Source organism: Apteryx rowi, unplaced genomic scaffold (genome assembly GCF_003343035.1).
Source record: "Apteryx rowi isolate R43461 unplaced genomic scaffold, aptRow1 scaffold_78, whole genome shotgun sequence".
Classification (NCBI taxonomy): Eukaryota; Metazoa; Chordata; class Aves; order Apterygiformes; family Apterygidae; genus Apteryx; species Apteryx rowi.
This window is the reverse complement of record NW_020451071.1, coordinates 1683279-1817505: the sequence shown is the minus strand read 5'-3', so window position 1 is coordinate 1817505 and position 134227 is coordinate 1683279. Positions and strand designations below refer to the sequence as shown.

The 134227-nt window shown below is 44.0% G+C and overlaps 2 protein-coding genes across 2 annotated transcripts; one reads left to right on the top strand and one right to left on the bottom strand.

The window, feature by feature from the left end:
- The first annotated feature begins 46781 nt into the window (after positions 1-46781).
- On the top strand, positions 46782-101006 carry RHOJ (ras homolog family member J). Its single transcript, XM_026088635.1, has 5 exons — positions 46782-47434; positions 91980-92038; positions 97774-97938; positions 99176-99271; positions 100557-101006. Exons 1-5 carry the CDS (start codon positions 47257-47259, stop codon positions 100701-100703), a joined length of 645 nt encoding a protein of 214 aa, XP_025944420.1. The 5' UTR covers positions 46782-47256; the 3' UTR covers positions 100704-101006.
- Positions 101007-112895: 11889 nt separating this feature from the next.
- Positions 112896-132169, bottom strand: GPHB5 (glycoprotein hormone beta 5). Its single transcript, XM_026088644.1, has 3 exons — positions 132088-132169; positions 116466-116670; positions 112896-114359 (listed from the first exon to the last, which is right to left on the bottom strand). The coding sequence occupies exons 2-3, from the start codon at positions 116667-116669 to the stop codon at positions 114171-114173; spliced, it is 393 nt and encodes a 130-aa protein (XP_025944429.1). The 5' UTR covers position 116670; positions 132088-132169; the 3' UTR covers positions 112896-114170.
- Between the last annotated feature and the right edge of the window lie 2058 nt (positions 132170-134227).

Here is a 134227-nt window from a genome sequence, read left to right as displayed (position 1 = left end):
TTTCTTTAAAGCCATTGTGAAGTTTTGTCTTGGCCACCTGGAAAAACACAAAAGCTAGAACACGACGTTTTCGTAACGTTTTAAGCCAGGACTCTCATGGTTTCAGCAGCTGGGTTTGGGGGGAAAAAAGGACCACAAAATGCCCAGTGCCATCACGGAAGCTGGCTGCGCTGATAAATATTTTGCCCACAAGTAACTAACATGAAGTGTAATGAATCTCCCAGCTGCGGCGGGTGAGAGAGGTAGACGCCAAGAGGCAGATTTCATGGCCAGAACCCTCTTTTCTATCATTTTATTCTGGGCCCCAGGCCTGCCGTGTCTGTCCTGTGCCAGGGCCCCAAAGGGCCGAAAGAGTCAGTGCAGTGAGAGACATGGCACGCTCATTCCCATGAATGCGCTTCCACACTCCCGAGCCAGCTGCACCTCTCCCTCCAGCCAGGTCATCCCTTGGACAGTGTCTTTAAAGGTATGGACAACAAAATCCTGGGTGGTGACTCTCCGCCTGGCACTTCTGCCTCTGCTAGTTTTTCACCCAGTTAGAAACTAGAAAGAATCATAGAAAGAAACAAGAGATGGAAAATAGCTATCAGTTTGTCTAGGCATCCCTTGCTGGTGCGAGAGGGTGCCCAGCAGAACGTGTCCCAGGGTGCTGCCCACCCCTACTGTCTTGGCTCAAGCAGTAGCACTTCTCCTGGAGGAGATTATTCCGCATGCTGTGGAAAAATCAGGAAAAAAATTTTTTTTTTGGCCTTTCACTGTTTTCAGCACCCCCTCCTTTCCATGCTTAGCCCTTGGTCCAACAAGTCGCACTGAGGTCACCTGAGCTCCTCTGCTTAAAGTTAAGCACACATTTAAAAGCTTTGCCACATCAGGTTCTTTTACAAGAGGAGCGGCTCTTTTAGCTAGAGTGCCAGCCGCAGCCCAGCAGACAGCTGCTGAAAGAAGAGGTCTGGTTCTGTTTTCATTTAAACAAATGCAAATCAGGAGCAATTCCATGACAATCAGCTTGCGAATGCTGATATAAAACCAGCTTGAGAGTTGAACCAGACCCTATTTGTCAAACGCTTATTGTTTCCCCACCAGCTCTGAAATTTTCAGGGCTTTCGGAAGAGCAGTGTGGTTTAGAAGATGCTCCTGCTGAGCTCTGCCCCAGATACAGGAAAACCTGGCTTCTGGTAATTGGCATATAGTGTGCAACACCTTCATTTCAAGTAAGCGATAGCCCTTTAAGAACATCTGTGCATAGGCAAATACTATGCAACTGATCTGTCTATAGCATTGCCAGGTGGTCCTTTGCTCCTAGGCCAGTTCAACCCCATTTGAATTCTGCTACTCATTTCCCATCCTTGTTCTGAAATCTAGAATTGCCTACATAAAACTCCACACACGCATCTTTTGAGTACTGCAACAAAACCCTTTCTTGTTTACCCTTTTTCTACATAGCATCTTCATCTTACAGTGGCAGTCACATCCAAGAGTCAATCCATCCTCCCTGCTTCATGTGCCCCACTCCAAATCTCACTTTTATATTTTGCTACTGTAGTTCCAGTGGCACTAACTGAACAATAAGTTATGGAGATGTTAAAGTTACATGATTGTTTCCCGTTTACGGTTTCTTCAGTTACTGTTGCCAAGATTCGTTTATCATTTACCTAGTTCATCAGACCATACAGTTACCCACCACCTGTGTTTATACTTTAATACGAGAATCCCAAGTATAGCCTATTTTAATCAATATAATGTAACAGAGAGACACAAGCTCCAAAAAATACATCTTTAAATGTCACAGCTGTCTGGCAGGATAGAGAGAGGGCAGGATGTGTGGTGGGGTGCTTTCCTCCTTTCAAGTACTTGCATTAAGGTAGCAAAAAAATCTCTAGAGAACACCTCACCTTTTCCTGAAATGCTGGATGAGGATAACCTTGAAAAGAAGAATCTKGCAGAGAGGAAAGTAAATTGGGAACTGTAAAGAGCCTCTTGTCTTCTTGTGGGTGTCTTCAATTATACTTGGAAACAGCATCAAACTACCATGCAGGAAGCCGTCAGAAAGGTTTGAGGTCAGTGTAAGTGGGAAAGAGGCAGCTAAACAGCTTCTTCCCAAATCAAAAACTCCCCACTCTCAACCAGCTGTTCTTAAAAGGGGCAGAAAATCCACTGTGATTCCTAATACATTGTCTTGCCCAGAATAGGTAAGACAACACAGTTGGCGTTTTAGGGAATTAATTGTTAAAAAATAAAAAAGATTCAACCTCAGAATAACAACATTCCTGATGGAAGATCAGAGGGCCTGGATTCCTAGTCCTTTCCCCTCAACCCCAGTCCTCAAACTTGATTTCTTCAAGCAAAGGAACAAGATTTCCCAAATGGTGCTAAAAGAGAACAAGCACATTGGAGTACTGGGGTAAAAGAGTAGACACCATTCCTTCCTCTTTTACTTCACCATTTCTTTTCCTCTGAAATTTAACACACCTGCTTGGGATGCCTTACCTCTTTAATAGTATTTCTAGAACAAGCACAATTCCCTACATCCACTGAGACATGGGAAAACATCAACTTCCACAGCAAGTGGAGACAGCGTGTGTTATAAAGTTTAACTACCTCAGGTGAAGAGCTGACCCTTTCAATCTAAACCTATAGGAGTGGGTTATTTTACTTCAGGGAGTACTAAAAACTTTAGAACTGGTTCTTATCCACAGCACAGACTTTAACTGTATCTTCCATGAATTTTATGAATTAAAGAATCATCACCTTGGACTCCAGGGGCTCCTAGAAGAGGAGAAAGCCATAGAAAGTCATATAAGCAGGTCATACACTGTTCTTTGATGATCCACTCCCAACGGCCTGAGTCATTAAAACATACAAGCTACTGAACCTAGTCACAACATTGCCTTTACTTTCAATGCTTATATGTAATAAGGTGAGTCAGGTTCCCTGGGAGCGGTATGGGCACCAGGCAAGAACCACCCACATAGGTTTTATAAATATTCTTTTGTGAGCAGGACTGAGTGACAGGATGCACTTGGCAATGCTCAGAGCTGTTTTGTAACCCAGCTGCACATCAGCACACAGAAGACTTCCCATTCTAAAAATAATAATCAAGGTGACCACAAGTTATTGTTATGAATAACACTATTAGTACAGGTCACTCTATGGACATTAAAACCAGCAGTGCTTGATTTCCAATGAATTTGTGTCTCATGACTTAGGGGTTTTATAGACTGTTGAAACAAAGGCTCAAATGGGAGACAGATGCCAGACGTTCAAATGGGAGGTGTTCAAAGAAACCTAACTGCAGGAAATGCAGGTAGTTTGCTCCCTTAAACCAAGAGAATCTGCACAGAACTGTGACAAAAGTATTTCTTAGCATCTAACAAGGCATGAGCTTCTTAAATTTCCCCCGTGGTTGAGGCACTCCTGCTGTCACATACTGGAATGGGACAGCAGGGGAGCTTGTACTGCAACTTTCTCATCTTCAGCAGGGACAAGTATAAGGTCATTCTCTTCTATTGGGTCCAAATAAACACTCAAGAAGTGTGCAGATGACTCGCTGGGAATCTGTAGGATGCAAACATCTCTGAGCCCATTGTTCCTTCAACAGTCTGGTGAAATCAATACTGGGGTCAGAAGTTACTAGGGGGATGTCAGCAGATAGCCTTGTAGATGTGGCAGCATTTCTCCACTTTTTTGGACAAAAGCCTTCAGAAAGGAGTAAAAACCCCTGCACATAATAACAGCTTGATAATACTAAGAGCACAAGATACAGAATATATTGTCATGTTCTGCAGCCCTCATCCAGAGCTCCCATGAAACCAGACGCCCAGCTGGTGGATGTTAAGATGGCTTCATTGATTTTGTCTGGTACTTTGKTTTCCAGCAAGTTTTCCTGTACTGATGTAACAGTGAGTTTTCCTATAGCTGCCTTTCACAGACCGTCCATGGAGAAACATGTCCTGGAGTGTTAGTGACAAAGAAACATGGGTCCCCTTGAAAAGAGGTAAAAGAACAGTGCATTTTCTCATTGTCAATTAGTAACTAAGAATCCTGTAACAGCTTCCTGTAACAGGTGAAGATAACCAAATGAATGGAAGGAAACCATGAAGAGTCTTTTCTCCACAGAAATGCAATGCAGAGGTGGTTTGAGACCATCTCTGAGTCCAGGAAGGGAAGCAGAGGTCTGTACCTAACATGGGCAAGACAGGCAAAAGCAGCATTCTCCAGGTAGAGTTCCAGGAGAAGTAATCAAAAAAAAGAAAAGTTTAAATATTTATGAAAAGTAATTGCTATATACTCCACATGAATTGTTCATGATTGCTTATGATACATCAGAAATGTAGTTATTCACATTCTTTGGAAAAAAAAGGGGGAAGGGGGAGAAGTTACGCTTTCTTTCATATTTCTTTATTTTCTACTTTCTACCCCATTAGAAATTTGAAAGAGTGGTTTGATGGACAAGAAGCCAAYAAAAACCTGAAAAAAATTGTTGGATTTAGTGTAAAAACAAAAACTGATGGAAAAATATTGATGAAGCTTCATAACCAAAGCACATGGTGGTATCTGAATTGGTACCAGTGAGAATCTGGGACTCTGTTCATTTCCCGATGCTGTCATGTTGTGCAAGTAAGTCTAGACAGCTAGACCCAGAGGTTATACCTCTCCTGTCCCTTAGGCAGTCCAAAGCAAAGGGATGCAGAACTTGCACAAAGAGGCAACATTTGGAAAAGGTTAGATAGTCACACACTCTAGAATTAGGGAGAMTGAGGGCTTTCAGTGTATCACGCACCTCAGATGCACTCAGAACGGTGCTCAGTGAATGGGTGACTACTCAGTATTTYCCCTTTATACTTCTCATTCAGCTTGTGGCCCTGTGCCATATTCCCGGGACACCAGCCAAACTCCACTCCAAGTATGGAACAATTAGTTTCTCCATGAGTCTCATCCCTAATTTCCTGGTGTTTCACATGCATCAATGAACTTCTACATTTTACCCTGTCATCCAGGGATCAAACAAGAAACTGGGACACAATGAGATTAAGGTCAAAATCATCTGGTAATTCAGAGTGCCCAACCTGTGACATCTGGGATCCAATAGCAGAGGAGGCTCACGTTAGTGGACGATTACATGTCAGTGTCCACTGACTTCAACTATAGTAGTGAGAGCAAAGCACTTTTCCACGTATTACCTGCAAGCTTATGGAAAAGAAAAGAAAAAAAAAAAACACAATAGAAAGAGTGGGTTACTGGAGAGACATTAGGTKTGAGTGACTTGCATGGCTTCATGCAAGAGACCTGTAGCAGATTTARCTATGCCAAGTGTACTTTGCTTTTAACATGAGACTCTTTTTATAGACCTTGCCTTAGTGCTCCATACTTTTCATTTTTTCTAACAAGTACACCAAAAGCACTACAGGCTGTGACCTTCTCTGCTGTGCAACCAAAGTTGTATAGAAGCTGCGAACAAGTGGGGGAGATGTATATACACACCCATACATATATACATAAAACATTATGTGGAATGTAACGGAAGACTGTCACAATGAATATATATAAAGGGCAGAAGCAACCGTCATTTCAGCGTTGCCTTGCTTTGGAGTACTTGACTTTGTAACCCTAACTTTCCTTTTTCACAGGCTTTCTTAAGCCAGAATCTGATGCTTGGAAAAAAGCCTTTAGAATGTTGTCATCTTATTCATGTTGTTTTTCATATTCCTTTACCTGCAAAGTCTATGCTTCGGTTATCATCAGTCCAGCTGTGGAGACATCACGGGGGCCATAAAACCTTCCAAAATGACCTAAAATGAGATCTATAATGTAACAATGCCRTGACTTTCAATGTCCATTATCACAGCACCAGCCAGGTGCTGCAAGGCCAAAACCGAGACTCCTGCGGACTCTGGCTACGCTTCACTGAAAAGCAGGGAACTTCCTTATTTCCAAGGGAAGAAAGTTCCTATTCCTAGCCCTGCAAGGAAAACAGATTACAGATGCTGCGGCATATTTGTGGGTAGAGAAACAACTACTGTGATAGGAGTGAACGTTTTCCCTATCTTTGAGACTTTCAGGAGCGAAGAGGTGGGAGGCGAGGAAAGTCCTCGGGGGGTTAACCTACAAACCCAACGTACCAGTGTCATGGGGTGGCAGCTTACAGCTGCCCAAGAGGTGAAGTTGGGGACCAGGGCAGATCGGAGTCAGTCACAGGAGTCAGTGCTGTAAATGGCTGGCGGTCAGCGAGTCAAAAGGGTACCGGAAATAAGGGAGGAAAAATGATTCCAGTATAAGGAGATCAAATGTCAACCGTGCAGTTAATCACTAAGAGCTCTGATGGGCTTGTGGCCATTTCCCATTCCAGGGTTTCTTCCTGAGAAATAAGGTGATTGGAACCAATAATTTCGTGTCAGACTTTTACAGAGATAAATCACCAGATTAATTACAGAAAGCCAAGAAAAACAGACTGATGTCCTTCTCCGCTTTTTTTTTTTTTAAGGGAAATATTTCTATCCACAAACAGGTAATGCCTGAAATAACAACCATGTGAAGAATTCCTGTCCGTCAAAAAAATCATACTCTTTGGGTTGTTTCTGCCAATAACTGCATGAGCACAGAAAAGATTTAGAACAGGCAACAATCCCCAGTTGCTATCTTAGAAAAGACACTTTGTGTTCGAAGCACTGTCCAGCTAAAAGCACCTCATGGAAGCATCTTCCATTGCTCTCGGCCTTTCTGACTAATGGGGCCTGAATCCAAAGTCATGCTGTTTKTGGCAAAGGCTATGGCTGGCAGCACAGCCCGAGACAAATCCTCATTCCTTTTCCTTCCCAGAACYGGTGCACGTTATTCCCACCTTCAGAAACGCTTCTGGCCCCTTGTCTGTGCAAGAACCACCTTGAGGTTCTGGAGTCTCTTCTGAAACGGGCAGGAGCTACAGCAAAACTTTCCCCAGAGCTGGAAGTCCACTAGTTTCACCGCACTTAAATGCTACAGGAATGTCTCTGAGAGCTTGAGGATTGTGCATGAAGTACACTAGAAAAATCTCAACACTTTTTGGCAGCTGAGGCATCAACGTAAATGGATGACATGAAATTGTCCTGAAAATTATACACTTAAAAAACAAGAAATGCTTTAAACACAGCGTTTACTTCTAAGATAGACAGTCTAAGTTAAGCTTTTTATATGTTGTTGGTAAAATGTTTTAATAGCAGTGATGCAGTTGAGAACAAGGATTTTTTTCAATTTTAAACACATTTATACACACTTGTTTAAGAAAATTGCCTTTGGGAAGGAAATTGCTTACACTGGAGCTTAGCTCAGCAGTGAAATTTTGTAGAAGTTTTCATTAAAATTTAGCAGGGGGCTAAATTTTGAATTTAAACATATTTGTTATTAAAATTTGTATTATTGAAAAGCCAGAAAGTCTCAGCAATGAAGGTACCGTACCTACATCTGTAAAGAACCTTTGGCTCAGAGTTTGAGCTAGACAAAAGACAGGGGAAAAATGCTGTTCTACAGATTGCAGATGGACATGGCAGGCTAGAAAGTATCTGGGAGAGAACCCGCGATTGGACTCAGATCCTCTTAATGCCAGCCTGATGCTTCCCACACCTGCCCAAACTCCTTTTTACATAAAGAGAAAGATGGCACCGGATGCAAGTCAGCACCAATGTGTGCTTGCATGCTCTTTCTCTTCACAGAGGGAAGTCTGACATGGAAACCTTAATTTCCAGTGTATGGGAAAGCAAAATCAATCTCCCATGGCAGCATCATGTAACAGAGGAACAGATAACTCATATCATTCTGGAAGGCAGCGGACTATCTACCATGTATCTACCTTTCATATTCTTCTTCAAGTTACAGCTAACTACAGCACAAAAATAGATTAGTGACTCCCATTTCCTAACCCCTAAGCCAAAGATCTGCAGGATAACGATATAGATTCTCCAATAAACAGCTACTTCAGCAATATATTTTTGCACCAGTAAAGTTTTCCACTGAGCCCAGTGCTAATGTGGTCTATGCACAATTCAGCTCTATGGGCTTGGGATGGATGTTAGATGGTTGTCCTCTTTTGTCTTTAGATTAATTCTGTGCAAGTTTTCACATTGATTTTCACTGAAGCAGAAAGAAGTCTTTAAATTGGTATTTATAATATTGACTCTTCAGATAAGTTAAGAAACTTAGTGTGGAATTGCCTTTTCTTGGTGCAGTTAATCTCAACCCATCAACTCCCTGGCAATGTTTTCTTGCATTAAGTTTTATTAGGATTTGCTGCTGGCTCTGCAGAAAAGATAACATAGACACAAAAGCTGCTGACACACAAACCTTTCATAACAAGTAACACAGCTGCTACTCCAGCATCTCTTTAGAAAGCAGTAACATCTTACATGACTAATTGATTAGCATGGAAAGGGTGTCCCAAATTTGCTCTTCTATTGGATACGCAGAATAACACAACTCTTCACTAACACAAGCAGGTCCAACAGATGCAATCCTGTTTAAAATGCAGTTCAGGCTGAGTTGAGTATTGAAGTGCATTCAACTCTGCTTTACAGGAAGGAAGGATGTGCCAGGGCATTGACCAAGCAAGTTTCAAAAAGTCTTTCCAGGTGATCTGGTTGCTTCCCTTAAGACTACAAATATGCCAGCTAAGCAATGTAAGATAAAACACACTTCTGTTCTTATAGCGGTGGCCACACTGAAGCCTGCAGACCCCTTACTGCCTGCAGAGCCTTTGTAACCCATTTAGTGGCTCTCCATGATGATGCTTTGGAAATCCTGATCATGACCTTTAAAATGCACTAGCCTATACCCACAGCAAACTTTCAGGTTTTGAAATTTTACAGACAAGTTACCCTCCAGCAACATCGGCTCACTGGTGTGAGTACCACGCAGCAAGAGATTAGCGAAAGATCATGCAGCCTGCAGAAACTGTGCCCCGGAAGGACAGAGGCAAAACTTACTCCGTGACTAGCAAGTAACTCAGCAGGCAGATTTAAAATGCAGATGAGGGGGAGGAAGAGATGAGGACCCCCACCTCACCCCTCATTAACTGCTCTCCTTTTCCAACTTACAAAGTGCTCCCGTGTTGAAGCGGCTCCTGGGCTGGGAAGCTCACCTACCAGCATTTGGACTTGAGCTGCAAACAGTCACTGTAGACGTTAAGCAGATAGGCAGATACGTGCAGAGGTAGGAGCAGATTTCAAGGGGAAGCTACGGAGCAATTACCTTCTAGAAACTCAGCCTTTGACATCTTTAAGCATTTCATTTACTTATGAGGGCAAATCTATAATCTGATACAAGCAATTCAAACTAAGCCTGCTTTCTATGTAGTGCATTGAAAGGAGTCTGGCCTGTCCTTCAACTTCAGATATGGCACTTAAAGGAGCCGTCTCCGAGCCCCGTTCTGGGATGTCTCCCACAACCTATTTAATAATGCAGAGATGTCTGCTAAGATCCAACACACAAACCGAGCAAAGAGGTTGAGGACCAAAACACCGGACAGCAGCAGATCTAATGCACAAATATTCATGCCTTCCTTGTGATTCCTTCCAGCCAAGGAGGGTGCGATATGCTCCATGACCCTCTCTGACCCAAATTCCCATGCAGGGAACCCAGAAGGAGCTAAACCCCTGGACCTAAGGGCAGTGGAGGCTGGTACATCGGAGCAACCCTGGCACTGCAGAAATGCTGTTGGTAGAAATTCCCATTTCCAACAGAAGACTTTTGGGTTAGGAACACCAGGGAAGACATTGGTTGAACGCATGTATTTCTTCCTACAAAGGCAGACACTTAGACAGCATATGAACCTCTTTGCTTCAGGCACCATCTGAAGAGAGCTGCCAAAAACTGTTCCTTCTGCTATCACTTTCAGGTTTACAAAGTTATACCCATTTTTCCTCAGCCAACATTGTGCTTTACTTTAAAAACTCTCTTACCTCTGCAGCAACCGCTGCTACAGGACTGGCAGCATGCACCTGTATCCCCTTCACCTTCATTCTCACTAGATAAAACCAACAGACTCCCTTTGCTTTTTTTTTTTTTTTTAAATGGTAGGGATATTAAGAGGCTCTGGGGAATGGAAATATTACATGCCAATATTCCAAGCAGAATTTTTCTTATCTGACCATGGGGGAAAAAAGCATAACTGTTAATTCACCTTGAAAGAAACTGAAGTTATTAGGTTATTTAAAACCCATTTTAACATAAGGCAGGTAATTAAATCAGCTTCTCAAAACTTAGAGCATCTGTGCATTTTCAGCTAATAATGTGTTTTGACATTGCTTTATGGAAGCAATTCTCCTCAGCTGTATCACCTAACTGTGTTTTAACATCTACTTCGAAACCTAATACTGTATTATGTATTCTCAAACACAGCTCAGGTTAACCATAGACTGTAGAAAACAATTCACCTAAAACAGCTATCCAACTGCTTGAATGTGACAGGAGCAAAGATCAGACTACAGTTTTCCAAATTAAAGTGTGAAGAAAAAGAGTTCCTTCCTCTATAACCAGTGCTATAAATATCAAAACCAGTATCTCGCTCTGAATGTGTGTATGAATAGTCCCACATACAGGAGTACAAGTGAGAGGTTATAGCCACAATAATTATCACTGTAATAAATATTGCTTTCATGTTCAGAGACTGCAATTTGTTTGTGCTGTGCCTCCTTACTAAAGTCCTTTGTATTCAGGAATCAACTCAGGGCAAGGTTTCTTCCATAATGAAGAGCAGCAGTTGACTGCTGCTGAAGTTAATTTCTATCACAAAAATATAATTGCAGCTTTACTTTAATTTCTTGTTAGAAAACTGGAAGTCATCAAGACCAAGCAATTTGCACCAGAAACACTTAAATTTCTGTGAGCTGCAGGTCGTACAAAAACCGCACGGATCTATCAGTCTCGCATCTCTTCATCTTAAAATAGACAAAGGCTACACCTAAAGAAAGTAGAATAGGCTTATACAGGTACTAATTATAAACCTTTTGGAAAAGCAGAGCCTAGTCCTACTCTTTTGTAGGGTATTAGGATTCCAGTCTTGCTGTTTTCAATCAAGCAACTTAAAGATTTTTCTCTGCTGAGAGTAGAAATACACTTTTAATAAGCATAAACCTAATGCCCCCTATTGGTTACATATAGCTAAAGAAAATAGCCATGTGCACATAAGGATTCTTCTGTATACTGATGCTGACAAAGGCATTATACAGAACAGCTTAAATTTTCACACAGGCACAGAGATTATACTCCAGATTTACCTGGATGCACCTCTGCATCCCACTATGTGGGAAGCTTCTGTGCCTACAAAAGTAGCCCTAATCCCAGGAGGGCTTTATAACAACCTGTCCTGGAGGCACAGAAACCACACGTGCCAATCAGAAGTCGTAAAGCCTAGAGCCTCCTGGTTTCCTGTTAAAGCAGGCCGAAAATACTAGTTTGGGGTCAGATAGTTAAAATAAAAAAACTTGGGTTTTTCAGTTTTTCTATAAAGCAATTTGGTAGTTTCTGAGGAGACAACCAAACTGGAAAGTAACGATGTTTTCAGCCAGCTCAGTTTTCTGTGGTGGTTCTGTCCTAAATTTGGAATTGCCCCTTTAAAAAAAACCCTCAAGAAAAAGCAAAAACAAATGATCAAAATGAAATGAAGCATTTTTTCCATACAAAATGCGAAACACCTTTGACTGCCAGTGCTGACATGGATATAGTTAGGTTTTCGAGGCGTGCTGCACCTTCTCCTATTCTTCGGGCGCGTGATGCTCAGGGCTCACCAGAAAGGCGATCCAGAGCYGGGTACCAACATCCGCCAGCCTCACCGCCACCTTCCAGAGCCACATGCGGTCTCCACCGGGCAGGTGGCCAAACCACAGCAACAAAGCAGCTGGATGGGTTTTGTGCTGCGAAACCGCAGCAGAAGGAGCCACAGGAGGCACAAATCCCGGTCCATGCCCTCACCCTGCCTCTGGAGAGCCTTCCTCCCGCAGAGGAGTAGCCTTGCCTCTCTCCTCGGGTTAAAAGCATGCAGCGACACCAGAATTAAGCCTGAGAGAGACAAAATAAACTGCATACGAAATGACAGAAGATGAAAATGCAGGGGGGGACGCCAGGAGGCGTTTTGTGACTGCTGGTAGCCAAGTAAAYGCCGATTGCTTCGGAAACACGGTTGCGCCTCGGGTTCTCCCTTCACCCTTTCTAAGGAAATAAAAAAAGCAGTCACGTGAAATAAATACCCAAATCAGCCTCATCTCCCTCAATCACACCATGCACAGCCTAAACCACTACTTTCGGCTTGTTCTGTTTTAAGGACAGCAGAGTTATTCCTTGCAGCTGGTTGCCTTAACCCTCCACAGCTGGCTGGCAGAGCCGCTCCTACGAGGAGAGTCACACCTTGGCCCTGGGGAACTAGAATTATTATTATTAATTCTAATAATAACAGGAGCTGCCTCCCAGCCTCAGCAAGCCCCATGCTCCAGCAGCTCCCGGAGCCATCCATACCCATCCAGGGTCATGCATGTTGTGTTGGGAAGAGGGGCAGCCGGCACCGCTTTTGATATTGCGCCCTGGGGGAAAACGCCTGAATGCAAAACCTCTGATCACCGACCCTCCAGACATGTCCATCCGCTGCTGGATTTGGCCAAAGCCAGGCTTCAAGACAGGAGTTTCCCAGTTCCCCATCTCTAGAATAGCTCGKTGAGAACAGAATAGGTCCCTCCTTTGAATGACGAGTGATAAAATGTAGCGTTTCCTTAATTACATCAGAAGAACATTGAGAAGGATGGCACAAATGGAATTATGGTATAAAACACAGGGAACTTACAACCAAGCTTTAAGCAGTTCTTTATATCGAATCCGGCAAAGCCTATTACATAATAAAAGTCATCACTGAAACAACTTTACAATATCCATTTTTTTTCTTCACCAAAACAGAATGTAGTTTTCTCTCTGCCCTTTAGTTGAWAGCATCCTTCATTAGATGATTCCTTGGGCATTCATTAATGAAATGTAAACCACCGTTAATTAGTCAATGATATTCCTTTGCTGTCTGTAGACATAAAAATATGGCTCTGCTGAGCCATTCATGAACCAAAATTATTTGGATAAAATTAAAATGTTATTTCAATTTCTTTAATAGAAGTTTGGAGATTTCTTTGCTTTTTCTTGCATTCCCCCTACTGATATTTTGAAATACATTCAAGAAATTTCAGTATTGGTAAAAGACAGGAAAGACACTGAGAAGAGTATCTGGATTTATTGTTAAAGCATTTTGTGTAATCCAGTCTGACTTTATTCTGTGCTAGGAAACCTGATGTTAATCCTCATATGCTGTCCTTTGTGACCCCTGTGACCACAAAGACAAGAAGAGCAAAGCTTTTAAAATAATGCCATGTCATATCTTTAAAGGATTTCTGCAAATCTGCCCTCCAGACTAGGGGGAGGGAGGGAGAACCCAATTGAACAAAAGCTTTAAAAAACACATGTGATACACCACAAATCTRTGTATCTGCTTAGTGGAACTGAGAGAAAAAGAGCAAAAAAACACCTGCAGAGCAGCACTGCAATTGGCATGTGATGCAAGCAAAAGATAAAGAAACTTTTGCATAAGGGCATCAAGTGCAGGATGCTCAAAGTTGCTTTGGCTTGCTTTCTGCTTGATTTGAATTTCAAGCTCTGATGTACAAATAACTTTGTCTCAATACATCGTTTTGAAGTCCTGCAGGACTGATTGTCTGGATGCTTTTGCTTTGATGCTCTCTAAAGCCTCCCGTCATCACTGTTTCACATTAAAATATATATTATCCATTGCAGGACTTAGCAAAGAGATTTTCAGCTGTTCTGTTTTTTTCTCCAGTCAAATTGTTTTCTTCTGACTCCAAGAATATGCAGATTTAATGGAAAGATCTTCCAAAAATAATGCTTTGTTCACAGACAACAGTAAGTTAAAAGCCATTTATTGTCTCCTGCTGGCGGATTTTTAACCAGCAAAACCAGAAAACATATTATAATCAGAATGATCTGTGCCATGAAGCAAAGTTGTCTTCCTCTTCTAAACCTCCAGCTTTCTTTTGTCCTGGTTGCATCAGTGCCTGATATTTAAGTGTTTCCATGCAGTGGTTTCGGCCACCTTCCAGTCCAAGCCCATTCCCATGAATTCAGCAGAAGATAATGAATGCACATGGGGGTTAACGGTCTCGCGCTCTGCTGCTTCCTTGAGCCCTGCATTTCAGGTCCCGTCCCTCACCTGAGACCAGGCTCCAAGGGCCTCTGTGCTCTCCCGGCTCCCGCAGGACCTGTTTGCCTTTGCTCTCCTCCTTGCAGCCTTTTCTTTCTTCCCCCGCCTCACGCATCTACTCATCCCACTCTCTCTTCTTCTACCTTCCACAAAGCACAGTGTGTTTGCAAGTCTAAATGCAATGCAGTGATTCACGAGCCGGCACAATCAGAGAGATCAGCTAGGATAGCGGTGTCAGTGAAGAGCGCACTCGGAAGGGATTAGAGCAACTTTAACCACAGTATGAGCAGGGCTGTCTCCAGGTTTTTCCACAGCAAAGCTGTGTTTTTTTTAACCACAGCGAAAAGTGTACCTCTACTTTTAATAAATAAAGTATATTAATCCCATCCTGGGCAGTCTGAACAGAAGCTCAGTGGAGAAAGTGTTAATGGCAACTCTACCGCTTCAATTCTTTTTCCTCATAGATTCTTCTGTGTTTTCTTTTCCTTCACTCCACCCACTTGCTTTTCTTCCCATATCCACCAGCTCCGAGTCACATTTATGCTCTGGAACCGAGGTTGATCCTGTGGTATTCATAACAATAACCCCAGAAACCCAGCCCCACCTAATTTCCCTTGGGGACAGCAGCTGAAGAGGCAAATAGTCACACTGCAGCACACCCCATTTGATGGGGGCTCCCCATTCTCGGGAAGTTTGACACACTGACTTCAAAATATGCTTTTTTGCCATCCCCTTCTTTTTTTCAGTTGTCATATACACTCCTAATTTCCAGTTACTTCACCTGTCCTTCCTTCTCTCTTCCTCTCCCTTAATCCTGGAAATGCMTCTTTGTGGCCAGCAGGTTGTGCCACCGTTTTGAACATGACATTCCTTTATTCTCCTTCCCCAACTGTCTGGGCAGGAGCAAGGTCTAATATGTTACTTGTTGTTGAAAGCAGACTGGCTGCAAAATGTATTCTCTGCTTCCTCCATCTTCAAATCCTACCTTAGGCCTTTTTCTTCTCAAGCCAATCTTCATATCAAGCTCTGCTTGCTTCCCCCAGTGGCTCCAGAAACTTCCCTTCATCTTCTTTCTCTTATCTCCTCTCCAAGAAAACATCCCTGCACATCCTTCTCTTCATTTCCCCAAACCCTATTTCAGCCCCATAAATCCCCCTCAAAATGATCAAATCCCTTCCCTTCCCCTTCCCTGTCTTAAATACGGAAGCTCCACTTTGTACACAGGATCAGAGCATCTCCCCCTCGTCTGCCTTCGTCCTGCAAGCTGACTTCCACTACCTCTCTCTAGCTCTCACGTATAACCTGCTATCCCCTGGAGATGAAACAACCTAACTGGTTGTACTGTTTAAAACTATCCAGCAGCTCTTGCTAGAAATCATTTGAGCCGCTCTGGTTTACATCCTTCTGAGGTTTCTTAAACTGCTGCCCAGCTTTGATTAACTTGCCAAGCCCCCAGATTTTCTGTGTTACTCCTTRTTCCCTTGTTAACACAGCTCACTTAGTGTTGTTAGTTTTTGACAGCTGTTTTGCATTGTGGAGACATTTTCACTAGGTTCAGAAGGATATCTGAAGATTTTCTCTTCAGCTAGGAGGCCCCAAATAAGTCAGACCCTGTGTGTGAGGGTGACACTGGTCTATGCTGACTTTCAATTTCCTCCAGTCTTCTTAGCTCAGAGCCTCTCAAATGGCAGATTTCAAGGAATTAATATGAATCTGGACCGTAAGTAAATTTTGCCAGAAACTCAGCAAGCTCCAAGACACATGATGTCTTCCACATTCCTGCAGGACATCTCATATTTCTTACTGCTTTCCCAGGCTCTGAGGGAGCAGCGTGTCAAAGACAGCACGCAATCCTGCCTGGTCCGTCGGAAACGGAGGCTGAGTATTGCTTCCTGCTGAGTGGATCTCTATAAAAGAGCCCAGAAGACCTTAATAAATAATAGGAAAATTAGTAAAATTGCTTGGAGGGCGCTGGCAAAAAATAGGAGTAGCCTTATTTTACATCCTTCTGGGATTCCTCAAGCAGCTGCCCAGTTCTAACTTAAGACATTTGTCAAGGCAAAACATTTTTTTCACGTTGCAGCTTCCCTTTTGAAAGGTGATTTGGTTAAATGTTTTCCCACTTATCAGACTTGAAAATTTGACTATAAAATTTAGAAAAAAAAATAAGAACAATTTATAGCCTTATCTAATCATCTGAGATATTTTCCAGCCAGACTAACAGAAGACAGTGTACAAATATACCACTCCAGTTCCACCAAAGTTAACAGGACTACGCATATTACATCAGGTGAAGATAAGAGCCTCTCAGTTTAGTTAAACAGGATTACTTGGCCGTCTCCAGGGAGGTCTTTTCTTTCCTAACAAACAGCGAAGCCCTTCATTGGCATAGGATGCAAGAGTCCATTGGTTGGCCCAGTATTATGGCTCTTTCCAGACCCATGTCCATCTTACCGTTTCCACAGACAGTACGGTATTTCTGCTGCTGCAAATGCTGAGCAAAGGCTTGTGAGCTTTATCCCGAGCATTTTGCACTCTAGTGATTTGCATTATCAGTTCCATGCTACCTGCTGTTTCTATTTATTTGCTGTTACTAACAGACACAAATCTGTAGCAGGCAAAGATTGACCTGTTTTACTGTCCTGCCTGATTCTCTCCTTTTTTGCTGGTGAACCTCTGGGGCTCTGCTGGCATAACAAAGTGGGGGTCAGGCCCCTGAAATGCTTCCATTAGAAGAAACATTTAGCTCAGGACAGAGCAGGGTTTCTTTTATGCTCCCCCAAATCATGCCTGAAAGGGGTCAGAGTAAACATCATTGCCAATCCAGTGTCAGGGACCTCTTGGCTGCTCTTAAGTGTCTGCTTCTTCTTTAACTAAGCAGCACAATTAAAGCAAAGTCTGATGGAGTTTCTTTTTCATGAAGCTTCTCCCAGATTTTTGGTTGTAAATGGATTACAGACATTTCTYAACAGTGTCAGACTCTGCATCAAGGGGCGGGCTACCTCTTTAGCCAAAATCAAAAACCCATTGAAGTGTTACCTGAGGAGGAGGTTTTTATACTACCAGTCACCGTATCAAAGAGTTGGAGTAGCACTGATATGTCTTCTAGGCCAAGGGAGCATAACCTCAGAGGATCCCCTGGGTATTCCTAATATGAAGCTTTCTAAGACTTATTAATTTATATAGTCAGGTGACATTTCCTTAAGCCTTCCTCTGCACTACTGCTACCATTGGCTTTTTTACGCTTAATTGCAGTGCATGCCAGAATGGTGCCTGGGCATGAGGAGGAGGTACAGGGATGTTTCTGATTACCTGGAACCATGAAAAATGATAATTTGGGCAATCGGTTAAAAATCAGATATATGAAGCTAACCCATTGTTTCTTCTCTCTTTGAGACTAACTCTTGCAAAGAATTCCATCAAGAGAAAGTCAAGCCACAAATGAACTCACATGACCAGAACCAACCACAAACGCTTTACTGATCTGGTTGTTATTTAAGGAATTATGTGAACTGGTATTAGGCTTTTAAAGAGGTTTTCCTGAGGTTTTTATGGCATGTCTTTTTAATTTTTAATGGTTGATTTCAAAACGTGTAAGCAATGTGGTGTCCCTAACTGCACCATGTTTCTTTCCATTTCAATACACCCTATTCTTTTCATAGTTCACATACAACCTTWGGCATGCAGATTACCGTATCAACAAGTTAGCCAGGCAGTTTTATTTTCTGTCATGATGGGGAGCCTTTGTAGCTCCAAAAAATCAGGCATCTTACTAGTGAGAAAGGTGTTAGAAGCAGTGTAACTGTTGTGTTTTTGTGACCTGGAATAAGACCATCAGGTCAAAAAACTGGGATACCACCTCAGATGAAAAGCCCAGTGTCCTGCTTCCAATGCTGGTGAAGGACTGATGTATATGAAAGAATACAAGAACAGAGCAGGTGTATGAAGGTACAGTCTCAGGATACTCTCCAAGCCTGTGATAGCTTGAGGTTCAGGAGCTTCCTAAGCTAGAGGCATGGTCTTTGTATTTAATAACCACTGACAGGTTCTTCTTCCATAAGTTTGTCTAGCTGCTTTTTGAACCCGGAGCCAAATAGCTCAACCAAAAGTTCTGTTTGTTTGCAATAGCTAGTCTGAGGGCAGCAGCTGCAATCAAGCCTGATTCTAAGAAAAAATAAAGTATAATAAATCTCATTATTGATGGACTTGGCTTCCAGGAAAACAAAACAAAAACAATTCACATCAAACAATAAACATTTCTGCAAGAGCTAACCTTTATACATATAATTAGCAAGGTGGAAATAACAAGTTCCTTTTCAATAGGTCYCACTGGCAATTTCCAATAATAGTCCTTGAGCTTAATGGGGGAAAAAAGAACTTGAAAATTCTATTTGCAGACAGTATATTCTTTTTTTAGTCTCAACAAAATAAGCATCCCATTTCAGTCAGCACTACCCAGCTCCTTCTCAGAGGACAAAAATATCCCATAGAAATGAGGGCTGTAAGAGATATAACATCATTTTATATTTCTGGATCCTTTGTCATGATTTGTGAAACTCATGTTCTCAAGATGAACAAATTTTGTCTCAATGTTCATGGYGCCCCAAAATACAGGTAACCCACAACTGCTGACTTCTCCTGGAATATCCACCATACTGCAATGAAATATCCACAAAGAGCTGAGCATTCTGCATAGTTGGTCTCCATTTCTTGCCTCACAAAGGCCACGTAGCCCAAAGAAAGTTAATTTATGCCAGAAAATAACTCCTTCTAATTATTATACCCTGTCAGCAAGAATCTGATCAAGATACCTGTGTGAGGTGTATTCTCTCTTGGTCTATATTTAACCACAGAAGCATATTTCTCCATGAACACCAGTACATTGGTGCTGTCACAAGCTTTTCTCATTATTGCTCCAAAAGCTTATGGTCAGACCCAATTGCAGCTTTTCCTGTACGAGCACTCCCAGCGAGACGTAGACAGCCCTCACTGTGAGGTATGGGATACATCCCTTTCAATMTGTGCATTATTTACTTTTGCAAACGCAAAACTTCTGAAGGAATAAACAACTGGTTTCCCCCTCTTGCAGCTGTATAATGCTGAGCCTTTGCACAGATGCATCCTTTACGTCTTGTTTCAAATGAACTGGCAAACCTTGAAGGGAAACAATGCTTTCAGCATCTCTGAGTCATGATGACATACTTCTTTCATAGACATGAGGCTTTCCAATGACTTTAAAGATCATCACAGTTCACTCTTTGATCACACATAAAGTGCAGACATAAACTTGAGGTAAGAGTTCCCATATCAACCATGTAAGGAAAGGGGCAACCCAGAAGGGCCAGATGAGTCCTGAGTCCCAGTTTTGGAGGGCAAAAGAAAGGCCTTTCATATTATATTATATCATTTTTTTATTGTATTGCATCATATCATATCATATCTTAATATAGGAGGAGTTACAGACTCAACTTTTACCCTCGTCTCCCTGGAACCTCTGTCTGACTCTGTTAAAGGGTCRAACTAGGATGCACAGTTTTAATTAGATGGTTTTTCTTCATATTACAATAATGTTACATTCTTATACAATGCTTTCTTCAAACTCTCTATTGTATTAGTCAAGCTGTCATTGYTTGGAAGACATTAGGTTGTTGGGTCTTTCTTTTAAAGCAAGATGCATCGAGGGATTTGTTTCTTTTRTTATGCTGTAAGCTGTGCATTAGAAACTATCTGCTACTGCCTCTGCTGCACAGCCCTTCCTGCAGGACTAGTGCTGCACAATTTCCGCAAGTAGTAATTGCCACAGGGCTTCCATGGCCTCAAAATTCACTTCCTTTCTGATTTTCCTCTTTGTTCTCTTTCATCTTGGTTTTGATGCCTTTTAAGTTCTCAAAGACACCTGCTAAGTGAGATGCAACCAGATGGAGAGCACCCTCCGAAATATTCAGCAGGTCATTTCTGCAAATGACTGCCTGAATCAGGACAGAAGCAAGTTGGTTCCCCAATAGTTTAAACACTCATTTTTATATAAAATACTGTTACTACTCCTGAGCATGGTCCTGAGCCCCATAAAGGCCATCTGTGRTGAGCAGAAAAGCTGATTGCTCAGCGCCTTTCATTCAGCAAAGAACTCACTGATGGAAACATTTCCACCTCTTTACCTGACAGCAGCTGTTAACACACAGCACGAAGGGACAACAAGCTCTGGTAATGGGAGAGACTTGGCACTGCGGCACAGTTCATCATCCCCAGCAGAGCACCAGGTGCCTTTATTTGTTCAGCAGCAAAGTCTTTAAATCCTGTAGGAAGTAAGTCTTGAGTAACTGAAAGGACTGTCAACACAGCTCGGGGAGGGGACAGCTTCTCAAACTGTGTTATCGGTTGATCTGCATAGTCTGTTTGGAAACTTTTCCATCACATCCTGGTGTTTTTCCCACTCAAAAGTCCTTCTCTTTCCATATCAGTGACAGGTAATCTTCCTGCACATCCCTCCGCAGGGTCTCAGTGACAGTTGTCGTGGTGAGGGCTTCTCTCAAGATCCACCATGGAGGGATGAGGAGTTGAAAGAACGATGTCTGATACTTTGCAGGTTCAGTGAATAATAGGCCCACAGCTGGGGAAGACCTTGGGGAACACGGTCAATGTCCCATGCCAGCATTTTCACAGGTCAAGAGGGCCAGCAAATAGTGGCTGGCACTAGCTATGGCATGGAAACATGCCCCTGAGGTCATCAGGAGGATAAACAAGATACCCAGAAATGGTGGAAATTTCAACCAGTTTTGTGCTGTTCTCCAAAAAAATCTCCTCCATGATTTTTATTTGTGAATGTGTCTACCACAAACCCTCACCTAAGCACCCCAATTGGGAGTTGTTACACTGCTTGCCTAATTAATGTATGTAATCCAACTATGAGACAAAGCACACTCAGCACTGCTACTGAAGAGATTAATTTTGAAAATTTTGCTCATACAGACATAATTCTATTTCAGAACATTCAAAAACAGCCATGGGAAAAAGATAAAGAAGCATGTGTTACAGGATGTGGGGGAAAAAAACCTCATTTCATCCAAATTGCCTGTTGGGCACAGAATATTGCGCCTCATCATCTTGCTAAGGTAATTTTTTTAAGTTTTCACACACAACCACACTGGAGCTGTTTGTGCAGCTTTACACAGATCCCCAGCTGGTGTAAGCCACTGTGATCTCCAATAACTGTATTTATGTAAATGGAGGATTTGGCCCAAGGTGTTAAAATATTTACTGCAGAGAGACTCACAGATCTGTTATAATTACATTTTATCTACTGATCAAACCTCTTACTGTTCCCAGTGCCTTAATTACAAAACTTGGATTTCTTCCAGGAAAAGATAAACACCAATAGACAGATGGGCAAAAAAAGAATAATTTAACATTTCCCTGGAGAAATGACAGAGAAGAAATCATTTAGCAATAACCAGAATTAAACAAAGATTAAGATGTTGAGTGGTCATTGTTCAAGAATAAAATCAGACGTACTGGAACGGGGCACAAGCCGCATTACCTGCCCACATACTGGGCTGGTCCCTGGTGCCTGCTTTCTGAGGTCCCTCTCACCCAGTTTCAAATAACGTTCTTTTGGTTTTCACCGCTTGTTACACACATTGTTCAATGGTCTAGTACAACACACCATTGGGAAACTTTTCTTGTTATTCCACCCAAGGTTTTATTTTCTGATCATTACGATCTTGCCTTTAAAAGCTCTGTGGCCTGCTGGTTATAGTGCCGCTACATTGTAGGAGTTTTCTAGCCTCCTTGCAATAATTTGTTCCATTGTTCAACTGGGAACAGAAATTAAATTAAAAGTAACACACAGGTAACTCATATTAATCAACACAACTTCCTAAAATTACAAAGGGCCATGCTCAACTTTCCCGTAAATTAGCATCAGGAAGGCAAAAAAGGCATCCAGGAGTTTTGCAAAGCAGAGTTTCCACTGATCCCTTCTTTCTGTGGAAAGGGTGTTTGGGATCCATGAGCAAGAACATCAGGAAATCGTGTTGAAAGTCCCTTTCCTTTGTATTGCAATCCCTGTTATTCCTGGAGGCGTGTAACGCACACGCGCACGTCCACGCCTGCACACAGAGGCTTCAGATGCCGGAGAAGAGCTTTTTGTATAGACCACACACACACACACAAACTCACAAACCGCACCTAAACTAAACACTACTCTGCCCACACGGTTTTCCTGCCTGAGGAGAGGCTGGGAGAGCAAACCCCACGTGAACAGCAGTCGTGATACTTCCTGCAGCACTGGAAGGTGCTCGGAGATGAGAAGACAGACGTACCAACCTTGCAGACACGACGTTGTGGCTGACGGCTTCAAGCATTTTGGTATGGGATATAGTCCAGGTGGTGGCTTTCAGTTTGCTGCCCACGAACTCCCAGGGCCTRCAGATTGGTTTTTTAGGGGTCAAAAAAAAAGAGAACAAGGTTCTCGTCAGTAATTTTAAATTCGATCTCACGGAAAAATTTCAGACACCCACATATGAAGAGGAGTGCTGGAAAAACCCCGCCCTTGAAGGGCAATGTGAGAGCGTTCCCTACCCCAGCACTGGACCCCTGAACAAGGCTGAAGGAAGAAAGATGAGGGTGTGTTACTCCTGCAGTCTCATCTTTTCTGCTGGCCAGACCCCCCATCCCGGGGGAACTATCCATTCAAACTCATTAAGCTGAGAGGAAGTTCAGCCTGAATATTACCAGGACCCCAAGCACCAGCCAAGAACAGGACGTGCATGCAGAAAGCAGAAAACTGAGAAGGAAAAATCCCACTGTACAGTCATCAGTGGACAGGCTGGGTTGAGAGTTCAGTTCATTTGTGTGAACTGTTGGGAAACTTGCCAAATAACATGGAAGACGGCAATTTCACTGCTAAAACGATAGTTCCCTTCAGTGTGAAGCAATTAACCAAATCTGGACTCTGTCCCTGCATGGGACCCACRACTGCCTCTTCCTCAGTTAATTCAGTTTCTCATTGGTGTTATTGGTGCACAATATACAACTGTAAATCACATCTCCTGGAACATTAGATGAAGCTACACATCCAGGTCATGATAAGTGACAAGGCAGCACAATTCAAATACAATATGTTTTGAAGATGCTGCATAGGAAGTATTTTTTCACAAAACCAGAGTTAACTATGAAACCATCTGGAACTTTAAAATGAGCACAGATTTTCCAGTTACATCATTACAGTTTTAAAAATAGTCCTCCACATCAGAGGCAAGACAATTTACCTGCATTATTAGTCTTTATTGGTTATATTACTAAACCACTCAGGAGCTTTAGGTGTGAGTGGCAACCACAGTGAGCAAGGCTCTGTACAAATAAAATAAATAAGTGTCTTTTGACTCGGTTTTGTCATTTACAGAACTTGAGCCAAATTCATTTCAGGAGCAACACAACAGCAGCCAATGAAATGGCAGCCTGGATTAGTTTAGTCCTCCCTCCCAAATCTTCAACCAGTATCCATTTATTTTCCTAGATACAMTTCCCATTTTCCCTGTTTAAACAGATTTCTGGCTCAGACAACATCCCACTACCATTTTAAGGTATCCTAGAATTTCATTTTAAAATGTGTCCTATTAGTCTTCACAATGATACCAGCTCCTTCAAAGGGGACAACGGTGGAGCAAAGCCCCAGCAGACAGCTGGCTGCCTCCCTTTGAGAGGTGTCCAATGGATTGCCATCCCCTGGCAAAGGAAAGGGCTGCCCTTTTTCTGTCCCGTGTTGCTTTTGCGGGGCTGTGCACTTTCACAGCTCCAGGAGACCATGCCAGCCTGGYTTATAGGTGACCTGGCTGCTCAACATCCAACATCCCTTAACCAGGCTTTATTTTAAAGATTAATTCTAAGGGTCAGGGCAAACCAGATGATTTAACAGTAGGGGGGGAAAAAAAAAAAAAGAAAACCTTAACTATTCCTCCAATCCCTGTCACTGACTTAGGATCTGAGCAGGGAATTTCTCCCATATAGGAAAGATTACACAAAGTCCAGCTTTTTGGACACCGTCTTTTATAAGGCATAATTTGATCAGTCTCTGCTCCCTCTGGGCTGGCACTGTAAGCCCAGCATCTGGGAGTGATGATCCGTGGCTGATTTCCGTTATTTATCTGATGGTTCATCGTATCAGGGACAGATGCTTTCCTGAGTCCTTCGAGAAGCTGTACATTCTGTTGCACCACCAAAATAGAGAGGGCAGGTACAAAAACAGAGTAGTCTCTTCACCATGAGCTATTCAGCACCTACGGGATATTCCATAAATCCCAGCCCTGTCCATGCCACCATAGCAACATCGCTGCTATTGCCCAGGCAAGTCTGGGAATGGCTGCATAACCTCACTTTCATCTAGATAAATTCCTAGGAAGCAAGGCTTTATTTCCTCAGTCAGGGCTATTTTATCAGCCACAAAAGAAAAAGTGATTGCATATTTTAGCTAGATGCCTTTGTAACTATGGTTTGTTAGAAGTTGAATTAGACCTTACTATGATCACAGTCATTCCTATCCACAAGGACTTGTGCCACTTCTCCATTATCAGTGAACAGCAGAACATAGATTAAGTGGATTAATTTTGCTGGACTTACCTTTAGGTCACTCCCCCATGAACCAAGGCGCATTTATTTTGCAGCTTGGCCTCCAACTATTCACGTATTGCACACCCAGCTGTATTCATAGATTTTTTTTCCAAACAGCTTTCCTTTTTCAGTACTTACAGTGATCCAGTGACTTTTTAAKTACTTTTAAAGGGAGAAAAGTGACCAAGCTGCAGTCTCTCCTGTAAGACTCATTGTTTCAGATATTCCATGAATTTGGCTACAGTTATTGTTCATTACAACTGCAGATGCTTGTCTGAGAGCTCTCTGTAATGGAAATATTTGGAAACTGGGCTTTTTGACTATCACATTTTTCTGCTGACTTAATTTCTGCTGACAAAATACCGAAGGAACCAAGAAGATATTTGTTTTAAATAATCGGGATATTTGACTTGGGAACATGATGCAGCTGCTTTAGTGCTGAGAAAGCAAAATCATTTTAAAATGCTTTTGTCCATAGTGTGGAAAAACAATGGAGAAATGCAGTGGGAAARGAAAGATAAATGTCATCAGTGCGGGTTACTTAAAACAATGCAAAGGAAAGAAAGTGATGGCAAATTAAATGAGGACTTTGATTAGGTAGTCTCAGTTCTCTCTCATCATCGGCTTATACAGTTCACTGTCAGTTCATTCGCTACTTGTTTCATCATCTCAAACGAAGTCCACAGGCAACCTGACCCGACAGGCTCTAAAATGCTTCTCCTGGGTGGCTCTCAGGAGGAGAGTAGCTTTATGTGCAGAGCAGCCGCAGGGCAAAGCTGGCCGGCGGGGTGCCAGTCATGGGGGGACACAGCCACAGCTGGGCACCAAGAGGGAACGGCTGGGGAGGAGAAGGGGACAGGGTCCAGCTGAGTGCATAGGAGGTGATGAGTGAGGAGGGAGACAGTTCTTCAGCTTGTATAAACCAGCCCAGGTCCACAGGCACAACCTCAGCTCACCAGACCAGATTCAAAAAGGTGGGGATATGGCCCAAAGTACCCTTCCATGCATGAAGCAGGATGGTAAATTTACGAGTGCCAATGAGAACAGAACAAACCATAAGGAGCCTCTCCAGGGTCACCTTGTCTGTGCCAAAAAGGTAGTAATTTTTGTCTGTCATGCAAAAGTGTGCTGTAACCAGATGTGGAATAGCAAATAATAAGGTTATATTCTTAAAAGAATTCATATGAAAGCAGATATGAGCTCCTTTTGGACTGATGCAATAGATAAGAAAAAGGGAATCCAGGTTCAACTTTGAGATGGAAGATTTCTTCTGTGGTCATTGTCACTATTCACATAAAACCAATAATCAGAAATTGCAATGTCTTTCTGTGACTTCCTTCACTGTGTAGGCAGTAACCCAACACACTGCAATGTGTGTAATGTAGTCAGCAATGCTAACATGTCAATTTTTAATGTGAAAGGACAATGTCAAATTAAGGGGTTGGTCCTGCAAACACTTGAACGTGCCCTCATCTTCAGGAATTCAGTCATTCCTTTGACTCCTCTGGTATGGACTTGTATGCCTACGTACAAGACCTAAATTCCATAACAAGAGGCTAAGGTGGAACCRCAATTCTTCTTCCTCAACTCAAGAACAATTGAAATACCATCACGAAGTCTGCATAATTTTAAGTGAACAAGTATTTCATGTGATGTCACACATCAGGTTAGAACTTGAAATTCATTATCAACTGAATGGCAGGATTTCCCTGAACTTTCTTCTTCTAAGCTGTGAGAAACAGACTCTATAAACACAGACTGGTACACTTGGATTAAAACATTTTCTCTCTGAAATGCAATGGCAGAGAATGGAAAGATTCTGAAGTTATTAACCATAAAGGTATCTTCTGGATTCTCTGTTCTTTTGTCTTGTGCTGTTGTGTTCTGAATGATAAAAAAAGGATATAGTTATCAACAGTAAGTACAAAATAGTATCCTTCAGGGATATTTGTGCCTAACACAGCTTATCAAGAAAGCCTGTATAAGCATCATGTCCCAGCATCTAACCCCCCCCCAAAACAGGTCAATATAGTAATGCCAGAAAAAAAGAAAGTTTTTTTTAACTAAACTGCTTGGGAAGTTAATTCATTTTTTATTAAATTACAGGATTCTTTCCCTTTTTGGAAAACCAGGGATTCGTGAGGATAGGACTGAAGCTATAAGTCATATGTCAGCCTTCCAGTTCTTTCAGGCCACCAGTGTTTGCTGGAAATGGAAAGTTCAGCTTTTCTGTGCTGGGAGATAAGACATCCGTGCACTAAGTTAACATTGGATGGGGAGTGCAGAGGAGAGGATCGTGGCGACACCGGGCTCAGCACTCTCGGGTACAGGGTCAACTCTCCAGGGAGCTGCCTTCCAGTCTAGCAGCCTTTCTGCTGCTTTCCCTGTTGCCCTGAACAGTCAGGTCCTGTCACTGGCGTTGTTTCTGATTAATCTACGTGATGACTCAGAATAGTTGTCATAATGCAATATCATTTTGTTTCTTCTTCTCATGAAATCACTTGCACCACATAACAGGAGGGTAAACAGATTGCCTCTCCCTTTTAAAGGTGGAAAATGAGAATCAGGGGAACCATAAACCTGTCAGTGCAGAAAGAGACTAAAGCAAATTATTAAACACTCTGTTTATAAACACCAGGAGGATAAGAAAGTGATTTAAAAAAGCCAGAATGGATGCATCAGGAACACATTGTATTAAACCCAAACTCATTTCCCTCTTCAACAGGATGACTGGGAAAGGTGGAGGTGGTAGATGTCAGATATCTTGACTTTAGTCGTGACAAATGAGGAAAACATGGTTTCCATGGGCACCTGCCTGCAAAAGCGTGTCTAAACAAGTTGTTCTCAAACTGAGAGCACATGTTGCACTTGGGATCTTGAATGGGTCTGTCCTGCACTCAATTGCGCTCAGTATTTTTGTTAATCACATGGAAGATGGAAAGCAGAACTTCAAGAATGTGCAGATGGCATCACCAAAAAAGTTACACCTATTGGGGAGGACAAGATGTGACCGTGGTGTCCAGCTAACCAGAGGTGCAGCTGTGGCCTGGGACAGCAGCAGGGACTTGGGGCAGGATGCTAGTGGGAAAGGGGATGCTCTCCCGAACCATGCCTATAAACCTACTCCTGCCCACTGATGTGTCAACAAGTACCTACCCCCATATAGATGCATCCTATGTATCAAAGCATAAATCATTGCTAGCTACCAGCCTAACCTACTGTGAGACTAGCTAGTTACCTAGTTTCCCTTTAACTAGCTTCCCTGGCACACTCAGAAAAGAAAATAACTACTGAAAATGGGGGGGAAAAAAAAAAGATATCTGACATTTGACTCTAAGATTTTATTTAGATATGACAATGTGCCCACAGCTCTCTCTCATGTCGTTATTTACATCAGAAAAGTCAACAGTAATAATGAATGAAATACATACGGCTGTATGTTTAAAGAAAGGAGCACCAGCTCATAACATTGACAAGCAAGCTCTTGTTTTACAGTTATTAACTTTGTATAAAGGTATTGATAAGAGAGTCAGAGGGAAAACACACATTTCTCTCCATCTGCTTTATTATGCCACTGAAAGACAGTAAGGCAGAGCATGAAAGATCTCTGTAAAGTCAAGTGGAGAAAATAATATTAGGTGTGAGAGAAGGCAGCTGAAGAAATTTCACTCCTGCTTCCTCCATTCCAAACTCATCCGACTGTATCTTTCAAAAAGATGGTATGGTGTATGAAAAACCTCTGCCAGACTTTTCTCTCCTCCTCAGCTGAGCCATAGGACAATCCAATGCCTTCCCATGGTGGCAATCAGATGTCCTTTGTATACAGGACTTTGAAAATCAAACATAGTCAAATAGATAAGGCAGTCCATGAGCAATGGGAACTCCCTTTCTAACAGCGGAAAATCCATGTCCTCTCCAGGGAAGCTTGTCCCAAACTGCTGAGGCCCAGAGTGGTTCACATCTCAGTTGAAAGGTGTTGGATCAGCCTCTTGCACAGATCATCCCTTTGGGGATGATGAGCGAATTATAAGAAATCTCTGCCAGACAGGAGCCATTAAATACTCACTCACTCGAGCCAAGGTCCGTGTGGGATGGGGAAGGCTTCTCAGCATGAGCTGAACCGGGACCTCCCCAGGGTGAGCTGGTGGAGCAGCACCGCTAGCCGGCCCTCAGGCCCCTGCCACCCCGTGGCCCGACTCCTGGGAGGGCACCACGACCGATTCCTCTGACAAAATTAGGAAACAGAATATTTCTCTTTCCACATGAATGCTCCCCACCATCACACGAGCACCTGAAGTATTTATAGGCCAAGAAACACTCATTAATAAAGCCAGAATCACCCCGAATCCAGGCCCTCTCCCTGCATCTGTTCTCTGCTTGTGGCATGAAATGTGCAGACCCTGTGTGTCCTTTCCCCACGGAGGTGAACGGGGAAACGCAGTCCCTGGAGATGGGTCCTGCAGATATGGGGGATGTGGGATGCAGGATGCACCTAAGCCCCACAGCACAGAACCCTCCTAGAATTATTTTAGCTTTCATTTTCCAAGTTTTTTTTTTTTCCACAGAAATTTCATAATCCTCATTTTATAGTTATAGAATAATAAAATTTCAGAGAAGTGCTGGAAAAGACCGCAAAAGATCATCTAGCGCAGCCTACACTGAGGCAGGTCTTGGAGGAGAAACTGAGGCAGGGAGCTATAGGTGAGCGACCCAAAGTCACAGCGAGGTAGCCCTGTGGCTGGGGGTACACCTGGCCCTTCTGTTTGCTGCGCTTCAGACCACTCTATAAAGGGAGTAGCACAAAAAAGCACTGCTTTGCCAAAAAGGACCGCTCTCCATTTAACAGCCTCGCGTGCTCTGTTTACACGAATAGTCTCGAAGAAGGTAATGGAATGTCTTGTGCTAATATCGCAACCGCATTTTTGCCTTATATATATATTTTTTTTCCCCTGTTACTGATAACACCCCTTGGGTCACTGGAATGGGAAGAATTCAAACAGCTACATTTCCTCTCACTACTTACCCTCTCTGCTTCCTTCTTCATATTTAAACAAGTCAGTATCAGCTTGCTTAATATCCATTTTAATTCATTTAAATTTMTTCTCCCTTAGCCCAGTGCCATGCTGTCTGCAGAAAGAAATATCAATAACCAGGCCAAATAAGCTGTCAAGTGATGAAGATATTCCCATTCCCATCACATTTAAAATTTGCTCTCACTCAATGCAAAACCCACAGCAGGCAGATCATGGAGAGAAGAAACATGAGTGGCCACTGCCCAATCATTTGTTACAGTCATTACCTACCATCCACTCAGCTTCTTACCCTCGTTGTATTTTGATTAAGTGTGTGCTGGAAACAAACGGAATCCTCCAGAAATCCTTGTTTCTGCTTTCATCTCAGCTATTTTCTAGATATGAACACAGAGAGCAACCATCTCTTCCCAGCACTAGCTTGGAAAAAATGCAACATGTGTCTCTCCCGGAGGGTTGTCATAATGACCCTCTGTTTTAAGCTCGTGCTCTCTTAAAAGTCYCTCACTGACCACTAGGTGGGGAGAGAAACTTATTGTCCTTAAATCTGTGGAAGATGTGTAAGCCAGCACAGTGCATTCTCACTCCAAAGCCACATTTTCCAAACTGACCTTTTCCCTCCCTAAGCTGCAAATGAGCAGTGGAGGCCATAAACTGGATGTGACCAGATAGAAAGAAATCCTTGAACATGATCTGCAAGTTTCATTTAAGATCTGCGGATTTTCCAAGATTTGTTGCAATCCCTGAAATATCAGATCTTAAACTTGTTGATGGTGCAGGAATGAACTTAATATTACACATGGGAAAGGTTGGGCCAAAGTAATTTTTAGGGGTAAGTTCCTTACTGAGAGATTTATTTGGTAGAGGGTTTTGGCTGTTGTTAGTTTCTTTGGTTATTAAATAGCAGGTATTTAAAGAAAGATTTGAGTTTGAAATTTAAGAGTCCCAGGAGAGAAGGATCTAATGCAGAAAGTTTAAGGAAGATGACTGAAGAGTCGTAAAACATGAATTACTTCTCATGGTATCTCAGAGATGCTAATATTATCCATTTCCAAAGACTTAGACATCTAAGCTCGCACTAGATAAGTACTTCCAGGGAGTGTCTGAAGTCTTTGGAGGGCTGAATTTCCGAAGGAGTTATCAGTTGGTCTTCGTTGTCTACAACGCAGCCCGATACCCAACTCGGGCACGTTTATGAATTGCATCTTGCTAGCTGACTTGAATCTGGGCCATGCTTTCACTGCAGAGTGCAGTAGACCCTACCAACGTCAGCTCTAGACAACAAATACAGGCAACTTCAGGCTTCAGAACTTTCCTGTGAAGATAGACACACGAGCAGTTAGCTCAGGAAGGTGCTCTGTACTGTGGTGGGTAATCTCTACCCACACCTCAACTGGCTACTTTGAGCTAGATTGGGTCTGTCTCTACCACTCTGCAGTCACAGAGCTGGCTGCAGCATAAACATGTCCTCAGAAACCCGAGCCTGCAGTATTTGGTTTAGAGACAGAAGCAGAAGTTCTCCTTCTCACTTGCAGTCTTAGCTGAGAATTACAACAGTGCCCACAAACAACTGTGGCTGCTATAAAAACKATATCAGCCTCTTAGTCACCTTTCAGTAACAAATACCTTGAAAGCACTTGGCTTCAGTTACTGCAAGTTTCTCACTTCATGCCCAGTAGTAAACAACATCATCCTTCAAACAAGATGTGAAGGTTGCCATGGAGCTCCAGAATCTCTCTGATCTAGGAGAAGTTAATGTCTCAACTGCAATATTTTGAAGAGGATTTTCTGTGTGGTCTTTTTCATCCACATTCCCTGACGGAGGGATCATTACCTATGACCAAATAGGAGGCGTACTTGGCAGCTACCACACTCCTCTGCCAAGTTCAGTGTAATGTACTTCCAAGAGGAACATCTGGCTCTATAATTTTGTTCCTTGGCAATGCAGCTGTTGTCTGCATGGCTGACTACCCCTCTCTGCTGGCAGCAGTGAAACTGCATCAGGGTGTGCTTTGGACATAGGCTGCTGCTTTATGCTGTCAGGATGTTTGTCCTTTCCTTCATCCCAGATTTGCCTACACCTTGCAGCAAAATGCTTTCTGCTTTGCCAATATGGGCAGGGTGCAGGCTCTCAAATTACACCGCACTGCAAATGGAAGCAACCAGGGAAGAATAACAGCGTGATCCTATTTACCAGCTCACCAGGGTTAGTAGCATGTGTTACTGCATGAGCTAAAGACCACTGTAAGACCACAACACTTGCCAGTTAACAGCCACACATAACCATACATGCTGTCCCCATAGGAAATGGGGCTGTGAAGGAGAAAGAAGCTCCTGTCTCAACCACAAGCCATTTTATAAAAGCTTCACTGGGCTCTTGAGTTGAACTGAAATAGAAACTAATGGGTTTTCAAGAGAATTTGAACAAGAAATTTATCTGTTAAACAACACCAATAATCTAGGACATACAGATCGAAGTCTGAAAGCAAGACAGTAACACAAACAAATTAAACTTTAAAAAAATCCACAAAGCACAAAATATTACTGACCCAGTGAACTTTCAGTTGCGGCTTCTTCAAGCACATTCTGGGAGTTTTTAACGCACTGTTTCACAATCAAATTCTGAGCCACTGCTGTTAAACCTGTGCAGAGCAACTGCAGTATTAAGAACTATGGTGCTTCTTAAAAACACAGACAGATCACTGGCATGGTATGTCACCTACCATCCAGTGCATCACAGGCTTTCCAGAAACCACCAAAGTTTTATTCAAGACTGAGAGGATAAACATTATGGAGCAATGACCTGAGGTTAAAGGAATTAGAGGTTTTAATTTCTGCTGGAGGAGAAATTCCTAGGCAGAAGAACTGAGGTGTTATCCAAGGGCAGGTGAAAATGTGGGTAGTACAAAGGAGGATACCTGAGTACCTTAAAGCCAACTTCAGCTGGTGGGTGGGGGAAACGAGGCTTGCAAGGGATGCTTGAAACAAATTGGGTGATATTATACAATATCCACTGTTGGACAGAGGCTCATATTATACAACACTGAGCAATTACATGACACTAAATGATGCTTTGATTTTAAATAATTGCAGAATGACACATGGCATCGACTGTCTCAGGCGAACTATCAAGAACTGCCTGGAGGGGAACACCAGAGTAGCTAAAGGCCCCATCTGAACTAATAGTTTCTGGAAAACCAACAACTAGCCAAGACTTAAACAGCATTTCTTTCAGCAGCTGTAAGCAAGGTTGCCCATCCAAAAGGAAGACAGGTAGGAGTCAGCCTTATTTCTGGCAGGAAAAAAAACGTGACGTTTGTAATATTTTCCACTTACGTCAGACCAAGGTGGCTAACAATAAAACAATAGACAGGCCTTTGAAGAGCACTGCATTCCACATGGAAGGGGAAGCAGATGAGTGTGGTGTTTGTAAACAGTGCAATAAAAAGAGAAAAGACAGATGAGTCTGTAAATTCACTAAGACTGAAGAGTCAGTCTGGCATTCAGGGGGGGTCCTGGCTCCTTGTTTGTAGCAACCAGATCATGACTGGATTGTGGGATAAAGTAAGGAGACTGCCTGTGCATCCAGAATTATCTTTTGACAGAGTAGTTCAAGTTTTTCAAGGAAAGGAAGTCACCCAGCCAAGACAGGCTTTATGTTAGGTGAACACTGCCACCAAATTCCAGGGAAAAGACCCTGAGGCAAAAGTCCATCTGAAACCAAAAGTCTAAGTCCATAGAAAACAATACCCAAGCTTGCATATGCTGTGGCCATCATCACATTGTATGGCTCAAAAAAMCAATCATCTGAGGTGTTCAAACATGACTATGCAAGACCCTGCTGGTGCCAGAAGTGGGCACAGCAGGAGAGAACAGATCACAACAGCACTGAGAGGAGCTTTTCATATAAAACCTCGCTCCAGAAGATGAAGAAATTCTCCATCAGGTATCAAATGAAACACCCCTTCATTTTAAGTTGGTTTCCAGGTCACAAGGCAGCGTGACATCAGGAACAGAGAAATTAGTGTAAGTGAGCGCAGTGGGCGTTAGAAGTCTCCTACGTGCCTGCTCCCCAGAGGACATGGATAGAGAGACCACGATAACAGAGCTCAGCAGCTCGAGGTGACACAACTCCTGCTTTTAAATTATAATGCTCCCTCTTTAATTCTTCATGGTGTTTTCATCAAACAGTTGGAGCGTTCTCCAGGATTCAAACTCCAGTTGGCTTCTGACCCTCGGTATAGCCTTTTGAGCACATAAACCCACCGTTTTTTGTCAGGTACAGCTAAATGTTTGTTACAACCCTCTGATGAGTGGCTGTGAAATCTAGTGTCAAATTAATAAAAGCCCTAGCAAAAAGTGTCAAAGGGTCAGACAGCACTCCATGTTTGGGGCTGTTAATTACAGAACAGCACGAGAGGCAGCGGTATCACCTGCTGACACTTTGTTCAACAGCGCTCTACAAACCAGAAAATGCCTTCACTGCTGGATGCAGAGGTCAGTTGCGTGAGGAGACAGAGAAAGCAAAGCAAATAGACCGTTAGGATTTGAAAGCCCACGTTTTCCCCTACAGCATAAAAATGAAGCTGTGTGTATCCACAGTGGGAAACAACAGCTGTAAGCAGCTGCGCGTTGCGAGAAGTAACCACATGGTTATGTGAAGTTGCTACCCCAATCAGCTCCATCTTGCTCAGAAATAAACATGGTGTCTGTGCACGGGAAGACAGAGCGAAGAGGTTGGGCTGGGTTGTTCACCTGAGAAGATCTCATAGTTATCTCCGTATTCATATCCTCTTGGGATACAAGCTCGTGGTGAGTCTGCTCTCCTCAAAACCCAAAACCTGTCCACCTGTTGGCTCCCAAACTGACTTGCATGTGCTGGGAGCCAAGTGACTTGCCAGCTGAGGAAATTCAGTCCCAGGGAAGGGTCTGGACTTGCACTTTGCCCCTCAGGCCAGCATGACTGCAGCTGGTGAGAGCCATGCAATGCAGTAAATTCAAACTYATACTCAAGCCCAGCCAGCAAGGACCATCTAAACACAGACGGGCAACAAAAGGAGAATGAGACAGCTGGCTAAGAAAAGGCATCTGCCTCATCCTATTTGCACTGTCGATGTCCATACAGTCTTTGTTATAGCTGGGTAGGGAGAGGAAGTATACTTTTCAGTGACATTTCCAAGCAAACATTTCTCTACTATGCAGAGGCTCAGAAGAGTCTCAACCTGAGCCCACAGCTTGTCTATGCTGCAGCTAAGTAGCACCCAGAGGACAACTTTAGCACCTTACACAGAGTCCTTGCTGAATGCCCGCAGAGTGACAGCAGATAGCTGATCCTGCAGCAGGAAAATCGTGAAAACAAGCAGCTAGTCTGGCCCCGAGGCTGCCTTTGGAGCAACACACTGTAGGCACAGCACATGACTCCAAGTCATTTAACTTAGAAGATAACCACTGATTAAACAGTCAAGGGCACAGGGTGCTATTTCTAGCAATACCACTACATAACGAGGGAACTGGACAGCCGCTTCACTTCTGGATCCCCTCCTGTCATTTGCATCTTTAGACTGTAAATGCCAGGGGGTTAAGGCTACTGAGTCTCACTGCACCTTCTTACAATGTTTAGTATAATGGGAGCGTGTCGCCAGTGGGGTTTTCTGAGCACTGCTGAAAGCAAATCAGAAACACCAGCACAGAGCAGCCCAAGCAGTGGGCACAATAACAGGAGGTCAATTAAATTAAGATTGTATGCAAACTCCAAATGACAACACAAACCAAAACTTTTCCTGAGATAAAAAGTGCTGGTTAACTTCATTCCTTATTTCCGCAAGCACGCRCTCACCCCAATTCCATCAAAAGCGTCGCAGGCAGTGCCATGGTTGAGTGCTGAAAGGCTGTTGCTCTGCTATTCATGGCATGACAAGTTGCAGAAAGAGCTGTCACATGAACCCACTCTCGTAAGATTTCCCAGTGGACTGTTTCTAATCCCCGTTACCTCAGTGCAAATCCGGAAAAGAACTGAGAACTGAATCTGGTCAGAAAAGTTGGGAAATCTCATGGGAACAGATTTTCTGAGGAGATTGGCAGTTCCTTCTGTGGGAAAAATCTATACACCAAGTTTCCTTTTTTTTTTTTTTTTTTTTTTTTTTTTTTGCCAAAGACCAAATATTGCCCAAGGTTGTCTAGATGAAATTGAGAGAGGTATTGAAATGTCTGGTGGCAGTCTGACCTGTACTTCCAATCAGCCTGCCTTTGTTATGGCAATGCTCTTTATTTGTGTGTACATCATTAGACAGTTGCTAAACCAACAACCATTAGATTGACTTTATGTAAATTTAGATTATTTCCAGAGTGTARCAATAGGTTTCCTCTGGCTCCTTCCCATCAAGAGACATTTGCAAAATGCTAGCCAGCACAYGATAGGATGGGAGCAATGAAAAGATAAAAATATAACAGTGCTGAACCCTTCAGAATGAGGAGAAATGAATAAGCACCACGCCGTTATTCAGAAGTTTAGTGAATGACTTTTTAACTGTTGATTATTATTTATTCCATAACTAATACATTGAAATTGTTCACAATGACCACTTTGAAAGTGGTTCAAGCTCTGAAGGGGATCTACAGGAAGGGTTAAGAGTTGCTGGAGCATTTCAAATGGTATRATGGTAACTGGCTGAAATGATGCATCTTATTCCTGATGTTCATTTGCTGCCAAAGGACAGGACTCTTACYTGGGACAGAAGGAAAGACGGGACTTTTCCCTGAACTCCAGCACTTTCCCTTCTCAGGTATGGATGTGTGGCAGAGAGACAACTGACAGACCTGCAGAGAGGACAGGAAGGAACTGAAATGGCTTTGGAAACCATCAGACCTGATTCAATCCCATTTTCCCTGCAGCGCTGGGGGTCACTCCTCCTTTTCACAGCTTATTTTCCAATAGTGTGGAGGGTACTTTCCGCTTCTSTCTCCAAAATCACATTCTCCCTTCACAGTCTACCTGTACACAAAAAAGATGTCCGAGTAATAGATGAGACCCCTGACTACACTGGGATGACCCCTGGTCCTGCCACCAGCCCTGCCACTGACACTGTATGTGATTGCAGGGACAGTTCCCTGTCCTTATTGTCCATCCCACCACTGTATGCAGGAATGCTGAAATTTTATTTCATGCCAGTTTTCTTTGCTGTTGCATGTGTGTAAACAGCACCTGGCTCTGTGGCGCTCTCATCTCAGCTGACCACTGTGACAAGGGCTGGCAGGCTCAGGACTGAACATGGGAGCATGGTTGCACTTCGCAGTAGTCACAAGGTCCATAGCCAAGACATTAAAAACAAATTGGTCTAAAGGGTATAATTATGGAGTGATTCTTGCAGCAGTGTGCTCTTAGGCTGCTTGGATGCCTAAGTGGAAAAAGGGAAAGTCAGTCTGTGACAAAAGGAAGGCTTCACAGCTGGGTCCTCTGACAAAAGCCAGTGCAGCATATGGTCACAGGGCTCAGATGAACAGAGCAGGCTCAGGGCTTTGGGAAAACCCTTTTCCAAGTCCTAGTGGGTTATGCCTACAGAGAGCAGCCTGTATCTCCAGATCGCCTGCATTTGTTAAAGCACATGAATTGGGGCTCTTCTGCTCCTGTTGCTGACGAGGGAAGTCCATCAAAGAAATCTGAAGTTTAAATTAGAGATGCTTATCAGCTGCTTTCTATTTTCAAATCAGTTCCTCTAGTGTTTTGCTTCATATGTTAAATAAACCCACTTGTTTCAAGAAGTTTGTTCATCACTGTACAGTACTGATCACAGACCTCTGGAGAGAGGACACAGCAGCCCGCGCTGAAAAGGCATTGCTACAGGCAAGGAGAAGAACGTATGTGGTTCTCTCAACGTGGGCAAGCTTAGAGTTCATTCCAACACAAGCAAAAGGATCAGGCCTGATATCTGTAGGGTACAAACTAGAGAGACAAGAAAGAACAATCCCCCTAGTCACCTCCCACACATTACTCACCACTGTAACAAACAGTAATCTGTATTTGACAGTTACTGAATACATCACAAAGACAGCTAAGAAATTATTTTGGAGTCAAACTCGATGAATAATAGTTGGAAATGTCCACAGTGCAGAATACTTCAGAATACCTCAGTATATTCGTTTTGAAAGAAACAAAGATATATGTGGCATCCTAATGATAGAAAAGAAGTGATTTCTCTTGTGACTAGAGGATTCTGTACAAGCAAATTCTTGAAAGGCACTGCAGTTCTAGTCCTCAGAGATGCGTGTGGGAAGAGGCATACAAAATACATACAGATAGTGCTTCACTGTTTGTTGGGATAAAGGAAGAGGTCAAGCTGCATGGTGCATCTGATACATTATAGGACCTTTGACTCCAATAAAGATGAACTAAATTGGAAGTTCTCATGGGTCGTCCTTGCCCACCAAAGCTTGACCTATCACCATTGCAAAAATGCACTTTCATAAAGACAACATGATCTCATATGCTTCTGAACTGAGGAAAACAATCCATGGAGGGACCTGACCTTTAATGGCAGGCACCAGAAGCAATCCAAGGCAGCTCTGAGAAGGTAGCAAATGTGCAGCCAGGTTCATCTTACATAGGTGTGTCACTGTGGGAGAAAGGGAACAGGGAAAGGAACACCTGACCCTTAAGCTTTGTGTGGCTGCATCACTACTTTGCAGCACAGTGCGGAGCACAGGACCATAATGCAGTATTTGACAGTCACAGTTCCACAATGTTACGCTATACCTAAATTTCATGAATGGCCACTGTTAATTAAGGTTACTCTGCAGTGTTATTGCACTTCCTACTGAGAGACCTCCATGCCCTCTCGGAGGAGGAATGAGCCAGACACTGAGAGGAAGAGGGAGCACAGATGGGTGAAAAGGTTTTTAAATCAGGCTGAGACAGGAACTGTTACCATGGCATGTCGATGCTGCAACCCAAAGCTGTGACACACACACAGGCCAAATATTTTTGGACAGGTACATTAACAGCTGTACCACGTGCACCAAAAGCTCTGCTGATCACTACAAAGCCTGCACAGACCTCTTGGAAAGCAGAGGGTGTACGCTTTAGCGAGCACAGAAACACACTGCCACAGCATGAGCACAGAGAGCCCAGCCTGTGGCCCTGGAGCTAGGAGCAATTCCTACACCATTCACATGCTGCTCCCAGGCTGAGGGAGGGATGCAGGACCAGGCTGGCGCAGGGGGGTTCAGTACTGGAGAGAGAAGGAGCCACCAGGTCCTGCCATCCCAGAAGGTGACGGTGCCTGGGTGCCTGTGCTGCAGTGAGCTGTGGGGAAGTCGCTGTGCTCTCTCCCAGGAGCTCTCATCAACACCTCCCCAGCACTTCAAGGCACTAGATATGTGTCTGGTGGCCTTTGGCCCCGAGAAGATCTTGGTATGAAGTTCATTAGAGCAGAAAGATTACCAGCCGCTGAGCTGAAGTATCAGCCCACACACACACTCTTACCCTTCTTTTCCCAAGTGGTGAGCTGCCAGGGATTCCCTTGCATTCAGTGTTGCTGCAAAAATTACCTCTGAATAGCCAGCAGACACTGTAAGTTAAGACTTTGACTTGTTTTTCCACCTCTCCCTCCCCCTTCCATTACATGCTCAGGTGCTTGTAGGTCTCAAAGCATTGATTTCATGGTCTAACATTAGGCCTCATGCAATTTGGGGGTCAGAAAAGTTTCAGCAGCCTAGGTAGTTTGCACATATTCCTCACTTGTTTTTCCACCACACTCAGACACCTCTGGAGCAAAAGGGTGGTTTGGTAATACCAAAAACCTTCCAGCTGCTACCGAAAGGCGCAACGTAACATGTTGCTGCCAGAGCTCCTTACCTCATGCTGGTGCTGGTGGAGAGCTGAACCGTCCCTGTAGTGAGTTTGGGGAGTTCAGCCAGCAGAAACCCCAAAAGCCCAAATTCAGAACAGTTTTCTACAATTTTGCTCCTTAACCAAGCTCACTGTGAGGCCAGGCCAAACAATTCCTTGGTGAGAGCTAGCAAATAGGTTGGCTTGGCTTTGTCATGGACCCACACCCTTCACACACTGCAGGAGCCCGTCCCTGCCCTGACGGGTCAGCAGTATAAATAGACATTCCTGGTTTAGAAACAAGATAAGGGCGTAACTTTAAGTGATCTACTCCACTTGTTCAAGTTGCAGCAGCAGGTTTGGAAATCAGATTCTTCCAGGTCTCCTTCCAGAGCCTCTGCCACAAACCTCTACTCAGAATAGGCTCTTGAAAGGAGACACAGCAGAGAAACCGCCCATCACAGTCTTGACATCCCTGTGCTTTCCACCTTGGTCCTCGTCCCGTCTGCCTGCTCCAGGAATGTGGAGACAGCGCCAGCCTACTGCTTATTTTTATGTGGCAGCAGAAAGATCGCATGAAGCACAAAAGCACGTTCTCTCCCTGGAAGCAGCCTGCTCCCTTCTTTCCAAGGGTGTAAAAACTCTGCATGAATGTTTTATGAATCAGCTGTGTGTTCATTTCAATGATAAAGCCAGCTTGGCAATTTGGCCTGAAAATGGGGAAGCTGAAAACCTACAGAGTCTAACTGGCATGTTTTTAGACATGAACTTGTCCCCACACACACACTTTGGAGACATTACCTTCAGTCACATCTAACTCACAGAAGTTTCTCTGCTTTTAAAGAAATTGCAAATTATGTCCCAAGCATTACTCAGAGGTGAACAAAACAGATTTGTCCTTTAAGAACTTTATTGAATACATGCACGAACTCTGCTAATTTGTCACTATTTTGGTGCCCTTAGTGCAGCCTGATTTCCTGATTGCAGCCCTTTTACATTCCCAGCAGTCCACCATCGGCAAAGGCAAATGACATTTCATGATGCAGAAGAGGCACAGATGAGGCCCCCCGTTATTTAACCTCCTGCTGTATTGTTCAACCTAAAATAAATGTAACTTAGAAGAAAAATCCTGTGTGGAAAACAGCAGGTAGGGAGGAAGAAATTGCCTAAAGTGGTATTTTTCCTGCTCTACTAATCCCAAGCTGAACACGTGCCTGGTCCACTTTGCTCCATTGTCTTGCAGCATAGGGCAAAGGGTAAACAGCTTTTGTCATACATCCACTGTACAGAGAGGGAGAAGGAGATGAATGGAAATGGAGTTGAGATAGCCATGCAAGAGGGAGATCAGAAGAGAAAGCACAGGTGACAGCCAGCACTTTTCTGGGAGGAAGCCAGAGAATTCTGCTGCAAATGGAGGGGCACATCAGATATCCAGATACATGTATGCTGCCATCCTTTCACACCTCCAAGGAAAATTCACCCTTCGGGTCCAAATGCAAACAGCTATAAACAAAACTGCTGGAAATACAGACACTGGACAAGTACCACCAGCTGTACTGATGAGTAAGTAACACAGTGCTATCTACAGTCAGTGCGATGCAGCATGAACAGTAAATTAACAAGCTGAACACCACCCTTCCCAGCTAAAAACATTCCTTCTCCAGTCATGCACACACACACAAACACACCACGTGCAATTCTCATTGTACAGCAGCTGTCTTTGGAAGCAAGTTCAGAGATGAGGGTACTCTGAAGGCAGGACGTGAATCACTCTTTGCTTGACCTCATCTCCCAAAAGTCATTTGCTTTACAAACTCATCTTTCAAAAGGGAAACCCAATGACACTAATTATATCCATGGCAGCGGCATGAAACAGGAAACCCCCTGTTGCTCGCATGGACCACCACCGTGGTGGTGGTGGTGGTGGCAGCATGACTGATGGTGTGCGATGGCTGTAGAGAGGCCTGCTCTCACTCAACAAGCCTCAAAGCCAACCCTCAGCACCTGCCCTTCAGCAAACTGCCTCTAAAAGTGCTTCACACAGAGCACTTCCATCCCCCCTGTGGTCAATGTTAAACTGTTATTTTTCCTCCCTCATTTACTGCTTCTGCTTTTCAACATATCAGATTCACTTGAGGTCTCAGTGGTCAATTCACCAGGGTGGGAGGTTGACAGATGGAGCTGCCAGCAAGAAAGGAGGAGGGAATAGGGACAGGACCCTCATTTCRGTTATTCTTAGCACAATGTGGAGGGACATACAGGCAGCTCAAGCATGAAGAGGAGCCAACCCAAGGCTGCTCAATCTAAGACTAGGGGTCCAGGAGGGCACCCTAAGAATATGGTCAATGTGGGGATGGCTTAAAGTCAGTTTTGTCCTCCCCTCTCAGTTCCTACAGGAAGCACCAGTATGGAGTCACCAAGCAGCAGATGTTAGGAGATGCTAAGTACACTGGTCTAGAATTCATTTAACTTCACAGCATCTGGCTCTTACCATCTAATAGTGCAGAAAAGGTCTTGAATCTGATGGCCAGGGAAACCTGGTTTTGAACCTCACAATGATAATTAAGCTTTGCAGTCCCATTTTGTTAATCTCCCTCTCAAAGACTCCGATTGACATGAAAGAAGGTTCTCTCTGATGCAGGATGCAAATTTGAATGCATGGAAAATTTTCTTCAAATCACAAGTAGGCAAGGGATCAATGTGAAAGTATCTCATTTCTGAAGACATGGAGGCTGTGGAGAACTAAGAAACATTGTTTCTGATGAATGCTCTTAGTCAAATTTTTCCTCTTTGCCTAAAGATGGAGGAAGTAATAAAGGAAGGCACAATGTAAGATTTTCTTCAAAGTTTGGAGGCATGGAAGCAAAACTACATTAATTCATCAAATTGCTATGAAAACAAATCCACTCATTGTAACAGAGTCTATGGTAGCCCCCTGCAAATATATTGTATATCTGAGATTTGAGTCAGACTATACAAAAATAGCTCTGACTTGCATAACAGAAATGTTCTGTGAATAAACAATTTGGAGATCTTCATAACCACTATCCTAAAACTGTGGTTCCTTCATCTTATGATGGCATTTAGAAGATTCAGAAAATGGGGCTCTGTTAAACTCACTTCAGTACTGACAGAGTCCCTGCCCTAAAAAGCTCTGACAGTCTAAACGGTTTAGACAAAGGGTAGGAAAAACTGTGAGATGATTTGCCTAAAGTCAATTTACAGTTCATTAGCAGTGCCGGAAACTTAATTCCCACATCTGTGCTCTTTTTTCTAGTTTGCAGTGACTCTCTCCAGAGCATAGGACCTGCTGCAATCACCTGTGAAGTAGCATTTTCCTCCTTCTGTAGATCTATTCCCACCATCATTCCCAGAGAACATCTAGAAAGAGTGGCTCAAAGAATCCACCACACTCTGGTATGGATATTAAATCACTATATCAATTAATGTGGCCAAACGTATTTTCAGCTCTGGTGCAGGAGGCAACACTTTAACAACCTTCCTGAGAGGCTTTTGACCATGTGGTTTGGATAAGGCAGTTGGCCTGGCCCAGTTGAGCCTGCAGGACCTGGAGGAACCACCTGATGGGGATGCTACAGCTGGCTGGAGGTCCCAGGGAGGAAGGAAACTGAGGGCCACGGTAGGGAGAGAATTGGAGGGCTGGAGAGGGAAAACAGCCTGCAAGTGCCAGACCAGCAGCACCCCCAAAGCTGAGATGAAGAGGGGACTGAGCTCCATAGCAGTTCCAGAAATCTACTTCCCACACCAGTGCTGGTAGGTGGAAGGAAGGAGAATGGACAAGGAGTCTTGTCTAAGAGCAGCAAGGGGTGGGGAGAAAAACTTCACGGTAATGCAGTCACCTTCAAATTCCCCCACTCCATGGGACTACCTCTTATGAACAGGAATGTAGAGACAGATCTGCTTGGTTTAGGCAAAGAAGGGAACATGAAGGGAAGGGCTTAGGAGGACAAGGCCTAAGGAAAGATAAGGACTCTATCAGATCCAGGCAGTCAGGTTTGATGAGGTTGAAAGTAGTTATGGAGAAAATACTCTGACTTACCAGTTCTAAGCTCATAACATTGTGCCATGGAAGACCACTGCATTGCAGGAGACACTGGAGAGAAAACCTGGCTGTGACTGGGTTGGCCAGCGGAAGGGAACAGGGAGAGAGATACAGCATCATATCTTCTTTTTCACCTTGATTTGCATTGCCTGCAAGAGAAATATAGAATAGATTTATTTGGCTAACATATTGCTCATTGCAGAGCTAATTAACAAATCAGACAACATCCAAATTTGCAAGTCCATCATCTCATACAGAGCTTCTTGCTGGAATCTTTTGCACTGGCCTTGAACCCTGCTGGTTCATGAGGAAGCAGCTTCAGGGATTTTCCTATCAATCAGAGCTGTGCTGATGAAGATGAAGCTGACCCTTCCAAACAAAAGTGCGGGGCTTGGATATACTCTGCAGCTGCAGGAACAGGTCTGATGCCTGTTAATTCCGTTAATTAACAAAATGTCAGAGGTACTTCACCTACAGCAGAGCTCTGGCACTTGAGAAATTTTGCTGGGAAGTGGCCTCAGGTGTCTGCTAATAGTACCTGCCTGTATCACTTATGGTCTCCTTTAGCTTCCGATCTTGTCATGATGGTCTTGGCTAGAAGCTTGTAATAACAAGCAGGAGGCAAGCTGGGTTGGATACCTGGGAACCGAACACATTTAAAAGAGCTTTCCAAGCACGTTGGGTTCACTTTCTGCCTTTGGTAGAGCCTTTCCAAACTTCATGGCTTGGAACCAGGCTGCTCTTACTGAGTTTGTGGGACGGGAAACACTGAGATCTTGCGAGAAAATATGACCATTTCTAGCCTGATTAGAGAAAGAGCGAAAAGCCCTGGATCCAAATTAAATCACCAGACCTTCTGAGTTTTGCTAATCAATACCAATAACCCTGTGACTCCCACACGGGAGCTCTTACACAGCTCTGCTGTGCAGAAAAGTCTTAGAGGAGCTGAAACTTGCACTGCCACTGCAGGAGGGTCAACTTAACCTAAATCGTTACCACTTGCAATCTGCAGATGAAGAAATCTTCGGTAAAACACTATAGAATTGTCTCAAACTTTGCTAGACTACAACAGGACTGGGCTGTTAACTCACACACCAAAGTCAGCACCATCTTTGCAAGTAAAAGATACAGCCCTAGTGTAGCAGAGGGGTTAATTTTGTCTCAGCCTACTGAGAGAAAACAAATGTGTAAAACAATGTGATTAAATTTTTTTGCAGCTAAACCAGCTCAAACCGTATTTTGGTCTGGCTGATCTGAATGGTGCCAAAGCACATTAAAGTAATTAGGTTAAAGAAAACATATGCTTTTTAGTCCAGGTAAAGCCCTTTATTTATATCTTTATCGTAACTCCACTAGGGCTGTCCATGTCATTTATATTGGTAAAGAAAATTATAGCACTGAGTTTGAGAGCTGTATAGGCAAGATGTCAGTCTTCCTCACCTTAAAGCTAAAGTCATCGTGTTGGCCTTTTCCAGACAAGCCATCAGATAGATAAACTCCAAGAGTGTGGCTGCGCTTCCATCAYGCCTGCTAARGCAAAAGAGAGGTAAATTCTTTTATTGACACAGCTTAACTAAAATTCCCCACAGCGCTTCCCGTACRTAACTGGAAGGGTCTACAATGACCRTCCAGCTCAGCCRTGCTTTAGGGTCAAAGTGATGCAGCCCAGCCAAGTATGGAGGACTGAGCCATGGGGAGTTTGCTCGGAAGTGTCCCACCACCTTTTGCTGTCGTAGGCCTAAACCAGCTTAACCAACATTAAGGTCTGCCTTAATGAGAGGAACGTCTGATGTTGAAAAAGCTTGCAGATAAATTATGCCAACGTAAAATGGGAAGTGAAACAGTTGTTGCTTTTGTCTGAGAGAGGGGAAGGGGAACTGAACCATGAATTACTGGAATTTTTGCTTCCCTGGAGTTTGCGGTTACCTTGGAACAAAATGTGCTTAATCATATATTTGGCAAACTTACCCAACAAGGGCAATAGGCTGGTAAGCAAAGGCATGGAAGGGTATCAGCACCCATCTATGTAATAACTGAAAAAAGACGCACAAGATCAGATTTTTGGGTTTGTCCCAACAACAGCAAGAAAGAAGCTAAAAGAACAAAACCTTGTAATTCTTGATCCCCCAAGGATGATCCCACCATACTGCTGATGGTGGAATTAATCAATATAGTAACTGCCTGGAGAACCAGGTTTTCTCAAGGTCAAAGGTTTCTCAGCTCAAAGGTTTTGCTAGATAAACCGCAGCATCGGGCTGAAGTTTTGAAGCTAAGAGGACGTCACYTGTACTCCTAACTGGGGGAAACCCCGCAGTGATGCTGTGTCACAGCAGATGCTGGGCACAGAGCTCTTTTTTTTTTTTAATTCCGGTAATATTTAATTCCCTTTTTTCCCTCTCTAGCCCCATCTGTGTTTACACACTTACATTGAGGGGGAGGGGGAATCTCTCTTTTTCTTTTTTGGGGTGGATGAGGGGGAAGTGTAAGGGATACTTTCTGAATGCATGACTTGAAGAATCAACGATTTAGTATTTTTAACCAAGTTTTTTTAAGTGCTACAGATGAAGAGAAAGTTTGGATTAAATCGTATCTACCCATTATACCTCCAGCCTGCCTCTCTGCCTCCCCCATTCCCCTCCCAAATGTAAGAAAACCCCTATCCCAAGACACTCCGAGGAGAACAYGCCTGGGAAGAGCAGGTAACCCTGCGACGGCTGCACAGTTCACAGCCTTGCCGCACCCCGCTTAGCCATTTGGGTCCAATACCCACGTCTTTGGCAGCATTCTCCTCGGAAAAATCCTCCTCCCGGGTCTCCCTGCCGGAGAGCAGCTCCAGCGTGGGATGGAGCAGGAAGCCTAAAACTTCAGTCTGCAGAGGGACCTCTAGTGTTTTTCTTTCTCCGCGTCCTGGCAGAGTTCCCCCAAAGTACAAATACACACAGAGCTCCCATTGTTTGCAGCCCTTCACAAGCCCACTGATCCTAATATGGAATTCAGCAGGAAACCCATGATTTCCTGACACACAGCAAGCTGGAGAAAGAAAGGAAAAACTCCATTAAAAACCTCCAGGCTTTCCTCCATGTTAGAAATGAAATGGAAAATGGAGTGGATTTAGCAGGAATCCCTGATTCCTGCGGCCAAGCCRGAGGAAGGGAGAAGCGAATCAAAGCCGCAGGCTGCTGATATTTTTTAAGTTGCAATAAAGACTGAGAACTCTGGGGCAGGATGAGGATTTCCTGACTCAGACTCACGAGAACGGACAAATCACTTTTTTTTTTTTTAACGCTACTCCTCTCTATGTATATATTTAATTTATTCACCTCGATGATTCTCTTGACTGCTCTGGTAATTGTTAGAAGCGGCTGTGACAGCCTGGAAACATTAGTATGATTTCCTGAGTTAGAAATCCCCCCCCCCCACCTCCAAACTCAGGAAAAGTCAATACAATCGCACTTCATTTTTCCTTCATGTGCACTTGGAAGTACTGGGAGCAGCAGCAGCAGCAGCAGCAGCAGCAAGAATGAACTGCAAGGAAGAAGATGACAACTGCACTGACGGCAGCAGCAACAGCACCAAGAAGATGTTAAAATGCGTGGTGGTTGGGGACGGTGCAGTCGGGAAGACTTGTTTGCTGATGAGTTACGCCAACGACGCTTTCCCCGAGGAGTACGTGCCCACTGTGTTTGACCACTATGCAGGTAAGAAAGTGCTTTTAAAAGAAATTTAATTAAGAGCTGCCAAAGGGCAGGTGGGCGCTAGAGGAAGATCAAGGACAGAAGAGGACAGTTCAAAGGGGACGCATGGGTTACTTCTCGGTTACTGTGATTCAGGCCTGGACTGGGGCCAGACAGCTTAGATGGCAGCTAGTACAATTGGGGCAATGCAGGATTTATTCAGAGAACTTATTCGTTTGCTTCTGATTTTCATTTTGCTTGTGGCAAATAAGCAGCGTTAGAGACACAATTAAATCCGCTGGATTTTAAAGACAACAAATGTCATTCAGCCTCTATCAGGTTACACTCAGCTGCCTGGTTTGTTTTTAAATTATGAAGYTTTGAACTTTGTTATTTGAACTTTTGTTATTATAAAGATGATAGATATACATAAAAATTTACATTTTTGGTCATCTTCTGCCTCATGGCAAATGATGCTTGAATTACAATGTTTATATCCTACTTAAATAATTTTTGAGAAAAACATCATAGAGTCYTTCAGTGCTGTCAGAATAACAACTCTCTCTCCTTTCAGAGATGTTTGCTACTACATTTATAAATAGAATTTAATATTATAGCTTGACTGTGAGGAAAGCAGAACTGGTGATTGATCTSAGTACTTTATAGTGAGGGAATTTGTCACAGAACAAAAAAATACGAATACTACAAAGAACATAAATGATGTTCATGGCATCACTGTCCAAAAGAGACCCACACATTAAGTTCAATATTCACAGGCCTCTTTCTGTAGCAGTTACTTACTTTACCCAGCTGTGTCTAAAGTTATGTGGAAGGTGTGATATGCTAAAACTGTTGCTCAAACTGCTGTTTAAATTTTTTATCCAAGATTCTGCTGTTTTTCTTATCTCACTGTTCCTTAGGTTTACAGTTGTTGTTATTTATAAGATCCCCAGAAAGTAGGTTTTAGAAGCCCTGCAAAACTCAAGGCTTATCTTGCAGCAGCAGTTGGAGTTTCCCTTATTTTCTCTCCACCTCCTTAAAAACAGGATTTTCATGGCGTGGCTTATCATAGATTTGGTATTCTGTAATGGGAAAATCTCTGTTTTCACTCTGGCTTCGTGTCAGGTTTAGCAGATGAACTGGCCAAACAAGAAAGCTGTATAATTGCAGCATCTGACCCATGGAAACGCGACGACCTTTTGCTCCGCAAGTGTGGGCAGCGTCACTGCGAGATGCAAGCAGCRCTCTCTTTCCTCTGCCCTTCCCACCATATAGATTAAACGGCCGTTTTAGAAAAAGTCTTTACCCAGATAAGAAATTAAAAAAAAATTTTTTTTGATGATATAAATAAGTACTTCCATGAGCCAAAAAACAAAAAACCCCACAAACTAAGGAAGCCTGGCTCTGTGGATGTGTGTGTTACATGCCAATAGCCCCATTTCGCTGGGATAACCCAAGTTCTGCTTGCTCCTGGCAGCCTCGCGCCCCAGTCCCCCATCCTCRCGCTTCCCTGTGCCCCACAGATATCACCACATACAGGGATGCTCATACGATAGCCGGCACCAAGCCGTGTATGTGTTGACCGGGTGGGTTAGGTGCACGTGTTAGGGAAGCGTACACACGCACGTGCTGGTGCCAGCACTCAGCAAGGGCATCACGTCGCATTGCCCTCCTCTACGTGGCCACAGGTGACTTGCAGGGACTGGCTTTGATTTCTTTTCCTCTCTGTACAAAGTGGTAGAAACTGCCAGTGGGTTCAAAAGTTACTGAGGGAGAGGGGGGCTGAGAGAAGGCAGATGAAGAGTATCACTGCATAATCCTCATTTCTGCAGCATACCAGATAAAAGCAGCGTGTATTCACTTTTGTATTCACTTTTAAACAAAGCTACTTTTTCATGGTCTGAAGATTTTGACCTCTCAAATATCTCCAGCTATTATTTGCTTCTTTACCTATTACAGACCACTGATAGAAAATAACAATGCTTTTAATGAGAAAGTTCAGAAAGACAAGGGGGAAAAAATAGCATGTTAACTGCTATTCTGAGACAAATCCTATCCAACTCCAGTGGTTAAAGCTAGCATTGATCAGAAATGAAATTTCCATTCTTTGGGCAATCCTAGCATTTCTAAATCAATCTCACTACAAAGCAGCGCCCAGAATTGAGGTGTGGAAATGACTTCTGGAGCAGAGTGCCAGAAGCAACAGTTTATATAATAACAAAATATTATATGGCATAGGCTAGAACATAGCCTACTAAAATACTTTAATGTAGTGCAGATACTGAGAGAGGGAAGAATTCACTTGAGGTATGCACACCTCCAAATTCATAGCCTTTTTGATATACTGTGGCAATGGCCCCTTCCACTTCTACGTGCACGGCAGCCCTCGGCAATAGGAGCGGCAGCTTGGTGGGGCCACTGGGCGCCGACGCACGGGGGAAGGCCTTGCACATGGGCAATTCCTGCAAAGTAGTTGAGGATCCGCGGCGTCACCCTCGAATTCACCCYGCTGAGCTGGTGTGCCTGCCCCTGCCAAAGTGAACCATTTCAGCTTTCCCCATTCAGTGCTGAAAACGCTCAAAAGCGGTTTATTGCTGCAGATTTTAACAGAGCTGCACTTTTCATTGGAGGTTTTTCAGCCAGGCACTGTTAGCAGGAGTGGTGCATTAGCAGAAGGCTTCCTCTTGCCTCACAGGGTCGCAACCCGATTGCGAGTCCCAGGGTATTTACCAATTTCCTTCTTTCTAATGGGAAAAAAAAGGGGGGGGGAGAGGGAAAGTGTTAAAAACCAGCAATTCCAGTTGTGATCTCACCACCGTTTCACACCGCTGCGACGCCACTGGCTTGAGGGAGACAGTGCTGCTATCCAGCGCAGAATTGGGACGCGCTCCAAAGGCATGGTTGTCATGGCCAAGGTGTTAACCGTTCAAGGCCCTGTATCACCGACCACATCAATCTGCCCTTGCCAAGCTGCGGCCTTTTAGCTGCCCGCCTGGGGTGGGTTTTCACAGCCCAGCTGAAGCAGATGAACGCACCAACAAGGGCGACCCAGAGGGGGTAACCAGCATTTCACAGGGCTGAGCTCCAACGAGCGTTATATTTGTACCATATTTATCCACTGCCTTTCACATGAAAGGGCTTGAAACCACTTTATAAAATTTGGGCCCATTTTGCCTCCGGGAAAACCAACGGCAATATATGGATTTTATGCAGGGAAGGAAGGTTTTTTTATTATTTACCACTCAGCTACAGTGATATCTGGAACAAAAAGGTGACCAGTGTTTCACCGTGTGAGTAGCTTCACCATGCAAAAGCCCAAACCAATTATCATTTCCACGCTAATAATACTCTGCCACGGATTTCACCCACAGCCCGCAAAAGTGAATTTGTTTAAGGCCTGCTGCCAGGGTTGGGCTGCCATGGATATAGAGTAGGGTCAGAGGCAACACCAGACGATGGGGAAGGTGAATTTATTATTTGGATATTGAACTGAGCTCTTCTGTTGGATGCAGGGAGGTTTATGAGTCTGTTTATTTCTCAAGGCGTTATGAAGAAGTTTTGCTGGACACCAGAGACCTGGGTAGGTTTCCTTACTTTGATGAAATTCCAAGTCCCATACCAAAAGGTTTTAGCCACTAAGTAAATGGCTATTTCTGGTGCAGGCGAACCAAAACGCTATCCTACTGACAAACAGGATATCACTGGCAATAACTGTAACAATAGGGACTGTTTGGATAGTGGGTAGCTGTTTTAACATGCCATTCCATCTTTTGAACATCAAATGCTGATTTTTCCGCGAGCAAAGGTCTCTCAGCCAGGGTGACTTTTATTGTGTTTGACTATGTGAGGTTATAAATGTTTAATTAGGGCTGAGGTTGTACCAACAAAATATTCAGTTCAAATACTAGCAAAGTTGGTTTAGTAGTAACAAAATAATCTGGGTTCCTCTGTGGAAGACAGAAGGGACACGTGCGTTGTTTGTGACATAGACAGACACTAAGCATCTCTTTTGATATTCATGCACCCAAAAAAACCCCAGCACTYCTTTGCATGAAATTCATTCACCCCAAAATTCATACTCAAAAGTGCCTTTGTTTTTCTGTTTAAAAATCTCAACCCACTGGGGAGCAGAACCAGTGCCGCGGGAGTCATTGAGCCTGCTGCATAGAATAAAGTGAATGACCTCTTTAGTTGGGTAGGCTGAAGTCTAATGAGAAGAAGGCGGTAAGGCTCAAACTGTCTAGTTTAGGCACTGTGCATAGCTGAATGTCATACCAACAGCTTCACGAGCCTAAGTTGCATCTGTGGTAAATGAGAGAGAAGTGACCACCTCCAAAGGAGAAGTGCAAAGCATCTGAATTAAAGGCTTAAAGTGGATGGCATGAATATGTCCCTCCCTCCCCTCATATGCCAGCACAAACGGGTGAACATTTATAAATAGTGAATCCATTTGAAAAAAATTAGCAGTGGCATGTGATCAGCTAATGAATAGCATACAGAATAGTTCAGCCATGACCAAAGCACTGTAAATTAAAAGCAATATGGAAGACCACAGCCATTAATTATTGTTAGCAGACAGACTCTTTACTCTTCAGTGGTGATTCATGCTAATATGCCTGACTTTGTGCTGAAGCTGAAGCGGGCTGGAGAGCTCAGCGGTCTCGCAGAGCAGTGATCCTTGCTGGCCAGGACCTTGCTGGCCAGGCAAGTCCCATGGCTTCTTCCCACAGAGCCTTCACCTGGTGCCTCTGCAAGCACAGGAGCAGTATGGCCACTCCCACCCCGAGCAGTCGGCTTGTGCCCGCACAAATCCATAAATCCATTATATCCTGCCCGCAGGACACAGGACTGATACAACCCCCCATTTCTGGGGTGCTCCCAAGGAAGAGGCGGTTGGAAGTGGGCTGCTGCCTTTCAGGAGCCATGCCCAGCACTGGCCTTCCTCGGCTGAGGAGGAAGGCTGGGACAGTCGGGACGGGACACATACCACCAGCAGCCCCAGATTGAGCAACCTCCCCTTGCAGCTCTCCTCGCGGGGGAGAAACCGCCGGCTGAGACGCAGCAGAAACCAGATGGGAGCCGTAACTTCCCAAACTTCTCCAGTTACAGGCACAAGAGCACATCTGTCCACACTTTTGATGTGCTAGTTACTTTAAATTGATTGCTAATGCTTTACATGGGCACACTGGTTTAAACTCGTCTCTATTTGCTATGGTGTGCGAGCAATGACCTAAACCACATACCATCACTTTTTTTCCCCCCACATTGAAACTTTTCTAGCTAGGAAGAGGCTGCCCAGGGAGATTTACATTTTCTGCCTGGGTACTTCAGTGGGAGCCTCCAGACTACCATGCTCTTGAGACAGTTGTCTCCAGTGAGTAGTTCTGCTAGCACATTACAGAAATCCTTCAAGCAGTGTGTTTGGGGTTATTAAACTGGAAGAGCTATAAATAGTAGTGAGAGAGAGCTGTGTTGTTTATTTGAATGGATGTTTGCAGTGGGTTTTTTCCTTTTAATGTTCACCCAATTTTGATCATACAGATCTGAACTTTATCCTTGAGACAGGAAAGCACTAACTCCTTTAAAGTCTGGCTAGTTAGCCTAGCAGCCAGGAATGCGTATGTTCACTTTGTCTCTCAGGAGCTAAAAGGACTTCTCTGCCAATCTTCTGGTATCATCCAGATATGTCCTAAAACCAGGGATATGTCCTAAAACGTTCAAGGTTCAACACAACAGAAACCAATTTCATGGCTGTCTTTCTAGAAGATAAAGTTTAGAGAAACACTAATTCTCAGGCTGCCCACAGAAGGTTTAATTCTGTGATGTCCTGTGCCACATAGGAAGTCAGAGGAGATCTAATGATCCTCAGTCTTTTTCAGAACAAGGAAGCCCAGACAGCCTTTATACCAAAAAGGGGGGGGGGGGTGGTGGTTCTGGATCACCATGGATATTCCACATTCAGATGAAACAGGCACTGTATGCACTCCTCAGCGACTTCAGACCTTTTCCTTATGAAGGTGTTTTACAGTATGCTAACAGTTGAGCTAACTGTTTCTCCTATCTCTCTTCCTCACGCACATCCCTTTGTTGTCCTGGGGGTGCCCAGTCCACCCGCAGGCTGCGGAGGCAGAGGTGGGTACCTGCTTTGCGACCCTCTCTACTGACGGCAGATCGTTTCTGCAGCAGTGCTCTGAGTGCTGTGACAATGTGACAATGCAGCACGGCAAACAACATTTAAAGTCGAAAAGACAGACATAGGGAATAAGCAAAGTACAATGGACATGAGGAAAAACAGTGACAGGAACGAGAGAAGTAGATGAAGCAGCCACGTTACTTTATTCAGATATATCTAGCCCAAATCCCACCTCAGCGCCTCTGCTTACTGTTTCCCATTAGCTACGTGGTGTTTGAAGAGCAACAGGAAACACCAAGAATGCTAAACAAGGGGTTAGCTAGACCTTTTGAAAGTGGGTCCATGTGTCTTGCTGGTTCAGATGTGGAATGGTCGTTTTTTTAGAGGGCAACCACACTCTTGAGGGGATGGGTTGGAAAGATGAGAAAGTCAAATGGGGTAAACAGAAATATTTCTTTGCATGGTGTGTGATTTACCCAAAGAGCTTATCACTATATGGAAGTTACTAAGAAGGAAATTTTAACAAGATTTGCAAAAAAAGGGAGTTGTACCAAATATCAGAGATCAAGTGGTATCATAGGCTAGAAAAAAAACTTCTGTAAGAGATACTAAAATGTGAGCCAACACCATCTTCTGTTAGAGGCCAGGATATGACCTGAATGAGGTGTGATGAGAGGCAAATTGTGTTAAATCTGCCTGCTGCTACATTAGAGATGGAGACTTGACTACCTAAGCTGTGAGTCTGGCACAATCCAGCCCTCTTGTTTTCAGATAAGACTGTAGAAAGGGATTTTCTGGAGTGAACCCTATRATATATGGATGGGCAAAGATTTGCAAATTTTGCTTCTACAGCAATGGACTGCTGAGAAGGAGACATGGAGGGGTTTGTCTGAGAAAATGAAAAAGGTTAACTGTGGATGTGATGAGAAAATAAACTCTTCTTCTCCACCACCCCATGACCCTCAGTCTTAGTTTTTCCCCTTCCCTTAKCAGCATAATGTTATAGGAGGTGACATCAACAGAGGAAACCAAAACTGAAACTGTGCCCTCTGGCCCTCGAAGGACAATCTTTACAGCTCAAACTAAAAATACATCCACTGTCTTAAAAGCAATAATTGACTCAGCCTGTGCGGCCAGCCATCCTCCTCATGTGGCAAAACCATGTACAGGTGATGCCGGATGCAGTGTGCATTGCCAGCTAGACAGATTCCTTGGGCAGAAGCCCTACGCAAAGGAAAGAAAAACAGAAACGCAACACAAATGTCTAAACAACCAAAACTCCTAGTCGTGCACAAACCTCTTCTTTCCTGCAGGATGTGGCAGGGCTTTTACCTCACTGAGTCACCGTTATGACGGCCTGGTTACTGATTGAGACAAAGCAAAATGCCTCCCATAAAACTTCCTTCTCATTTTCTGTTCTCTTGAGAAACTTTGATACAGATGTCTGTATTAGTGATACACATCAGTGCTCCCGTGTATTATTGTGTGTATTTTGCTCAGCAGGTAGTGCCTTTCCTATGTTCTAACTTTCCAGTTGTTATGGCCAGATCTATTGACATCATGGAAATGGCAAGGGATGAGGAAGAGCAAACATATTTCCTTCAATTGTTCTGTTAAGACAAAGTCATTAAACAATAATGACATCCCCTGTCAAATTATTATTTATCTTTGTAATGAAAAAATAATCCAAGTTATTATATTTCTAGTCTACTTTTAAGAGCAAACACGCACTTACCAGTGTCCTGCCGGATATATTGTTCTTGTATCCCATGCTACAGGGCTTCCAGCTAAGTCAGGGAATAAGATAGTGAAGAATAAAAGCTTTATGGTTTGTGACCCCAAGTCTTGTCTCAATAGGCACTGAGATCTGGATAAATTCTAGACTGGATTTATGAAGGGGTATTCACGCCTCCTTCTTCCACAAATAAAATCAGGGAAAATGGTTTTTTTTWAAATAATGTCTAATAATTAAAAGCTGAAAAAAAGTGATTTTACCCAATTTATTGCCCAAGCATTATTCCCMTTCAAACTCAGAACTCAAGACAAGCCGTGCTACCAGCAGCAGGCAGATGGCTTGGCTGAATGGAGGGACTGGACCTCATGTGCTACTTTCACATGTGCAGAATTGCTCAAGGGCTGTTGTTAATCAGCCAGTGAATTTCCCACATACCCACATGGACAAGAAAGCTCTCCCAGAGCTGAGAAAGCATCATTGCACCTTGTTGCAATCCCAGGTACCATCCATCATGCCTTAGCAGTCCCAGAGATACAGCCAGGGGAGTGTAGCATGAGGGAGCACAGTTCGACCATGTGGTTGCTATCACCCTTGGCTAAAATTGCTGCAGTTCTCATTATGCAGTGATGATTTTCCCTTAGTATTTGTTCTGCAGCGTAAATATTCATAGATTTATGACTAAGAGCAAAATCCTCTTGTTAAACAGATATCACTGTGGGCATGGAGAGACATCATACGGCAGTAAGCAAGATGGCTTGGAAGAGTCCTCGGGGTCACAGAGCAGAACATACCTCGTGGCTCTTTTGCTGGGGAGTGGTGCCTCAGCGAGCCTCCGCAGCCAAATCAGTGCATATGCGATCAGAGGGAAGGGGAAGGCTTGAAAGTCTGTGAGGGCCCAATGTTTCACCTGGCACAAAACCAATTCCCCAGACTTAGCGCTGGTCTGGTGCACCAGCAAATTCAGCTGTGTGCTTGCCCCAGGGTTGCCTTTCTGCCTCGGGGACTGGCACAGCAGTGATTCCATAAATACGTAATGCGCAGACCAGCCACCGGGAAAGAGGAGACTGGAAAAACCATTCACCAGCAGGAGAAGCGCTGGGAAAAAAAAAAAAAATCCTCCCAAAGGAGGGAGGGGGGCAGCTGTAAAAATATTCCAAAGCATAGTGGCACAGAAGGCACAGGGAGGAGGGCGATGGCTTGGGAGCAGAAGGTAGAAGAGCACCCCAGCATTGTACCAGCGGGTTCACTCCTCCACCCTGGTCCAGAGTAGAATATCAGTGTGTCAGGAAAATAGCAGTCTAAATGATAAGCCCAAGAGCCAGTGCTCAGACATCTGGAACGAGAGAGTTAAAGAGGGACTGTGCAGAGGGGCTGGACAGAAAGGTCCTGCCACAATGCAGGAGGACGCCTGAGATGACTCACTAGAGCTCCTTTCCAGCCCCTGCAATTCTGAGGGGATGAAGGCAACGTCTTTTATGAAAGACTCTCTGGCAAAGACATTCAGCTATAACTTTGAAGTAATGATATTAACAGTATCTGCTGTTGCTCTGCTTTCTACAGACCTGATGGAAAGGAACAGCTTCAGCAATGAGTGGGAAAACACACATTTTCAAACAAAACATTAATTTTTGTCCCTTGGGAGATGGGACAAAAAGAGCATCTATTTACAATAATAAGGCTGCTCTGCTGAGAACAGACTGTAAGGAAAATCCCATAAGGTTGGAAAATGTGTTTTAAGTTCATAAACTGTCTCATGCTCCAGTTCCCAAGCGGGCAGTCGGCCAGCTGCTATGAGCAATTCTGTCCTGAAAGGCCAGGCCTGCCGTGACTCGGACGCTGCCTATTTTGGAGCAATCTCAGCAGCTCCATTTCAGAACCAGCTAGTTTACCTCGGCCTGTTTTCCTCCAATAGCCAGGAATAGATTGAAGGTCCTGTTCTAACTTTCGGGGCCCGGTTACTTGAGGCTCTTTCTGTAAGCAGTGCTACTGCAGCGGCAACAAGCAGCAGAAACGCAGAGACCTGGTTTCCCCTTTTCGTTTCAAAGGTGAGGCGTTGCCGATGGGGGACGTCAGCTCTGGAACAAGCTCCCTACATTGTTCCACTGACATACGCCTTCTGAGACCATCTATTTTGTAGTATATAATTCAAGCGGTGGCTTGCGGAAGAGGAGAAGAGCCCCAGGGCTTCATGTTGTCCATTCAAGCCCTGATAACAACGGTGCCATTGACAGGTTCGGTTGTATGGTCCCGGTCCCCAGATGGCCTCCATAGGGGCACACCAACCTCACTGAGGGTTCAGGGCCTATCTGCGTAGTTAAATATTTTGTAATTGAGTATTTATTTTTAGTTAGCTAGAACTACACACAGACCTTTTTAACTATGCCAAAAACACAAAGAACACTATAGAATTGTTTGTAATTTCTTTTCTGTTTAATACCATTTTTGCTTTCTGCAAATTTGCCATTAAAATTTCCAACAAGAGGGTGAACAAAATCTAGAAGGACATTTGTACGCTGTCATTTAAGCTTTTAGAAAGGCCCTTTACCTTCGTAGTGCTGCCCTTGCTTTGTGCTGTCTTTGTAACCAGTAAATCTCAAAAATCAAGTGCAATTCCCTTTGCTTCATTGCCTTCTAGTTAGTGCTCAGAGTATTTTTTAGCTCATCCCAGAAGCACAAGGGAGTAACGTCTTTCATTAAAAACATGTACGTGTAATACAGCTTTAAGAAAGCACTTTTCCAGGAACACCATCCATGAAAACAGAATCAAAATTAATATTAAAGGGGTAGTTCATATTTCAAAAAAATATATAGCTAACCTGCCAGGAACCAGGCCTTGCAGAAGAACTCCAAATTAGCTGAACCAGTTCATAATATCATTAATACGTAGAATTTCCCTTGCCATGCATAGAAATATTTTCTGATTGAGAGTGCCACTTGGAGTTCTGCTAGGAACTTACCTAAACCATTGAGTTGTTTGGTTCAGGTCCAGAGGGGTGAGGTTGTTGTGGTTCTTGTTATTTTAATATCTTAAAGTGTTAAGTGCATTTTCTCCCTCTACTCTCCCTCCTGGGAAACTGCTAAAATGGTGAAATAATTCATTCTTCCATTATTTGTATCATATTGCCCAATTTATTTCTTTTCCTGTAAAGAGCTTCTTGTAGCAATACCATACATCCCTCCTGATGCTTCCAAGGAAGTAAGAAGCAACAGAGACTGTGAATGCAGAATGAAGTCCCAAATCTGAATTAATGTTTGACAGAGGAAATCCATGCCAAGAAAATGGTGGAACAGGAATAATTTGTGTTGTCCCCATATGGGCCTCCCAGCTGGGTTTCTCTGCCCCTGCCCTCTATTTAAATGCATGAACATGAGCGATTAAAAAACAAATCTTGCCACAATTTTGCAAGGARAGTAGAGTTTTGAGACTGTGCACAACAGGGTGGAAACTCCTGAGGGCAGAGGGGAACCTTGTCCCTGAGCGAACATTCGCAGTATATCATGGTGTACAGCATGAGGCACTTCATACAAACATGACGTGACTAGAAAACACCTTGTACCTTGCATGACATTAAGTCCTTCCAGCTCTTGATTCCCTTTCTCCAGTTCCCTCCATCCTTCAGAATGAATAGCTGCATTTCCTTTTCCAGACATCTATTTTCCATGTTGCTTCTTTCTGAAGGAATAAGGTCTTCCCACATGAACGTTAAGGAAGAAGGAAGACAGCTACTCTTTATAAAGCCTGCATGGATGCACCGCGGGGTGCAGGGTTGGCCGATGCAGGTATGGGTCCTGCAAGGCCATCTCTGAGCCAGCTGGGTCTGAAACCAAACCACAGACATACCGTGCATAGCGGCTGCCCCACAAGGACCGAGTGGTAATTATTACCGTGTGGCCAGCTCCTCTGATTTCTGCAGTGCTGCCTAGGGTTGCAGCTGGTCAGGGCATGGTAACAGATGTTCCTTCTCATAGATGTCAACTTTGCCCAGCAGAAAATGCCATCCTAGAGGAGTAAAGGCCAAATAGCAGCCAGACGGGGCTTTACAGGACCACCCCACAGTGACCACTAGTGCAGAGGCAATCCAGCAACCCTGCAGTTCCACCTCTTTCCTGGCATACCTCTGCCACAGCACACCAGAAGAACATTATTTCATCATAGCTCCTTGTGCATAAGCTAGGGAATGTCAAGGACACTAAGGAGCTGCAAGAGAAACAAGAAAAGAACAAAAAAAAGGGGGGGGATGGGAAGCAAATGAGCATCCTTAGAGGATGGAGGGAAAAGGTATGTTAAAAAAATCCATAAACCATAAAACAATTGATTTGTAGCAATTATGTTTTGGGGGATATGACTCATGACTTTGAACTTTTGGGGTTAGCAGAAGTTCTGACCAGAACATTTTCAACAAGCTATCCCACCAGGAGAAAATGCTGATTCATCAAAGTTGAAACATTTTTTAAATATTTTGAAGGACAGATTCTTGAGGTCCAGGGCACTCTGGTTATTTCTGACAGTGCAGCAAGAAAGACCTAAATTGAAAACATAATATCTGAAGGTTTTGTTTTCATTCCATTGTAAAATGAAAACAAATTGTAAAACCTCAGAAGTTGTCACAGAGCTGAATTATCATCCCCTGGCCAGTTCTAGTTGGTTACTGTTATTATCCATTCTACAGTTATTATATTGTAATCATTATTATCCAAATACAGGCTTCCTCCCATTTCTACCAAAAGAAATGCTTGTGCAATAAAGACAAATTTTCCTAGGAAAACACTTCAAATAGGATGAGTTCAGGTATGGTTTTACTTTCTCTCAATATGAAGAGATGTAACGGTGGTGGGAGAGGCTGGCAATCCTTACAAGTCTTGGCAAACCACGGCAGTGCTTAGGAAAAGGGAAAACAGTCTTTGAACCAAGTACCATTCCTTTTGTTTTAAATCTGCCTGGTATATGCTACCTACAGGTATTTTTTTTTCTCCTCTTCTCCTCTGATGACTTTCATTCTGTTTTACCGTCCAATAAATTCACATTTCTACTTACCAAGACCACATAGATTTTATTTCCGGAAGAAAGAAGTTAGCAAAAGTTTCTCTGAAAGGTTTTCAAAGCTCAGCCTCTCTCTGTGACATGCAGTCTCGCTCCAGAGAATGGTCTCCACAGTCAGTGACGTGGGAACAGGGATTTCGGCCGTGATACCCAGTGTCTGTGGATGGAAGTGTCATATTCGAATGATGCTGTTTATAGAGTATGGAGAAAATATAAAGTAAAGGGCCTGATCTGGAGCACATGCCAGATTAAATTAGGAAGAATGCCGTTGTAGTGAGGGGAATTAGGTTGTGTGCAATTTGTGTGAGCTTGGAACTCAACCTATATCCCTGCTTCTGAGTGCACTTTCTGCGGGGTTACTTTCACGATCCCCTCATGTAGCTGCATATCTTTTATCTGTCACGTTAACAACGAGGATGGAAAAGAGTCATTCCATTAGCCAGAAGCTAAAACAGCAGCCTGTCCTTCCCATGAGCTTCTCAGCAGAGGGCTCAAAGTCGTGTTCCCTACTATGACTTACCTCTGACATAAGGAAGTTCATCTGGGATATCTGAGGCATACTGAATTTCAGATCTCCTATACAGGCAACCCTTAACACGCTCCCACTGTGAGCTGTCATGCAAGAATAAAAATAGAGCCATCAGAAGTAACGAGAAATCAGTACCAACAGTTCCTAATGGATTTTCTTCCTAGAATAGCTAGAAGCATATCCAGAAAGACACTGGGTTCATTTCCCAGTGGGAGTGGTGGGTGTGAGTAACTAAAATTAGATATATTCTCTATGAGTTGTAAATATTTTTGCTTGTTACCATAATACATAACTTTTAGTCTTATGATCTTCAGTATGAGGAAAACTTGGTAAACACATTTTGATACTGAAAATGGAGCAAGTAATTTGTAGGCAATCCCGTTCAACACTCATGCAAACTGCCAGGTTTAACTGCTTTTGGACAAATYGTAGAGCTGTGGCTAAACAAATATGAGCCAAAAGAGACCCTTGAAGTGAAGTAATGTGTTGACTATAATAAAAGACTAACAAGGAGATCAATAAAATAAGTGAAGGAAGCAGATAATTTCCTTCATGTATTTCTGTGCAAATTCTAATTTCCTAAGAAATCAGAAAGAAGCAAACCATGACATACAACAGATAATTTCTCAAAAAGCAAGATCAATTTTCCCCTTATATATTTGCAGGAGATGCAAGGAAATGTTTATATATTAATGCCTGTGTAATTTGTTTTTGTCAAAGAAAAACTTATTAGATTTAAAAAAGCCATATGTTTGGGGATTTTTTTCCTAAATTTCCTTCTTTTCTRTATTAGTTTACATAAGCAGTTAGAGAAGTGCCTGTAGTTTCTACTTCAGGGAATTTTCATCCCAGTCATTTGCACGGATGCATGCTGCTACGTAAAGACAACGGCCCAAATACCATTCACCRTTGCACAGATGCAACCCCAGATAGTTACTGGGCATAATAAACGACCTTTATTTCCCTCCATCTTTTTCTAATAGTAKGTACAGAAGAGAAAGAGGCTGATCAGCAGAGGAATGTATATGGCATCTCAGCATGGGGCCAGGGCCTGGCTGCTCCGTGCCCCATGCGGGACAGTGGGCAGCAAATGTTCTGGAGCAACCACCAGCGCTAGGACAATAAAAAACTCTGATAAAAAACATCCCAGAAGAGAGGACTCAGGAGATAAAAGGGGAGAATGGGCCTGAAGAGCAAAAGGGTGCCACCCCTGCTTTTCTCCTGGCATGCCAATTTTCAAAAATCTCTTATATATCTCCTCAGACAAAAGCAGCTCCACCATAATCCCAGCAAGGGCTGGAGTTCAACAGCAACAATAGGAAAGAACAGTAACAGGAACCAGAAAGCCAGGGCAGATCAGACAAAATAAACACCAACTTGAAAAAACATGCAAAGGCCAGAATGAAGCTGCATCTTGGAATTCACGCTATACAATAGAGTCAGTTCTGGGGTAGAAAAAGTATAGCTGGCTGGAAGACTTTTCTCTCTTGTCTGGGCACCTCTGCTCTAGCTGTGGCCAGATGTCAGGGTGTGGAAAATCTTCTCTTTCTTCCTCATCAAAAAATTAGGTTGGAATTTTTTTAAAGGCACCATGTGGGCACCCGTGGGCACCAAAAGGAGTTTTGAAAAGAAGTCCTTTGGGTTCCCTTCCTCCTTTTTATTCCCAAGGGGTTCAAATCCACCCGTTCAACTTCCTGAACTGCTGAAGGTGCCTCGTTCGTCCATAACCTACAGGCTTAGTCATAGACATTAGCGTCTCTTTTGCAGCACTGCAGAGAGCCCATCCCTCAGCATCCATCCCATTAGTTTACAAAATGGCTTGCCTAGATGCTCATTAAACCTTTGGCTATGGAAATATAGGCGCTAAGCAGGAGTCTCAGTGTGAGAGATTTTAGGAGCTGTAGAAGATGATGTTGGACATAGCGCAATTTTTGCAGTCGCCCGTTCAGAGGAAAGACCACAAATTCCCTTAGCTCAACAAAAATATATGGTAACTGGGTGATGATCACTGACAACAGCAGTACAAAGGATACACTCCAGATGTCTCTTCAACATCCACTGGGATTTATATCCACCAATTGACAGATGGGAAACTTCAGTTCTGAAAAAAAGATCTATGGGCTGAGTTTACAGTAAGGTAGCCAAGACCAAAATTTCTCTCTATTTGTTTGTCATCTTGCTATTTCTAGAAGTACCTCCCTCTGCCCTCTCGGAACACCAGAGTATATATTTCCCAGACATGTAGCTAGTTTTAAAAGAAAACAGATCTTAAGCTAGGAAGAACTAAGCCTACAGAGATCAATATGTCTGAAGGAATAGGGGTGGGAAAAAAAACTCTGGAGAAAAATGTTTATGAAGGAAAGCAAGTTTGCTGAAACAAACTCACTGTTAATGCAAATTGCCATCATCCACATACCCTCGGGTAAAGAAATTGCTTATGGGAGATGAGCGAACACGGAGCAAAGGGCATGCGTGACAACACAGGCTGAAGGCTTGTTCAAAAGGATTTGGCCCTGAGACGAATCCCAAACATATTGTTTCTCCTTGTTAAAGACTTACAAGGAAATAATAAGCTTGTGATGACGAAATGATTCATAGGATCAAATGAACTTGTCCCCAGCATTCTCCTATGATTACAAGAGGACATGTATTTTTTTCCTCACCAGCCCCTGGATTATACCAGCACTGAGTTACTGGATATTGATCCATCATTGACCAGGTGACTAGCTGATACCCTGTGAAATGTCTGACTTTATCAAGCAGTTTGCTTCACCACAAGGCGTCTGCTCAGACAAGCCAAACTGCCTTTATGAGCACAGCAGTAACATTTCAGCATTTTAACAGAAAGAAAAGAGTTTAGAGAGATATATAGGCATGCATTTCCTGACAGTTTTCTCACCTCTTTTTTTTTCCTGAGGGTCTCGGCAGTGGTAGATCCGTCTGTTTACCAGAATCTGCTCCCAAACTCCAAGTCTGAATATCCCGCTTTTACAGAGGAATGCTACTATTCAGAAAGGGCAGAGGTTTTGAGAAACCCCTTTGTCCTGAAAACCATTTCAAACCAGTTTCTTAGTGGTCCTCGGTGGTGTTGTATAAACAAGATTTGATTCTCGTGTCTTTGCCATTTGCTCACTGCTTTCCCAGCTGAAATGGCACCAGCTGGCCATTATTATTTCACACTCTGGAGGGTTCAAATGTTCAAGTGTTCATTAGCTCTCTGATTCTGTGAGCTCTCGTTACCAATAGAGACTTCTGGGATGTTTGGTCAAAAACCGTACTTCAAATGTGAGCACAGCATAATAATGTGTACGCTATATAACATTAAACAATTCATCCCACACTATCAAACACTAAAAAATAAAATGATACCAGGGGTTCAATAACCAGTGTTACAGTGTTATTTTAGTTGATCTTGATCATTAAAGCCCTATGGACAGCAGGCATCGCAGCAGTTAATAGTTACAGTAGTTTATATCAAAGAATAGCCTATTCTAAGCAGACACTAAGTTCAACCCATAGAAAGCCTCCAGTATCACGGCAGCAATACATGAGACCTCAGCAGATTTTCTTGAAAAGCAGGTTTGTCTCAATATTCCCATTTTCTTGGAGGGAAATACAGCCATTGGGAAGGTCACCACTGCTGCAGGCTGCAAGGCCAGGTCACCTGTGCTACAGACCTAAGCTTTACTCAAGAGTCACACTGCTTGCCTCCTCACGCTCACTCAGATTGCTGCTTCCTTTATTTTTCACCTGGAGGAGTTTGAGGTTCAAGCCCTGTTTCCTTTGCCAAAGCATTTTCTAGTTGGCCACATATAATGCACTCGTTCCCCTCTTCACTGCACCGTCCGTTCATGCACAGGGAAGGCAATCCTGGTCTGCTGAAGGCAACAGCAAAATGCCTGTTGTCATCACTGGGATGAGGATCTCACGCTCTGTGTCACAACCTTTCCAGGTGGACAGCCAGGCTTTCCTTTCACTCCTCTTCGCACCGCTTCTCACAGCCAGACTGGTGAATCCTGGCCCGTGTGGGAGGTTTTGCTCACACAAGAAACCGGTTGAACAGTCGAGAAGAACGGCTTAGGCGAGCAAGGAAAGCCTTGCAAGGTTGCCTTCCTATGCTAGAGCTGTCTCTAAGCTCTGTTTGCTTTTATTTCCCTCAGATACTATTGAATAGTAGGATATTATTAATAGYTGGATACTATTGAAGTCTGTCCTTATGGCAACAGCAAATATACAGGGTGAAGGACCACAAGCTGTTCCAAGCACAAGTGCTTTCTGCCACTTGGTCCTGGCTACAGTATTCACCATACACCTCACCCTGAGAGGCTGCAATCACCTGAAGTGTTGTCATAAACTGTGAAAAAAAATAGCAAATTTAATCTCCTGAATGCCTCAGGCAGGCGAAGGATCATTTTCTGCCTCACGACATAAGCAAGCCCTTTATCCGCCTCCCTGTGTTCCTACCCTCCATATCTCCCTGCGAGACTTAAACAGGCCCCACTCAGCAAGACATAAGCACATGTTTAACTCCATGTGTGTTAAGAAACCTAACCCTTAGGAAAGTACTTCCCATAATATGTTAACAGTTTTCTTGGCTTAAATACTAATTAAAGATAAGCACACGCTTACGTGTTTTGCTGAAACAAGCCCAGAATGAGGAAAGTCTGTATTACGCAATGCGAAAATAATACTCTGCATTTATTAAGCATGTCTTGACAGTACATAAAAAAAAAATTCTGGAGCTTTCTTCTTAGCCAAATACTTCTCYCACTTCATACCATAGGTATGCTCCAATTATGCTGGGAGCAGAATGGCAATATTATGACTCACTTCATATTGTAGGCTGGAAGCACCATATTTCGTTCCAGAAAGAAATAGATTGTAGGCACAAGATTTAAAAGGCAGCTTTTTGTAAACTACACTCCAGTACATTCTGGAGCACATTTTGATCTGTTGCACCATCCAGTCCCTCTTCAGCTACAGCCCTGACTGTGCTTATTTTYAAATTTATAACTGTGCTGGGAATAYAGCATGTCCAAATTAACTTACAGCGGTGAGTGAGGGAGTTAAATGAATTTTTTGTGTTTCCTTCCAGAGCAACTCTCATGGCAGTAATTGCTGCCACACGCTTTTGCCATCAATTCAGTGTTGTGTCTGTGCTGAAGCACTCACAGATGAAATGATGCCATTCTTGTGTCTCATCAGGGCCCATTAAAGCGATCCAAACCTTTTTGTTTGCCTTCCTACAGAGAGTGGAAATGATCATCTTCCCCTTTTGGGTTTGCATGAATTACACCGGGTTAGCGCACCAAGACTACTTGAGTTGAAGGCTTAGGGATAGGTCTCTTCCCGTGGTGAGGTGGAAGTAAAAAATCAAAGTAATTCCTGGTATTTCACAGATGATGTAAAATCCCTATGCTCTTTGGGATCAGCAAGTTTCACTTTTAACAATCAGGCATTATACGCTCTGCGTAGGCTCGGACACCAGCTCATATCACTGGCCCAATCAGATGTAGACTGCAAACTTCAGGGGGCCACATGGGAATGCCTAAAAAACATCCACAGGGTTAGAAGCAAACCCCGGCAAACAGTACCTTGTCCCACAGCCTCTCTCACTAGGACCAACGTGTTTTTAAATACCACTGCCATGTCTCAAAATCAAAGGTGTGTGGATTGTYGCTGATGTTTAATCTAGAAGTCTCCTAAACGCTGATCATATTTTTCACTTCTGRCTGGCAAAGAGCATCTGGCAGGGTTTTGTGAGCTACACCAGCCAGCCAGGCTTTCTAGGGTTTCCYTTTTAAAGAATAGCATCGATATACCTGTCTGGAGCACCTAGAAATCTGATAAAATTTTGGAGGTACCTTTATACCCAGGCCCAGCAGCTGAAAAATCTATTTCTCTTCTGCAATTCCGATTTTATACCTGTGCCTTGTGTCTAACCAGTAAAGCCCCTGGCCGCACTCCATGCATCTCAACAACCATCACACGCTGAAGAAAAGGGCACAAACAGGACAGCGTCAGATGTTTGCAGATCGCCTTGGCTTCTGACCAGCAATCCTTCCACCCTCATCTGTGGATCCAGCCCCTGTAAGAGTTATGGGGATCAGCTGCACTGGCGGCTTTGGCTCAGAGATGCCTTCCTCAAGGGAGCTCTGAATCCCCCAAAGTATCAGATCCTAGCAGATTTATTTCCCTTAGGGAACCAACAATACAGGATACAGGAGACTTCCTCTAAAGGATATACATGCAGATAAAGCCTTAAGATTGCTGCTTACATAGAGCTAGTTACATGACAGAGACATTTTGCTTTTGGTGGCAGCATCCTCACTAGTTCAGAAACAGTATTCCCCATCTGACTCTGTGACCTGCATACRTCTGAGAAAGTAGTGCACTCAAGTGAGTACAAACAGGCACTATACGCAGGGCCAGCCAGCAAAAGTGTAGGGAAGGACACTGATGCCAGGAGGAYTAATACTAGACAAGATATCACAGTGGAAACACAGGTCCTATAAGACCAGGCTGGAATTATCTCACTGTGGATCGAATCAGCCAACATGGCCTTCTGAAGAAAGCTATTGAAAAGGGAAATAACCCAGAATGTCACAAAAATAATAGAAGGTTTAAAAGACAAAGTCCATAGGAAAAAGCTTCCATTAGTTTAAGCRTCTAGGCTGGGGAGCATGTGGAAAAAATAGTCCAGAACAGCAAGGTAACAGTCTAGGGGAACCAGTAAGGAATGGAGAATAGGAAGCTTAGGGAAGAAGGATGAAACATTTTTTTCAGGAGTCCATGCAGAACGGCCCAAATAACCTCCAACAGCCCAAAATTTAGAACAGTATTTTAGTAAAAAGAGTAACATAATCTATGGGCCAATCATAAAGCTGAGTAAATTGTCCTGTGGCATTCATGTGGCATCTCAGTCGCTGCAGATACTCTGTTCAGAGCAAGGCTGGGCAGGGAGTGACYGCTAGTTCACATGGCCCTGCAGGGCTTCTTTACCTCTGAAAGTCATACTATCTGTTTTCATCCTGTTTGTCTGGTTGAATAAGAACATACAATAATATCCAAAAAAAAGCCATTATACCCTCAACATACTGTGATGGCTGGATAGTCTATGCACAGTAAAACACCCTTCACAGCATCCCCCAGCCTGAATTCAGTGAAAGCATCAAGCAGAAGGGCATGCCTTTGATATCCCATTTGCTGTTATTATAGCCTCTGGTTTTAAGATTTAAACCTTTTAACAGTGTAATAATGAGCTTTCCATTTCTTTGCTGACGTGGCTGATGCCTGCAGGCTATTGAGTTTAAAAGCCAAAACACACAGACATAGAAAATTTGCTTCAGGGTTGAAAAAATATATATCCTATTGGAAGGGTGGGATTTAATTAGCCTTTGTTCTCCCAGATCTCACATAAACAAGCACACTCATATATCTCCAAGTCCAAGGCAAGCATAATCTTGAGTGCATGTTCTAACCAGCATCTGACTAGTCTCTGGTGGGTGGTAGGAACACATGTGCAAGTTACAGGGCATGAAATTTAGGACTTTGCTTCACATAATGTCCACATGGATCAGATGAGATATTGCCACTCCTTGAATGAAATGTGGTGCACTAGGCCAGATCCTGATAGCCTTAGTCATGTGGGCCAGCATTTGCATCTCCTGGGACTACCGTAGCATTCGCAGTGAATACGTGTATCAGGATCCGGCATAGAGGTGGTTTTGTCTTCAGCTGTAATATTTGCCAGTGAGTTGTTCTCAACAAATAAGCAGCAACAACCTATAGTGACTGATGCAAAAAACAAGTAACTTTCAAATCCTGAAGTGCATGGTATCATCCATGAATGTGGATGGTATGATCCATGAAATAGCCATAATACAAAAAAAGAAAGAGGATTAAAAGGCTTTTTTAAATGGTGATAATTATCCATATCACTACACTGTAACCATGTAATTATACCCTGAAACACATTTTCYGCCTTTGTAAAGGTTCTGGTGTCATTTCCCAGCCATTCAAAGCTKCAGTTAAATAAAGCTAGGATACAGTCCGCGTTTTCTGTTGTGTTGTCTACATCCTCCCCCTCTGCCTTTGTGTTTTCTTCCTCTCTCCTCCTCCTCCTCACAATCCGTTTCAGCTCTATAAAATATCATTGCCTGCCTCAAACTGTGGGAAGCAGGCGTAATTCCACCACAGTCAAACCTGGAGGAGGTGAATCTCTTCRAAATAAAAGGGAGTCTCATAGTAAGATAAAAAGTCAAAGCTGGTTTATACCCACAATCTTTGGCCACCACTGAGTGGCCCCTGTAGCTGTCTCCTGCRTTGCACCAACCTGGAAGGGCTGCCCCCGGCACCTCTCCTCTCCTCTCCTCTCTCATGCACCCTGCGACTGAGCCAGGAGCCTTCCTGCGACACTCTTCAAACCTAGTCACTTCTCAAAAATATGCTTAAAAACATGTTCTAGCCTCAGATCTCCCTCCTTATAGAAGCTCATTGCATTAGCTGAGCGTTTTCTCTTTATGGCACCAAAAGCATTTATGCTCTTTTAAAGGTTATTATTTGAAGAAACAAGGACGAAAGGTAATAATTAAATCTAAAGAGAGGGAGGAGAGGGAGAGGAGAACTGAACTACGAATCCAGGGTACTGCCCTCCTGTACAGAGTGCTCTTAGAACACCCCTTCTTGGGAAATTCTGTGCAAAATTCTTCTGTGAAACACTATATATATCTAAATCCATAGGGCCAGATGGGTAAGGTAACTAATTACTGCTTGGATCACAGAATCATTGGAAAAAAATTATTAAAACAGACCCTTCCCAAGCTATCTAAGGACTGGTTTCTGATTCTGGTGTTTGTTTTAAGTGATACTATGTTTTGCTTGATAACAGAGAATCAAAGGCACAACCGAGATTACAGAACTGCACTGACCTCTTAGCCAAAATAATGGAAAATTTTCAAAAAAATATCAACAGAGCATAGAGAAGCTCATCACAACGCTTTTGCTGTCATAGCTCGCTCTGTTTTCTTGTGGACTGCTGATTGAGGGCTGTTCCCCYGGAGGTGGAATTTCAATGAATAACTTAACATTTATTAAGCAGGGACTGTAAGAAGAAAAGTTGTGGAAGCAAAAGAGCCATATTAACCATATTTATGAATTTGCATTCAGGCGGTGCCTGGAAAATACAATGCAGTCTTTTTGTATTAAATATGGAAAGCTGCGTACAACAGAGCCATTTTCCTGAGTATGTTTTATACAGCRGAGACATTGGCTGGTTTTCATGTTCTGCAAAATTCAGTCTCACTACTGTCAGTAGACGGAGTCCCCATTATATTCCAAATGCAGCGCGTACACATCTACATACAGTCCAAATCCGCCTCTTTTCTGGGGTGTACCTTTACCATGTATTTAAACAACGACAGTGAAATGAGCCTTGGTCTACACTTTCTCCAGCGCTTAGTACTTTGGAAAGCTTTCTCCTGCAGCATTTTTTTTCTCCTTTCCGCTATTTTCCTCAGCCATATAGGAGATGATCAGCATCTCTGGGCTGAAGCCAAGAGCACATCCCAGCCAGCAGGATTAGCAGCAATCGTCTTTATTCACCTTTACATGCAGCCCGTGAGCTCACCAGAGGAGCACGGGGACTCTGCCCTGGTGACTCGAGAGCCCGAAATGTAGGTTGTCATTTGGAGTTGGCCACATGCTACTTGCCGAGGTGATTTCTGATCCACAGCAGTGGTGTCAGCCATACCCAGCTGGCACCTAACGCGTGTAAAGCTGTTGACATTTATCGCAGGACAGACTCCAAAGGAGTGATTTCTTCTGCTCTGGCTAACCTCAAACACCAGTTTAAACCATCTGACAAGGTTCGTGATTTGTTCGCTTATTGAAAGCGGCAGCTCTTAAACAAAGTATTGTTACCACCCCAGTGAAGGCTCTCCCAAACCAGAGCATAAGTGAGTGCAGAGGGGAGATGTATACTTTGCACGGGAATCTCACTTCTAAGGGCAAAAGGTAACCCTCATTACTGGGCTATTTTTATTCTTGCGGTCCAATATGTTGCAATCTACAGCCAGTGTTGAGATCAAACAAGAAAGAGCATCTTAAAAGCCAGTTCCTGCTTTAAAGTCCAGCTGACAGGACTTTACCCGTGACGCAGTGAGATTCAGATGAAGAGAGTTAAGAAATGCTGAAACGCCACAGAAAGAAAACACTACCTGGGTGATAGGCAGGGTGCTCTGGGCATATGTACAAAAGTCACTGCGTCAGGAGAAGAGAGGGCTGGATAGCACTAAATCTGGTAGCAAAGTTGGCCGTATTTCCTTAAGTTTTTAAGCTAACACAGTGAGGAAAAAGAGGCAATTGACTTAGACTCTGAGTGTGCTTAACAGATTGTCCCACTGTGTGCTGACATTTAAGATTTTGAAGTCTCATGTTGAAGCATGACCTTGAAAAGTCTGGAAGGGAAGATCTTTCAGGAACAGACACCTCGTGAGAGCACACCTCCTATATGTATCATGGAAAGAAGTACAAACAGCCTCTTTGGCAGGACAAACTTCTAGGGCATTTTCTAGCCAGAGTGTCTTTAAGAAAGGCGTAAGTATTGTGCCCGCACTGAAAAGTCCTGGAGCTACTGTCAAAAACCTTACTGGAACTGTGTTCACTCAGTTCTGGCAAAAAAATACTTGGGTGCAAACAGAACACAAGTCCTAATATCTGAAACCAACAGCGTTCAACTATTATTTTAAAGCCTGATTTGCCATTAAAAATTTTGAGTGAAATTCAAGATTCAGTTAAGCTTAATTTTATTTTTAGATGATTAATTCAATTTTGCATCCTCCAAGATTCACTGAATAAGCAACAAAATAGAATCTATGCAAATCCCATGAATTTCTGTATTTTTCTATGCAAAGTTAATCCCTGAGCTGTTTGGGGTCTAGTAGGTTGAAGATGAGGGGTTTGCATGAATTTGCAAAATTTGGGTCCCAGTGATTGGTAACAAGGTAGGATTCAGTGGGATGGAAGAGTGTGAATGCTGCTTTGGTGAGGAAAATTCCTGTTAGTCTATTTATTCTACACGAAGACTCCTTTAACATAATGAGATCAGCTAAGACTGGCATTTTAGGACCACATTATTTTCCAATTTCTTACAGCCTGATTAATAATTAAAGCACAATTAAYAGAGGCAGCTACAAACTGTAATTTCCCATTATGAAAAATGAAGATTTTCTACAGAGAAATCTTTTGAAGAAATCAAAGTCAGCTCTGAAAAGACATTATAGCAAGCAGAAACAKAAAAACAATGCTTCATGAATTATAATCTTTGCCTGCTGCAAAATGCAAAATGCAGATGACAAAATTTTCAAAATTTCCAGTGTTTCTTGACACCTCCATTTGTGTTGACCAGATGCTCCTAACAGTGCAGTGCAGGACGCGTTGAGAACGAGGCACCTACAGTTTCCTGTATTAGTCTCCCCCCAAAATGGAAATTTCTAGCCAATATTTTTCAAATAAAGCAAAGACAGAGTTTCACAAGAGCCCGCCTCGCTTATGAAGTACCGTTCCCAGGGAGAATCCACGGACTTGTGCTCTTAAATTGTTCTGCTGCTCTTCAAAACGCCACGCTAAGAGCCAGTCCAGCAGAAAACTCAAGGCAAAGAGCTGACTCAAGAGCACGTGTGCGCTCCTCCTGAAGTCAGACAGGCTCYGCAGGAACACAAGCATCTGCCCACACCCGTCCAACCGCAAGATCAGGGCCAAAGTGTTTATCTGCGGAACCCTACCAGAAGCTGTTTTAGATCTGTTTGCATTAATGTCAACACTGGCTTCTAAGCTTTTCTGTGATTTTATAGTAAGTGGCATTTAAAGGGACAAACAATCTATTTACAGGGAGCGTAACGCAGCGAGTCACGCAACTGCAAAGGCTGTAACACGGCCCCACAAAGCCAGAGACACCAGCACTGCATTCATGTCCTGTGCCGGGAAAAAAGCATGCCCGTCACCCACATTTCACTGCCTTTCACCTCCCCTGTCAGCAGAAGCGTCTGCTGCCTGCAAGTCCCCATCCGTACAGCAACCATCCCACGAACGTTTTTGACATTTATGCCCCTAGAAGCAGTTTGCAGATGAACTGGATTTAGCTTGCACCGTAATCTCGGTCATCCAAGGAGGAATATAGCTTACAGCTTTCATATAGGACCAAAGGATGTGCTTCCTTCCTTCTGAGCTATGGATAACAGAAATTGCACTAGCAGCAACTGGCACACTAGCAAGCACATCTCGGATGGAGGGATTTTGGAGGACACGTTGCTCAAAGTGGGCCGTAGCAGACCGACCCATAAGCGCATTAACCCCCTCCACGTTCTCCTCTCCCGGCAGCGCACGCGCTCGCTTAGGCAGCCAGGCAGTTATTYGGCGTGGTTCGGGGCAAACAGCAAATCTGACTCACTGGTGATGTACCTTTATTCCGGAGCGCGCCTGAAGTACACATATTTTACGGGCATTTCCTAAGCGCTGTAATATGAGCCTCAGCGATCCCGGCGCTGGAAGCTAGCCTGTCATTCCCTAAGCACGAGTCTCTGCACCGTGAGCCAGCGCCCATCAGCCGTGTTTAAAAAAGGAAACTCGCAACAGGCAGGATCGCTGGGAAGAAAATGTGCTTTCTGCAGATAAGTGTGGAGTGACGGGCCCGGGCACGGCGGGCGCCRGCAAAACGAGCTGACACGAGCAGGGCAGAGCCTCGCTCCTTGTCTGTGCGCCCGGGGAGGACGCGGCATGTCCGCGGAGCCRGGGTTTGTTTCCATCTGCTCATTCCCGTTCCTGCCCTCGGACTGACTCAGGCACAGGAAGTCTCTCCCTGCCGGGGAGCCAGGGCAGTGTGAACCGCGCCGCGCCGGGCAGATTAACGCTGATGACAACCCCTCGGGGAATTTGGAGGGGGGAAATGAGACACCAGCGTTGGGGGAGACACCTCCTCGGAAGGGATTTACTGGGCCTTTCCCGGCAATGTTTTGAACTTGCAGTGAACCAAGCGGAACGGTCTCCCCCGCCGACTCCGTGTGCATGTCGTGAGATCAGCCCCTTTCAACAAGGACCCCAGAGCAGTGGTGGGATCGGGGTCAGCTTCTTTCACAAGCTAGGAGAAAGATGACCTTTAAGTCACGATGCTGCAAAATTCCTGGAAGAAAAATGCCACCGACTCAGAGCAACAACTGGCCTCTGGCCCTCGACTGCGTTTTGCACGGATACATCACAGCTACTCTCCAAGTCGCTGCTTTAGGTTCCCTGCAAGCTCCAGCCACAGGCAGGGGCCAGCAGTGAAGTTCAAGTATTAAATGGCTGCTTTCGATTCTTCATTGACCCGTGGAGCAGGATGATGTTCTGGTAACTAGATTAGAGACACGTTACCATTTTACATGAGGCAGGGGGAAAACCATCACGGTGGGAGTAGCCGAAAATAGAGTGTACAGAATCCAATACCTGAACACAGTACCGGCCTGTCCAGACATGCAGAGTGCCACCGGGCTCCTGCTCTCCAYGCCCAACTGCTGCACAGTTCTGGGGCTGATAGGAAGAGTACCAACACTGCGATGTCTAGGGTGATGCATCATGCCRTCCTTCCCCGTGCAATAGGCAGGGCTCGCTGCATGCAGACTACAGGCAGGAATAAAAACAGCTAGCAAAGGCAGAAGTATGGCAAGCAGGAGAAGATTCAAGACTGCACGCCAAGCGTCGGTGTTTGCCGTATGAGCATCACCAGTGAAGCATGCCAGTTTGCATCAGACTAGACTCGTCACTGACTGGGCAGTTAAATTGCCAAAAATAGCTCTGTGCATTGGTGCGAGCGAGACAGCTCCATCCGTGGCGCTTCGACACCAGGCGCCTGCCTCGCATACCTGTACCGCATAGCGGCTGCTTAAATGTAGTTCAGGCGGAGGGAATTCCACAGCTGAGCGTAATTCATGCTGCTTGGGCTGGTTTTAAAGGGATGCTACAGGGTACAGTTGTGAATATTGACAGTCCACCGCGTCTTAGAGAGGAGACAGGGGAATTCTGTAACGCCAGAGCACTGCCATCCTACCGGTGCCCTGAGTTTTCACTCCTCTCRAAATGCAGCTTCTGATTTACAAAGAATCCCAAATCCTTACAACATTTCAACAGTCATTTAAGCACTTAATTACATAACATGGTCACCTCTAGCTCCAGCCTACCTTAGTTAACTCCAAGGATGAAAGTCTGTCCCTGTGCAAGAAGCTCAGGARGTGTTTCAGTCTTGTCGTATTTATATTACACTGACAGAGGTGCCCTCTAGCATCCCTCCAAGAACCCCATCAGAATGAAATTCAGCCTCTCACTCCAGACCAACGCTATGTGTTTCGAGCTAGAGAAAGCCCTGCTCTCCATGATTATTCTCAGTTATTTAATAACGTAGGTATAGCTCCCAGATATTACGGCTTATTTTTTCATCTATGATGATAGATGCTTCAAAAGCCACAAGAGAGAGTCATAATGTATGCCCAAGGGGAAAGAAATGAACAGCAAATGCAGTTTGCACAGTAGGAGAGGACAGTAACTGCAGCGTATCTGCTGCAGAGGAGGTTGGCTATATGCAAGAGATCACGTTGCTAGAAAGGGGAGCCGCAAGTCTACGGGCAAAAAAAAAGAGGTAGCGAGGAGGGGGCTCAGCCCCGGGGAGAGCTCCTGCGAGGCAGCTCCACGGGGCGGCCCCGGGCTCCGGGCACCCGCGGAGGGAGGCAGGACTGGGCAGAGGGAGGGGATGGACTTTGCGTCGGCCAGGGCACGGCGTGGCCCATTCCCTTCCCCGTCCCGACCGAGAATCGGGGCGGGGGGGAACGTGCACAAGGAGCTGCTCTGTCATTTCCAAGCGTGCAGGACTGCAGGATTTGGAAAACACATAACTGTGAGAGGAGGATTTGGCCTTGTCAGACACAGAACATCTGTTCCAGGAGCTGAAAGGCGAAAGGGAGGCCAGTAAGCGGGATACGAAGGAAAACCTTGGAGCTCAGACACAGCTAACGCTTTGCCTGTGCAATGAAATCATAGACGTCTGCTTCACCAGCAAGCTTATGGAAAGGAACGTTTCCACTGTCCAGCATTAATTCTGCTTTAACCCAAATAGCTATCGAAGAACAGAGGGGTGTCACCGTGCTTAATTTTGCACTAATTGTGTAGATGCTTGGCAAAAACTCTGTCTTCAGACTTAGCACTTTTCCAGTTTCTCCAGGGGGCAATAGGGAATTAGCGAGCGGACGGGCTGGGAGATTCAGCCTGGAGTAAAGGCACCAAGCGGCTCCTTCCTCAGCCCCCTTCTCCCTATTCCCACGTGGACTAGATTGCAGAGCCCATTCCTTGCAGCCTGGTCCTTGCCTGGCAAAGTCAAATCTACAGCCAAAATCAGACACCATTTCGTGCACTGGATTTGTCCTGTTCTGGCTCCGATTGCAGGAGCTCTGGATAACCCTGAGATCAGTGAAAGAGGCACCCAGACAGGCAAAGTGCACTAGGTGAAAGCAGCGGAGTTTATTCCACCTCCTGTATTTTGTAGAGTGAAAATCTGCTGGCCTGCTTTACCCAGCCTCCCCGTGGCAAAGGCCAGGCTGAAACAAGAACAGAAAAATAGAGGCAGAAGGAAAAGAGAAAAGGTGTCCAAAGCACTAAAAATATCAGCAATTAAAGCAAAAATTATGTTTGTTTGGGTTTTTTTGTTAGTTTTAGCAGTGGTTCACAGCCAAAGCTCTGTGGTCCATGGTTGCCTCCGCTTTCATTCTACTTTGCTTTGCCACAAGCCCTACAGAGCCGTGAACACGCCACTCCACACGCCTGCACTTGCTCAGCCGCCAGCCAGCCTGGTTTGCTGTTCCCTTTAAAACAAATGCCGCTTCTTTGCTGGAATTGGGTTGAAAAAGTCCGCGGGCTGGTCTGTGCAGTCAGTTTTTGCCGCACCCCAAGCAGAGAGTTGAAGTTTTTTTAACGTTTTCTAAATCTGTCCTCATGAGGATGCACACAGACACCCCAAACCCTTCTAAACTGCCAAAAACACACAACAAAAACCTTTTCTCCCCGGCGTGGCTTTTCTCCACARAAAAGCGTCCGCATGGGTTGAATTTCTTAGAGGTGCCTGAATGAATATCTTTTTCACATGATCTGACAGCTTGATTCATTGCGGATGCACTTTCCAAACGGCTTTCTGGGAATCTGTAAGACCCGTTACTGTGGCAGGGCAGGAAGCAGGAGAAAACGTGATCTCCTGGGTTCAGCTCCGGAGGAAGCCAGCGCAGGACCCCGCGGTGCCTTTCTGTGCAAGCATCGGCACCGCTTCATTAAAAATCAATGGAAAATTACAGCACGCCGGAAAACTCAGCACCATCGCTGCCGCTAAAGGGAAAACGACACCTGCCCTCCCCTTGCAGCCGAGGCCAGAAGCTGCAGAGCTTGGCCCCRGCGGCGCTGGAAACCAATTTCCAACGGCAGCAGTGTTTAGCCACGCTAATCTTTTTCTGAGGCGAGTTTTGAGAGGAAGGTCGGGTGTAAGAGGTCCCAGCCCTGGGCTAAGGCTCGTCGAGATAAAGGTCTTAGACCCCGCTTCGCCGGGGCGCACCTTGCTTCCCTTGCCGTAAAGCAGGAAGTTTTCTTTCCCCACCTTCATTGTCAGCCTGTTGGCTCTGCGGAGCGAGGCTGCTCCCCGGCCCCGTGTTTGTGCAGGCCTGAGACAATGGAGTCATCATCCGAGGTGTTGCCGCCGTAAAAATAGAAACAAAGAACAATGTCTGCCTTAAAAACAAGGGTTTTCTGTAGCTGAAACGTGTATTCGATCGTGTAAAATACTGCTGCTTGAAATACTCTCGCTCTGCTAACCAGTAACTCAAATCAAAGGCATTATAATTCACATCATACTTGCTCATATTTTGCAGAAAGTAGCTGTGCGTTTTCCACCTTGATTAATTTCTCCTTTATTTGCAACATTCTGTGATTTTTATCAAAGCCTCCATTCTCTCAAGTTAGATATGATCCCCATTAGAGTCACTTTTATGTGACTGAAGAAGTGTGTCAACATTTTCCAATACACAATACAGATTAAAGCCCCAGAAAACAATGGGGAACGTACTGCTAAGCTCTCAGGAGAGCAATGCCAAAAAGAAAAAATTACCAGGCATTATGCTGAAAACTGTCTTTCAGAATGGCTGCTTTAAGAGCTGTATATTTCTGTAAATTATTAAGCAAATACAACCTTAAGTAATGTTAGATGGAAGCTAAATAATATTTTTCCTGGATGGACAAGTAACTTGCAGAGAAGCCAAATTTCATATTGGCTAATATTTCAAGTTTTAATTGAAGTATATGCTGCTATCCAGTATCTTGCTCACTTTATTCATTTCTCATTTAGGTGAAAGGAGCAAAGACGTTATAAAAATAACAATTTGGTCATAAATTTCTGCTCTTCTGGAACTAAAATGACCATTGCTTTTTCAAATCAAAATATTTTAACAGCAATTTACATAAAAATATACATTGCTTACTTCAAAATTAGTTCACTTTTTTCCAACTAGAAGACATTGTGACTGATATTGGTCCCAGCCGAAAGCAATTCCTTTGAGTTCAGGAGAGATGACTCTGACGTTTGCTAGGTGAAAGAAAAGGCGAATGAAGCCTCATAAATCTTTTCAAGAGCAAATACAGTTAAAGTGGAGTTATAGCTAACGGGAAGTGCAAGATATTACTGGAAATTCAGGCTACTTTGAAACATATGATTTGATTCAAAAACAGCATTCAAGCATGGGATGACAAGCAGAGAAATTAGATTCATTAATTTTAACCTAAGTATTAGAATTTAAAGAGCTTTGGTTAGGGCAGGACAACACTCCAAGTCCCTGTCTCTTGGAAAAGCTATACGTTTCAGAATTAAGTTTCATTGTAAACATGGATGAAAGGTTAAAAATTAGAAAATGTTCCTAAGGGCAAACATATGGCAAACAAACAAATAAATAAATAAATAAAGCTGCTGGAAAGTCTTAACTGCTTCACTTCAAAACTTTCAAATCAAACAAATTCATTTCATGCTTGGTTTCAATGTACTTGCAACAACCTGAAAAAATTTCACTTGATGTTAAACTGCATTTTCACAATCATGAAAACACTTTACGGCAGCCGGATACTTGTGTTTTGCCACAATCCCCATCCTGACTACGTTTCCCACCGGCCTGCCGTGACCCACCATGGTGCCCAACTGGGGTCCTGCTCTTGTGCAACCGGGCTCCTCCCAGGGCATTAGGAAACGGCTTTACAGAAACCGGTTTAGGTCTTTTCACCAAAGGGAGATGTTCTGATTAGGGTCRCTCATTTCACACCATTTCACTTCATTTCTCCCAATGGGCACATCTCAACTCTTCTGTTCAAATCAAGAGTTTCCCATGGAAACTTTTGATTCTGCAGGAATTGCATTTTCTAGATGACAATTCATGCCCAAGTCTATTTAGAAATTCAGATTTTGTCTGTCCAAAGGGCAAAATTCGTTGGCAGGGGCTCAARCAGGCACTTTGTGCCTGTAAGTCCAGGGCTGGGCTGGAGCCAACATTGGTCTCTTGCTCTCCTGCAAGACCTAACCAGGGCTGAAATGGCTACCAAATAATCCCACAGAAGTGTGCGTGCTGGCCTGCTGAGTAAGAAAYAACCTTTTGGGGATCAGTGAGGCTTTATCACGCTCTTGTACCTTCTGCCTCACACGAGCACAACCCTTTACCCTTGGAAAAAGGCTAAGTATRTCATATGCACAGGTTTGCTCATTTGCTCACTCACCTTCTCTGCCTTTCACACGCACGCACACAAACACACACAGGGTTAAGACCAGGCATTTCATCCATCTGGATCTTTTGCTTTTCCAACCTTACAATTACTTCATTGTCCATAGCAGCTGCCACACCGGAGAGGAAAGTAGGGGGCTTCTCAGTAGGGCGTAGAGAAARCATTAACGATGTTTGAAACCTTCGTGGTAGCTAAAGAAAAAAATAAATCTCCTAACTTCAGGTTTTCTTATCAGAAGGTTTAAATATTTCCAAGCCATTTGTTTTCTGTGTTTAACATTTTTGCTCCCTCACTCGTATCTTTTTAGAGCTGCTGCTGGACAAAATGTTCGGCTAATCTCTGTAAGCTGCAGGGTAAATAGCAGCTAAGGTTTGGTACCGGGGTAAGTACAGGGGCCAGACTTCTGTTCCTGTGAAATACAAAGCAACGATGCTATCGCGGCCTTCCTTGGGACCAGGAGCGGGCCATTTCAACCAATTCCTCATGGGGAAACATCCACTGGAAAAGCCAGCATCAGGGTTAAACTTCAACAAGATAGGCTGGTGTTGGAAGGGGCCTCAAAAAGTTTTTTAATCTATCCCTTGCCTAAAAATCAGCTATGGAAGTGCTGGAGTTCAGGCAAACCTAATTCTCCTGAACTCTCTCRGTTACCTTAGCATGGGTAGGACCTGAGACTCCTAGATTCAGTTTGGTGTGCCAGTTTGGGTGTGTAAACTGCCTGCTCGGGCAGTTTACAGCCCAGAGGAGAAGATGCTATTTTAAGCTGCTTTACTGTAACTTTGGAGCAATGCCCAAGGCATCTTTCTGCTTGGCGAGCCTGTGAGCAGGTTCAACTGCAGGTGTCTTGCTCAAATGCTCGTGGCAGCATCTGGCTGACACACATACATCCCCYGAGGTCTGCGCTCAAACGCAGCACCCAAGCACACACCAACCCATTGCTAGCCACAGCCCGCATTAGCTATTGCAGCTACCTCAACGCAGATTTGGCCAGCTTGACTAGTAGCTGAATGTAAGGAATAGGAAAGATGAGCTCTTTGCACAGAGAGCAGGCTGCTTCCTGTTTTATATTCCTGCACTTTAATCATATTTCCCTTCATATCAGGCTGTTATGGAAAACACTCCAAAGCTAGATTTTTCTTCCTAACTTTGGCACCTGTTCTTTTTGTCACATACATTGGCAAACAGAGAACTCCTTTTTTTTCCTGGAAGCACGTTCAGCAATAGCAGGATGTGCTGGTAGTGCACTGCGGGCTGTAGCATTAGCAAAGCATCTCTCCACCACCCTGACCCAGCCACAAATCCTGTGCCTCTTTCTTGCTTGGCTTTTCTACCACAGTTAGCAGTGCTGATTAATGTGGGGTGGATACGTGGATCCAGCATGCCCAGCAGAGAACATCAGCCCAACAGGACTCTTAGCCACGCTTAACCAGGAGCTATTCAGCAATCCTAGAAATGAAAGCTCTCCAAATTGTCATCCTCAAAGTCCTCAAAGAATTCAATTCACTAAACTCACAGTCGCTGAGGGTTAAAATGCTTTTGCTGAGGTCTCTTTCTCAGTAAGCACCAGGGACATCTGCCACGTTAAAGGCATGGGATCTTCTACCAGCATAAGTCAATACTGAATTGCTACACCATCATCTGAAGATCCAGCCCTTTATGATGACAACCTGCCCACTACAGAGCAGATATTTTGTGCTTCTCCATCAGCATTATCTGCTCCTGCTGCCATCTAACTCAGACCAGGCCAGATCACCATAGTGTTTAGGGAGACGTTGTAGCAGCAAATAGCCAGAGCTGTTAAGCAGCTTTGCCTCTCTGGAGCACTTTCATGCTCTTTTACAGGCAAAAAATTGCTCCCCAAACCAAGAGCACATTATAAGCACTGATTTTGGGCAGAAATCTCCTGAATAGTAGTCTGAAAGGACTGACAGTCTAGATCAGTGTTCAGCTTACACATCTTGACTGAGAAGGATTTCTTTGTACTCCTGGAGGTCCTCTTCCTCTCAGTGCTCTTAACACAGGATGCTGGAACTGTCCACAGAGAAAGGCGCTCGCCCTTCCAACATACATCCGTTGTCACCCAGAGACCTCATCCCTGGTGAGGAGAAATGCAGAAATAGCAGGAACTCCTGTGAACCCTGGCTCTGCTCSTCAAGCAGTGCAAGCAGAGAAGTAGTGGAGAACTGCAGTGATTCCCCCCRACCACATAGAGAGCCTTGTCCTCCCACACTCTGGACCCATTTTGTGAAGCACCCTGCATATTGCCTGGGAACATTTCAGTGTGATTTGTTTCATTTTGCTATTAATATTCCACTTATTCTGATGCTAGTTGCCAAATCTCACGTTCCTTCAATAATGATATGCTTGACCTTACTTTAGAGAGTTTTTCCCCCAGCACACAGTTGTAGTTAGACGAATTACTTTTGCCTTACACGGACAGTAGGGAGGAGCTAGACAAACACTCAAAGGCTCCCATTATTCCCACATTTTCTCCTTGGAGTAAAATCCACACTCCTTGCTCTACTTACTGTGTTCTCGACATCATTGTTAGGAGACTCCAAATTCACAGAATTAGGTTACAGCAAACGGTTGATTTAAAGAGTCTCGACTGACTTTATCTGTGTTAAAATAAAGCTAAAAATGCCATAACAACTGGTCTTTTCCAGGTGAGGTCAGCTGTACTGCTAGTTAAAAATAAGATTATTTCAATTATCAGTTATTCTTTAATTATCTCAGAGTTCTACTGCCTTTGCTATTGACTTGAGCCATAATCCCAGCTCCAGAAAAAGTTATTCCTAGATGCTGTGCTATGGCGATGGAAGCTTTAAAACTACTTATGAGAGCTAAAATACAGATATAGATAATAATCCACATTCTGCCTTTCATTTTTTGGATAGGCTCACACTCATTTTGGTCACAGCCAAAATGTTGTTCTTTTGTTCATCTCAGTGCCACAAACAATCACATGATCTCAAGATCAGCACTTCCCTCCATCAAGGTTAAGAAGATATATAATACTCTTTGTTGTTAAGGATCAATCATAATATTTTTAATGTTCAGGTTCTATCTATTTATGCTACTGAATACTACGTTTGTTCCTCTGTCTGACATTTGCTCTGATTTACTGCTATTACTTTCAGTAGAAAGTAACAAGACCCTCAATTAGAGTATCATTGAAACGAGCATATCAGAGTCAATTTGCCTGCAAATTTAGAGCATTTATCTACACAGTTATTATCATATTTTTAACTCCAGAGCAGAAATGCCTTCCATGGGGACGGCTGACAGTGCACAGTGAGCTGAACTCTTCAGGAAGCACCTCCCAGTCTGCTTCAGTGCACAGCACAATATTCAAGGCGGAATGAAATCTAACAAAACACTTTTAGACACAATGTCAATTGTTCCTCAATTCCCAAAGCACTATAATCATGTTAGCCTTTTCTATCGAACACAGCTTTGCACAATGTTCAAGTCCCAAGAGCTCCCTGAGGACTGTATTRCTGGAGGAACTGGGCACAGCTCTCCTTGCAGAGACCCCCCAGGTTCCYGAGACTCCACTATCAGAGAGGCTGAGTTTGCTCAAGGATTGATTAGCACAGCAATAACTCACTGAGATGCAGGGGAAATCCTCCAGTGCTGATTTTACAAACAATGAGGTCAATGATTCCGATAAATCAACTTCATTCATGCTGTCTATAAATAAGTAATGTCCCAGACTGGGAAGAAGCTGGCTCATGCTTTAGTGTTGTGCTTGTTCTGAAAGCTTTGGGAATTTCCATTCTCTTTCATCCATTTCTGGACTAGATTCATTCTGCTTGATCTTTCTAATCCATCTCCACTGCTTGTGTGTTCTTTGTCATGTAAGTTGGCCAACTCTGAAGCCTGTCTTCTCAATGCACTTTGAAAGATTTACAGCACTTCATATCAGCTGTTTGAAATAAAAATGATTGGTGGACTGGTATGTCTTTTTTGTTAGCTGTCTCTGCACAGCAAATACCTAGCTGTGGAGAGCTGTGGGCAAGTTAGGAATCTATGGCCTAATTCCTCTCAGATGCTAAAAAGCACATAGCGCATGTCGTAAATCTGCCTGTGGGATCACATTGTCTAGATTAATCCATTTCTATTGCAGAAYGGGACAATAGAGCTGTCATTTGGCGCTGGCCTGCTTTCCTAACATGGCTGTAATGCAAGTTGGGGTTGGACATTTTCTCATTAACTCCACTGGAATTCTCAAACTCTTAAGAACAATTCAGGAGGAGGGCAGGTGCTCCCCGTTACATTCATCCTGGTGCCCGTCTGTTTGCTCTTACCTAATGGTGAGGGAGCTGAGTGAAATAAGAGTCCAAGGAGGAAAGCAAACCTTGGAAGTGGTGGAGAGATGTCTGGAAGGGAAACTTTAAAAAGCTTTTGGATAGTGCCTCTCAGAAACTTTCAGAACTATCCAAAGCATCCTGCTGAAAATGCTCGTCTCCGAATAGTCTATCTCAGACTTCCTAAAATCTTTAGCATTGACTTCCATATCATGAGAAGGCCGTGGCAGGGCGGCTATTTGCCTCCCTTTTTGTGAGTCTTCCGTGGGCATCTGAGTTACAGATTCCAGGTTATCCTTGCAACCACAAGAGTTAAAAAGAATATAATCAAAAAGCTGACAAACACAAAAGCTGAGATACTCATAAAAATGACTTGACTTCGGCCTTAAGAAAAGCACAAAGTACTGCAAGACTCATTAAGTAATGAGAATAATCAGAACCAATGAGAGTTTTAGAACAGTAGTTGAGGAATAACAGGTAGAAATAGGAAAGCTGTGTTACCTCTGGCTAGATCGTTAATGAAAGCATTGCTAGACTATACTGTCTAGCCCTAGTGACTGCTTTAAAAAGAATTTGGAAAAGAGCTACAAGAATGATACAAGAACAAGAAAATATGCCTTGCAGGAAGACACTAGATAAGCTATTTAGAGCAGAATAAATGATGCTATGAATCCTATCTGGCTTTAAAATCACTAAATGTCTGTGGCCTAAAGACAAAGCAGCAAATTCCTCACTACCTCATTACACCAAGAGCTACACTGAGTGAAATCAGCTGAATCCTGGCCCCCGAGGCCTCTCTCTGCTCCCACCTCAGGAAGCAGACTGTAAATGTTTTTCAGATATTGTAAATATCAGATGGGCAAAAGTATTTGTTCAGCAGAACATAGATCTCATCCACTGATGAGGTGACAGAAAATGATAAGGTTTACTCAGAGCTCTTCTAGACCTCCTCTAGAAAAACGCTATCAAAGGCCTGTACTGAGTTGGTGGGCAGTGATTACAGGAGTAATTAAAGAAGGCATTTGGTACAATTTGCATGCAAAGTGCTGTGTGTAGGCCAATTACAGGGCAAAACAGCAAGCTTTTGATTTTCCTTTCAGAAAGAATACAGTTAAGCGGCAGGACAAGATTGAGGTAGAAAGTCAATTTTTCTGTAATCAAATCTTGTTTGTTGTGATGGAGGGAATCGGGGAACACGTGGAAGTAAAGAGTGATCCGTGCCTGAGTCAYAGGCAATCGCAGACTACGGGGGCAGAGCAGCCCTAGGAGAGCAGAGGTCTAATAACACCGCTTCTCCTCTGCCCTGGTTTGTGGCCACACCATGTTTTAGTCCTGCACTACCTCAAAGCAAAGGGAATATTTCTACAGGAGGAAAGCTACAGAGGCAGGGAGGGAGGATAGTCTTGTAGTCAAAGCAACTAGCAGTCTTTAGAGCTCAGCTGAACTGGTTGTCATACCAAGCCTGAATGACGTAGACAGGCCATTAAGGTCGGTCTTACTCTTTTTTTGACTAGCTTCCTTTGGTGGGTGCCAGATTGTAGGCTCCTTAGGGCTTTAATTTATAGACTTCCTGAGCGTTCCCAGCTTCAGCTGCAGCTGCATAACATCTCTGCAAGACAGGTCYGTGGCAGCTAAAACGAGATTCCCCAGACACTGACCCAATCAAAACCAAAGCAGCATGTGAGAAGCTAATTCCTGGCAGCCCTATGCCTGTTTTCCTCACCTGCAACAGCCAAAGAAAGACATTTCTTTACAAGTATTTGACACAAAACAGCATTCACGAATGCACTTGAAGTATTTAAAAGGCAGAAAGTGCTGCAAAAATGCACTACCCATAATTAATTTGTATTCTTGTTGAATAGTTGCGCTGCTGTTTACTRAAGCCAGGGACATGGAGTCTCAGCGGTTACTTAGTGCCTGACTCTTATTGGAACTAAAGGGAATCAGAGACCTAAGTGCCTCTGATGTATGACTGGGTTTCAGTCCCTGCTTGGAGTGTAACAGGGTTCCTCACATTTCAGCCATAGAGACCCTCATTTAGCAGTTATGCCGTAGGAAAGAAGAAGACCTATAAACAGGCTTTTTTTAATCAATTTTCTTCAAACAAGCTCCTACAAGAGCACTGCTGTCCTGCCTGGGGCAAGTCCCAGAGAGCAGCAGAAGCCTGTGAACAGGAGGGGGCTTCCTCGCTCTCCAAGTGCTTTCACAAAACAGCATTCAAGAAGGAAGGAAAATGTTACCCAGCAAGCAAACATATCGACAGTACCCCTGGGGATGCCAGATGCTGGAGAACACACCACATTCAGTGTCTCGATAACTTCACAGTGATTGCTCGGAAAGGCACTGGAGGAAGAACTGAGGGCATTGAAACACCCTGACATTTGCTGCAATCCATAGATAATGCACTTGCTCTGGAGGAATATGGTTTGGACTCGAGTCACGTCTGTCAAAGATGATTATTTTCTCATTCGGAGAAGGAGTAAAACCCCCCAGGGAAATCACTGACTGGTCTCCCTTTCTGAAGAGTTCAACTTACACCCCAATTCTATCCTGAGAGAAGCACGAAAAAACACACAGAAAAAAGCCCTTAATTGCAGGTGGAGACTATTCTTTATATAAATGAAAGACTTGACAAAAATTCTGGTAAAGAACATGGGGGGAAGCTGGGAATGAACAATTCTGGCATTGCTGAAATGTCTCGATTTTACAGGTTGATGTTGCATGCAGATTTAGGGCATATTCACAAGGAAGAAGGGGTGTCAGCTTCTTCATATACTAAGATACCTGAGAAGTGGGAGATTCAGTTCTCACCTCCTTGGGAATTGCTCTGGTCCCTTTGGCAGGTCTGTGTCACTCCTCTCCCTGAAGCTGTTTCACCGTTGTCTGGGACAGCTCATCAGCTTGAGGAGGAGGAGGGGAGAGGAGAGGAGAGAGAAGTCAGGCGGTCACCTCCGCAGTGACACCATGGCTCCAGTCCCTGCTTCAGTGACTACGTATGGAGCGGTCTTCCATTATTTCGCCAAGGACTCCTAGGTTCCTTGGTGAATTTTAATCCCTCCTCTTTCCATACRTCCTGGGCATGATTAGAATGCCCCAATCAAGGCTAAACATTTCACTCAGCAATCTAAATATTTTCCTCAGTTAGAAACTGGGGGAAAAAAACACATACATAAATGTATTTTATATATAAAATACATGTGTATATATAAAATACTCTGCTGGCAGAGTGTGTCTGAGATAGACTGGACTTCTATTCAAACAGCTTATCTCCAAGCCCTATACATAAAATGCATATGTATTTTAAAACAGTTATTCAGAGAATTTAACTTAAAGCCATTAAATATTGCCTAGTTTATTTCTCATTACTAGCAAATAGTTCTCCTTAGTACCTGATCAGTAGTTAGCACATTGATCAGATTCAGTTATAGTTTCAGGTAGGGATTCACCCAACAAACATATCCAGGAGCAAAAAATTTGGTTTGGAGTGGCATTGTGAAACTGGGCACAAGGTGAAGTTGAGCGTTTAAAATAGTCTTGTTGCCTCCTGAATGTGGCCTGTATAAACAAGCACCTTTGGAAGTGACAGGAACACTATAAGGCATACACATGAAGAGCTTTGTATCCAGAAATGTTAAATTTTGTCAAGAGTCTACCCATCCCTCAAAGCAGGAAGGACCCAATATTCCCCATCTAAATGCCACTGCAGCTGGTCAAAAGCTGCTTTTGTGTTCATCTTGCCGACTTCACCTTCCTTCCTAGCTGGAAGAACAGACTTGGGGATTTCTACTACCAATAGGTCAACCTCTATTGCAGTTGTTCCTACACTGATGCCCCTAAGTCTACGTTAAGGAGCATGCAGCTGGTAGATAGTGAAAAAATAAATGCACAGACTTAATAATCAGAGCTTGATGACAAGGGCACAAGATGGCCCTTGTGAAAGCCTGAGGGTTGACACACATTAATTTGCCCCCAAAAATGAGAAAACCTTTCCTTACAGGCAGGTGCTGCCATCAGTGCTTGTTGTTGGGCTTCTGGCATCTTTCTCCAAAGCAGCTGGACCTTAATTTGTTGGCTGTAAGAATAAATAGATCACTTTTTTCACATGGCATCACATTAGACATTGCCTGCGTTTCCATGTATAAGCTGGCTGGTGGTTTCACAGTCCTTTGGTTCTGTAAGCACTTCTCCACAAACATGGAAAAATTTCCTGAGTTGTGTGAGTCCACCTTTTCTGTACCGAACATAAGTGAATCTGAGCTATTACATCCTAGTTTGGTACCACACCGGGCACTTCCACATTGCTTTGTGCTAATAATCAACAGCCAATAAATAGCAGGGACAGTTCATTTATAAGTTATTGCTCCAAGACTGCTCATAAAGCTAGGTTTCACAAGCCTGTTAACGTGCCTATGTTAGCCCCAGTGATGGCAAAGGAAATCCACACCGGCTTTCAGCAGAGCTGGCCACTGAGAAGAGAAGATAGTAACAGGGTGAGCAAAAGTAAACGGAGGTAAAGCCAAAAGTAAAGCCTGCAAATCTAGCAGAACAATCTCAGCTCATAAATATGGCCTACCAAGTGGATAGACTGAATAGTTTTTTGCCTGGCAGAGGTAGACTGATAAACTTCCTAGTATAAATACGCTATGACGTTTTCACAGGCAAGAGCTATTTATTTTGACATCTGGTTTGCTTGCATGAAAATGTGGTGGAAACTTCAGCACTAATACATTAATCTAGACATCATTGTTACAAGCGCCGGCAATTATTTGAACTGTCAGTGTGGGCCATTTGGTCCCCACTATATTCAGAGCCAGGAATCCAAATACAGCAGTTTGCCTGTAGCCAAAGTTATGCCAACAAAATAGTTTTCTGGGGGTGATAGTTGTAAGCTGTAGAGAAGTGATATGCGCAGCCAGGGTGCTGTCAGATGATGAGATGTATTAGCACAATCAACAAAAAGAAATAAAATTCAAAGCTTGGTGGGGAAAAAAAGAGAACAAAGAAAGAGAAATGGTTGGGGCTGCACAGAAATTCATTGCAGAACCAGTAGGAGAGAGAGTGCTGTGCTATTGTGATGGGCAAGCTGGGTAGATTTGGAGTGTATTTTTCAAAAACCTCTTGCATTTCTTAGCCCATGAGTATGCAGAAAGTAATGCTAGAAAACCACTGGCCTTTTTATCCCACCTTGGCATTTGCCGCAGATCACCTGGAGCCAAACTGAGCTGTACAAACTATCAATATAACTGTTCAGTGTGGTTCCACAGACCTGCTGTGAAATATTTACTGTAACTTCATGGACCACAGAGCACAGCCAATAGTTTAGGAACTGTTACGGCATACCCTGCTGGCAGAGCATGCCTGAGATAGACTGGACTTCTATCCAGACAGCTTATCTCCAAGCCCTATTAACTACTGGAACAAGGCAACAATTTGTATCCGTACCAGGGCTTTTTGCCAGTGCAGCTCTGTCAGTCAGATGCCACCACGAGATGGGCCAGCAAAACTTTACGGCAGAATCCTGAGCCTGAATAGAGGAAATTTCAGCATGACCTTTAAGTCTTTAAAACCCTGAAGACCTGACCTGATCTTTTGCAAGCAGAACCAAGCTCAGTCTGCCTATGCTCAGGGTCAGCCAGCACGAGAGACAAAGCCAGATAGCTGTAGCTGTACTGAAGTATGGCAAATGCCTCTTCATATTCATCTGGCACATTAGACCATCAGCAACTCCATGTGCCACACAGCTGCCATGTAAGCCTCCTGCTTTGGAGGTTGTCTGCACCAGTCTGCAGGCTCCATACAAATTAAACCAAAAACTTATAGCTTCATTGATGCTCACCTGTGGCCAACTTGGTATATTCCCAAATTCCACCTCGGCCAGCTGAGCACTGTATGAATGACATAGAGCACCTGGAAAATTGCCTTCAGCTGAAGGATACATTGTCCCATAGTTGGTCCTTGAATAGAGTAAATCAACAGAAAGGGTTTGGCTCCTGCACTTCTTCACGTAGGGGCAGAATGAAGGCTCGCCAGAGGTAGCAACTGGAAAAAAAAACACACACCGACATTAGGGGTAGAAGGGGTGCCTCCAGTAACCAGGGCAGTACCATGAGTGGCCCACAGACTACTTCTTTGAAGGGAGCTAAGAAAGGCAAGCCTACTGTCAGTTTGCTTCACACAGTTCATACCTCCACTGGGAAATTTTTCAGATTCCATACACCACAAGAAGTTGAAACCCAGCACGCTGGGGAAGCTTACTTCAAGTTAGTTCAAGTCAGGAGTCTGAGCCTGGTTCAGGGAACGAGATGAGACCTCTGTCTGGTCTCCTGTCTGCGTTTGTACCCATTTCCCCCCCGGTACCCTGTTCCCTAGGCTCTTCCACCCATGGACTTCAAGCATTTGTTCTACCTCCGCACTCAAGAGCTACCCCCCTTTCAAGTTCTTGTGGGAGCCACACTGCACATGAGTTACCTCCTGAGTTCAGGAATGGGAAGAGGGCTCTCGGTCACCTTTCCCATCGTCTCTTTCCCCTGCACCTCACTTGTCCCAGAGCCAAGGCAGCCCTGGCAGCCATGTGAGTTGTCTTGTTCTAATCAGCAAGTCTGCTCCTCACTGAGCCTTTCAGGATGTCAGTCCTGTTCTGGTTATACACTAGCAAAATTGCCAGACTGCTTTGCAAGCTCATAAAGCTCCTGAATAATCAATCTGTCCAACCATACTGACAGAGACTTTAAATCTAAGAGATTTCAAACAGGACTTAGTTTCACAGTATAGCAACTTAGTTTCTACAACCAGGTAGGTGTCTGTCTTCTACAAAAGTCTTATCACTTAAAAAAAATCAGTGAGAACCTATGTGATGTTTTTAAGCCTCCTATTTGCCAAAAGTAATGTTAATCTTTCCCAACCCTCATTAATTGTAGGTTGTGATCTGTCGATAGATGCCAGTCTTAGCCTCCCACCAGCCACAGCTCTGTGTTCATGCAAACCGTTTGCCTGTGCGCTTTAAAACAAATCATAGCCCCTCTGCTCCGAGAATACCATTACTCTGAGCAACTTTCCCAATGAACTTTTAAAATCTTCCTGTTGAGTGATGAGTGGAACTGGAGTCCCCCCTCTTCCTTCCAGTTGAGTAGGAATGATTTAAGCAGATTAACTGGTCAACAAAATGTCATTAACACAGATCGTATCCTTGATAAGATAAGATTACACTGATTACAGAGATCAGCTAATAAAGGGATTCATCCAAAGGTAACAAGAACATTTTCTTCCATGTCAATGGGCTCAAAACGAAGCTCAAAGTAGCTTGTACTAAAGCAGTAATTGTGCTGAGTATGATCAATAAATCAAGCCGTGCCCTTCTTTCATCTGCAGCAGAACCTGGTCAACATCACGGCACATGTAGGCACGCTCCCCTTCCTCCCCATCCCTCTAAGCACCCACCGCACAGAACCATAATTTAAGCACTACCGTTTTACCTGCAATTACAGGACACCACRCTTTGAAAGGACAGATTGCCTGGGAGGCAACGCAGCTCCACCGAGACCCATCAAACACCACCCACTTCCTAATGCTTCACCACCCAGAAAAAATAAAATAATAAAAAGCCCTCTGAGTGAATCAAGACTAGACATACCCCAGCATGCACAGCGGGGAGGCAGGAACTGTTTGCTTGGGATTTCTAGCACCTAGTGGGTGTCAGCATAGACATACACAAAAGTCCTTTGGTCTCTGGATATCTGAGTAGCAGCAATTTGTGCAGTTCATCTGACTTGGCTGTCTGTTAAGAAATAAGAGCTTGGCATAAAGCATTTGCTTTTGTTGTGACTTTAGGTTGCTTTCATTTGGGGCTGAATCTATCAGCTTGGTTTCGGATGCGCACTGTAAGACACATGCCAATCTGTCTAGCACAAGGGCGCACTGGCATTTGAAGACTGAGAAGTATAAAAATGAATCCACTGGTTTGTGCTTGCCTCTCATAAACAGCGTCTCTGTTTCTTTCTTGCAGTAACTGTGACTGTGGGAGGACAACAGCACTTGCTGGGACTTTATGACACTGCAGGGCAGGTAAATTACTGCAAAACATTTATAAGTTTCCTTTCCCCTAGTCTGGTTTGTTAGTAGCATATACTGGGCTTCTTGTGGCTGTTTTTACAAATGCTAACAATCACTTGTGAGCTGTAATGCTTGAACTGCTGACCTCCCACCTTCTGCTTTTTGTTTTTAAGATAGAGACTTCATTCTAGTTCAGCAGTAAAGTACACACACACACACACACACACACACACACTGTTGAGACTACACTTTGCCTAATCAAAAAATAAAGCCTGGTTAGTCTGTTTGTATCCGTACATCCAACTCCTATTGCAGGTACCATGTTTTATGTTTTATAAAAAGCCAGTGTTTTCTTACAGTTACCACTTGATGGCATCGGAGGTACAGAGAAGAATTCTCGTTTCCAAGGCCAGAAAACTAATATAATATAGCACCAGGCTATCGGTCAACAGCTATTGACTTTTTAAGTGGTAACCGCAGCAGATTGGCATCCATCTCAGCATCCCTCTGCCAGGACAAGAATGTCGATTACAGGAGCGTCTACCCCCAGGCTTACTTAAATAGCACAATTTATAAGGCATTTACTGTTTCCACTGTCTACGGGCTGATACAGCGTGGTACCACTAGCAGTTTGCAGAAGAGGCCTGGTCTGTGGGCTGCCAAGAGGGGAAGGAACGGGGTCCCGGGTCCTTCCCAGCTGATGGGGTTCGGAGCAGGAAGGGAAAGCAGTTTTGGGAGCCTGCTTCGCCYTCCTGGGACAGAGCGACTCTGGGTGCCGGGCTTTGCTCTCAGGAGCACTTCTATGTCTACGCTACCGTGCATGAACAATGCAGGAGGAGACCTTAGTGTCTGCAGAAGGCTATTTGTTACAGGATATAGTTTGCAGCAGGTCAAAAATTGCATCAGGACAGACCACCACTTAAAGAAAAACCTGCACTCGGCAGGGCTGGGGCCTTTATGCTTTGGGTTTTGCTTTTACTCCTATCACATATCAGTAGGCAGCAGTGGTTACTTCATAGCTAGCTTGGTTTCAGTCACAGTCTGTCCATCCTTTCTATTTGCATGTCCCAAGCAGGTGATCTAAAAGCCAGCCCCAAAACATGAACCAGGTCCTTGCCCTGCACAGGTAATTCAAGAAGGTGCGTGTTCAGCTATCTATTCTGCGTATGCAGACAACAGGTCACACACAGAGCTCAAAGCATGCTTGCATCTGCCACGATTCAGCAGTAATGCAGCCTTTGCAAATGCAACTAGAGTTATATTCACTTCCCTTTCAGATTTTAACCAGGGCCTTAATATTTTAACTTGTTTTGTATGGCTGATGGTTCCACCTGTCACCCATTCCCTCAACAACACATCCTCCTAAGCCAAAAGAAACATAAATCTGTTTCTCTGACAATTTATCCCTCCTTCTGTTCCTTGACAATCATTTTGCCATCTCCTGCCTCAAATTAGCCAAGGCACCACCTGCCTTTGAGTGATGCTCCTAAATCGTCAGGATCATTTTCATTTCAGACCTCGGTCCAGAAGACACGGCCATCTAGGCAAAACTCAGTGCTTGAATCACCCCTTGATGAATAGATTGTATCTCCACGGAGTCTGCAAGGATGATTCTTCCCACACGCTCAAGCTACAATGACAGATCATCTGGGTTGTTTCCTCCCTCCTTCTCCTTGCGCTGCGTGGCTTTCCAAAGACATCGGTGTGAAGTCATAGCCAAAAATAGCACTTGACATTACTATGCTATAAAACATATGCTAATGAAAGAACAATTGGAAAATGTACTCCTGCAGCAGGACCCTCTGTCAGCCTGAAGGGAGAGCTGGCAGAGACCCCAGACCGGGGGTATCTGGTTTTCTGCATCCCTGGCACAAAAGGCCCTAGGAGGAGGGGAAAAAAGGGAAAAAAAGTCTCTTTTTTTCCCCAAGCTGGACTCAGGTGCGGAGTGCTTTTAAGGCCTGACAGGGCAGGGAGCGGAGGGGGACAGGGTAGAGATCAGCAGCAACTTAATGAAAACAAGTTCTGCTGCACTTTCTGTGCTGAGCGCTGCCAGGCTGCCGGCAGCGGGAGAGCACGAGGGAGCGACGCTGGGAGGTCCCCAGGCAAGGTCTCTCCACCGCAGCTAGTTGCAGGAGCATGACTCCACCAAGCCAGCTCCGCCTCTGGCATTTCCACTCCAGACCAACGACTAGACGGTGCCGCTGGGAAGCCTTGCATTCCCCAAAGAGCAGGCAGCAAAGTGGGAGCACGAGCCAGGGAAACAAATTGCTCAAAGTCACTGAAAAAGGCAGGGGCTGAGCTAAATGGAAGACCCTTTATCACTCTGCAAGCTGGGAGAAGGAGAAGGTCTGTAAAATACCGTACTATAAGCCCTTACCCTGTGGATGGCAAAGACGACAGAGACCTGTGTCCGTGCACAGGAGGGGCACCCCYGTTCCGCAGACGCTGCAGGCTCTGGCAGTAAAGCAGTGCCCACCAAAGATTTCTGATTTCTGCAGTCAGCTCCCCCTAACAGCGTTTAGTTCAACATGCCAATTAATGATCAGCTAAAGCCCAGGCACGTGAGCACTCACATCCCTTCCAAAAYGTGTCATTAGCACCCCTGGAGACCCCTGATACCCATGCAAATGTCCAGTCCCTTTTTTTCGCTATTTATTTGCTCTATGTCGACAACTGTCCCCGAATGAGAAATGATCCCAATGTGCCATATCTCATCATGGTCCRCTACAAGGTTTCTTAGTCTTCTGCTGGACCAGAGGGCAGCAGACACTAACAGGGATGGGATCCTCATCTGACATCGCTGGAAACTCYTGCCAGCCCACGGAGGCAGGGATGGTACGGGAGCCCCGGATCTGCTCTTAGGCATGACGTTTATGCTTGGCAGTGTTACCRTGCCAGTGCGAGCGGCAGGGTGCCCCGACAGGACGCTCGAGCTCCCCTACGCGATGTGCAGCTATCCCTCCTCATTGCTTATATAATGCTCCGTGCTGCTAACACCAAACGGGAACGCTTCTCATAAAGGATTTGCTAGGAGCACCGAAGTAACGGGCAAAATGAAATTAAAGGAGCACTTCTGCAAGTAGCTGTCACCGCCAGGCAGAGCAGTGCTCATGGCTTTGAGTTTGTAATTTTAATAACCCCTCTAAACAGGCATGTCTGGAATATTGAAACTGGATATATTTAGCCAATTTCTTCTAAAAATCCCAACCAACAATTCCTCGAGGGTCTGCTGCCACCRCGTGGCTGTTTCAGGAGACTGATTTGCAGTGATTAAGCCAAAGACAGAAAATGCCAAGCGCCTAGGAGCAGCCCATGCTGACTGTGACATAAACATATTTAATTTCAGAGAAGCCATCAGCTTTGATGTTCTGGGTTAAAATAACATCCCACAATCAGGCAAGCTAAGGCCAGGCCTCCCTCGCCCACAGCATCCACATAAAACTCCACTGTCAATATAATGTAATCGTTCCTTCGATCCCATCATCTTGGCATCCACTTTGTCTCCCCTAACTCACCAGCCAGGAGCTGGATGTCATCTCCAGAGCTTCATGTTCATCTCCTCCACAGCCCGCTTTCCTTCTTCATTGCCTGCATCGCTCATGTTCCCATCATCACCTCTGAATTTTCTTTCCTGCTGCTCCCCGTACATGGAGTACCGCTCTTTCTTGAGCTGATATGCCCAAACACCTCCTCTTGTCAAATAAATCCTTCCTCAAATCAATGGTTTCTGTGCCACTGGAAAGACACAGGTCAGTCAACATTTTAAAAAGGAAACAGATTGCCTCCATTACTGGATTTCCCCAATGCACCGAGCTATATTGGTATATGCATCAAGGGAAAATCCTCACTGAAGGACAGAGGTCCCAGACAAAGCTTTCCCAAATGAAATTGCCCCAGATAAAAACTTCCCCTTATCCCTAGAGCTGGGTCAAAGAGAGAACGATTTTTAACTAAACCTAGTCAGAAAAGTATCATCAACTGAACTGTGCAGAGCTAATTGGGAAATATGCAGTAAGTGTGGCAGACCACTGTGGTTCCGGGGCTGCAGGCAGTAACTGGGACTATATTCTTCCTGTGGAAGTGAATTTGGAACAATGGACCTTCAGTTAGACAAAACAAAACATTTTGTTTGTGTTTTAGGATATTTCTTAAACTTCTTTTTTTAATGAGACAGAGCTAAATTTGGTCTCAGACTTCCTTTAGGAATAACAAAAATCAAGCTTTTTTGTTTAGAAAAGGTTGGAGTGGAATGTTTTGACATAATTCGTTATTATTAATGTCTATTCAGAAGTAGTTTGGGTCGCCTTAAAATTGCATACTTCAGTGAACAAAAAACTTAGAAAAAAACCTTTACCCAGCTCCACTTCTTGTAATTTAGCCCTCACATTTGTTGACTCAACCAAAGGAAGACAGAAGTGAGGCTGAACCTACCATCCACTCTGGACACACCGTGACAGAGTCCTGCACCAGTTTCTCCTTCAGGGCAGACAGCAGCTTGGATCGCTCCTGCCCCTTCACGTGGCTTTTATACTGCCAAGCATAAACGTCACCGTAGACAAGTGTTCTCAAATCTGGGCAACAGCCTGTCTCTTTTTTTATTCTCAGTGAGTTATTCACTATTTCATTATCAGCAAAGCAAAATTGCACCCGTAGAAGTTTCTGGCAGTTATAACCTACACTGATGGTACTGCTGAGATTTTAGAGGCTTGCCTGGAGTGCAGAAGCTCTAAGCTAAAGACCCAGATCTAAGTCAAGTTTGACAGCAAGCTGAATTATGATTTCCCACCCTCCAGCTTTGTGCTTCTTACCCCTTTTTTAATTCTGAACCTCTCAAAAAAGAGCACTCAAAACAGGTGTGTACCCACTAGAAGTATCTGTTTCATTGCATTGAAATTTTCTGACAGGCAGAAAAAAGTTGCAGCAGAAAATTACCAGCCAGCTACAGCTCCATGTGCTCTCACTGGAAGCCAGTCTATTCGTTTCATGCAGCTTGTGAAACCTCTGCTAGTTCTCTATATCTCCAGCCTGAAAAGCCAAATTCTTGCTTGAAACTCAGCAATCAAAGCCAGCTCACTGCATGGCACGGCTGCGCTTTGAGCTGCTTGAAAATTCACCCTCTTCACAACTACCACGAGAAGACATTGCTCTTCACCAGGCTGGGGCCTGTGGAAGCCCTAAGTCACCACAAGTGCTCTACCCAGCCACCACAGGCTGCATTTGATCTGCTTTGTGCTTTCAAGACGCAAGCGTCTTATGCTGACTGACACATTGCTGAATACTGTATGCAACTGGGATGGCAGCAAACAGCCCAGAGACCCRCACTGGTTGTATATGGCCATGGCTGTAATACCTACTGGGGAGTAGAAAGCCCCTACTATTAACAGAAAAGCCCCTAGAGGTGCACATATCTGCTATACCTGCATCTGCAAACGCAGATCTGCAAATATCTGCTAGCAATGAGAGTCAAATAATATTTCCTAGGACACTATCATATTGCCTGACGGCGGGGGCATGCACACACAACCTCAGGATCGATTTTTACACAAACGCCGTTTTTTATTATACCACCAGTGACAGCCGCTGTTTGAGTTTATCATTACCCTCTACACCAGCATCACCACAAATAACACCCAGACCACACGCACAAATCAGACGTGCCCTTCAGCTCTCTCCATGAAGAGCTGCCGCGATGCCCGACCTGCAGTTATCCTCCATACGGTAACACGCTTGCCTTCTCTCTCTGGCAGGAGGACTACAACCAGCTGAGACCCTTGTCTTACCCCAACACAGACGTATTCCTGATCTGCTTCTCGGTGGTGAACCCTGCCTCCTACCACAACGTCCAGGAGGAGTGGGTTCCCGAGCTGAAAGTCTGCATGCCGAACGTGCCTTACGTCCTCATAGGAACACAGGTATCGGTCCTGGGGAGCAGCTGCTTTACTTCTTATGCACAGTTCAGCTGGGCTTGACATTTAGAGGAAAACTCTGGGACTGTGAATGGAAACCAGCATGCAGATGTCCCACCATGCATGTCACCACTGACAAAACTGATCCCCATTTTTATACCCAAGTGTACATTAATATGGTATCAAGGCACAAATACGCATAGGGAGAAAAGATTTCTGACAGGCCTTTAGTGGGAAAAAAAAATCTATATATATATATCAAAGTCTGTGGCTAGAAGCAGAAGCTAAATTTCAAACCAAGTTTTAAGAACAAAAATGATTAACCACTCAAATGACTTACTTAGAGACAGGGGAAGGAAACAGCCTCCCTCATTCTTTACATCAACACCACAGTTACTGAGTCACCATCCTGCTGTGCTATATTAGACTAAACGATCAAAACATTTTATTTTGGAAATAAAATCTATGAATCAATCAATCAAGAATACTTTAAACAAGGGTTTGTTTCCAAGACAGTGAGTGGCCAGAGACTCTGAGAACTATGGATACTGCAGTCTGAAAAATGTCCGAACACTGCCGCACAGGATGGGAACCTAAACCAAGTTAGGGAAACAGATCAAATCCTGGTCAAAAACAGGATCTTCATGCTATAGGAAAGTCTAATCATTCAAACACTGGTTTCGTTTTACATGCTAGAATAATCTAAAACACCCATTTTAAAATATTAGTATTATTTTTTGGAACACACACTCTGAAAATGGATGGGTTTGAAACACCAGAATGTTTCACTTTGATATTTTCCATGGAAATAAAAGATTTTGTTTCAAGCCAGTCAGACCCTGAGCTGCATCTGTCTGGTCTGTCACAGTATTTTACGTCTGATGCAGTGCAGGATCCCAGCAGCCTCCTTTTGCAATATGGCTGGGGCTTTTACAGGCCCTTTCCAAGACGGCATTGTGCAAGTCACTGAAAAGGAGGACGATTCTGCGTCTTTACTGTACCGCAGCTACCTGAGCTGTGGCCTCTAGAGAGGCCAATAACCAGTCAAGTAGAACTAATTCATGTTAACTAGAAAATACAAAAAAGGAGAACACGTGCCATTCATTTCTGAAGTATCATCTGAGCTCAGGAGGGAAGACATGTCCTTATGCAAGGAGACTGTAGGTTTGCAAAGCTGTGAATATCTGTTTCAAGTATTAGATTAAGGTGGTACTGAGCATGGTGTCTGTTTATTTTCCACTAGATTGATCTTCGTGATGATCCCAAAACTTTGGCTCGACTACTTTACATGAAGGAGAAACCACTCACTTATGAGCACGGAGTGAAGCTAGCTAAAGAGGTAACATCTTCTTCTGAGGTCCCATGAGATCAGTTGATCACAGCTTTCCATTGAGTTTGTTTTGTTAACAGCGGACTCCTCCAGGGCTCCTTGGTTGGTCCCAGCCAGAGACCAAAGCCTGCGTTCAGACCCGCTGGATCTGGACATGGACTGTGATTCCTGAGCCTGCAGCTTTGCTGCAATATCCGGTTGAGCTATAAACAAAGCAGCAAGGTGCCCGGGACAGCAGTTTGCAAGGGGGCAGCAAAATATATTTCACTGCCTACTTTACCTTGGCCAAAGCCCCGGAAAGTTCAACCAGAGGGGAAGGCAGGGAGCACGGAGAAAAAAGTGCTGACTGGTGCCAGCACAGGCAGCCACTGCTGTGCTTCCCAGCGGGAATCCCAGCTCTTAAGAACTGCCTTCCTGGGCACCTCCATACCGAGTCCACCTCTGCCCATAGCAGAGGCACTCCAGTCCTGGCTATTCACTTTTGGGTGGTGGGAAAAGAGGGTGGAAAGGCAAACATTCAGTTTTGCTTATGCTGCTAAGAAATCCTGAGCCACGTCTAAATCCCACTAACCAGCAACAGAGCATAAGAAGGCTGCAGCCTGTTTCCTACCTAAATGGGACATTTGCATCGAAAGCATCTCATATCCTTATGTTTGATTTAACAGCTTCTAAGTGCATTTCCCCATGCTTGGTAGCAACAACACAGGGACAGAAGTATCCCTTACAATAATACCAACAACTCGATTCTCATTTACTATTCTCATTTATCTCACTTCTCATTTATCTCAACTGTGCAATTTACTCATTGCACATCGAGCAGCAGAGAGGCCAATTTCAAGGCCTCTGTGCTACTACACCTTCCTCGCAGAGCAGGAGAAGAGCCAAGGGACTCAGCTAACGACCCGTTTCTCACCCACCCGCAGTCAGCACCTCCTCGAAACCTGCCGCTATGCGGACAGGAGGCTGAGCTTCTGGCCTGGGAGGCATTCAGCCAGTGACTAGGGTGTAGTCCACGCTCTCTGGAGGGTTGGATGGAGATTCCTGCTCCCCATTTTCCTCCTGTGATGAGATATGGGTGTTGCTCTTCACCCCACTCCCTCGCTCAGGATGACCTGAGCTTGTCCCTCAATCACATAGGCAGCTGGATATAAAACGGAGCAAAGACCTGGACTCATTTCTAAAGGTCTGGGCTGCCCTTTACGGCAGGCAGCGTGTGTATGGAGAAGGGTGCTGGAATCAGGCTATTCCATCTCTCCGAACGGCAGGTACTCACGTTTTCTCTCTTCTCTTTAAGATCGGAGCACAGTGCTACCTGGAGTGCTCAGCCCTCACGCAGAAAGGCCTTAAAACCGTCTTCGACGAAGCGATCCTCACCATTTTCCACCCCAAGAAGAAGAAGAAGCGTTGCGCAAAGTGCCACAGCTGCTGCACCGTTGTGTGAAGTCACTCGGAAAGAAAAGTGAGACGAGTTCAATGAAACCAAGCAGGTTAGAAAGGCAATGAAGGTCACATGCAACTGAAACGGGGAACATGACCAGAAAGGGGTCCTTTTTACCCAAAGAAGAGCCCTCCGTTCTGTGAAACCTCCAAGCTGTATCACACTAGGCCAACCTATGTCTATGTGCTTTCCTAATCCTCCAGAGTTGTACGCAGCCTGCTGCAGACTGCGCTGAGCCAATGTAAACCGGGATGCCTGCTCCTGCTTGAGTCTTCACCTTAGGAATAAGGGGAAGATGCTGTGTGGAAAAAAAAAACAAACAAAGAATTAAAGGTGGTAAAAGAAACAAGAGAAACTCCATTTGTGGCCTTAAGCAAGGATTGATCAAAATTAGGAACTTAGAGTACTTAGGAATTGAATCTGAATTGACTGAAAGCACATGGAGATCTGTAGATTTCTAATATGTAAGATATACACTATACGTAGGATGTACTTTTAAATTACTTTTCTTGTAAGACTCGCTAGTTCAGGATATACTTTAGTTTGTTCAAACTACATGAAAGTAAAGGTGGAGCAATTGCAGCTTGTTTTCACTTAACAGTGAAACTTCACAGTGTCAGTATGTCGCTTCACCCAAGCTATCAAAATGGATCAACATTTACCTCCAGACTTAAGGAATGTTCTTACAACAAAAAAAATGCAAATAACTGTATTTTTACAGGCGAATGTTCAGGCTGAGCCATGTTTCCATAAGCTGGGAGAGGAAGAGCAGAGCTAGTGAAAACTATTGCGTTAATGTACTGAAACAAAGAAATTCTGCCACCAAAGAATATTGCCCTAGAGATGAAATGCCAGTGTGGAACAACCTCCTTTCCGCTCTGAGAACCTGAAAGAGTCACATTGCAATGGCAACTGAAAATTTACTGTGTAGAGCAGCTGGATTTCCACATCTCACCCAAGAGAGGAAAATAACAAAAACCCAAAATGCCAAAGGTCATGCTGATTTCAAGGGTTTTAAGGTGATCCGATTGCTTTGAAAAAAAAAAAAAAGAAGAAGAAGAAGAAGAAAGAAAAGGAGGTTTTCTTGTAAAGTAACCCATCAAGGTGGGGTTGTAAACATGTCGATTAACTATAGTCCCTCCTGCCTCATCTTCCCCCACCGTTCATTATTTCTTCTTTTGTTCCATTTTCCCATCTTCGTTACTATGAAGTGGCTGTGGTCCTCAGGAATGAACTTTCACAAGAACTGCAGAAAGCTGGGCTGCAGCAGACAGTGCAGAGAGGGCAAGGCCAACCCTTAAGGGAAAGGAAGCTGCCTGCAAGCGCTCCTCGCTGTCGAGACGAAGCGTGCCTTTCCGCTACAGCCTCTCCAGGGAGCCTGTTCGTCTGCACATCGCAGCTACGCAGATGCGCGGAGGTGAACTCAAAGGGCGTCTTGCTACTCGCATCTGCCTTCAGGTACCCTGACAATGCCGTGAAACTGTCTTGTTAGGGGCTTCATTTCCCGAGCAGAAAATCACAGTGCCAACAAATACAGGTTTCAAGACTTCTCGTGTAACCCCTTGCAAAAGCAGCGGCTCTAGCAAGCATTTCCAGAGCTGCTAAGAGTAAGTAAATAGCAGAAGTAAATAACAGAAGTGCAGCCTTCTACCCTGGGGCAGCAGCCCCCCTCGGCGCTGCGAGCCCCCTCCTCTCCAACCACTGAGCGCTGAGCATGAGTCTGCACAACTCTGTGATTAGCAGTGAATTATAGACCCAGCGCTCACTTGGTCAGAGCAATTAGTGACTTCTGCAGGGCCTTGAATAAGAACTGTACCGTGGGTACAGAGAAGGGATGCAATGCCCAATCCAGCAGCCACTGAAGCTTATGGATGCAAGCTCCTCCTTTCACTCTAGCACAATTTTTGTTTATCATGGACACCAGCAGAAACCAAATCAGACACCCCAAAACACTTCCAAGCAGACACCAACACGATCAAGTTTTGTGTAACTGTCTTGTTGCTTTTACCCAGCAGACTTGCACTAACCGTCTCTTCCCACTGCGCACTAGCACAGATGAAAATGAAGTTGTGATAAATCAAAGATGTACAAAAGCAAGATTTCCTTTACTGTTGGCATTCATTGTGCATATTCTGTATTTGGCTTTATTACGTCCCCGACATTTGCTTCAAATAGCCAGACCGGTAGAACAGCTCAGAGTGAGGATAGGGCTGAAGTCTGGTGAAGGAGTTAATGTCGTGCCGCAGAGGCTGCACTGCCGTCCCCACGCGTAGCAGTGAGTATTCACGCAGCTGGGACACGGGCAGTCAGCTCAACTATAACCTGTATAAAGATATCAGAGGAGCATGAGGAAAACAAGGAGTGGATTAAATACAGAAATACATAGGGAATGTTTGCTGATTTACAACCTGACCATAAGTCCACTGAAACAAAAACAAAAAAAAAGAGAAAAAGGCTTTCAACAGATTTCAGAGAAAAGAGTTAGAGCTTCGCTGTGCTGCCATTTACTTCAGTGGAAATAAAATAGGACAATCATTTGTTGCACCTGATTCAGGTTGCTGTGGAGTGCTAGCATATGTACCTGTCTCTGGGTAAAGTAAGTGAAGCCTGTTTTAGCTGAAGTGCAATGCAAACTCTCAGGTTGGAGCTGACAGATATTCTTATAGCTTCACAAAATGAAGAGGAAATAAAAATTGAGACTGACAGCTGAGCTTATCATAAAATAATGAGCACATTGGAAAAGTGCAATATAGCAATCCCGGCATGCATCAGAGAAAGCCACAAAAAATCAAATGACATTTTTGTGTGCCACCTAGTATCAGGGGTGCCTATTAATACTTGTGGTACGGCATAGGATAGGCACATTAAATCAAAAATGAAATAGGCAGTTATAGCATTAATATAACTGCAGTAGTTTGAGGAAAACTAATGAAAAAACATACTGTGATGTAGAAGCTAAAATGCTACTATCCTAATGTATTAAGCTACAGAACCCTGAACAAATCATTGCACAGCACTGAAAGCAGATAGAAAAGTATTATTATGCGCACATGAAATGTTAAGGCAAAGGAGGCTTTTCTCTGCACTTACAAAGTCAAGCATATCAAGTTTGTGAGGCAGTAAAATTGCAAGTTTTTCAAGTCAATAGTGACCAAAAATTGACATTTGGGCACTGCAAGGTTGAGAGTGTGGTTAAAATCCACTAAGAAACAGCCTCCACTCTCCATTTATTTTTAATTTTGCTGCCAACAGAAATAAACGTTTTAAAAATGGACATCATTAATACAGGTCCCACAAACATTATTCCTGTGTTAGGCTATGTACACGCACTTATCCATGCGATGTGGCATTTATTCAAGGATCTGCCCTTTTACACTGTTGTTCTGGGAAGGGAGGAATAGCACAGGCCAATAGGCTTTAGAAATACATTGTAAGCAGACTTAAGGAGACTCACGGACTATCTGGCAAATCATACCTAATACCTTTCCTAAGAGTCAACAGATGGTGTGTGAACAGGCAGCAAAGCTTATTTTCAGAAATATCAAAACAGCAGGCACAGTGCAAGCACAGGCATAAGGCAAGAAGGAGAAACTGCAAGTTATTTTTAAGCACCTTTAGTAACAAGAAAATTGGTAAAGGTTTGCCAGGTGAAAGGAGTTGGGTTTTCTCACTGTAAGATTAGCTGGAAATCAGACCCCGATTCCATCTTCGAAGGAACACAGTTAGGAGAACTGTAAAGGGCATAAACCTTTCCAGGAACCTATTTGACAATGTCTCCTTAATGCAACCGATGTCAAAGCCTTTCTCGACAGAGCTACTTTTGTTAGTAGTCAGCTTTCATTTCAAAAGCGTCCATAACTAAAAAAATCTGCTAGATCCTAGAAAACCCGTCTCCTTTGGCCTCTTCTGAGACCTTAATGTTCTATCAGGATTTGTTAGCCTTAATTAGTAGTTTCAAATAGATAGAGGTCCCAAAGCGTTTTCATACAGACTCCTGCAAGGAATACCAATACACTCGAGACTTGTTATCACACTAAAACAGCCTACAGAAATCACTCCCCACTAGATCGTTGTTAAAACACCACTTGTGCCGTATCACCACTTCCATCTTGACCTGAAGGACATTCCACAAAGGTTTCCACAGTTCACCCTGTGCCTTCCAGGGCTCAGGAAAGATCGTGAGAGCATGCAAACAAGGATCCAATCCTTCACAGGTCCATCAAGGACCTTGCTCAAGCAGGTATAGACCCCATGTACGTGCATCCTCCAGGAGCAGCAGGGAGCCATTTTCAAGCTGAGAAGCTCAACTCTGCTTGTTCAAGGTGGCAAACACTCTCAGATCTTCTCTCTCTGCCCTTTAAATACCCACTGTCACAGTAGCATGTAGCTCACGAAGAACAATCTATCACATCAGACCAAGGAACTAAAAGCTTTTGTATCCCATTGCCTTGAATGACAATGGCATGAGGTGAATCTTTCCCTTGACTTACACAAGCACCAGACCTGATGCTAACCTTCTGCACCATTAATAAGCCAGGAGAGAGCCTGACACAAAGGGTTAGCGTAGCTGAGACAGGAACCTCCTGTTGCTGCAGGAACTGCAGAATTCCCATGGAGGCCAGCAAGACAACCAAAACAATCATTTCAGCAGCTGTCATTGATATTTCTCACCTTTTTTTCTCTTTTAAAGCACTGCTTCAGTTCAAAATAAACAAAGACTTAAATATAGCATCGCATCTTAATATGTAATGAAATTATTTTGAATGCATTTATTAAGGAGCCAGATTATGGCAGTCTTCCCCACACTGCAGAGAATCTTGCTTCGCAAGGAATTGTCTCCAACTTCCTCGTGTCTCCTTCAGTCCCAATGGTACCACTCATGTAAATGAGGGAGCCTGAACAGGGCCCTTAGTGATCCGTCCATGTACTTAGTCTACAACAAAATCTCTTCTAGCTCCTTTAGTGATGATGGTGACCTGTGTCCCCCCAAAAAGCAGTGATTTCGCATTCCCAGCATGCTGTACAAATCAGCCAGTGTTCTGTCCTGCCCAGCAGCACAATCTGTCAGATATCTGCAAAGTCTAAGGCAGCATGGTGGAGAAGAAACAAGTAATGAACTGGGAAAGAAGTCAAGCCTTGAGCATGTCACCACACAAACCAAGCGCAATTCCGCAGAAACAATCATTGCAACACAATTCCAGGCAAGGAGCTAAAAGCCCCCCCTCGGGGGCAGGCAAATCTCTGCCATGTGCAGAGGGGAAGTTTCACTCCTGGCAAGTGTCTGTTGATAAAGATGGATGGGCTTCATTTCCCACTGAAAGCAAGCTGTCAAAACCTCATCCAAGATATTGTTCCATGACTCCAGAGACACAATTTGAGAACCCTTTGAAGGAGCTTGGAAAAGGTTGCAGAAATGCTTGCAAATAATTTCTACTGCTGCCTCCCCTCATCACACCCAGTCTTGTACGTAGCAAGGAACACAGAAGCCAATTATACTGACAGTGTGTGTCTAGCAGATGTTTTCACTGAGCGAGCTGCTGCTTTCTAATAAAAATGTCCCTCTAATTCAGACATGAAAGATGCCTCCTTGCTCATGTAGCTTATTTGTTGTAGCCCATGCCGTTTTCTGCAGCTTTATTTTCACAGCGGCACAGTAAGCGCATCTTGATTCACAGTATTGAAACTTCATCCGGATTAAAACTAAATTGTAATGGCATCAGTTCATCTCAAGCCAAATCTGTTTGAAAGCTCATTTGCTTTCTCCACCAAAGCAATGCAACATATGCTAATGTTGGCCCACGGCCCATTTGTTCAATAAATAGGTAGAATACAGGAATCAGGCTGCACATGCCCTATATTTTCCTTTTCCCTAAAGAGAATTTGTAATGCATTTTATGCTGCTTAAAAAAGAAACCTGGAAATAACAGAATGTTTTCTTGGTTCACAACTCTAGCAGGAATGGAGGAGCGTCTGCTGTGACAGGAGGTGAGCACAGAGCAACCTATGACAGATGACTTCCAGACACATTTGTGCTCTGTGTAAAAATGAAGACAAAAACCCTATTAAAAATACTAACTTTCCTTGTAGGGAATAAACTCTCCTCTGAAGGCAGGAAAAAGTCTCCCACTGATTCCGGTAATGGCTTGTGATCTGAACTCTCCTCACCTAGCAAAACAAGACATGAATAGAAACATTTTTGCATCAAGAAGGTGGAACAAAAGCACTGATGAGGAGTAATGAATGCAATAGCAAAATAGCGTCTATTCTTCTGCTTCAGGCGAGTGCTGTAAAATCAGTGCCCAGAGCCACAGTCAGACAGTTTGATCCTAAAAGTTAAATTTCATTTTAAGATTTAAGGGGACTCCCATAACTACCATGAAAAATTGTTTAAATTCTATTTTGTAGTTTCCCTTAAAGCTTTCAGAAACATGCACAAGGATATATTTTTCCTGGGCAAGTCTAGGAATCCCAACACAACAGTGAAAAGAATCAGAACATGAACCTCGTTGTAACTGGAAAATGAGCATATCGCAGAGAAACAAGCAAAAATTCTATGAATTGCTGTCAATGGCAAAAAAATCTCTTTGACTTTAAAACTATCTGTTAACAAGAATAGATTCTGAGGATGATCTCCCCTCTCTTCCAGAACGTACGGACCATAATGCAGTGTTTGGCTGCCTCTTCTAACTATAATTTTAGGGCAGCATTTTTAAAGATGCTGTATGTTGGCTTCATTTTGATTCTTATGGAGACAATGGAAAATTTCAATAGGGTCCACATGTGACTTATGTGGAAAGCATTTGAGAATTTCTTTGTTAAGTTTCCTCCTTTTCTGCCCTATTATTCTGGCTGTCCAAGCTTTCAGCACACAGACGCATTGAGCCAGCTCCAAGAATGTTTTATACCTTTTGGCTGCTGGTTGTTGACTTCCAGCAGAAGTTAGGCATCTGGAGACTTAGCTGATCTGAGCTTTAGCTCAGGCTTTGGAGACTGGATTTGTAAGTTCTGGTTCCAACCACTACTGAGGCCGAAGATGAAAACGATTACATTAATAGCGTAATATTCAAGAGGAATAGGCATCTTTGCCGAGCTTGACACTGCATTGGTGTCACTTAATTTCATCTCATCCCTGTGGAATGGTAGCATTCAGGATGCCAGACTTAAATTTGTATTTGATTTTTGCCAAATATCAGTTTGAGCTCCCACTAATACCAGCTCTGGTTAATCTGGAGTCAACAGTTGTCACCGGTCTACAGTTTCCAGGTCTCTCAACAAAACAGCTAATTATACCGAAAGCACATAGAAATTTTTTTCTGAAGTCTGTCGAAGCGGTCAGGGTTTAAGCCACAACCGTAGCAGGGCTGTCATGTCGGCTCTCCCAGCACCTGCCTGAAACAGGGAGCTGCCGAAACAGCATTACAGACCCGGCAGGCGCAGAACTGCTCTAGCCCGTGTGGGTATATTGGGCAAGCGGGGCAAACGAGCCCAAACTTCCCCCAAACTCATAAATACTAATTCATTAATAAGCAATAACATAAAACTAGGCAAAAGAGGAAAGACGCTGGCATCGCCTTCTTCGCCCATGAGCAGAAGTGACCCTAGGTGGTGAGCCACGGTGGGCAGGTGGGAAACGCTGCAGAGCAGGGCACAGTGCGGCAGCCGCGCTGCCCTGCCAGGGCGGCACGAGCCCAGCGCGCAGGCTCGGAGCTGCCTCCGTGGAGTCACGCTGGGATGCCCGGGGCTCGGCAGCACCTTGCGGACTGGGAGGGCACCGAAGAGGAGGCTGCCGGCGAGGAGCAGGGAGGTGGACCTCCGCTGGTCGCCGAGTGCAAGGATAACTGAATCCAGTTTTACCTGTTATGATGTTGATGCACTTGTCAAACACAAGCATTTCACTGCAAAGAGATTCCCTGCTTCCCTGAGAACACCAAGATGAGAAAATTTCTTTCCTTTCTTTTTTCCTACTATTTCAACAATACTTAACAGTGAAACGAGTTATTCTAATGGAGTTTGTTTGTGAAGCAAATGTCATGACCTCAGCACAAATCAGGACCTAACATATCAGTTAGTTTTTAACAGGTTAAGAAAAGAGTCATTACTTCAGTTCATAAGAGCAACCGAATTTTTCTCTCTTAAAAATTTTAATGTGCAATATTTCTGGAATATGGGGCTGATAAAACCAAAGGATTAGTACTAGAAAGCTATGCCTGACCTTTGAGTGGCATGTTTTTTTTTTTCAAAGATGAACCAAATCTTCAAAATTCACATCAAAGCAATAAAATTTCAAACCTCAGAAATGCAGTTTCCAGCAATTATGTTTTGCTATTTAAAAAAAAAAAATCATGTAAACAGTATTAGTTTTCTATTTACAGCACATGATTCTGTACTCTTTTGCTTATCCTCTTTTAAACATGTAATTATTGTATATTATAACTGCACATTAATAGCCTCTATTGTACATAGATTATTTTAACAAAATAAATGTGTTACTAAGTATTTTGACAGCATCATTTGGAGAAGGCGCGTTGCTCTATTTATTTTCCCAGATGCGAATCACTTACATCTTGCAGGATGTTTCAGGTAGGAAAGACATGCGCAAACATGTAGGATTGCTTCCGGATAGTCCGGGAACCACCTGCACCTTCCAGCGTTCCCTGAACAATGCAGGAAGTTGAGCAAGGGGTGACAATGCCGAGCTCTGCTTGGCCCAGATGTGCTCCCATTGGGAAAGCGCTGCTTAGCCAAATCCTCTGCAGCCCAGAAACACAGGAACGTGCAGCTGCGGGGACCTGCTGCTCCAGTTCCCTGCGGGCACCCAGCCTGCAGCTCACTCAGGTCCCAGGGTGACCGTCAACGCGTGGTTGGAGATTTTTAGTCTCCCATTCCCCAACTGTATTGAGATAGTTGGTTTGCTGCTCCTTCAGATACAACGTTGCTTTTTTTTTTTATTTTTTTAATAAAGAGTACTTAGCATTACTGTCTGAGGTCTCCACTGTGATATCACAGCACCATAAAAGGATTTTTTTCTCCCCAGAGTGAATATTCAAAGGCTTTTAGAGAAGAGCCGGTTTGAGGCAGCCTAGGAGACACTGGAGCTCTCTTGGTAAAGCAGCTAGGGAAAGCGTTAGCCCAAGCACTAGGAGTTTTGAGGGGAGTTTGTTACTCACTGACAAACCTAACACATGGGTGATAAAACCCTCCAACAAACACTTACTGATAGCGAGGAGTATGATGAGTTATGTAACCTTCAGCCCGACAGACGGGGCAGGCGGAGGCTGGAGAGGAAGCGAAATGCTTAAAGGGCTGAAGAAATGACATGAGGAAAGACAGTCCTTAAGTGCTGGACTGGAATCAAGAACATGACTGGCTCCATTCCTCCAGGGATTCAGCGCAGAGACGTGGAGCTTGTTTTTTAAAAAAAAAAAAAAAAAAAAAAAAAAAAGGCTGCCTTTGTTACCCAGCTTTTCCCTTCCATTGATTCCAAGACCAAAAGCAATCATATTGGCCAGTTAGTCTGGTCTTCAGATTAAGACCATAAATCCCATCATTGCTGAATGGAGTCTCTAATACTGACCGGGCTAAAGCAAATTTCATCAGAGAGAGACGCTCTTCAGACTTGCCAGGCTCCCCCAGCTCGTGAACCTCAGCGGGTTAGACAGCCTCTCCTAGGGCAACTCGCTCTCAGAGCGAAGACAAAGGGTTGCACGGTCTTTTCCTAAAGAAATAAAGGCACTGCAGCCCAAATCCCCAGCTACTATAAACCGATACGTCCCCAGAGGAGCCAGGACAACTCAAAAGAGCAGAGCCTGCGGCCTAGAATACACTATTTACCTACCCCTGGAGGAAGCTGGCATTAGTCACCAGACTTACTAAGGCCAGACCACGTCCCAGCGCAGCTGAAGGACAGGTGCCTCTGTGGTTAATAACTAGGTGTCAAGCGCATCCTCCAGAGCAGAAAGTCCCTAAACTGCTGCCTGCTAAAGCCAGGTGGCTACAACTTGGGAAGGACACCTCTGTACAGGCTCTGATGCTTACATGTTTCCTTGAGCATCCGCTACTGGCCACTGCCTGGGACAGGATACTGGGCTAGATGGCCCTTTGCTCTGACCCAGTACGACAGTTCCTATGTTTTTATGCGAGTACAATGAGAACGGGAATGAGCCGCCTATGCCATCCTCCAAAAAGAAAGCCAGTCAATGCAGGAAACACTCGTCTGGAGCCTCTTCCTGCCCTCCCTCTCACTGCGAGTAATTCGCCTTTGAAGAGGAGGTAAAATATACTCCTGGCTGATTTCTGACACGCTCAGCCTGTCTGGATGCAACATCTGCTGCAAGGGAACAAGGGGAGTTGAACCTCAAGACTCAGCGGACCTCCAGCAGGAGCAAAAGCCCTATCATCATTTCCAGTGTCCAGAAGAGAAAGAGAGGCACGAAGAAATCCCAGGGAAGTCAGGTTCCCCTTATACATCTAGGGTAAAATTTCTTTCCCTTGTTTTGGGGTAGTAAAAGTGGAGTCAAATTAAGCATGTAAGGGCAAATTGCACTTTTAAGAAGTTCACATTGCAAATCATGAGAATTTTTGTCTGCTGCTTGTGGTCAGCGTCCAGGTGAACAGGATAACCAATGTGCCACAAAAAAGCACTGGGGGTTTCCTTGGGAGAGGTAATATTTAAGGTTTGATTGCTTCTGTGACAAAAACTCCTTGCAAATTTGTGCAACAAAGACAGAAGGGCTGTTCAATTGCCTTGGATAGGTGGGAAGGTGGGATTTAAATCACTGGCTTTGAGGAGCATTAAGGTGCTCCCTGAGGGGATGAAGGCAGCCTCAGAAGGGGTCTTCTCACCCCTTGGACTGTGTGGGCTATTTTGGCTGCCCACAAATTTTGACTTGGATGTAACATCACAGCTGCAGCATAAAAGAATGTGGAAGCCAGACCTGACTTCAAGTGCTGAAATTGGTGGGAATTTAACAGAATGACTCTGTAGTGTAAAAGCTTCTGAAAAGAGCCTGGATTTGTAATTATTAGCAGCGGGAATGAAGTTGGCTCCTGAAACTTAACGTGGTGTGCTCCACTTGTAGGAATCCAGCAGAGCTCAGTGAAGAGGGATGTTCAAGTGAAATGGGCTGCTGGTCCCTGGCATTCGCAGTACTTCTGTCGCCCACAGCAAACCAGCAGCACCCCCCTTCACTTTTGCTCTTCTCCTTTAAAGATCATCTAGAAKTATTAGCTTGGTTTCAGGCAATACCTTCTTCCCACTCCTCCTCCTGGTCTGGCTGTTACCACATCAGTCAAAACCTCCCTTCACACCCGGCAGTGTTTTCTTCTAGACACTGGACAAGTTCGTACTGCTTCGCCATATCTGGGTATGGTCCCTATTTCCTGCTGGCTGCAAAGGAAGGAAGTTTGCCACTTTAACCCTAGTCCTAGTCCTGGGACTGCAGCACAGCCAAGCTCTGTGAGAGAAATYCAGCGAAGGAAATGACTTCACATCAGCATTGAGGAGATATTTTGCAGGTGTTCACATCTCTGGCAAGGAGTTTGCAGCAGCTTATACATATTCCTAGTGAGAAGCCTCTATGCATAAATAAAGAGGGACGCGTTGCTTTAAATTGCTCTCATACTACGATTTTTCGGTTTATTAAGGACACAGAAAATAATTTGTAGGTTTCCCATGATAGTTGTGATGCCGGTAAGAACAATAACAAGACTGGAGAGATTGTGAGATGCAACCTGACACAAAATGCAAAGACTTTTTTAAAGGCGCTTAAAATCACCATCAGCAGAAAACTGCTACTGCTGCTGTTTACAACAGCAGTCTCCATTCAGGAATTCCAGAAGGCAGAATTACAAAATTACCTCCTTCCTACCCAACCACAGTGCAGCTTTCACAATTCCACAGACAAAAAAGTTATAGTAACTAATACTTTACAGTTTAAATGAAAAAAGCTGTCTCAGTGAGGACAGGACACTTATGGAAATTTCAAGGATGCATCTCTGGAAATGAAGGAGACTGCTTCAGAAGAAAAGGCACTTAATCAGGTGGGAATGCAGGTGCTGATATTATTCTGAGCAGGAATCCTCTCCTCACAGCTATCTGAAAAGCTGTCTTCGTGTTATAGACTCCTGAGAGCCTCCCCTACTTGGCAAAATTTTCATGATTTCCCCAAATTCCCACATTGTTCAGGGGAGAAATCAAGGATGAACAAGGATCTGTCCTCCTCCAGCTGGGAACCCGGAGGACAAGGCACTTATATGGCTGTGGTCACTGGGGGACTATCATAGCAGCTCCCACGTGTCCCCTAATTTATAAATAGTGGGTCTGGGAAGGTGTGAACCATCCTTCGACATGTCTGCTGTCTTCCCTGTCCTGATCCTGTCCCACCTACTTTGGCCACATTATTGGGTATCAAAGACAACTCCACAGCTTTCCTGAGGGAATTTCTGGCTCTTCTCCGGTTCTCCATGCATGTTTCCTTCTGAAGATCAGGCCTTCATGGAGCTGAGCAGCACAGGGAAGCGTGGGAATACCCTACACAGCCTCCTTTTTCCTGCCACCTCAGACAGGCCTCACTGAAGCCCAACCATGACCACTGTATTTTGGATTGATCCCCCTTTAGCTCTGGAAATGGTCAAGAGAGACTCCCTGGGCTGCGCAGTGTCTCTGATTTTACATGAAGTCAGATCCTCTCTAATCCCTGGACAGAAGCAGGATGAGAAGAAATGCAATTTTGATTTTACAGATTTAATGCATTTCTCTCTTTTTTAAGGAATTTTCTCTTGCAAGACAAGAATTTTTCAACGTAATAGCTCCAATTAAATCACTGAAATATGTGCTTAACTGTAAGTACACAGATACTAAGCAAAACACTTGATCATGAGCTTAAGTACCTTGCTGAGTCAAGGGTTAGGTTGCGTTCATCCTAATTGCAAGGCTGTAATTTCAATACCCAATTTCCGTTTCATCGGCCTGAAGGCCTTTTCTTTGACAGCTGCTCCTGACAGACCTCAGCCTAAGAAGAAGTGATAAGGAGGGGGGAATGCTGCTTTTTGCATTTACATTCCTGGAAAGGTGTTAAAAACTGAAATGAATAAAAAGTTGTTACACAGACCATAATGCCTTTGTACCCAGTTTCCACCCCTCTGTGACTGGCTAGACCATGTGCACTTTGTGCATGAAGAAAAGTCACATACTACGAAATGCCTGTAAGGAAGGGAAACTGCATCTATTTTTTTCCATAGGATTTGCTGTTGCAAGGCTGTATACTACATCTCTACATCAGCAATGCTTTAACCAGCAGGATGGGGAGAGGCAATTAAGCCTCGTCTGCCCAAAGAAGTCAGTGATTAGGAGCGTTAGATTTATGGATCAAATTCTGGACTGACTTACACCCTCTGTAATTCTGGAGGTACCAGGGGTATAAAGCCAGGGAAGAATTTGGCCCGTCCTAGCCGGACCTGGGAAAGGAGAGCTCAGGCGGTCTCGCATTCAGTAGTCGCCGTGGAACAGACATCGCAGTCGCAGCGGATGGCCACTGGGTATGTGTAAAATGGGTCCACGTTGGGGGCACACCTGGGCAGCTTCACCGTCACCATCTTGGTCTCGTTGTAGGTGCAGACACGATGGTAAGCCTCAATGTAAGGTGGCTCCAGCACTGGCTTCTGTGGAGAAATGTGGCATCAGGCAAGAAGCAAGAAAAAACATCCAGAGTCTCAGTATCTTCAAGGGGGTTCAGTGTAAATACAGGAGCCACCAGATCAAGATGGAAAGGACTATGGAAATAATTCTTAGGTTGCACCCTTAAACACCTGCTTCTTGGGACCCTGTCATCAGGGGAATGGGTGTATGTGCATGTGCGTGCTTGCTTAAAGCATGAAGTTCCAATTAAGGCTGCCTGAAGGAAGACAAAAGCCTATCCAAAAAGCTGGGGTTTAGCAGAATACTTGTGTTTCGACCAAATGCACATGCTTGCCAAAAGCAGCTGCTTCTTTCCAAAAGCATTGATTTCCCATCAAAGAAAATGCTTGCAGCTGGAAACCCTTCTATTTGCACAGGCTGCCATAAGACAAGAGGTGCATCCAGGTGCCAAATGACTGGGGGTTTTCAGCCAGGCCAGTCTTCCCAGTCAGACTTGCACATCCTGCTGGGAATGTGCTCAAACAACACCAGCAGAGAAGGCTGCAGTTTGACCTTAGACAGCAGGAGAAGATGGGAAACTGAAGGCTCTGAAACCCACACTCTCATGCATTATCACAGTGGCATTGCTTTTGGTGAAAAGTGAGTTTTTCTTTAACAAAAGCCCCCCCTTTTTCCAAAATCTCCAAGGAGGGGCAAGACAGACAGGAATGGGAGCCGCTATAATCCTCTCCCTTGCACAGATGGGGAACAGCATAAGGTAACACAGCCAGGAGGTATTTTAATTTTTTTTTCCCCTCCGTGCTGTGTAAAGCTCCTACCCTGGGAACAGAAAATGATGATGGAGAAAAAAACAGAGACAATGTCCCAGCGGGGAGATATCCAGACACCCTTCCCCTTATCAACCCCCCATCCATCCACACATATCACGGTCCTTTTGAGAAGCTGTTTGAGCCCACAAGCAGATGCATTTAGCTAAACTGCCTCCCGGTGGCAGCTGCAGCGCAGTAAGGGATCGTGCTAGGGCCGTCAGAGGAGCTCAGGGAGCAGGTGCCACGGGGCAGCAAGGGGTCCCTCGAAGGACCCGTATTCGACAGGGGAAATCTGGCAGCCGGTGGCCTTTCCCTGCTTCCCACGAAGCGGTGAAAGAGGAGGGTGAGAGTTGGCACACGGGCCATGACTCCTCCTCCTCTGCTCAGCTACAGAGAGCCCTTGCCTTTATGTGGGCAAAATCCCTCTGGAGTCCCTGGAAGTTTCCCTGAATACATCAATCTGGGTCGGGCCCCGTGAGCGTTTCAGTGGAAGAAAGACGAAGTTAGCTGGAAACTTGTTCTCTGAAGTGTGTGCAGACTTACTTACGCACTTTCTTGCTCCCTCTCCACACCCCCAAACTAGCTCCTTTGTGTTTATACAGGGCTGTGATTTAAAACAGGACCGAATTAGAAACCAGGCATTATCTTTGGGATTTGCTTTTTGGAACAAAATATATTACCCATCAATTGGGAGCTCCATCTTAATCTCAAAGGAATTTTCTTCCAGTAAAGTAATAAAGGCCTCCTCTCCTTAAGTGTTTAAGCTGCAAGAGGCTTTCAAATTGCATAATAAGAGTATTACATAAGCGCTTCATTAATATTGTCACGTGAGGCACATCCCTCTCTGAGGCAGAGGCGGGGGGAGGGAGCAATCTACAGCAAAGTGCTCGGCCGCTGGCAGCGGCAACAAGGCGGTCACCACGGGGGACACGGCCCTTGCCTTCGTTTGCACCTCTGGAAAGCCCCACGCTCTCTTGCCGTTACTGCTGTTCATGATCGCCACAGCTACGCTCTGGGATATGAAACCAGGTCCCATCTGGCCCCTAGGTGCTGCACGCACACGCATGGGGCAGACAGCAGCTCCCTGGAGAAGTTCTCCAGTGGGAGCAGGGATGCGGCAGTCGTCCGGCCGGGGGCCAAGGAAGCCTGTGACAGAGGCAGGATCCCAACACAGCTCCTCCAGGAGCAGAGCCCTACCACGGGGCCACCTTCCCAGCTCCTTCGTAGGAAGCTGCAAGGTGACTAAGGGATATCACACCCTCCAGGAGTTAGTGCCAGCCAGCCACCCTCACTCACCCCCGTGTCCCGGGCARCCCTCACCTCCCACGTGTGGCAGCGGCCCCAGCAAGCATCCGTGGTGATGCGCAGCCTCTTGCAGCCAGGCTTCTTGGCCAGGAAGGTGAACTCCCGCACGGCACAGCCGATGAACGTGCGCAGGTTGATGCCGGAGGTCCTCAGGGCGCTGAGGCAGCCCACCAGCAGCAGGAGAGTCAGAGAGCCCAGGACCACGTGCTGGAGCTTCATCCTGCGGCAGAAGGGAGGCAAGCGGGGAGTTGCGAGAGATGGCACGTCTTTGCCCAGAAGAGGGGCACATGTACGAACGAGGGCTCATCTACTCCCGAAAGGACAAAGGCTTAGCAAAAAGGTCTGAGGCAGAAAGCAGTGTCCTGCAGGCTCTTCCCACAGGGCAGTGGGGTTCGCCCGGAGGCAATAAAGCCACCAGCCAATGCTTCAGACACATACTGCAAGTTTGCTGCACAACACAGGCCTTCCTCCAGTCCCACATGGGTTGTCCCGAGCTTGCACCAGGCCCAGAGGCCTTTGGTTGCCCTCTCTGGGGGCACACACACCTTGCTGGTGGAGGTCTCCGGCAGGACTGACCCTGGCAGGGGCAGCCTGGAGGGCTCTGTCCATCGCGCACGCTTACAGGGAGCTGGCAGGTTCCCTATTTTGTCGCACAGGGAGAAAGCAGCCCAGCTGCAGCTCCGTCCATTTAGCAGGGTTAGGCCTGCAGATGTCACCTGCGCTTTGATGAGGGCATCTAATCCTGGATTTATCCCACTTGCCTTTTAGCCCAAGTTAGGAGCCAGCTGCCACTGAGTTCATGCTATAATCTCTGGAGAGAGACAAGCACCTCCAAAGACTGATTCAGATACTGGAGTTACCACTTCCAACCCCCCCGAGTACTGGACTGGTGCTGGGTCACTCCCACAGCTGCAGCCAGAGAGGTGAAAGCAACCATCAGGTTTCCCTCCAGCACACACCGCCCTCCCAGCAGGCTCAGACCCAGCCGTAGCTGCTAAGCCATGAATGGAGCCGATTAGACAAGGAGGGACATGGCCCAGGGGACCAGAAAGGGTTTAAATTTCTCATCCTTCCAAGCAGCCCACCACTGGCCAAGTCCCTCTGATACTTGCTGCCTTTCTATCTTAAACCTTTGATGAAGAAGGCAAGCAGTGTCTTTGGTACAACTTTCTTTGTCAAAAAAAAAAAAAAAAGAGAGATAAAAAGTAGCTCAAGCCCTAAAGCCACAAGATCATTCTACACCTCACATACTTGTATTTAAAAACGTCCACGCAGAAACCCCAGACTTGACATTTAACTTGGAGAGAAGATCAGCTACTGAATTTGGCACACAGACTTTTGTGCTTTGGGCTGTGTCCTCAGCTGATACACTTAAGTCAAACGAGCTTGTTCCCCCTTTTGCTTGACTGATGTTTGTTCCTCTAGGCTCCTATTAACCCAAACGCTTAAATTTGCTAAACCGGAGTTTTAGATCAGTACATGGAGTTTGCTACAGTGAGTTCTTCACATATGGCCATGCATACACTGTAGTCTCACACATGATTAAATGAGCGTATGTTTATATATGAGTAGAAAAATATTAAAAATCGCTATTTTTAACAACAAACATTTGAGACCAAAAGAGACAAACTTCAGAGTAAATTGAACACTTATTCTTTCCCACTTCAGCAAAATCCACTGCTTTATTCATGAGCAGGAGCCATGACACAGAGCAAACACAGAAACATACTCACCTGACTTGTCAGAGTCAGGTCGCCTTTTGCAGTTTTAAATTGCAGACAGTGTTTCAGAACCCGAGGAACAGTGGGAGATCCGCACAGCAATCTTTGTCAGGTTTGTGCTCAGTAGATCTCCTTAGCAGCTGCTATTGGGCTGCTTAATTGCTCAAATTTATAGAAAAGGTCTTGTCAGTCAAGGCAAGATAGAGGCAGATCTTTACATGAACTACCCAAGGCATCAAAGACATTCACTCAAAATCAAGCCTCTCCTTTCCCATAGTGGTTAGCTTAAAGGGGATAGTTTTGTAACATAAGCCCTAGAAAAAAAGGAGTATATTGGTGAGTGACATGATTTGAGTGAAATAATGAGCATGCACTGGAGCAAAACGGATTTTTTCCACAGCGGAATTGCAACACCTTTGCAAGGAGATTGCAGGCTGGCACTGAAATAATCATTGCCCCCTACTTAACAAGCCATGAGTGAACACCCTGAAGGAAGACTTTGCAAATATTTGTGTGAACAAAACCCTGAATTTGTGTCAACTGCATAAGACCTTCTTTACTTGATTGCTCTGTACAAGCAAGGGCAAGCGATGGGGGGAGGAGGTGGGAGTTTGCAAGAAAAGGAAAAGTTTTCTCGACTAGTCAGGCAGCTGTCACATAGGTAAGCAGCACTGTGAAAAGGAAATCTGGAAATCACCTCCATTGCCTTCACCGTGCAAATAAGTTTCAGCTATTTATGGGACAGAAAGAAGTCGAAGAATCTTGGTACTGTGAAAATCTTACTGGCAGTGAGTGCATGAAACACAAGCAGGCCTGAGAAGCACAGCCAAACGCTCACGCAGAGACCTCAGCCAAGTCCCCTTACTGCCCTGCCACCAGCTCCCAGCTCTACCCTGATTTCCCATTGCTGAATGCTCCAATTCCCAGGAACACCAAGAAAAGGCAAAATAAGTGCCAGTGATTATGGATCCCTCAGGATGCTGCTGTTAAAGAATAAGGCCACGGCAATACAATCCAACCCTGAAAACAGAAAACGTTGGAGAAAAACTTGGTTTAAACAAACTTCATCCTACAAAGGCTGAGAAAAGAAAAACAGACCAAAAAAACCAGCATCTCTTGATGTCCAAAAAATGAATTTCTCCTCAGACACAAAAAAGTGAGCTCTGAGTTTGTTAATTTACAAGAATGAAATGTATATTTTTGGTGAGTTGTGCTCAGGCCTGCTGTAGTATGGCCTAGAAACCAGTAAATAGGCATTGAATAAATGCAATACTGAGGCATTCAGGACTAGACGAGGTATATTATAGAGGTACTCTCCCTTTTTCAGGGTGGACACTTGATGTCTCAGGGTCCTTGCTTCACTTGCAAGGTCAAGAGCATAAATTTGGCGCAGTAGCAGGACCCACATTCAGTCTAACTCTGGGGAACACACAGAGTGCTTGCTTTACTTTACTTTCCAGATTCAAGCAACCGTTGCCTGTTTGTTTTACTTACTACTATGCAGCCCTGGTCAGTAAATTACGCTGGTGACATGCACACACGCTGACTTGTAACAGACTTATTATTCACCTCTGAGTTGTGCCTCTTCTGTCTAAATTAGGAAATGGTGCTTGGAAGCAGTGGAGAGGGGGAGCAATTCTATTGTCTACAGTCAAGCAAAACTCACATGAAATCTCCAGACGTTTTGTATACACAAGAGATGATACGTAGCAGCAGAGTCTAAACTGGGCTTATGGGATGCTGGTGTCTGTGCCAGCACAACCCAATCAGACTGTCATCTTAATTCTTCTCCTTCTCTCACCTTTTCCCTCCCCAAATTACTCTTTTTAACCATGTATTGTTAATGCGGCTGCACAGCAGATCCCTACGAGGGATCACACTTTATAGTGCGAGAGGGAGGAACAAAGAAGGGAGAAATACAATTATTACAAAAAAATAATAATAATAATAATAATAATAATAAAATATAATAATAGTACTGAAATTAGGTGTGTGGGGGAGGTCTAAGACACACTCTCAGTATTCTTGCTCATTATTATTCACAGAGTCTTGTTAGTAGCAAAGATCTCCAGCCTTGAGTGAGGACCCACCAGGCAGGATGCTGGAAGAGAAGTACTCAACGGAGTCCTGGGCTGTGCCACCATTTATTTTGCTTGCTACTAAAAAACAAACAAACAAAATCAAAGAAAAGCACCATGTTCCTGCAAGGACTAAATAAATAGACCTGATCACCAGACGTGTAGTGGACACCTTTTCTCCCACTGAAACAAAGAGGATATAGGAAAGGCAGTAGGTCCAAAGTCAGATCACACCACAGGGAGGTCAAAAGGAGCAGTCAAACTCTTGTCGCTGATCTAAAAATACCAGTGATTTTTCCATAGGAAATTTAAACTTTTTTGCTGTCATCCTCCAGTATGCACCACAGTTCACAGTGCCTGTTTGGGAAAGCAGTACCAGCTTCCTGCAGCCCTCCACACTGTGCAACTTTGCTGGTTAGAGGCTCTTCACTGCCTTCTGGGTGCAAGTCCATGCTGAGGCCTTCCCTATCTCCTCCCCCGTGCGTGGAAAACAGAGCAATACCAGATGCTATTCACTTCTACACCACATGAAATGCCAACGTTAAAATTATCCAGATGGATTAAGTAACATCAACACCCAAATTATCTGCTGTGTAAGGGATTTTTAATTCCATCCCTGTCCCTCAACTACGAGCCCCTCAGCCTCAAACATGTCCTARCACATTTTGCCAAGTATTAACCATCTATGAGGATTATTTATATTTCAGTAGGTCTCAAAACATTCCAGGCACAAGGTATCTGTCTGTATCCTGATTAATTCACAATTCAAAGAGAGATACAAAGAAACAGTGGGGGCAAAGGGGAGAGCTGATAGACGAGCAGAGCAATACTAAAAATGACTGTGTTAGTGTTTTGTGAAGGATTTGAAGCAGGTTAAAAAAGTTAGCAATACTGTTCTGATTAAAAAAGAAATGTTTTCCAATGAAAAAATAATTTTTTCATGTTAGGTGCTGAATTTTTGGTTTCAGAAAACATGAATTTGTTTTCATCTCAACACCACAAAAACCTCTGGGTTTTGCCCCAGATTTCTCAGTCTAACAGAAGTAAAATTTTTCCCAAAATTTGGGGGGGGGGGGGAAGGGGAGGGAGGAAAAAGAATGGACAAAACACATCAGCTCTTAGTTCACCAGCTTCTTGCTGTTGTCAATGATATCAGCTGAGTTTGGAGGAGGAACTGAAAAATGGAGCTTGTGGAGATCTTGTGGATCATCTCAAAAAGAGCATTTGTAAGTAAAGAACTGGAAGACAGCATGGAGAAGAGAGGATATTAGGAAGCTGAGATAGTACTACTCYGCAAATAGGGGTTGGAGGAAGCAGACTGTAAAAGCAGGCAAGGAGGTACAGTAGGAACAGGGAGTTGATGGACTAGAAGTTCGAACAGGATCAGCCATGGGAAAGGAGCAGAGATGTGCTATCTAATGAAACAACCAAGGGAAGCAATAATTTTGAGCAGCTCCATATAGTAGTAGTTGCAGAGAACCACATAGGTGGCTGGCAGGCCAAGATGACATTGGTGGCTGTCCAGACAGACCAGGCCAGAGATAATTAACGCAATGGACACAAGAGACATCACACAGAGAAAGAGGTAGTAAAACTTGTGGTCGGTCTCAGCATATGAAATAAGGAGGAGTTAAAGATGGCTCTCACCAATATCAGGAAGGGAGGCTGTGGGTTCAGAAATAACAGAAAAGGAGAAATGGATGAGGAAACAAGGTTTTCTGTCCAGGTACTCACAGGAGTGGGCACCCAAGAGAGGCTACGATTCAGGTTAGAATGGAGCGAGTCAGAAAGTCAGACTTGTGCCTATCAGGCAGGAGAAGAAGCTATATGTGCTAATCGTAATTTGATGAACTCACCTAAAAATAATTAGGACCAGACTCATTTTTTTCTATACAAGCTTTATCATCTTCAGACCTTGCTGCCTCAATAGCTTGTTTTCTTTTTGCCAGTAGTCCTGTACAAAAGATAACCTTTGTGTCCCAAGAATAGCATTACAAACAAGTACATTAAGATTCGTTAATCTACCCTCACAGCTGCTGCATATTTGTCTTGGAATGTGACTTTCTGCCATTTGCTAAATTTCTAAAGAATGTGAAGAATTGATTTGGAAAGGGACAGACAAAGTAGGTTTAACCTTGAGAGGGCACGGCTGATCTGTAAATTAAAATCAAAGGAAGCGAGTAAAGCTGTTAAAAACACTGTGACAGAAATACTGCCAAGCATTAAGTACAGAAAGCACAATGCAGCAATCAGGAAATGTATTCTCAGACGGTAATTAGATAAATGTTGACTTGCCCTACTAACAATGGGACACCAGCCCCAACTGAAGGTCTCAGGCTCACAAATCCACTCCTCCTGCTTTAAAAGACTTTTGCTCACTTCCCTTCCCGAGCTTAACACAACACAAACTGGCAACAGCTGAATGAGCCTTCCGGTGAGAAGAATGAAGTCAGAAAAGAGGATTTGTCAAGCCTGCTGTGGAAGTAAATCATGCCACGCTTAGGACTTAGGGGAATGACCCATCTTACAGAAAAGCTAATTATTTCTTGCTGCTTGTGGGGGTATCTGCGTTGTTACGAATGACAGAGTGGCCCAATAAAGAGAATAGCAAAAACCAGTCCAGATCTGGATTGCTATGAAATAGCACTGCATTGACTGCAGCAACATTATAGTTGCTCCAGTACAGACACCCACTTACTAGCATTGCTGTAACAAGGAAACTGCCAAACACCATTCAGCACCTCCTAAGATAATTGCAGTAAAGATAAATCCATAGCATAACTGAAAGTTCAGTTCAAACTCTTGATATCAACCTTTTTATTTTATTTATTTTATCCATTGTGAGCAAATATAATTTACATACATTTACTAAAATTCCTGTTTTATATATTTATATATATGGTACCTCAGAAGGATGAACTTCTCAAACCTTAAATACTGTGCAAAGTGTTTTGGAAGAAAAACTCAGAAGGAAAGATGTAAAGGAAAATTGGAATTTCCGTGGAGAAGAAAAGGACAGGTTTCAACAAAACACACACTGATTCAACAGCGCAAGGATAGCCACAATTAAAATTAAAAAAATGATCCAGTAGACTAGTTTGCCTGACATCTGTCCCGGTCTAAGCAGGACCAATATTGATCCAGGAGTTTGTTAATGAAGAATGAAAGGGTTGAACTAACAAAAGTGCTGGCTAATATGGTTTAGCAAGAGACAGGCCTTTACAAACAAACAASATTAGATTTTTTTGTACTATCACAGGTTTGGCCAATACCAATAACTGCACAAAGGAAATTTACTGAGATTCCGGTGAGGGCTAGGACAGTCCGACTCTATAGCTTGCACTCAACAGTGTCAGTAAATCACATGTTGCAAAGATTAAGAGCTGGTTAACTCACATTTCTCAAAAACTGACTGCTGGGAGGAAATTACCCAAAACAGGGAAATTCCTGGGGAGTTCCCTGAAGACTTAGGAATTGTCATATATATAGTGATATCAGGAAAAAAGGAGAATAGGTACCTGGAACATATGAAGAGGAGAATGAAGGCACAGCTCCAAGCCCAGCCTGTGGAATTCCTTAATCATGGTCCTTAGGAAAGTAAAACAACTTCTTAAGGTTGCCAAGCCTTTTCTCTGGGAAGATGTATTTGTCAAGCATAATTTCTAGTAATAGAGAATAAAACACAACTTAACTGGGGGGGAACTGGATTCCTCTCCTTGTTTTACCAATACCAGGTATACAATATGATCAGAGCCAGGAAAAAATTTGGGGGAAAGTGTCAATTTAAGGAAAAAAAGAAAAATAAATAAAAAGGCAAAGAGTCTGAAAGCAACAGCCACCAGGCAAACCTACTATTGATCATCATTGACTAGCATGCCATGAAATTATATGAAAATGGATCTAATTAAATCCAACATCATTCTCAACAGAGAGACGTGCAAATTTCCCAAGAGAACACAGACTTTGGCTTGGCATGAACTGTTACAGCAGCTCCCTGGTTCCTGTCAAGTTTTAAGCTCTTCTGACATCTTTAAGGCAAGGCAATATGTGGGTGAATCTGACAATAACTAGCATCCTGTAAATGACTGCTTCYGAGATTAGCATTCCTCTTTGTTTGACACTTGACCCCATCTCCAGAGAAAGTCAACCAGGAAAACTGCCTGAGCAACACCTGCAGAACTGGTGCCAAAGGAGACTGCTGAAATGGGTAAAGCAACCTTTGATATGTTGTTACAATGCAGGGCAAAACACATTAGAAAATATTTTTCACAAGAAAAGTAGCATTCTGCGATCACTGAAACACGGGACGTCTGCTCGCCTGTGGATGTGTATCAAAACTGACACACGGGTTCTCTGGTGTCTGGTAAGTGTTGCAACAGTACTGCAGCTTTTGCTCATGAACCCTGTCAGGCCACCTGTTTCCACAATACTCATAATTCCTGAAAAATATTAAGCCCTATTATTCTGTCCAAGTTGCTATAAGCAGTGAAAGGATTCAACAGATGTAAAATGAATTAAGGTGAAGAGACCGATAGAATGATATTCAGAAAGCCCCACTTTTTAAGACAACCAGGGCAGAAATGCTATAAGCAGCAAAATAGAAGACAGTTACTATTGAGAGGTGATAGCACTGTTTTGCTTTATATTTCTAAGGATCTGGAATGCAAGTTTTAAGCTCTATAGCACTTATTCTTATGCTTTGTTTTTGCCTTTATCAAACCTGTACTAATAATTAACTGTGAATATCACACACTATTTGTAATGATCTTCATGGTTTTCACACCCTCTTTTGGTTAGGTTARTCTGTTAGACTGTTCATTTACGGCCATTATTCTGATCTCATTCAGTCCAGTGTAATTCAAGAATTCAAATCTACTAGAGTCGCTAAATGTTGACATGAGTAAGAACTGGGCGCTGTAATTGCACACCTTGCAATTATCTGGGGATTTGCTCTAATTTCATTGCTATGTGAAAGTGATCCTCCAATAAATGTAGATGCTATATAATTTATATGTGACTGACAATAACCAATTTGACTCAAATCACTTCTGCATTCCATAGCTTTCCCCTAACAGTCTTTTGAAAGCAGATTTTAGGCTTTTATGACAGTCTAGTGGGCAATGACACAACACCCTTAATCCCCTCCTCTGGGCTCAGCAGTTGAAGATGAAGCTTCTTAATCAAAACTACAGAAGTTCAAAGATACATTAGCTTAATTCATTCATTTCCCTATTGTCTGTGTCCAGTGCACTGGAAAAAAAGACACCTCGTTCGAACATGCATCACCACCAGGGTTACTGCTCTGTTTTCAACACGGCCTCAGTGAAGCTTACAAATCAGACAAAGCTGGAAGTGAAGTCTTTTGAAACAAAGTTCCTGTCTCTTTCTTTGAATCCTGTTAAAATAAACTCATAGAACTACTGAACTATTCAAAATCCAGTCAGGAAAACAAATACGAAGAGAGTCCCAAACCCCAGAGGCGCTCATGGCCAAATCAAAGCTTGCACAGCATAGACCCAGACAGTTACAGGCAAGAGTCACCACCAAAGCCGTGGTGTCTCTCTCAGTGCTGGCCAGAGTCAGCATGACCACTGCTGGAGGCAGCACACCAAGGAAACCCAACCAGGTTACTTCCAGGGACATCTTAGGTGCCAGCGGGTTTGCCAGCTTGCTGCTGTGTACCTTGGCTCACAGTCCATCTCAAAACCCATCCTAGAAACCAAGCAAAGAGCAGACACCACCGCAGAGCAAACCATCCATGCCATTGCACATGCCATGGCCTGTGAAGTGCCAGCTCCAGCACAGAGTGAACAATGCATGGCAAGATGTTCATGCATAAACATACAGGGTTTTCAGAAACAGAGCTCTCCCCCAAAGGTGAACAGCTCTGTGTGACTGGAACACACCACTCATTATAGTTTATAACTCATTTACAAATTCAGAAGTTATATTTTAGTTCTGATGTCACAATAATAAAATATCTTCATTTTCTACTTGAACTGAAAGTTCAGGTAGGAGCCAGTAGTCGTCTGCATACAGAGTAATCGATACAGATTAACTGAAAGAGAACCGCAAATTCAATTTCATGGCGCTATTGCTATACATCTCTGCTTTTCCTCAAGTATACTTTATATTCAGTGGACTCTGTAAAATATATCTAATTTAATCAGATTAGACAGATAAATCCTGATAAAAACAAAATGTTTTTGTTATTTAAAAAGACTTCCAAACCAAAGATTAATTTATAAAGATCCAATGGTCTAACAAGACAAGCTTCATGCTTCACAGAGTTTTGTACTGTATTTGATTCCAACAATTTATGCTATTTTCTATTAGGCTCAAAGGTCAAATGTGTAAATCACGACTTAGTATAATAATTTCTTGTTTTGCTGGCAGCTGGCATGTGGCAAACAGACAGCAAAATCCAGCTGTTTAAATCCTAAATCAGCCATTTGACTTGAAACCCAGCAGTGAAACAACTAAAAGGTATGTTTTCATAGCAGTGTGCCAAACTATACCCCAGGGATCCCCACTCAAGTTGAAATATTAAAAGACTCTGAACCCCTTCAGTATGTAAAGAATACAACATACAGATGTTGCTTTATACAGAAAATGCATTACAAATGACTCACAGATAAAGCTGGAAAGATAATAAAATGTTATTTTGGAACCTATACATAAGTCTAGAAAATTAAAGTTATGGCTCACCTTTTTAATTAGCATCAGCTATGGGTGTGTTAAGGAACCAGTTGTTCTTCAGGCTCCAGAAGAGCACATGTAGTTGCATAAAACTGAATTTCTGAACCCATGGGCCTCTCGTACCGCTCAACAGCAGCGCACACTACAGGTGAGATTTTCAAGAGTTCAGCATTGGCCAAACCTCCAGTGACACTAAAAAGGGAAAACTAACCAGGCCTACAGTCCTTTAGAAAACTCACCCTACGGAGATTGGTCCCAGGGTGCTGAAAAGGTATCGTTACATGTACGAACTGAAGGGTCACAGTCAAACAATTGCCAATTTTCCTGCTTTGGGAGGTCCTCTCTGCCTAGCACAGAGAGTTTTGGTGGAACTAGTTTCTCTAAAGAGAAGAGATCCGTCACATGAGAGATTCTGTATGTCAGAGTTTCCAAGTCTCTTTCAACTGAGAGAGCACCTAATGATTTTTTTTTAGCCCAAGGAGCCTCTCATAACAGTGTTGCCAGAATGATTAAACTTGGATAAACTTTTATCTTCCTCCCATTTTGTTCGTTTGATTACATGCGTAGGACTCTGTCCATGCAGGTGTTGGTTGAGGCAATGGTTTCACAAACCTCTTTCTAATACATTAGAAACAGGCAGTGACTCTAGACTGATCAGCAATGGTTTCACCCAATCTCTCTCCCATATCGACTCAAGGGCAAGACTGGAATGAGAAGGATTCTTTGTATTACAGAAATGTGGGAACTTCAAACTCCGGTTCAAAGAACTCTGCTTTGGAGGTTGGTCTTGTATCATTAATGTTAAGGGGATTTTATCAGTGATGCCACTGCGCGCTGGATCAGGATCTTCATACATGCCTACAGAGGGATTGTGACATTTCATCCAGAGATGCTTTTATTCAGAATCTCTCCTTTGCTAAATTTGCTTGCCATGTAGAAGTAGGATATGACTGGAGGCACAAAACACAGCTCACTGCCCCTTTTGTTATCCTGTCTTGAGCATCGAACAGGAGGACCCCAACCTCTCCAATCCCCACATACACGCACAGGCCTGTTCAGAGAAACGATGCATGTATGGAGAAAGGGGGTAGGAAAAGTGACTTCTCTCCACTTCTCAGCAAGCCCTTCCCTCCAAATTCCTATCACCTCGCACCACATTTCATTTGGACTACTGCTGGGGAGATGTCAGATGCACTGAACTTGCACCAGCCAAGTGCTTGGCCATACTCAAGAAACCACTAGCCTGAGACATGAAAGTAGTGTCCAGCCACCAGAATGGTATGATGGGTAGTCAAAGCGAGAGATCCAGACTTAGCCCCTGACTGACGTGGCTACRACAACTCCATCCTGCCACCCTGGGGAGAGTGGAGGAGTAACGAGTTTGCCTGGATGTAGACTGAGCGATATGCTCAAAAATGACTCAATTCCCTAAGTTCTTAAGCATCTGAGCATCTCTGAAGGAAGATAAATGTGCAATAGATTTTGCCTGGTCTTTGCTTTCAGCTCATTGTAGCACTACCAGTTGTGAAACTTTGTTCCAAAACCTCATTCTTCCCCAGCTTTCCCATTCTTCTTCCTTTGCAGGTAAGGCATAAAGCAGTGCACTTCATGCAAACTAACTTCTTCCATGGTCTACAAAATGTCAGTCTACTTCCATTACGGGGTGCCAATATGGACAGTATGTACCCTGCTTCTTAGCATCATGATGTTAAGTTGCAGTGGTTAATTTCCATATTTTCCTCACACCAGAAACTAAGTCTGCAGGTTTTGCTCAAGACAGTTGCTTTTAAGTAATAATAATGGAGAGTCTCAGAGGGGAAACAGTGACTTAGTAACATTGGTCATAAAATAATACCTGCCTGTACACCAGAAAAGAGTACTTACCCACACTGAAAAACAAAAAAGTTCCTTTAAATCTCCTCGCAGCGGAACATCATCTTTTTAACAATGGTGCCCTGTTCACAACCAAGTTCTTTTGCACACAGACATTGTGTCTAGACAGCCTTAGAAAAACTGCCTCTACTTAATGTCAAGGGGTTTTTTGGGTGTGTTCTTAAATGTTGAACTGCATGCTCACATACTACTCTCAAATAATGCAGCATAAATTTATTCAGGTTTTCTCTAGAGGCGCTGGGCCCATCTCTAACACATGCAGGAAGAGAAGTGGGATTCCACATTCCCGCTGAAGCTTAAGCGCATAAAAGCTTCCTAGAGGTCATACAACTAATATGCACGGAAGAGCAGATGAGATTAACAGGGCAAATTTACTGCAGGAAGAGGAAACTGAGTCCACATCACTCCTGTTTGTACTGCCCAGTTTCCCATATAGATACAGCAGATTTATCCAATAACCTCACAGACCTTGATTTTACTTTGTTGACAGCAATGTGACCATCACTGACTCCAGCAGGAACAGAATTAAGTCCTGCAGTTTCCAGAAGGGCTGTACTCATCTCTCTCATCACGTTTCTCTACTTTGGTGTCTCCACTGGGAAGGCCTCCCTCATTCAAGCAAGCACAAGTGTGCCCAGGGTAAAAATATTTCTCTCTCTCTCTCTTTCTCTCTCTCTCTCTATATATACATATTTTTAATTAAGCTAATGAGGGAAAAACATGCTTTGGATTTTTGAGATAAAAAACAGAATCTCTTCCTGCTAAATTCTGTTCAGGACTAACTCACACAAAGTCACAGAACAGTTAAGGTTGGAAGGGACTTTTAAAGATCATCTAGATCACCAGTTTTCTACACATCCTCTTTTCCTCACCTCTGAGCAGCTGGTTGATTTTGGATCATTACCTACTATGCCTACTATCCTACTATCATACCTTGCTATGTCCAACTCTTTCAAACCCTCATGTCAGCAGGGCAGAAGGTTTCTTTCTTCTAGGAGGGCCAGGCGAGAGGCATGACTTGACCTGTCAGGGGTCCAAAAGCAGGGTGGCTCATGAGGATACAAGCTCTAGAGGGCAGGAGGAGCAGCCTCAAAATGATACAACTGCAGGTAAGGGGAACAGGGGCTCCAAGCTAGAGGCACACAGTTTTGGGCTGCAGTGGATTTGGCAATGGGGAGCAATGRTTGCCTCTTGAGGGAGGGAAGAAAGGTTGGGGTAGGGTGAATTAAAGATGCTCTCTGATGAGAGAAAGCAGTGAATGAGAAAGGTGCATGCCAATTTGGGACAAGGAAGGATCAGGTGGTGTCGAGACACCAAAGAGCTCAGGGAACCATTCTGGGAGGGGGACAGTGAGACCTGGGGCACCGGGGGTGGGCAAGGACTGCTATGTCCAGACCCCTGGCTGGGACAGGGAGGGACCAACACACCCATCCAGAGGTGCCTTCCCCTTCCCTTCCCCACAGGTGCAGGGCTGCTCAACACCCTTCTCCTCCCGTCCTCTTTTTCCAGGCAAAAATATGACCGCTGCAGCTCTGCAGGCTGCTGAAGAGACGTTTCCAGACAATAAGAAGTTACTTGCCAAATGTATTATTGAGAACAAATCGACACGGACAACGGAGGGGCCGGACAGCACATGAACACGTGTCAAGATTACAGTATGAGAAAATACATTTCAAAGCTGTGTTTTGGGGACTTCAACCACTGCCAAGTCAGGCAGCACAGAGGGAGAAAAGCCAGCATGGAAGTAAGGTCATACAATTTAAACTGACTTCCAACATTTCCATGACAAGCTTTAAACCACTGCCCCTACACCTTACCTGTGTTTTGCACATCCTAGGGACTGAAAAGAGTGTTGTAAGAGCAATGCTTCTGTTTCATCTGATTTTTTGTTCCATAAAGCACCAAGACATAATATTTTTCCCAGTTCTGCCTTGGAATCACCCTACCATAACATATGAAGCTTGGTCAAACAGTTATCACGTGAAATCAAGCTTGTGTGAAAAAGACAGCTCAAGCATTGGAATCTGAGTTGTCATTTATTACTGCAAGATCTTGATTCCATGCTAACACTCCCTGCTGCATTAATGATGCAACCAAGACAGGATATCCTTCATCAAGGACTAATTGAAGCTTGATCAAAAGAAATTATCAGTATGATTTTAAATGGCTTATTTATAGGTTCTGTTTTCCTAGACAATGAAGCCAAGCATTTACATTTAATTATTAGATTTCAAATTGCAGTAATAGGTTGAATGTTGTTCCATTAAGTTATGCTCTACATACATTTCATTGCCAAGGATTTGAGACTGGTTTGGTAATTTAGAATAGGAAAAGAGAAAGAGAAAGCTGTTTAATGGCAGTGGGTTTAATAGGGATATAAATTGTGCTTGATTAAAAGAAAAAAGAATGAGTTTCTTGACAATCTAACTAATTTAATCTCTTTTTCTAGACACTGAATTCATAAGCTAAGAAGTTGACTCTGTACATACCCGAGCACCTTCTGCAAGACACAGTGCTCCTGCAGTTAAATGCTTGATCCTCCTTTGGTTGAGTCAAGCAAGCCCAAAGCACTTGATATAAACCAGGGGGCTGCTGTTGTAATAGCACTTCTCATAATCCAGGAAAGTAGCCCAATATCCCTTTATGCTAAAGTTTCCTAAGGAAACAAAGCCTGCATTATCATGCCGCATGTACCTGCTTGCCTGCAGTTCTCCTCTCCACAGCTTCTGCATTGGTTAAGTTCACCCATACGTCAGAGAGTCGCTGTCTTGGACATCGCTCCTGCAAGCCGTACTGAGAAGCCATACCGGAGAGGGACACCGGACACCCGGCTTTATTAGTTCTGCTGCTGTTAGCTGGACTGCCTCGGAGAAAGTTAATAACATATGCTCTTTGTGACAAAACCACAAAATTCAGAGAAACATACATTTGCAGGAAAAAGCCGATGGACTAAAACGCCATGGGCCGCAGGCAGCCACCTCTGCTCTCCCATATTCTGCAAAAAACTACAAAACCAGCAAGAATTCTTGCACATGCTATTTAAACTGAGTTAGCAGGAGTGAACCAGGATCCAAAAGGCTGAGGGAACCTATCAGGATCTGACCTTTGCTGATATTGATCCCCAACACCCCTAAATTAAGGCATGGTGTTTCTAGGAGATTTGGGGGATATCTGGACATTGACTTCTGTGCAAAGAGGAGGGCACAAGGGAGGAGCGCTAAGGATGTTGCTGTAAGGGGAACTTACGTGAACCTTCACTGGAAGCACAGATCCTGAAAGCAGCTACTTTTTTCTCTCATTTGGTTTCTGTGCTGCACATATTCAAAATTTACCATGAGCAGAATTATCTCTAGAACAAGAGAAAACAGAAATAGTTTGGGTTGGGGGGAGAAAAAGGGGAGGGAAAAAAAAAAAATCATTCCCTGTGTTATCTCATGATATTAAGCTGTCAAATCAAATCCCTCATCCCCTACAACTTTAGCTGGTCTGCTGCATTTATTGAAGAAGTATTTCTAAATATTGGAGCAAATTCATGGAGCATTCATTCAAACAGCATAGAGCATTTTCAAAGTACGTTACCAACAAACTCTCAAGCTCCCATTTTGCACTGGCCTGAATAACCAAATAGATAGCAATGGGATTTGAAGCAGGTGATTGGTCTTTCAACAATTCAGGCTGATAATTTTAGAGGGAGTTAACAGACTGAAGGTCATTACAGAAATAGCATTTCAGCTGAAAAACTCCATCCCAGTTTCTACTAAAGCAGCAAGAGTTATGAGGTCCAGTTAGAACAAGGCTCCAAAGAGCCACTCAAAACCTCCCAGATCTTTAGCCAATACCAGCATAGTTGTATCATATGGGAAGCCATTTGCTTAGATAAGACCAAAATACCCATTCTTCCACAGCCACCAACCCCAGTCCCCTTCTGACATGTTTGAATAGAACAACAAATTTTGCTAAAGTTGTTAAGGCCATTGCAAGTCTTCGTGCTGGAGTCTGAGGAGCCTTGCTGCAGGAGGTTAGCATCACTTAACAGCGTATCATTAAAGGGAGGGCAGCACAGTTTACTGCTTTACAGAAGAGGACATTGTTTCCTGTGTGTTCCTATGAATCTTTTTAATCTGGTCAGAATTGACATTTGGAATCTGTGGTGCAATCACTAACCATGTGAGCAGTTACTGTCTGAGCAGTGTCACGTACAGCAAGGAGCAATAATATCCCTTTATGCTTGTGAAATAGCCTGTGGACTAATAACGAATTACCACTGTCTGAATTCCACCTTTCCTCGCTCCAGCAAAGCACTGAGTGTATTTTGCCAAATTTCAGTCTGCTTTAAGATCTATCAACAGCAGACTTTAGCCTACTGACTCTAAGACGCCTGAAATAAAGAGTCTATAAAGCAGATGACCATCCTTGTTTAAAAAACAAAAACAACCAAGCCACCACCACCAAAAAAAAAACGGTGCTGGTATCAATATTTAAGTCATACAGCTATTTTCCTCTTATGCACATTATCTGCATAGCCAAAAAGATCTCTGGAAAATGTATAGGAGTCATCCCATACTCTTATGGGCATTAGATGATCATAAGCTCTAGTTCTACTCAGTAAGTTTCACAGAATTAATATTAAGAGATATCCAAACCTGCGCTGGACTGTTTGACCAGTTTTGCTCACACAGACAAACCGTGTCTGCTTGATCAGAAGTGCTAGGGCAAATGCAAAATTTCAACCTAAATGGTTGAAGGTCTAACAGACAAAACCATAATTGTCACAAGAAAATTGCTCCTGCTACTGGAAGGGTCCAGAACGGCTGCGTGACTGCTGGGAAAAACACAAGAGTATGAGGCAATTACATGAAATGAGAGATTTTTTCCAAAACTGACCAGTGCCTTGTGTGTCCAAAAAGGCTTTGAAGGTAACTGCTGCCTTTTGTTGCCAGAGGTTTGCACACGTCCTTGTACCAATGCAACGTCTTTCCTTAGTTAAGGTCAGGCCCATTATGCTTGAACTTCTTTGTGCTTTGGCCAGCAGGTTGGCACATCTATCCTCAGCGCACCACTCCACTGTCCAGATGCTTTCTATAAATATTGCCTCTTGGGTTGTGGCTTTCTCCATAGGTGAAGTGCAGAGTCTTCAGACACAATCAAAAACTTGCCTCATTTTTATAACAGGATTCAGAAGCTGTATGGAATATCTTAACTGTACTCCCTTTCTCATGCTCTGCTCAGAAGACCTCCCCAGGTTCAGGGATAACGCAAAGAAGTTCCCAGACATTTTCAAACAGGTATCAGAGGTATGAGACACTGTCCAGTAACACAAAAGATTTTTTTTCCCCATATATCATAAACTTTTTATTCTTCCTAAATGATCCCTAACCCCTTGTGC

Coding starts and splice junctions, on each gene's coding strand:
- RHOJ (XM_026088635.1), top strand. CDS start 47,257: ATGAACTGCAAGGAAGAAGATGACAACTGCACTGACGGCAGCAGCAAC. Junction 92,039..97,773: donor TTTATGACACTGCAGGGCAG/GTAAATTACTGC, acceptor TCTCTCTGGCAG/GAGGACTACAACCAGCTGAG. Junction 97,939..99,175: donor ACGTCCTCATAGGAACACAG/GTATCGGTCCTG, acceptor ATTTTCCACTAG/ATTGATCTTCGTGATGATCC.
- GPHB5 (XM_026088644.1), bottom strand. CDS start 116,669: ATGAAGCTCCAGCACGTGGTCCTGGGCTCTCTGACTCTCCTGCTGCTG.